General features: G+C 43.3%; 3 protein-coding genes across 4 annotated transcripts; 2 read left to right on the forward strand and 1 right to left on the reverse strand.

Annotated features, from left to right (window-relative positions):
* The first annotated feature begins 3,482 nt into the window (after positions 1 to 3,482).
* Positions 3,483 to 33,696, forward strand: SLC34A2 (solute carrier family 34 member 2). Of its 2 annotated transcripts, none has more exons than XM_079989710.1 (13): positions 3,483 to 3,651; positions 10,479 to 10,572; positions 10,699 to 10,833; positions 13,708 to 13,836; positions 15,469 to 15,612; positions 17,143 to 17,254; positions 20,077 to 20,272; positions 21,136 to 21,231; positions 22,496 to 22,616; positions 24,706 to 24,873; positions 26,206 to 26,322; positions 28,299 to 28,423; positions 29,791 to 33,696. In XM_079989710.1, exons 2-13 carry the CDS (start codon positions 10,482 to 10,484, stop codon positions 30,346 to 30,348), a joined length of 1,992 nt encoding a protein of 663 aa, XP_079845836.1. In that variant the 5' UTR covers positions 3,483 to 3,651; positions 10,479 to 10,481; the 3' UTR covers positions 30,349 to 33,696. The 2 variants fall into 2 exon arrangements, with proteins under 2 accessions (XP_079845836.1, XP_079845837.1); XM_079989711.1 differs by lacking the exon at positions 3,483 to 3,651 and adding an exon at positions 4,353 to 4,390.
* A 15,040-nt stretch (positions 33,697 to 48,736) lies between these two features.
* Positions 48,737 to 96,816, reverse strand: SEL1L3 (SEL1L family member 3). Its single transcript, XM_079990088.1, has 24 exons — positions 96,614 to 96,816; positions 94,170 to 94,737; positions 91,055 to 91,181; positions 87,038 to 87,159; positions 84,668 to 84,783; positions 83,400 to 83,455; positions 82,638 to 82,770; positions 80,347 to 80,470; positions 78,854 to 79,036; positions 77,544 to 77,755; positions 75,178 to 75,357; positions 72,278 to 72,397; positions 70,533 to 70,673; positions 68,987 to 69,049; positions 65,920 to 66,096; positions 65,218 to 65,345; positions 63,793 to 63,876; positions 59,995 to 60,085; positions 59,808 to 59,892; positions 58,727 to 58,836; positions 57,383 to 57,510; positions 54,716 to 54,818; positions 54,565 to 54,637; positions 48,737 to 49,711 (listed from the first exon to the last, which is right to left on the reverse strand). The coding sequence occupies exons 1-24, from the start codon at positions 96,686 to 96,688 to the stop codon at positions 49,545 to 49,547; spliced, it is 3,366 nt and encodes a 1,121-aa protein (XP_079846214.1). The 5' UTR covers positions 96,689 to 96,816; the 3' UTR covers positions 48,737 to 49,544.
* Positions 96,817 to 104,510: 7,694 nt separating this feature from the next.
* SMIM20 (small integral membrane protein 20) lies at positions 104,511 to 110,939 on the forward strand. The gene is made up of 3 exons (XM_079989885.1): positions 104,511 to 104,687; positions 109,323 to 109,379; positions 110,367 to 110,939. The coding sequence occupies exons 1-3, from the start codon at positions 104,579 to 104,581 to the stop codon at positions 110,402 to 110,404; spliced, it is 204 nt and encodes a 67-aa protein (XP_079846011.1). The 5' UTR covers positions 104,511 to 104,578; the 3' UTR covers positions 110,405 to 110,939.
* Positions 110,940 to 143,797: the final 32,858 nt, after the last annotated feature.

The following is a 143,797-nucleotide window of genomic DNA, read 5'->3' on the forward strand; positions in this document are numbered from 1 at the left end:
TGCTCAATATCCATCTGTATTACTTAACTTTTGCGCTGTAACATTGGGGAGGTCACCTCAACATTTAAAAACAAATCCCAAAGGCTTATTTTTCACAATTATGAGCCAGAGGGGTTTGCCCCTAAACTTCTCTGATCTTTTACGGATCTTTTACCTTGTTCCTCCTTTCTTCACATCTGACTAAAATTCTGGCATAAAATCAAGGTTGCCTTAGCAACAGATAGTGTCATCTCAACCTCCTAAACTCTAATGGGAAAGCGGATTGGTTTAGGTGGTGACCAAATATAGTAAATTCCAGAATTCCCATGCAGAAGGAGGAGTTTTAGCAAGTGTGGTTTTTTAAAAACCTCATATTGCTTTGATAAAAGGGCTGCACTTGCCAGAATTTCATTTTTTTCCTATGCAGGCATCTGGTTTTTCTCGAATATGAATCTAATTCTGTTTATTTCTATAATGTGTAAATTATCTTTCCATTCTTTCCAACACTCCAAAATCTGAATGAGGTATTTTGAATCACAAAAACATGTTTTGGCTGTCTAGAGAACAGGATCTGACCATTTTTCACTACATTGAACTTTCAAAATTCTGATGACTTCGGTATTTGGAGAACAATTTTGCATGACAATGGAACTATATCAATTTATTTACCCCTGAGCTTGGAAGTATTTTCTGGGGGGGGGGGGAAGAAATGGATATTTTGAATAATTATTTTATGTCATTAGATCTATTCTTTTTAGAACATTTATAAACTTTTTTCTAAAGTAGCAAATAAATTTAGAAGAAGGTGCAAAATAAAGCAAATAGAACCAGAAACCTGCCAAAAATAAATAATAACCAAGTTTACCACATTTAGAAGGGTTGTGAGAATAAATGAAGTTTAAGTAAAAAACAATAGTTGCATATAGTTTGTTCACTATCAACTCAGTTTAACCTTACAAGCTGTTTTCACACAGTGGCTAAAAGTATGATCCACAAACTAAGAAGTTTCAGGTTCAAATATTTTTTTCCACACTTTGGTAAGCTACTGTCTCTCAACCTTGACCTCCCTACATCAGCAAAATGATGATGTTATCATAATTTGCCTTTCAATATTGTAAAGGTAAAGGGACCCCTGACCATTAGATCCAGTCGCGGACGACTCTGGGGTTGCGGCGCTCATCTCGCTTTATTGGCCGAGGGAGCCGGCGTACAGCTTCCGGGTCATGTGGCCAGCATGACTAAGCCGCTTCTGGCGAACCAGAGCAGCGCACGGGAATGCTGTTTACCTTCCCGCCAGAGTGGTACCTATCTATCTCCTTGCACTTCGACGTGCTTTCGAACTGCTAGGTTGGCAGGATTTCAATATTGTAGCAGGTATTAATGGGCAATTGTGTCATAGGTAATTTTAGACTCTGGACTGAACTGTCTTGGGGGATCTATTGATGGCAATGTGTTTTTCTGTTGAAGATGTGGTACCCAGCCACGCAATGCACTAATCTCTCTGCATCTCTTGCTTGTTCTGCTGAGTGGGACGCTGGACTTCTGCCCCCAAGTTCCGCTTTGCTGTGATAGTGACTCTGGAATCTTTTGACACTTAAAAATGCTATTGCTGCATGCTACCTCAGTCTCCAGTCGGTGATACTGTACATGTAATGATGTGTGGGATTCAGCCAGATAAAGGCTGCAAAACAAGTCATAGGCCTTAATTATTTCTGCGACACCCATGGCTGCAGCATGATGAGGTCACCATTACATGTGAACCAGTCCTGGGTAAATTTTGCCAACTACAGTAGCATAACCAGTCCACATGCATGATATAAGGGGGAAAATAACTAAGGTGCTGTTCCACCCTTTATTTTCAAGACTGGGTATGGTGTGTTCCAACACACAGAAGGAAGATGGGTGTGCTTGCCAAAGGAAACTGCAGTAGATGTTGCTAAAATTTACAGGTGATTTGAAGTTTCCTTCGGTCTGTCAGTTTAAGCTCTTGAATGACTCCTATTTACAAATTATCTACTGGCAGTACGATCGCAACATGGCACATTTAGGAATGTGTACCGGTACTTACTTTGAGTAAAGGGGGGGGGGTAAAGGGGACACCTGACCATTAGGTCCAGTCGTGGCTGACTCTGGGGTTGCGGCGCTCATCTCGCTTTATTGGCTGAGGGAGCCGGCGTACAGCTTCCGGGTCATGTGGCCAGCATGACTAAGCCGCTTCTGGCGAACCAGAGCAGCGCATGGAAACCCTGTTTACCTTCCTGCTGGAGTGGTACCTATTGATCTACTTGCAGTGTGTGCTTCTGAACTCCTAGGTTGGCAGGAGCAGGACTGAGCAACGGGAGCTCACCCCGTCATGGGGATTCAAACTGCCAACTTTCTGATCGGCAAGCCCTAGGCTCTGTGGTTTAACCCACAGCGCCACCCATGTTCCCACTTACTTTGAGTAATAACATGCAAACACTGTTCTACTCGGACACTTACATCACCGGTAGTGCTTCCAGGTTGTGCTCCAAATCACAATAACCCAACTAGCTGCAGAATTACTTTGTCCTCATCACTTTGATATTTCATTGCCAGATATTGGGATTGGATTTGGAAGGTTTGGATATAAATGCTTGCTCAGCCCTGAAGTTCAACGGAACAACCATGTCACCACCTCTCAGACTACTTGAAGCCTTGTTGAGAACTGAGCATTATTTAGCTGTTAATCCACTGTTTCCCCTTCAAATTAATCCACACTTGCACAAATTTGCATTTGCATATGAGGAACAATTTAGGTCTTTCCCCTCATACCAATAGGCATTTCCTCATGTGCTTGTCTCTGCCTTCTAATTTGTTTATCCTGTCATGCTGCTTAAGGACCTTGTTTTTTTAAAAAAAACATTTCCCCACCTGGGAAGTGTTCAAATGCCTACAGTTAGGCAATTGTAAATTCTCAGCACACAGTTTTTAATGCGGTTTGCTTGCGCAGTTTTCTCAGTTTTGTGCAAGGCTGAGGGACCAAAACGCAAGGCTCTGCCGGAAATAATTACTAGCACAGCTGGAAAAGAAATGAAAACATGAGTAGTGGCCCTGGAAAGAGGAGTAGCAGGAAGTTACAGTTGATCCACTGCCAAAATAAATTGCCTGTAACCCTGAGTTGAGCAGTTCAGAGCCCAATTCTCCCCAATTTATCTGACTATCTATGTATTGGGTGTACCTAAATTTACAGGGAGAAGGCATCAATATTGGTGTTTGAGTGTAACATCATGTGGACCATGCAAATTAAGTGGGAACAAAAACAAAGTGGACAAGCTCTTATGTACTGTTGTGATGGCAAAATGAGGCGAAGGCATATTCTAGTTTGCCTGGAAGCCTTCAGCTAGGGTGGAGGAGAACGTTAATTATATTGTTGACCATGCAAATTGAACACCCTTAATCCAGAGATCCCCAGCACTCATTGGCTAGCTAAGGTGCAGCAGCAACAAAAAAAACTGTCTGTGATGCATGCAAAGGTAGACAGTTCTGTTTCCACCTACTCTAGGTGTGATCCACTCAGCAAGCTAATAGAGATAAAGGTGGGAGGTGCACTTGCTTATTTGGAGAGACATTGGGAGTTTTTGAAACACTGAAGATGGTTTTGGATGTAGGAATTTTACTGAGCAGAGATGTGTCTCAGCGGTGACTGACTAGGTACGTACACCAACTGAAATTCAGAACAATTAAAAGAGAGCAGTCCCAGTACTTTACAAGTGACTTGCTTGTGAAAGACTGGTTCTTTCCCCAATACGAATCAGCATTGTGAACTTTCTAATTTGCTTACTTACCTTGCGATTCTTTGATGTCATTTGATTTCTGGCTTTGCCGGGGTACGATTACCCGGAGCGCATATAAATTTTTAAAATCTTTTCTAAAGAAAGGCACTAGGACAGCAGTAGCGGCAGCTGAAACAAAAGCTGAAGTTTTTCTACCTCAGGAGAGCGAATTATGACATCATTTTGTTTGGAAAGGGGTTCTTAACGAGTTTGGAGAGAATTAGACTTGCTTTTTATCTGATCTTTAAAAAAAAAGAAGAAAAAAAAGATCTGCAGCAAGATAAAACTATACCACTAACAGTGCTCTACCAGTCAGGACATGTTTTTATCTTAAATGAAAAAGAATAACAAAGGATGCAGTGGCTGGCAATTTAGAAGAATGGATGTAATCACCTTTAAACTTTGAAGCAGGACTGTTAAAGTTCCTCTTTTATTGCTGATGGGGTATTTTCTGAACTAAAAAAAACTTCAGGTAGGCTTGGCAGTCCAGAGGGTGCAATTGGAATTTAACCTGGTGATGAAAGTAGTCTTTGCCCAATAGCTGCTCTCTCTATATATTGTAGCTCCCCACAGAGATACCTTTGTAAATCCTTCATTGTCTGTGAAGGAAGGAGCAGGTGAGTAAAAGGAAATCTGAGCTCAAACTTTCCATTGCCTTTATGCTTTCATTGATGTTTGCCTCCCAGGTGCTCCTCTTAACTACCTACCAGATATAGCAGCCTGTTGTTCCAGTGCAGGAAATCTGAAAATTATATGGAATTCTGTTTTGAAGTCTTTTTTTAATTGTACGTCAACTGAGATATTGTAACCCATAGTGGCAGCCCACATTTATTAACCATAAAATAGCTGTTGGGTTAAGAATGTTTGATTTCTAGAGATCAAACATGTTCAAAGTGCGGGAAGTTCATATTAATGAAGATAATCAAATGTTGGGATTATTTTTTATTGTTTGTACAGAAACCCCCCCCCCTCATTTATTTGAAACCATTTTAAAAATATATTTCAAAACTAAGTTTTACTCAGAGTAGATTCTCTAAAATGAATGAATATGTTATGGCCATTGTTTTGAATAGGTCTACCGTGAGCAAAACTTTGCTGAATGCCTACCACAATATACGTCTCATTGCATTTTCAGGGTATTTGCAAAAAGATGCGTTTTCTGTGACGAATTTGCTTTGATGCACTGAGATAAAGAGGTTACACTGCGCTAACACTGTCAGGCAGTGGCGTAGCGTGGGGGGTGCAGGGGGGGCCGGCCGCACCGGGCGCAACATCTGGGGGTTAGGGTTAGGGGGCGCAAATCCACGGGTTAGGGGGCGCAAAGCCACGGGTTAGGGGGCGCAAATTACTTGCCTTGCCCCGGGTGCTGACAACCTACGCTACGCCACTGCTGTCAGCTGAATATAACATTAGGCAGACATCCACTGAGATCAGGGTAATGGTTTTTCTATTAGATTTGGGTGCCTTCTGGAAGTGGTCATTACGTTTTCTTCCTTGGGATTCTTTACTTGGGTTTGAATGTACTGTATGTTTTATTCAGAGTGCTCTTATGGCCCCAAAGGATAAAAGAGGAAAGCAGCTAACATGATACTTTTAACCGGATCTTTATCTGCCGTGAGAGGAGGCAGGCTTTTGAACTTCACAGACATCTTCCTCAGTGATGCAATCAGAGACCTCAAGATCCGTATTTAAATTTTGGGCAGTGCACTTCCCCTTGCCTGCACCAAGAGGAACAAATTTAAATGCCAATCGGTCTCAGGGATGTCACGGGAGCGAGAAGAACTTGTCCCAGCCAATTTAAACTGGTGTGCACACATGCTTATTAAAATTATGACTTGTTGTATCATGTGCAGCGCTCTCTCTCTCTCCAGTGACATCACTAGGAGCGCTGAGCTGGGTAGGAAAAATAAGTCAACACCTTTTAAGTAATGAAGAAACAAAACACTTTTTAAAAAGCTGAATCTTTTAGTCTAATATTACAAAATTGAGACAGCTGAGCTAGATTCTCGTTTGGTATAAAGTTGCCTCATCCTGGAGCCATTTGTTGATATAGGCTGACTTGCATGAACTTTTTTTTTTTTTAATGCGAGTTTGGCAACACCGCATCATTTGAGCAGCATTTTTGTCTGCTGCGTCTTGGAAACATTAATGTGCTTATTGTTATTCTTATTGAATATTTTTTTATTGCTCTCTCTCTGTGTGTGTGTAGGTAGGTACACCAACGTTTTATTTTCCAAGCGATGCTATTTCTGTTTTAAGATCCTAGGGTACAGTGCATAGCAAGTTGTCTTTCGATGATGGAGACCCAAGCTAAAATCTCTGCCCAGCCGTGAAGTTCAGTGGAGGACCATGACACAGTCCTTATCTCTCAGTCTAACCTACTTTAGAAGGTTATTGTGAGGATTAAAGGGAAATGGAGACACACAGTATAAGCTATTTTAAGCCTCACGGAAGAAGGGCTGGGAGAATAACTTGTTAATCCTCCTCACAAAAACCTTGCGACTAAAGAGAGTAATTTGTCCAAGCCCACAAAATGAGCTTCTGGAAACTGTAGGACTTTAATATAGGTCTTTAAAGCCTGAGGAGGATGAGGTTCCAGCTGGATGTCAGTAGTTCTTATTAGCTGTTTTGTGTGGCAGGAGAATTCCTGTGTGACACGACAAAAAGCACAACCTCATAGACACAGATTCAAATAAGAGGCAGAATAGTGAAGGGAACAGAGTTTTGGGATCGGTTTCAGGAAAGCTATAATCAAATGCTTGCTCAGCCATTAAACTTGCTGAGTAACCTTGGGCAAGTCGCGGTCTTTCATCTTTATGTACCTCACTGGGTTAAATTGGGAGAACCCCATGTACGCCTCCCGGAACTGGTGGAGGAAACTTTCACGAGGATAATTGACCAAAGACAGGATAATTGGCATGAGTAATGAAAACTGCAGGTGCAAATAGATTTCTTCAGCCAAGTACGTTTTCACAAGCATCCATACCGTGCGAGCTTTTGCCATGGAATGTATTCCTGGCAAACATCGCTTTTGAAATGCAAAAAAACAATAACAAAGATTTAAATATTGCCTGTGTAGGTGTAGCAGCAGGTGTAGATGACTGGGAGTTCACTGGGGCAGGGACATATCTACATATCTATCTATATTTGCTTGAATCCATAAACAAATCCTAAGCAATGACAATGAATAAGGACCAAAGTGGCCAATTCCAGGTGAGAGTCCCGTAGGCATTTTGGAACAATTAGTTGTTTTTCAAGCGCAACTCAATTACATCAGTCCAGTCTGGCGGTTATGGAAACATTAATGTTGTTCATTAACTGGAAGGCCCCGTCTGCATAGACAGTTGGCTTGGAGGGAACACGCATTGAAAATGTTCAACGCTTCTGTTTCTTCAACCTTGAACGTGGAAAGTTAGCAAGTGTTAATATGTCTCTCCAAAGGATGCTTCAGGCCAAACATACAAGGTTTTGTTTTCCTCTACTTTCGTGTATCCTTCAATATCTGAAGAGAGTATTCACATATGAAACTCTAACTGCTTGCTGAGTTAATAAGTGGTTATGATTGATACTACTTTTCCACGGGAATCACCACTCCTGGTTTTGCTTCAGTTTCTCTTCGTCTGCTCCCCTGTAATTTTGAGTTTCCCAAATTGGGTTTCTTTACTGTATTCACTTGAAGTACAACTTGTCCTTTCATTGGGTTGTCATGGATGGCAAGCCCCAAACAATGCTTTGTAGTCACATACAAGTCACTGGTTTTATACCTCTTTGTGTTATACCCAGGGGAGTACAAACAACCTCTTCTATGGGAGGGAAAAAAACACCGTGAGGAATCTAGCCAAAGAACGCTGACAGTGATACTCCTTGAGAGCCTATAAGTCATATTAAGGCTATTAAAGCTTGGGTATGATCCTGTCAGGTAGTTGAGTTCAACAGGACAGAGTTTCACCCCATAGTTTATTCTCCCGCTAGAAGCAGAGGGATTTTAATATGCTTGACATTGTTCCGTAGGAAATATTCACTGTTATACATAAAACAGAGTGAACTTCCATGAAAAATGAGGAGCAAGGCGGCTGAACAAAGGTTTGCCAATGATATTGTTAGTGTTACAGACCCTCTAAGTGTCCCTATTTTCCAGGGACGTTCCTGATTTAGAAAAGACGTCCCTGTTTCTGATTTGATCCTGGAATGTCCCACTTTCCCTTAGGATGTCCCTATTTTCATTGGAGAAATGTTGGAGGGTATGGAGTTATCCGACCCCTGAACCGTCTGAAGGCAATCCTGTATAGGGAAGTGGTTTGGAGGTTTCATAAAAAAAAAATGTTTAATGTTTTATTATGTTTTTATGCATGTTGGAAGCTGCCCAGAGCGCAGGGGCAACGCAATAAGATGTGTGGGGTATAAATAGTAAAATTATCATTATGGAATGGGACGTCACTATTTCCACCGGAGAAATGTTGGAGGGCATGGTGTTATGCGGAGTAAGAATAATAGTTTTTAAGTGTAGACGGTTCAGAAGTGAGTCAAAGAGTTTGGGCTGCTTTGTGTGAGTTAGTTGGGGGGCTGTCAGCCACCACTATTTTTTTAATCTGAAACTTTCCGATTCTAAAAATAACCTATTGTTTTTTAAGTTGCATACACACCATACATTTAAAGCATACCCCTCTAAAAATGAAAAAAAATCCTGGGAACTGTAGTTTGTTATGGGTGCTGGGAATTGTAGCTCTGTGTGGATAAACTACAGGTCTCGGGATTTTTCTTTTTCTTTTGAGGGCTGTGTGCCTTAAATGTATGGTGTACTTTAAATGGCCTTCGAGCAGTCATGTAACAAATTAAAATTAAATATCACAAATTAAGAACCCTGGGTTTTGATAATTCTTTGAAAGTAATTTTTTGAAAGCACACTCTCTCGTCCATGGGTAGGCAAACTAATCGCCTTCTAAATCCGCCCCACGGATGGTCTGGGAATCAGCGTGTTTTTACATGAGTAGAAGGTGTGCTTTTATTTAAAATGCATCTCTGGGTAATTTGTGGGGCATAGGCATTCATTCATCCTCCCCCCCCCCAAAAAAAAAATCTAGTCCGGCCCCCCACAAGGTCTGAGGGACAGTCGACTGGCCCCCTCCTAAAAACGTTTGCTGACCCCTGCTCTAGTCGCAACCTGGCTCAGGGATGGATTGAGAAAGATTGGTGGAAAAGTTGTAGAGAAGGACTAGAATTCAAAATCTGCAACAAATCTGCCTGTGAAACTCTAGTCCCAGTTACATATTGTCCTCATTCGGACATAACACTAAACTACAGTTTAGAATTACACGAACAAGGTTGGGCAAACCTCAGGCTCATGTATCTGCCTTCTCTTCCCCCGACAAGGAAGAGACATGCTTTTCTGCACTGCATGGCTAGAGAAGAATCACTGTGCTAAAAGCAATGTTGGTAAGAAGGGCTGAGATCTCACTTTGGTACTTGTGAGCTAAGTCGAAAGCACAGTAGCTCAGTGGCATAGCGTGGGGGGTGCAGGGGGGGGCCGGCCGCACCGGGCGCAACATCTGGGGGGCGCTCGCCGCCTCCGGAGTCGCCGAAGAGCCTCGGGCGCAGGCTGTAGCAGAGCCCCATGGCAGCAGCCCAGGCAGCAGCAAGAAGAAGCTGGCAGCGGCGGCAGGTTAGGGGTTAGGGGCGCAAATTACTTGCCTTCCCCCGGGTTAGGGGGCGCAAATTACTTGCCTTGCCCCGGGTGCTGACAACCCACGCTACTCCGCTGCAGTAGCTTGTTAACTGGAAACCTTTAGAACAAATGTACACCTTTCATTCTATTATAACACATTTACTACCACGTTGACTGTGTTTTTTTCTGCTGGTTTGTGATCACTGTGGCCAGCAGCGTAGAAAGACGGGGGACATGAAGACCGTTTTTGGACAGGCCATGTACCAAAGAAGAGGTTTTGTACCCCTTCAAATTAATGCAACCTCAGGGTTACGACATAACAAGAAAAGAGATTGGGAGGGAGAAAGAAAAAACCAAACCCAGACACTAGTTCTTGATTAGAGGGTTCTTGTTACTGCCAAATGGAATTGAAAAATTTAAAGGAAAGGAGGAGTAAAAAAAAAAAAAAGGCTAATAACACTTTAATGTTCACAAGAATGAGCTAGTATCATTCCAGGAAGTCAATGGAATAATTAGGAACCAAGAAAGGGAGGAGGAATAAACCAGCCATTAGCACTGTCATTTTCTAAAAAAGATGAAATAAATGAATTAACACTGTGAGCATAATCCTGCACATATTTCCTCTGTTCAGTGCTGCCTTTGTTCAGTAAAGATGCACAGGAGTTCAGCCTAAAACTGTCCCCGTTTAGGTGACATTCAAAATGCTTAGAACTATGGTATTTTCCTCTTTAGAGTAGTAAGAGATGAAAGAGTCGAAAGTGAGAGACAATTGTTCATTCATGATTGCGTATTTGTTAGATCGATAAACGGGTAGCTGTTTGGGTTTGTTCAGATATTTATTTGTAATGTGGAATGTGAGCTACCTTAGTTAAAATAAAGGGGTTCGTTGTTGATGGCATGGCATTGTATAAATCCCTTGAGGAAATGGCCTTGGTTCATACAGGCTAGTATTCAGAGTTGATTCCCTCAGATTCATATAATTAACCCTTTTGCATGGAAATGCTTTGGCGCTGACCTTTAGTTGGTGGATCATCTCTTTGCAGGCAATGGCTCCAAGGCCTGAACTAGCAGGAACAGACGCAAGCAAAGCCCAAGAAAATCAAGTCATGTCTGACAGAGCGATGAACAATTCAAAAGGTACATAAATAGTTACAATTCCTATTCCTATATATCCTATATTAACATTCTGTTTAGAAGAATGTGAGTTTGTATACACAAGGATAGGTAGGAAACAGTTATTAACTTGCTTGCTGGCTCTCTCAGGTGAAGCGGTTCCTGTCGGAAATCAGCTGGAACTTTTGCCCGCTTACTCCACCATTGCCTTGGCAGCAGAACCAGCACCAGAATTTGACCCATGGAGTTTGCCAGAGCTCCAGAACACAGGAGTAAAGTGGTCAGGTAAGAACCTGTCATGGATATTTATACTTTCCCACCTTAATTTGTGCTTCCTGCATTGCAGGGGTTTGTTCTAGAATGGGGTGACCAACTCCCAAGAGACTGCGATCTACTCAAAGAGTTAAAGACTGGCAGTGATCTACCCCCTTTTTTGGAGTTCAGGTCAAAGTTTTTGAGCTTTTTTTAGGAAGAAAAGCCCTGTTTTCTGGGCTTCAGGGCAAAGATGTTGAGCCTTTTTGAGGGGAGACAAACTTGTTGAGCTTCTTTGGGGGGAGCCAGTGATCTGCCAGTGATCTACCCCAGATGTCCAGTGATCTACTGGTAGATCACAATCTACCTGTTGGACGTGCCTGGGATCCTCCAGGACCCTTCCAACGCTATGGTTTTCAAACGTTAGCTTTCTAGAAAAAGGGACAGCAAAGGCCAGGTGGAAGTTGTTTTAATCATTGGCTCTGAATCTTTGTGCCTTTATTTACCTATCAGTACATGGGTGGCATGTGGGTTAAACCACAGAGCCTATGACTTGCCGATTAGAAGGTTGGCGGTTCGAATCCCCATGACGGGGTGAGCTCCCGTTGCTTGGTCCTTGCTCCTGCCAACCTAGCAGTTTGAAAGCACGCAGTGCAAGTAGATAAATAGGTAGCGCTCGGGCGGGAAGGTAAATGGCGTTTCTGTGTGCTGCTCTGGTTTGCTTAGTCATGCTGGCCACATGACCCGGAAGCTGTACGCCGCCTCCCTTAGCCAATAAAGCGAGATGAGCGCTGCAACTCCAGAGTCAGCCATGACTGGACCTAATGGTCAGGGGTCCCTTTACCTTTACCTTTAACACCAAACTATCTGTATTCTCTGATTTGACATGCTTTGTTTTAAAGGTGGACAGCTGAGCAGGCAAAAGAGCAAATCAGTGCATCTGCTAATGAAAGGTCTCCCATTGAACATGTTGCGTTTCCCATGTTAGGGAAGCAGGAGAATTCTCTCAAGCTGCAACCTTCTTTTCCATTTAGGGTGTTCAAATGCCACTGGGTTCTGCAAGCAGGTTGTAAACAAAATTGGTATTGCTGTTGGCAAACAGATCACCTTGGGCTCTAAGCTGTGTCCATTTTTGATGGTGTCAATGCTGACCTTACTTCTCAACCATTAATTCCATATCTGTTGGTTCCTGCTGGTCTAGTAATCTCTCAAAGGTGGAAGGATGCATCTTGTTATTCTAGGGAAAGTCATGTTCATTGCTGTTTCCGAAAAGCTGGCACTGCCCTCCAACTTTTCTTCTGCTTGGGTGGTCATTTGTGATTTACATGACCAAACTATCTTATGGCTGACACATTCCCACTAAATATGTGTTTATTTGGCAACATTCATGATCATTTGATATGCTTGGTACAAATATGAACCTTGTCTTCCACTACGGAATATATTGTGCACCACCCATTCTTTTTAAAAGCTTTCTATGATTGCTATTTTATTATTTTGTAATTGTATTCTTCCTGCTATAGGGACACGGGTGGTGCTGTGGGTTAAACCACAGAGCCTAGGACCTGCCGATCAGAAGGCTGGCGGTTCGAATCCCTGAGACAGGGTGAGCTCCTGTTGCTCGGTCCCTGCTCCTGCCAACCTAGCAGTTCGAAAGCACGTCATGTGCAAGTAGATAAATAGGTACCGCTCCAGCGGGAAGGTAAAGGGGGTTTCCGTGCGCTGCTCTGGTTTGCCAGAAGCGGCTTAGTCATGCTGGCCACATGACCTGGAAGCTGTACGCCGGCTCCCTCTGCCAATTAAGCGGGATGAGCGCCGCAACCCCAGAGTCGGCCACGACTGGAACTAATGGTCAGGGGTCCCTTTACCTTTATTCTTCCTGCTGAACTCAGAGGCAAGACGTAATGCCTTGTTGTCCAAAGAGCTCAGAATGGCTTCCACGTGGATTACCAGGCACACTCCATTCAGGAATCTTAACAAGCTCAGAAATCCTTTGTTTTCACAGTGGCTCGTGCCTCCAAACCATTATTTGGCCCCAAAGTCTGTTTCATTTTCCGGATCCCTTTAGTCCTTTAGTGCAGTGTTTCCCAACCTTGTGCCTCCAGCTGTTTTTGGACTACACTTCCCATCATCCCTTGCCACTGGTCTTGCTAGTCAGGGATATGGGAGTTGTAGTTCAAAAACAGCTGGAGGCACAAGGTTGGGAAACACTGCTTTAGTGAGGTCAAAGGCGGTTCTCCACTTCCTGTGGTAGGAAGATCCCCATAGGAGCTGCTTATGCTTTGGTGACAAGTGAAAGTTTAGAGTTGTGGACTGGTTCTGTAGAACCCTCCTCTACCCATGGAAACACTTTACCTTCTGTATTTTCTGTAGAAACAAGATGGAGAAGCCAACCAGGCCATTCCAACAGGCAAAGACACCACCTATTAGGGACATACAGTGAATTATTTAAATACGTATCGACCTGTCCTGATGTGTACCACAACAGGCAAATTCAGCGCGATCTTCCAATGCTTAAAAGTGCATGGGAACTCTGTTGTAATAATCTTCTGCCCCCTTTTTGTTTAAAATTAATGATGCTATTTTCCTAATAATATTATGAAATTTCAGTAAAAACATAAATAAATAAAATTTATCATTCTCACATTTTGCTTTAAGTAGGGTGAGAAGGGGCAATTGATTTTGTTTTTTGTTTTTAAAAATCTTATTGCGTTTTTATAGCTTCATAAGAATCGTTTAGCTATAGTTAAATTTTAATAATGAGAACATTCCTTCTGGTTTATCATCCACCAAACTCACAGCATCAGCCTTGACTCCACAGACTTGCAGGAAACCGATTGACTGCTGAAAATCAAGTATTAGATTCTTTGCTGTTTTGTATATGCAAACTTGTTTTGTATTTTGCAGAGCTGGATGCGAAAGGCAAAATACTCCGTGTGACAAAAGGATTTGGAAAGTTTGTCCTCTTGCTTGTCCTGCTCTACTTTTTTGTCTGTGCCTTGGATGTGCTCAGCTCAGGCTTCCAGTTAGTAGGAGGTAGGAAAACACTTTCATCATGGTTACCTAAGTCTCTCTTTCTGTAAAAAGGATCTTGTTGAGTTAAGCCTCACCCCTCCAGAAGAGCCCACTTCAGACAGATGAACAGAAAAAGAAAGTGTTAGTAAATGAATGCTGACGCCCCTTTATTTGCAAAGGCACCTTTTGTTTTCAGCATTCCAAGGGGGTGTTGACATTGTTTTATTTTAGCTTCAGGTATTAGTCTCGGATGGTATAGATGGTGTCAGTCGTTGGGATGAATTACAAGTCAAGCTAGACTGTTCTATGGAACCTTAAACTTTTTACAACGGTATTATGTAGTGTGAGATTTTGTGGGTAAAAGAGGGGCTGGGGAAACCCAGCTAGATGGGTGGGGTATAATAATAATAATAATAATAATAATAATAATAATTATTATTACTACTACTACTACCACCACCACTTTACAGATTCATGACAAAGGCAGTGAACACACACACACACACACACACACACACAAAAACCTCTATGGTCCTATATAGTGATACCTTTCCCAAAATCCTGCAGCTGCTGTGAGAAAGGGGAAGAAGAATAATGTCTACTGTTCGTTGCTGTCAGTAGTATCTGGACTAGGGATCTCCCACACATCTGCTTGTCCCATGCCTAGAAAGTATGGCTCCAAGCAGTTTCCCCCTTGCCTCTCTCCTTTCTAAGGGAAAACTTGCTCTTTAGCAATAGATAGGAACAAACAGCAATCCGGGGGAAACCCAAATGGCTGTTTGCTTCGATTGAGCACCAAAGAGTGGTTTTAATTGGGGGGAAGGAATGGGACAAGAGGAAGTGTCGATATAAGTCCGAAGTCAGGAGTCCTCAAACTTGGCCCTCCAGATGTTTTTGGCCTACAACTCCCATGATCCCTAGCTAGCAGGACCAGTAGTCAGGGATGATGGGAATTGTAGTCTCAAAACATCTGGAGGGCCGAGGTTGGGGCGGTTTTGCCTTTGCATCAGAGCAAGCAGTTATTTACTCTTCCATACATGAATGGCAGCCAAAATAAATGGCAGGAGGCATAAGAGTTGGGTTCTCTGGGGGGTGGGGGTAATCTCTATTTAATGGCATAGGAAATACCTTTGGTGAGTCAATAATGACCCCTGCCACAACACACAGAGCTGCCCCCTGACTTCAACATCCTGCTCACACTAAAGCACGACAGAAAATTGGAAACTGGGTTTTCTACATATAGGTCTTCTTCTTTGGCGATCACTCGTAGCCAAGTAAGATTGTCTTCCATAAACACGGTTTTAACAGTGAGTCCGTAAGTGACTGTGGAGGCCAATTCTGGATCCATACGGCCTTCCACAGTGGGGACATAGGTTTCTGGGCGGGAATTGATCACGGTGGGGGTTTGCCAAGGGTGGTTTCCTCTTAGCACGTTTCTCCCTTTTGCCCTGAGTTTGAGCGTCTTCAAAGGCCATATCATCTTTGGTCAAGGCTGTTCCCCAACTGGAGCGACCGCAGGCCATTGTTTCCCAGTTGTCGGTGTTTATACTACATTTTTTTAGATGTTGGAACCATTTAGAAGTTGGAAACTGGGTTGTCTGCATATAGGTAGCAATTATGTTATTCAAAGACACAATCTATCTTTTTTTGTAGGCAAAGCAGCAGGGGACATCTTCAAAGAAGGCTCCGTGTTAGCAAATCCTCTTGCAGGCGTAGTGATTGGCCTTCTGGTGACAGTCATGGTGCAGAGCTCAAGCACGTCCTCATCCATCATCGTCAGCATGGTGTCCTCTTCAAGTAGGTTAATGGTACAAAGGATTGGTAGTTAATGGATGTTTTAGTTGAAATTCTTGCATTGCAGGGGGTCATCCCTTGGGGTCTCTTCCAACTCTACAATTCTATGATTATAACAGCCATACAAGAAATATGTAAAATAACTAAGCAAGTATTAGACATCACCCCAGAATTGGCCCTCCTAAACATCTTCCAAGACAACAATGTCCATTTACACCACAAAGAACTCATAACCCACCTACTCTCAGCAGCCAGAAACACCATAACCAGACACTGGAGAGACCTGTCAGGAGTAAGCATGGACCAATGGTACCAAATAGTATGGGAAACAGCCCAACTAGAAAAATTAACCAATAAACTGAAACTGACACAGGGACAAATAGAAGAAGATGCCTTCACCCCGGGATGGCTCCCCTTTATCACATACACAGCCCAACAAGACAATGACAAAAATCCACCAACAGCATACAAATCAGTATGGCTAACCTGATCCAAAACACCCACACACCTCACTCACACACAAAAACAAAGATCACCACAGCCAATCACAAACAAACAACCACACCCTAGGCCAACCCCAACCTCTCTCACCACCAAAGGAACACAAGTGAACAGCACAAGCAACGCTGACACCAAACCCTACATACATTAAGCATATTAGAAACATCACCACCCCACTCCACCCCCTCCCATCTTCCCCCCCTCCACCCCTTTTTTTCTCCCCCTAATGTCTCAACAAATGAAACAGATTTATAAAAATGTTACATGGAAAAAATACGAGAGACATTACACATACTTCGGTAAACCAAGAAAATCTTTAATAAAAAAAATAAAATAAAAAATTCTATGATTATAGATTTGTACAGGTCATCCTGAAAGTTGTGCACGCACAAATATAGAAAGCAAAGGGGTTATTGGAAAAACATTTTCATAAAAAACTACTATGGGAATATCATATTGAAAACAGGAACAGACAATGTGTTTGGTGTGCCTTTTCTGTTGTAAAGACAGGAGGAACTACACCTGATAGAACGCTGCCTTTCTGAGTAACTCTTTTAAGCTGTGTGAGACTTGGTCTGGATTTTGTAGCCCTGGGTAGGAAAGGACTCTTAGGAGCAATGTTGTGGGAAGAGCCAAGGTCGGTCTGTGGTTGCAGAGTATTTATTTCAGTCATTTGATCCAGGGGGAGGGGGGAAATGACAGGGGGAAAGGCAACCCTGCAAGTTTAAAATATAAGACGGAGTCTAAAATATAAGACGTAGAAAAATATTTTCCTGTTGGAAATTGGGTTGTAATGTTTTGGCAGATGACTTAGATCCGAACCCCACTGTGATCTCATTTAGCCATGTTCTAAACTCAACAGTTGGTGCTTTCTCCATATTCTGATTAGTGCAAAACAAGCTTTGTGATCCTCAAGTTAGTTACTTTTGTGTCTCAAGAACAAAGGAAGGTCCTAAGTTGGTTCAATGTACTGTAGATGCCAACACTGCCCATCCCTTCCATTTTTCATCTGTTGCTTCCAATATCTTGCAGTACTCAGTGTTCGGCACGCAATTCCGATCATGATGGGAGCCAATATTGGTACTTCCGTCACAAACACCGTTGTGGCGCTCATGCAAGCTGGAGACAGGAACCAGTTTAGAAGGTACCAGTGTTTTAAACTTAAGCTACAATCGATTATAGGAGCAGGTTGTGATATTTAACTGTAGAAATTCCCAAAATGTATGCAATGACATTTTTATTTATGCTGCATTACAGTATTGCATGATATTCTGTGAACCCCCCTGAGATCTTTTGATGAAGCATGGTATATAAATCTGATTAAACAGTTTCTTTTACTGGGCAGTTGAGAAAAACACTGATTGCTTCCTATATTATCTATAAAATTAAAATAGTAAACAAATAAATTAAAGTACGTCACTCTGTTTTCCGCCTTTCTCACCCTACCCTCAGTGGCTACATGCTTAAGACAACTCCTCTTAGAGAATACAAGAATACGTTATGCATCTGCAAAATGTGCAATCATTGGGCTAGATGAATATTGGTTGAAGCCTTGCAACAGTACTAATATGCAGGGGTGAAGTATCCCCCGAAATATGGGCCTTTATAGTCTGGGGGCCCTTGAGCACAGGATAGCAGCGAGTCCCTCAGCCATTCCATTTCTCCTCATACCATGTCCCCCTCCTTGACCCATTGAAACTAAAATGGTTGTTGCCCAGTAGGGCAGTTCTCTGTGGTCAAAGAAAAACACGAGCATTACTATTTCACTAGTTGCATTTTTTAAAAAAAATGTTAATAGTATAACATCCTACAATACTTACAAGCAACTAACATGACTAGTGAAAGCACCTTCTTGTATAGGGTGCATCTGAACTGAGCAGTAAAGGGACCCCTGACCATTAGGTCCTGTCGTGACTGACTATGGGGTTGCGGCACTCATCTTGCTTTATTGGCCAAGGTAGCCAGCGTACAGCTTCCGGGTCATGTGGCCAGCATGACTAAGCCGCTTCTGGTGAACCAGAGCAGCACATAGAAATGCCGTTTACCTTCCCGCTGGAGTGGTACCTATTTATCAACTTGCACTTTGATGTGCTTTCAAACTGCTAGGTTGGCAGGAGCAGGGACCGAGCAACAGGAGCTTACCCCATTGTGGGGATTCAAACTACCGACCTTCTGATTGGCAAGTCCTAGGCTCTGTGGTTTAACCCACAGCGCCACTGAGCGGTAGCACAGCTAATTGTGTGGGGGAAGAGTTTGTGGTCTTATTTAGATGAATGAACTTTGTGTTGTTCCTGTGTCCATATGACTGCCGCACCTTGTGTTGTGGAGCATGTGCTCTTTTCATTATCTGCACATCACTGTTGCTTGTTTGTGTATTGTGCCCTGGGATTGTGAGATTGACGTCACAAATAAATCTCCTTAAGCCAAATCATATCTACCCTACATTTGTACAGTAACCTTTTCATATAGTCCTTGTCATAAAACAGCGTTGTGAGATTGGTCGTTATTAATCTTTTATTACTGAATCCAAGAATTAATAATTTGCCTGATGATTGTATTATCAATTGGTGGTTGTTTTGGAGTGCTCAGAGTTTACCTGATGGGGTTTTATCTGATGCTGCACAGCTTCTTTAACTGACTTTGCGCATTGGTGCCATTTCCTGTTGAAGTTGTCTCGGGCTATCTGCACCACATGGCAAACATCATCGTGCTTTTCTCTCTGCATATTTGCAAACGAAGCAGATGTTTTGGGACAGGGCTGCCGACTCTGTAAGGACGAGATGCCTTTGGTCCCCACAAAATCCGATGGGAGGGAGGCTGGGCCCCCTCAGTGATGAGGGGGCAAAGAAGCCAAGCCAAGCACAGTATGGTTTCAGTGCCCAACCCCACCTGAGCGTGAGAGAGGAGCACCCGCTGGCCACCCCCAAAATGTGACATCACACACGCACCACATGCCAGGCACGTGATGTAACAAGCGTGCATTGTGCGGCAGGCTCCATCAATCTTGGGTGCAACTTGGCACCTCTGTTTTGAAAGCAGCATAGGTTTCCAGGGCTCTCTCCTCAGTTGTGAACCAGGACCAAGTAGCACCACTCCTGAGAAGCGAGTGCTGGCCACATGACCCGGAAGTTGTATGCCAGCTTCCTCAGCTAGTAAAGCGAGATGAGCGCCACAACCCCAGAGTCGGCCATGACTGGACCTAATGGTCAGGGGTCACTTTACCTTTGAGGGACATGGGCGGTGCTGTGGGTTAAAAACCACAGAGCCTAGGGCTTGCCGATCAGAAGGTCAGTGGTTCAAATCCCTGTGACGGATGAGTTCCCGTTGCTCGGTCCCAGCTCCTGTCAACCTAGCAGTTCAACAGCATGCAGTGCAAGTAGATAAATAGGTACCGCTCCAGTGGGAAGGTAAATGGTGTTTCCATGCACTGCTCTGGTTCACCAGAAGCGGCTTAGTCATGCTGGCCACATGACCCGGAAGTTGTACACCTGCTCCCTCGGCCAATAAAGCGAGATGAGCACTGCAACCCCAGAGTCGGCCACAACTGGACTTAATGGTCAGGGGTCCCTTTACCTTTACCTCCTCAGTTGTGAACCAGGACCAAGTAGCATCACTCCTGAGACTTCCTGCCATCTGTGGAAGCCAGGAATGCTCAGCAATAGGAAACTTGAGCAATGAGGTAGCAAATCTCTTGTTCTTAATCCAGACCCTCCAAGTGTCCCTATGTTCCGGGGACAGTCCTAGATTTACAGAAGTCTTCCTGGTTTCTGATTTGATCCCGTAATGCCCCACTTTTCCTTAGGACTTCCCTAGTTTCATCAGAGATGTGTTGCAGGGTATGTTAATCTACCGTGATAAAGAGTAGATTACTTGCTCTTTTCTCTGAAAAAGAATGTTAATTTACCTTTCTTTGGTGTCTTCCAGCATGTGGGTTTACCCTTTTGTTTTCCTTTGCCTTTTCTGCAGGGCCTTCGCCGGAGCAACAATCCACGATTTCTTCAACTGGCTGTCAGTGGCTGTCCTATTGCCTATTGAAGTGGCCACACACTATCTTTATCACCTCACCAATGTCATTATGAACTCATTTCAGCTTGAAAGTGGGGAAGATGCCCCTCAGCTGCTGAAAGTGATCACTGATCCACTTACAAAACTTATAATCCAGGTAGGCTCTTTCCTCGGTTAGTTAATATTTGCCGAAGCATCTTTAGGTACTCAGATATGACTTGTCCCTCCCTAATAGTATTGTCGTTCTTATGGAGAGAAGGCTCCTGAGCAGACGTTATTGTTATTCCCATGAGTTAGAATCTTGTTTTTGAAAAATATGCTTCTCAGAATGTGCACTTTGCCTTCATAGCTTGACTTCAAAGTATAAGAGGGAAAACAGGATCAGTAGCTGAGAACTGATTATAAACCCTCTCTCTCTTTCTCTCTCTCTCTCGTATTTTTTTCGTGTATAAGACACCCCCTATTTTTAGGGACTCCAATTTAAGAAAATAGGGACTCCAACTTAATAAAATAGGGTTGAGATTACCCCATGTATAAGACAACCCACAGTTTTACACATAATTCTAAAGAAAAAAACCCGAGTCTTATACACAGAAAAGTACAGTGTTTCAGTTTCCTGACATAATAAACATGAAAGCCTCACAACATTACAATAAAAATAGATTAGAATTGGTTGGAAGGAGTCGTGGAGGTGAGCTAAAGCAAGCTCTGTGAAACACAGAAAATTCAGTGCTTGAGCATGCCAAAGTAATGGATTAATATTTTCAGCAAAGGGAGTCTACCCCACCAGCCCTGGTCATAGGTTCCAATGTCGAACAGCTGTTAGGGAATTTCTTGCATGTAGTGCAGATAACCACTTGCCCCTGGCCAGGTTTTAAATGAGACCATTCCTATCTGCCTAGCTGGCCCTGGATAGTGTTATTTGGTTCTAGTAGAGTGTGACAAAGAGATGGAACTTAGGAGGAATGTATTATTAAATGATGAAATAAACCAAACCTTATTTTCCATTTGCTTTAACAGCTTGATAAATCGGTGATAAGTGCAATTGCTACAGGTGATGAGGAAGCAAAGAACAAAAGCCTAGTGCTAACTTGGTGCGAAACTAAGACCGAAGTGGTAAGTTTTATGTTCCTGTGTTCCATAATGTACATTAGATATTGTATCATCATTAAATAAGCAGTCCATCTGACTATGAACCTTCAGAAGGGGAGGCTTCATCCAGCCCTATATATATATATATATATATATATATATATGCTGAAATTGGGGATGCAGGTGGCGCTGTGGGTTAAAGCCTCAGCGCCTAGGGCTTGCCGATCGAAAGGTCGGCGGTTCGAATCCCTGCGGCGGGGTGCGCTCCCGCTGCTCGGTCCCAGCGCCTGCCAACCTAGCAGTTCGAAAGCACCTCCGGGTGCAAGTAGATAAATAGGGACCGCTTACCAGCGGGAAGGTAAACGGCGTTTCCGTGTGCGGCTCTGGCTCGCCAGAGCAGCGATGTCACGCTGGCCACGTGACCCGGAAGTGTCTCCGGACAGCGCTGGCCCCTGGCCTCTTAAGTGAGATGGGCGCACAACCCCAGAGTCTGTCAAGACTGGCCCGTACGGGCAGGGGTACCTTTACCTTTTATGCTGAAATTGGCTTTACAGTTCTTCTTTCGAAGATTATAAATATTGCGTTGGGGTATCATATCACTGCCTTACAGCTACTGAAATCTAGATCTTTGAAAAACAATTTTATTCTAATTTGATTAACACCAAACTTTTCATTAAATTTGATTATTATGAAACAATTTTAAAAATAAAAAATAGGGAAGGGAAGACCTCGCAGGGTAAGAGACGAGGATTAATAGCTAAGAGAGGGAGAGGAAGGAAGGAAGTAAAAGGAAGGAAGGAAGGAAGGAAGGAAGGAAGGAAGGAAGGAAGGAAGGAAGGAAGGGAGATTTAGCTTTGAGATTCATTGTTTGGACTGGACTTAGCAATTGTATAATGCTTTATAGTGTTCAAATACATTACTAACTTGGCAAGGTAGATTAATAATATTATTATTAGCCTCATTAATAGAATATTTTTCATTATGATGAGTGTGGGAGAGAGGCCAATAGAGGACTCATCCATTAGAGGTATCCTACTTTCACAACTGTAATGAGTTCTTTTGAGATGTGCAATAGATCATTACAAAAAAAAAAACCCCTGAGATCTTTCCCAGTCTGCATCTGTACTGGAATTGTTTTAAATACGTTATTATTAATAACAATTATTATTTCATCACATGTTTGGCAACAGTGGGCTCCTTTGCAGGGAAAGGGTGAGATTGTAAGTTTAATAAATAAATAAATGTGGAGCGTTTATTTCATTGGTCCGCTTTATTTGTTGATGTCTAGGATCCAATGAATGTTACTATCCCACCGTGGGAAAATTGCACCTCCCCAGACCTCTGTTGGAGAGATGGAAACTTGACCTGGACGATACGAAATATTTCCACCACAGAATATATTAAAAAATGTAAGTGAAGTACTGCTTTCTGTATCGAGTCCAGCACCCCATCTCTGCCCCTTGCATTGTAAAACCTCTTCGCAGAGACAGCACAATATAAAATATTATGGCAATGGCTCTCTTTCAATGGGTGTGATTCAAACGTTGCAGTGGTGCCATTCTGAGCAAAGGTATGCCTGTACAAAAATGAAGTGTTCAGTGTGAGAGAGAGTGCTGGGGGGGGGGGAGGCGATATACCGTATTTTTCGCTCTATAGGACGCACCACAGCGGGTGACGCTGTGGGTAAAAGCCTCAGCGCCTAGGACTTGCCGATCGAAAGGTCGGCGGTTCAAATCCCAGATGGGTGGGGTATAAATAAATTATTATTATTATTATTATTATTATTATTATTATTATTATTATTTACAAAGAATGTCAAGTACAGAATTCAAAAGTTAACAAAAATATTCACTTTAACATTTCAAAAGAAAACATTACTAAAGGACATCAGATATAAAACACACATTAGAAGCATAATGAGCAAGAGAATAAAGTATTATCTTTTCTAATATTAATATTTTATTGAAAGAATGTAAATTAAGAAATAAAGTGATATAGAGAAAAAAGGGGGAAGGTGAGGGGGAAGGATGTGTATAAGAATATATATATATATATATATATATATATATATATATATATACACACACACACAAAGAAATGCAATGTAATAAAGTATTACCTTAAGCATATATCATGGGTAGGCAAACTAAGGCCCGGGGGCTGGATCTGGCCCAATCCCCTTCTAAATCCGGCCCACAGATGGTCCGGGAATCAGCATGTTTTTACATGAGTAGAATGTGCCCTTATATTTAAAATGCATCTCTGGGTTATTTGTGGGGCCTGCCTGGTGTTTGTACATGAGTAGAATGTGTGCTTTTATTTAAAATGCATCTCTGGGATATTTGTGGGGCGTAGGAATTCGTTCATTTCCCCCAAAAAATATAGTCCCCCCCCCACAAGGTCTGAGGGACAGTGGACCGCCTCCTGCTGAAAAGGTTTGCTGACCCCTGGCATAGAACATATTGGCTGCTATTACTGCCAGTCTGCCTATGGCAGTTCAGTGTGGGCAGCGGCTGTGGAAGTTCAGACTTGATGACCTGGGTTTGCACTCAGAGACAGCCAAGACTAGTAGTTCTTCAATGCCAGGCATGTCCAATGCATCGATTGCAACTGATCAGTTGATCTTGGGATGAACGTTCATTGATCGTCTGCCTGCCCCCTCAGGGGAAGCAGCCAGTACCTGCCTGCCCACCCTGCACTCATCCCTGGGTAGTAGATCACTGCCAGTTTTTATATTAGATCGTAGATCACAGCTTACCTCAAGTTGGACATGCCTGTTCTATGCCATCGATGTTGTCAAAACCGCAAAAGTTCAAATGCAACGTAAAACATGCAGTGTATCTCATCTACGTACTTAATTCGTTCCGGAGGTCTGTACTTAACCTGAAACTGTTCTTAACCTGAAGAACCACTTTAGCTAATGGGGCCTCCTGCTGCTGCTGCTCCGCTGGAGCACGATTTGTGGTTTACTCCTGAAGCAAAGTTCTTAACCTGAGGTACTATTATTTCTGGGTTAGCGGAGTCTGTAACCTGAAGCGTATGTAACCTGAGGTACCACTGTACAGTCATACCTCAGGTTACAGCCGCTTCAGGTTGCATTTTTTTCGGGTTGCGGACCACTGAAACCTAGAAGTACTGGAACGGGTTACTTCCAGGTTTCGGTGGCCGCGCATGTGCAGAAGTGCTAAATCGCGCTTTGCAAATGTGCAGAAGTGCGGAATTGTAACCTTCGCGTGCGCAGATGTGGGTTACAAACATGCATCCCGCACGGATCACATTCGCAACCCGAGCGTCCACTGTATAGCATTGGTATATTTTGGATGGATAGATATAGGAAAAGGTTTTTTTTTGTTATCATTGTTTCCACGTGCAGCGTCACCATGGAGGTGAGGAGAGTTGCACTTGCATGGGGAATAACATGCAAACTTGACAGCTCCCAGAGCAGACTAATTGTGTGTGTGTGTAACTAAAAATTCTGTATCTCTCCTCCTCCTATAGGTAATCACATTTTTGTAGACTCAGGTCTCTCAGAAACTGCCGTCGGCCTCATCCTCCTTGCCTTCTCGCTGCTCTGTCTGTGTGTTTGCCTGATACTCATCGTTAAATTACTGAATTCCGTACTGCAAGGACAAGTAGCAAATATTATCAAGAAGACATTCAACACAGGTAACAATCTCTCTCTTTCTTTTTATTACAAGTAGAAATACGTTAAGCACAATGTATAATGGCTTTTCTTGTCCATAATGCAGTGGAATCAATAAAAGCTAGTGCAACATGCACCCAAGTGGGTCATATGTTTTTGTCTCTGGAGGGACAGAACAGTTTTTATCCAGCTCTCGTCCCTGGTCATAGAATCATAGAATCATAGAGTTGGAAGAGACCACTAGGGCCATCGAGTCCAACCCCCTGGTTATAAGTGGCCAGGCAAGCCCATTCTGTCAAATGTCATATTTGGACTTTTTAAGGCAAAATCCAAAAACAAAAAACAAAAAACCACACCTGCATAATTTAAAAATGTTTTTTAAACCTTTTTTTAAAGCGCTTCGAAAGCTGTCTGAGGCATCCATGTCTCTTTCTCTTTCTCTTTCCCTCTTAAAAATCATTTGCTGCCTCTTGCCATGCTTGTTTTGACCGATAAGTCCCTGGAAGCAACCGTATGCTATGAGGTTCCACTTTTCTGTTGGTAATTGTATGGAGAAAAAAACCCAGTTGCTTCTATGTACCTGTGGGGATGAGTTTACAGGGACACTGTATGGAAAAAAGAAAGAAAGATTGCTGCCTGATCCATTGGATACAGACCAGGAAGGTTCATTCCATATTGTGGAGCAAACTGAAATATTTCCCCATTCCTGCTTTTGCCTGTACTTATATATCACCAAATGAAAAAGACTGGGCTGCATAGAGGGGGGAATGTTAGAATTTTTTGTCACCCATCATACATTCATGAAGCTGCATGGAAGCTGCTTCCTGTGGTCCTTTTCCATTTGGATATGTGAGTTTTCCCAACCAGTTGGCAATTTTTATTCTGCTGAGTGGCTGATTGGGTGGAAGAGACCCATCTGTTTGGCCTTTACAGCATTTGTACACTTACTGAAGTAGCAGATCAGAAGTATAGGACAGGATGTTTGTGAAAGAGCAGTAAATTTATGAGGCAGGGGACATTTCAGCCTGACCCAGTAAAGTATCCCTCAACCTGATTCAAATAATATATAATGGTTGCACTCCAAGCTCTGTGATTCAGAAGGTAGGGTGCCAAGCAGGAAAAGGCAACAAATTTACTTTAAACTTTCCAAACACAGAAAGTGTACTATGAGGCAAACATACCTAGAGGACAAGTCACCACCTTTTAGCTTCTCATTTCAGGTAAAGATCAAATGACTTTCAAGTTGTCTGGCAAGTGGTTTAAGTAGGGCACCTTGGTGTTTAGCTAAACAGTTCCACACATAATTTTGAGCAGAATATTCTGACTCTGATGCTTCCTGTACTTTTGTTTTCCAGATTTTCCTTATCCATTTGCTTGGCTGACAGGATACATGGCCATGTTAGTTGGTGCTTTCATGACTTTTGTTGTTCAGAGCAGTTCCGTGTTCACATCTGCTATTACTCCACTTGTTGGTAAGTGTTGTGTGGAAGCATTTTAAGTAGCGGTTTTTGGGGTGGGGGTGTTGAATTAGCCTAACTTTCAGCTACTAAAGTTAGGAGCAAATGAGGTAATTCCAGGTTTTTATATAATACCATGTATATTTTTGTCAGATCTTTTAAATAAACAAAAACAAATCTACACGATAGACCTGCCTAGATCTCTAGTGGTAGACTATGGCATAGAAATTCCACCACCCCCCACTGCTCCCCATTTCTTTTGACTTGTGGCTTTAGACTGACAGCCCATTGCCATGCTTCCAAAATGGGGGCTTGAAAGAAACGGAGTTTTACTGTAGACACAATAATACAAATATTCTATTCTATGCATGGGACTGCCTTTAATGATGATTCAGAAAATTCGGCTGGTGCAGAATTCAGCGGCAAGATGTTTTCAGCATAGAACACCGATCCTGGCCCAACTGCACTGGCTGCAAATTAATTTTTGGGCCCAATTCAAAGGGCTGGTTTTGACCCATAAAGCATTAAATGGCTCAGAACCACAATGCCTCAAGGATCCCATATGAGCACCACATATGGGCACCCCAGTTCAAGAAGGACACTGACAAACTGGAACGTGTCCAGAGGAGGGCAACCAAAATGGTCAAAGGCCTGGAAACGATGCCTTATGAGGAACGGCTAAGGGAGCTGGGCATGTTTAGCCTGGAGAAGAGGAGGTTAAGGGGTGATATGATAGCCATGTTCAAATATATAAAAGGATGTCACATAGAGGAGGGAGAAAGGTTGTTTTCTGCTGCTCCAGAGAAGTGGACATGGAGCAATGGTTCCAAACTACAAGAAAAAAGATTCCACCTAAACATTAGGAAGAACTTCCTGACAGTAAGAGCTGTTCGACAGTGGAATTTGCTGCCAAGGAGTGTGGTGGAGTCTCTTTCTTTGGAGGTCTTTAAGCAGAGGCTTGACAACCATATGTCAGGAGTGCTCTGATGGTGTTTCCTGCTTGGCAGGGGGTTGGACTCGATGGCCCTTGTGGTCTCTTCCAACTCTATGATTCTATGATTCTATGAACCAATGCAGACCCTGCAATTGCAATCTGAGGTCTTTCTTTGTGTGTCTCCTCCACAAGAGGTCTGGAGGGCGATAACAGGAGAACGAGCTTTTCCTGCAATTGCTCCCTGCTTGTGGGATGCTCTCCCCAGAGAAGCTAGCTTGGTGCTTTTGTTAAATAGCTTTAGGTGTCAGGCGAAAATGTTCCTCTATAACCAGGCCTTGAGCTGATTAAACCACCCATGGCCTTTTAAATGTCTTTGTGGGAGAAGAGGTATTGGATATGTTTTTGTTTTTGTTTTTTTGCTTTGTGTTTCCATTCTGTCTTTTTATGTTGTAAAAAGTCTTCGGATGAAGGGTGGTACATAAATTTAAGAAATAAAAAAACTGTATATAAAAATGCAGCAATGTTTTGATATAGCTGTGACTTTAAGTGGTGGTAGGTAAATTACTATCTCTTAACCTTAGAGTTTTAAGGGACGCGGGTGGCGCTGTGGGTAAAACCTCAGCGCCTAGGACTTGCCGATCGCATGGTCGGCGGTTCAAATCCCCGCGGTGGGGTGCGCTCCCGTTACTTGGTCCCAGCGCCTGCCAACCTAGCAGTTCGAAAGCACCCCCGGGTGCAAGTAGATAAATAGGGACCGCTTACTAGCGGGAAGGTAAACGGCGTTTCCGTGTGCTGTGCTGGCTCGCCAGATGCAGCTTGTCACGCTGGCCACGTGACCCGGAAGTGTCTTCGGACAGCACTGGCCCCCGGCCTCGAGATGGGCGCGCGACCCCAGAATCGGACACGACTGGCCCGTACGGGCAGGGGTACCTTTACCTTTAACCTTAGAGTTTTAGGGCCGTCGTAATGGACGCCGTAAGCATGAAACACTTTAGAGTCTTCAAAGTGCCATATGAATAATGATAAAATTCACGTTGTTGTTTTGCCCCTCAACTAGGAATTGGTGTTATAAGCATCGACCGAGCTTATCCCCTAACTTTGGGGTCCAACATTGGTACAACTACAACAGCGATTCTTGCTGCTATGGCCAGTCCGGGGAACAAATTAAAGGCTTCCTTACAGGTTAGTTGTGATTTCTGTTTTATATTATTTCCAGAGAGTAAATGGGAGAATTTGAACATGACTTTTACTCTAGTCAGGACTGTTTTATCTCTTCTTTAAAGAACTGTGAGTGCAATTCTAGCACTTGGGGTTTTTTGATCCAGAGAAGTCCTTTGAGCATGAACTTAACAATAAGCTTGTAGTTGTTTTCCTGGGGCTCCAAGAGAGTCTTTAACATGCTACACTAAGGTGTAAGGGAGAAGGGACATGGTGAATGTGGCTGCGTGTATATTTTCTGCTACGTTTCATTTTAAAGTCTCCATGTCTGCAAGGGTCAGTAAGGAAATGCTAAAGGAGGTACTTGCTACTTTGTTGGTTTTGTGCAGGAAATTATTTTCTCCTGGAAACCATGTTACACAATAACATTTCCGAGTTGGATAAAAATAAATGTCTTATGCCATTTGAACACACTGCACTCATTGGAGGGCACAAAATAGGAACAGAAGATCGCCCATATTTACTTTTTGGATGAACCTGATGATATTCAGAATGACACCTCTTCGATTCTTGAACCTGTGATGGTTTGGCATTTATATAAGCCCTGGACTTGCTTGTTTCCTTCGTTTCCCTTTCCTTTTTTCCCCTTGCACACTCCGATTCACTTCCTGTCTCAAATGGCAAATTATGGTTTGTGCTTCCCCTCCAAACCAGAGTTGGAACTCATGGTTTGAATGTCGTTCCCAGTTTTGTTTCGGAGGACAGACATAAACCATGGTTTGCCATTTCAAATGTAATGTGTGCTACATGGGAAGTAAGTATGTAAGTGTGCAATAGGATGAAGGATGGGACGATGGGAACATGCACACCCAAGGCTCGTTCATGAAATGCCAAACCATGGTCGGATGTTGTGACTAACCTCATGTGTTGAATATTTCCTCCCATGGTTCTTTAACTCAGTCTATTTGACAGATGACCATGATTCATTTTATAAAATTATGAATGTAGGCTTTAATATGTTGGCTTGCTTTTCAAAACACACATACCTGGTATATCAGGTATAGCTGTATGTTTGCCATGGGACAGATAACAGTTTGGGGAGATCTCCAGTCAGGAAAATCAGTGCAGGGCACCAATCCAAATTGTCCTCCCCATGGCAAGAATTGTTTTATTTCCCCTTGAAACTCCAATGCCATGTCTAGTTTGGCCCTTACTTTGATTTTGTTTAAATAAATTATTTAATTAAAAAAAGCTTTGAAGGTCATAAAAGGTGGAATAGTAGGAGAGGATCCAATGAAGAGAGGAAAATAGTGCTTTCAAGGGTATTTGTACAAAAGTCACACTTGTTTTAACGTTCTTCTGACTTTTTGCTTCATTTTGTGTCTTTTCAGATTGCTCTCTGCCACTTCTTTTTCAATGTTTCTGGGATTCTCTTGTGGTACCCGATCCCTTATACACGCATCCCAATCCACCTGTCCAAGGTTTTGGGGAACATAACAGCCAAGTACAGGTGGTTTGCTATTTTTTACCTTTTCATCGCCTTCCTTGTGATCCCCGTTGGTGTCTTCGGTCTGTCGGTGGCCGGCTGGGAGTACCTCGTGGGTGTCGGTGTTCCTATCCTGGTTCTCTTTTTCGCTGTGATCATCATCAACTATCTTCAAAAGAAGCGGCCCGAGAAGCTGCCTGAGAAGCTGCGAAATTGGGACTACCTTCCCTTGTGGATGCGGTCCTTGGACCCGTGGGATGATGTTATGGTGTCTACAGGCGCCACCTGTGAAAAATACTGTTGCAAATGTTGCAAACGCCGGGGAGGCGAACAAATGGCAAGCGTGGCACCGGGGAAAGCGATGGAAGTTCACGAAAACCCAGTTTCGCTGGCCGATGAGAAAAACGCCTTTTCAAAGACACCGCAGGCGACTGAAATGAACTTGTCCACCACCCCCTTGTAGCAGAAGACAGGACTTCAAGAGCCGAGGACTCAGGGACAAATAAAGTGGGGGGCAAAATGTAAAGGGAGAGGAAAGAAGCAAAGGAGGGAAACATATGCCATCTTGCACCCGGCGAAAAGTGTGTATTGCTCTGGTGGTAGCTGACCATTTGGGCGAGCAGGCGAGAAGTCAAGTCCAAAATATCAGACACACACACTTAAGGACACATGCAGTCTTGTGCACGAACTTGCCTCTAGTCTGCTGAGCCAGGATACGGGCAGCAGTACAGTGCTGGAGTGAAGGTCTGACTCTGTGCCATAGCCAGGCCTTTGGGCCTTCCTGCTCCTGGCCAGTACTGCTACAGACCCAAACTGCGTCTGCCACCTGTGGTTGCTCAGCTTCTCATCAGTGGACCCAAAATCAGGTACACAGGGCTTGAGGCAACATTGGTACAGAAGGGATCTAGTAGTCTGTGATTAGTAGCGTTGCGTCAAGAACTTTGAGATAGTACCACTTCCCTTCTGGCAGTTTCAAAAGTTAAGGCACAGGGCATCGTAAGAAAATCTTAAAGGTACCAAACTTTTTTTTTTTTAAAAAAAGAAACATTACTGAAAGAAGCTGGGCGTGTAAGAATAGGAATTTATAATTTTTAGCTTGATGCTTCCAGTAGTTTGTGTCTTCTAGCTAGAAATCAGGATAACATTCCATACCCTCAGCATTTCTCCAATGAAAATAGGGACATCCTATTCTATAATAATAATAGTCATAATCATAATAATAATTTTATTATTTATACCCCATCCATTTGACTGAGTTGCCCCAGCCATTCTGGGCGGCTTCCAACATATATAAAACATAATAAAACATTTAAAAAACTTTCCTATTCAGGGCTGCCTTCAGATGTCTTCTAAAAGTTGTACAGTTGCTTATCTCCTTGGTTCAGGGATCACATAACTCCATACCCTCCAACATTTCTCTGATGAAAATAGGGACGTCCTGAGGAAAAGCGGGACATTCCAGGATCAAATCAGAAACTGGGACGGCTTCTGTAAATCCAGGACTGTCCCTGGAAAATAAGGACATTTGCACTGACTTTCTAGGCACTTGTCTTTCCTGTGCCTGAATTTTTTGAGGATCAAATTCAGAAAGAGAGAACAGTTGCCGGGTCTAACCGTGACAGACCTGGCTTCCTTCAGACAGAGCACTTTTTCAGATGAGAGGGCAAAGGGACTTTTATGGTGGAAAAATTTCCATTGAGGCCCACATGTCTGCTCTTGGCAAAATTAAATTCCATAAAAATGGAATATGATTTAAAACTATTTGCTATGATAACTTTTCTTTTATACCTCATCATAGCCAGGGACATAGGAGCTCCAGAGGAATAACCTCCTGTGACCCCAAACTTAGAGCATGGCAGAAACCGGCCTTTCTAAATAGCACCCCAATAACAGAGTGCACCTTGTCCTATGATCTCTGGCTGCAACAGCCAGCATTTAAGCAATACATTTTTGCAAGTACAGTCAAACCTTGGTTGTCGAATGTAATCCGTTCTGGAAAACTGTTCGACTTCCGAACTGTTCGATATCTGAGACGTTTTTAGGTCTGGTAATTTTGTAATGAATTCCAGGCCAAAGTGTTTGACAACCTGATGTTTTCCCAAGGGGATTTTGGAGGGGCTTATGAGAATCAAACCCTGGAAAATATTATGGGGCTGGGAATAACATGTCCTAACCATACTGCTGCGTGGATGGAAAACCAAACCATCAGTTGATTTATGTAACATATTTGCATCTGATGTGCATCATTTATTTATTTGATAAAAAATAATTTGATAAAAAATAATTGTTAGCTAAGACTGAGCAGGAAATTTTAACATATACGTCTGGCATTGTCTAAGCTTTGATCTCAGGGGATGCACAAGTATGAAGGGGACATTTATATCTGCAACATTAAGTAAAACTGAAGGATTCTTCTCCATTTGTTCTCATGGGAAATATTTTACCTTTTCCTGCTGAGATCATTAGGGACTTAGACCAGACCTTTAAAAAGGTTCAAAAGAAAATCACTCCCGCTTATTAACACATCAGAGATGAAAAAAATGATGTTGAAATATGCTAGCTAAAACTCTTAAGTTAGAACCAGCCAGATTTATACACCTTTAAACTCCATTGTTTCTGCCGGAACACCTCCCACTGAAATCAGTGCTATTTAAAAGTGCTTAAATTTGTCTACATATTTTTCTCCACTATAATTTACAATGAAAGTGAGAAATCAAACATGCAGCTCAGTTCTATTCACATTTACTTAGATAGTAACTCCTACCACGTTCAGGAAAGCTTAATCATAAGCAAATTTTTTCACTGAAGAACAGTATTACATTTTTTTTTTTTTTTTAAAAAGAGGGTATTGTCCTGTGCACAGACCCTCACTAGCATTTTTGCTTGCAGTTGTTCTTAAAGAAGTGGGTTTCTATCCTATAGTTCCACTGATATTTGAGGTTGTATATGGCTTTTATATAACTTAAAGCAGTCACCTGTTTTATATAAGAAAAATATTCAGATTTTATACAATGGATTGCACCTGGCACAAAGGACAGAGTCCATCCAACACGAAGCACTTTCAGTCTCATTGTAATTTTAGGCTGCTTTCATATTACCACTTACCTGGAAGTCAGCTTCACTGAGCTCAGCGGAGCTTACTTCTGAGTAGAAATATGCAGAATTGCACTGCTAAGCGTATGCCTTACCCTCCTACTGAATTTGATAGGGCATAATCCCATTGTACCTATATTCTTTTTATGTAATGTTGTTAATTGCTTGTTTTTTCATGGTAAATGTTGTCTTTATGCTTAATCATTACTGGTTTATTTAACGTATCTGTCAGAGAATGTTGACAAACTTATTTTTAAGTGAAACTGTGTTACTCTGCGATAACTCTGGGATAGAGGCAAGCAGCTTATCTGGTTTCTGGAGAACTCAGTCACAGACCATATTATTTGAACCTCATCTACCTCCTTCTCTCTAGCATCAGCTACCTTTAGAAGGGGTGTTCATAAAAGCTTATAAAAGACATGTTCTCTAGTCCAATATTGAGTTTTTAGGAGGGGAAATCTGATGCTCTGAGGCTAGGGTACACAGATTTGGATGAGGGTCTCAACTTAAAAACACTGAGAGGAGGCTGGGAGAGTTACACTTACGAAAAGGAGAAGAACATTACTAGTATTGCGTTTTTCTTTATGTTCCAACACAGAGCTCCTTTCTTTGAGAGTTAAATGGGAGTCCTGATCAGTCAATTTCATTCTGGGCAGTTTGTTGAACTTAAGGCCAGTTTGTACAACTGGCAGAATAAAGTGGTGAAGCTTTTCCTGAACTGTAACATTTCATTTTGGATGGATGGTACACATGGTTCATCGTGAAAGAAAACCTTCTTTGCACACTGAAAAACAGAATAAGGGAAAGAAAGGTACTGTAGAGACCAAGCTAGATGTGGCAGCAGAATGTCTCCTATCAAGATCTCTGTAGAAACCCAGTTATTTTGAAATGACATAGATAGAGCGGGGCGATATAGTGATAAATTGTCCAATATGGTGTTCAGATCACGATACTGGTTTCAGACAATTTGAGATCCATTCCAGAGCCAGACATCATGATATATCAGCATATTGCAGTATTTAGCTGTTGATATATCACAATGTTGAAAACCAGATATCGGCCAGCCCTCGACATAGACAGTGGTGTAGATGGGTCTAAGGCTAGGAGCAAAAAGAACATGCAGAGGTCAGATCCCTGGAAACCAGTTTTCTTCCCACTTGGTTCACTTCCAGTATTGGTGAGGGGAAGCCATGGAGGAAGGAGGGAGGCTGCCAGAAGCTAAAACTTTGGATGTACCATTTTCTCCTAAATCTACACGATTTCTACAGGTCCAGGTTTAAGCAAACAGATCTGCTACCGCTACAACTTTTTGGGTCCTAAACTGGTACTTTTGTCTATTGCAAACCTTCAACCCTCCACCCCAGTGGAATCTACACATGTATAAAAAAACGCTGTGAAAATATATTTTTTAAAAAAACCACAAACACGTTTTGACAAACACATTGAATTTTGCATACCTCACTTTCGCCATCTAGTGTCACATTTGAATATTGCACTTTACAACACATCTAAAATGTTTTAGTTGAAGCTGCATAGCTGAGTCCCTGCTCTCTGAAGTGATACAATTCTGGAAAGGCTTTTGCACTCGGTTCTACTGTTTTGCACATGAGCTGCATGCTTTGGGGGGGGGGAATTTCCTCTTCCCTAGACAGTAATAGGAAAGGCCTGTTGAGTGTTTTGCTGCTGATTCTTACCCCAACCCAGCAAAAGGTGTTCCATGTGGAAGTAGGTTGAAGTGTAGGTGGGTTCCCACGAGGCAAGACACAGTGATAACAGCAAGAACCTTTATTGAATTAACAGAACTGGACAGCAGGGGCAAAACCAACTGCTTATATACATTTCTGAAGGCCTGGGCCACTCCCACTCCCAATGTGATTGGCTGCCTAAACTTCCAAGCTGCAAATCACGACTCAAAGTCTGCCATTGGGCCAATGGAAGAGGCCCAAATCCTGAAATGTTCTTCGATTGGATATCATGTATCGAATCTGAACACAGGGGCTCAGAATCCTTAGTCCAGACTCAAGCTCAGGCAAACCCAGACCACTGAATACATAACATAGGTTTCCATATGTATCGTACGAGCTGGATTGGGACCTGTGTATGTTACAAATAGATGCAGCTTTTGAGTCCATTTGAAAGGTTACATTTCTGCGGAAAAGCTTCTCAGGAAAGGGAGAGTAAGGAGGTTGAAACCAGCTTTCCCCATTCCCCCATTCTGGCCAAACCAAAATATTTTAGCTCCATGGGTGCACAGTCTAGATCTTCTGATCTTGGTGCATTTTGAGCCACCCACCCCACATGAAATTAGAAACAGCAGCTGTATTTTATCCCCTCTGTGACATCTCATGAACCCCACACTGCCATCATCAACACATTGGAGGGGGACGTGTGAAGAGGGTTCCCTTTTTATCCAAGATTTAGAACACTGGCCATGCAAGAAATTTAATTATCTTGAGTGCTGTGTACATTAAGCTGCCCCTGTCTTGCAGTGTGAGTGAAGTAGCCTCTCCTTTGTGTGGAAATCTCAGAGTCCTCTTATGGAAACGTCGACTCCTGTCATACCTTTTAGCTTTTTAGACTCTTATTTATAATTGTTTTTAGTGTATAGTTGTTGTTTTTTTCATAAGTTGTGTAAGAAGCACCTCAACTTGAGATGTGATTTTTATATTGAACATTCCAATTTGGCGCACTGTGATAAGAAATGCCTTTAAAGAAGAGAAATGGCTTTCGAAATGGTATTTTTTTGTGTCTGCACATTTGGTTCACATGCACATGTCATGATAAGCCACGGTTTTCTTCCTGGTCTCTCCTGCTTTGCTCCTCTGCAGCCATAAGCGGGAGAAGCAAAGCAGAAAGATGTAATAAGGGATGGGGAGAAATTTGATCCAGTTTTTATAGGCAAACCATTCTCCGAAACAATACCTGGACTGAAACACAGCCAACCTTGCAATTCGCAATACAGTTCGACAGCATAAAAATGCATATACTAAGGTAAATTGTGTATTACCCTGGTATATATTTGTGGAAATAGCTTATAAAATGCATTATATTGGATAAAATTGCATACTAAGGTGCGTATATTAGAAATTTTCAGTAAAATGCAGAATGTTCACAAGGACTTGCTTTTTAAAAAGTCACCAACTGATAAGGAAATGTGGAGAGCTGAACTGAGGAGGAAAATTTAGAAACTGAGGGAAAAAGCAAAAATGACAGATTCACCCACCCCTGAACACAATTATGTTTGCTTTCCCGCTACATCTCAAACCAGGATTGTGATTTGTTGCTCTGTCACAAGTGAGAAGATCCATTAACCAAGAACAAACCAGAATTAAGGCTGGCTACTTATCCTGGCTTCTCGAGGAGAAACAAAACATGATTCTGGATTCTGTTGCAACAGAAAGCCAAGCTTAATTGCCACTTCCTGGTTTGTTTGCTGTGGCGCAATGGGTCCATGTGTCTGGCTGTTAATCACAAAGTTGGTGGTTCGAGACCACCCAGGGATGGCTGTGGGCAAGATTCCTGCACTGCGGGAGGTTGGACTAGATGACCCTCGGGGTCCCTTCCAACTCTTCAATTTTATGATTCAGTTATCCTCCTGCTTGCGCAAGGGGAGTAATGAAACATGCACTATAAACCACATTGTCATAAACTCTGGCTTGGCTTATGATGTGTCTGAATGTGGCCAAAAGTGTGGGTGGCAATGCTATTTTAAGTTGTAACGAGATTTGCTGATAAAGCAAAATTAAAACCCTTAAAAGATGAACCTATATCTGCAATGTATTAAAATATTTACCGGTAACTATTTTTATGGACTGTTCCCTTTTTTTTGCTGTGAATGAAACTTCTCTTTTTGTATTAAGATTTCTTCATAAATTAGGAGGATAGTATGTATGACCAGCAATGGGGAAAGATGTGATTTTGTAGTCTGATTTCTTTAAAGGAAGTACAGGCCATTCAATGAGAAATTAAAGATTTTTAAAACAGTTCCATAATCTACATTTTTATGCTGTCAACAAAAAGCTTTGGCTCATATTGTTTCTCTCTCTCTCTCTCTCTCTCTCTCTCTCTCTCTCTGTGTGTGTGTGTGTTTCCTGTTGGCTGTTAGTGCTGTTCCTGAATGGAGGAAGCAGGGAATACCTAATTTTTGTACAAACATGCAAACAGAGCATAGCGGAGTTAGCTAGGCTCTCACAGCACCACAAATTAGGGATGTGAGAATGTATCTATTTCCATTCTGACCTGTGTTTGTCACATACAGAGCTGTTTCCGTTCTACTGCAGTTCGGCTTCCAACAAAAACTACATTCTTTATCTCTCTGTCCTCAGAAAATTCTGTGGCAGAATTTTGCACGATTAATTATGTACTTGATTATATTATTACACACAATTCATTCCAATGCAAAGAAAACACAGTGCAAATGAATGGGGGCGGTCATCAGTTAAAATATAGTTTGCATATTTTGAGATTCTGACAAGGTCTAGAACTCCCAGACACCTTTTTATATGATTTGGCTTTCCTTTATGGCATATACAGTGGAACCATCATTTTCAAGACTTGCCAAATCTAGAACTATACTTGATAATCAAATAACGTTGATAATCTTTGCGTGGACAGGCGGAGTCCCCCAAACCCTGGGCGGCCCCCGTGTGGAATAACGACTCAAGACAATGTGCTATGGGATTAAAATTGGCCACAACTTTATTATGTTTCAGATGTGGGTAGACCTTGGCTCAGGCATTGGGCGTTTATCCCTCCCAGTCCCCCGCTGGGGATCTGGGGAACATCAGGGTTATCCAATGTGTGTGGGGATGGGCTGGCTCTGGAAAACATATGTTCAAGCAGAGAGAGCCCAACCCTGCTACGCCGCCGCCACAGGGGAGGGCAATGACGACCTCTAGGCATACGCCTCCCCTCAAACAACCCCTTTAATGGGGAACCCTGGTATCACTGCCATGAAGAGAAGGGGGGCGTGGGTCACCCCTGCACGCCCCCCCACCATTTAGGGAAGATAGACTAAAGGATTCCGCCCAAGGCCTGATACCGCCAAAGTTGTGATGTTTTGCTACGGAAAAGGCAAACCTGCCAATGCAGGAGAATTCCTTTCCGGCCCTTCAACAGCAACCTTGACATAGCAGCGCCCACGTACCTGCAGAGAAAAGGTTAACCTGCAAAAGTCGTCTTAACTGAGGGTGGGTAGGGTGGGAGAAGCTCTGGTGCCTACTGACGATTCCCAGGTAAGATCCCCTATTGTGTGGGCAGGTAGTCCCTCCCCCTACCTGGCCTGATCACCTTGGCAACGCCTCCCTAGGCAAGATTGGCTGAGTGACTGAGGTAGACGGAGACTCCAGGTATCTCACCTGGGGGGAGGTGAAGCCAAGCCTGTGCTAATGGTGCTGCATAGGGTCCAGGGAGCTGCGCGTGACCACGCAAAGGGCGCCCCCCATTTAATGTGGGGAGCAGTCATTACTTGGACTTTGTTATTTAAACTCATGTTGCAACAACGTATTCTGTGTGCCCATTTTAGAGTTTTGTTTTGCATCTTTTAATTTTCATCTGTTAGAATTGTTCTCTCTGTTTTATGTACATTATGAAATTAAATAATAATAATAATAGTAATAAACTTTACAAAAAAAATCAAAATAATGCAGCCAATCACCCATAAAACAACAACCATTGGCACTGACAGAATCATATGAAAACTAAAACCCCAAATGCAAGCAAAATGTATTCACCATCAGACTAAAGAGAAACTAAAATTAGAGAAATTAAAAGAATATTGAGATGTTTGCACAAATGTGACAGTTCGATGAAAAATTCTAAGCCAACAGCTGTCTCAACACAAGGGACTATGATTTCCTTTTAAATAAACTGACACATATATCAGGAAAGGAAAGTTGAAACTTCTTTGGCAGAGGCCATTCTTGCAATTAAACGGTTGTAAAACAACCTGAATTGCACGATAAATTATCTGGAACCTGAAGTGCACTATAAATTATCTTATTTGCCAACAGCAAGTAAACAAAAGAAGAAGTACTATGAATGCCACTGGGCACTTCACTTCTGAGAGTCGGGCTTCCCTCATTTCACGTCAAGAACAGGAAGAAACAGTTCCATCCTCACCGGATTAGCTTTGCTCCGGGGGAACAGGCAGGTAGCTCAAGCAGCAGAGAGGACAAGAGAGGCAAGCTCTGGTGTATATACTTAACATATTTTACATGGTAAAGGTAAAGGTAAAGGTAAAGGGACCCCTGACCATTAGGTCCAGTCGTGGCCGACTCTGGGGTTGTGGCGCTCATCTCGCTTTATTGGCCGAGGGAGCCGGCGTACAGCTTCCGGGTCACGTGGCCAGCATGACTAAGCCGCTTCTGGTGAACCAGAGCAATGCACAGAAACGCCGTTTACCTTCCCACCGGAGCGGTACCTATTTATCTACTTGCACTTTGAGGTGCTTTCGAACTGCTAGGTTGGCAGGAGCAGGGACCGAGCAACGGGAGCTCACCCCGTCGTGGGGATTCGAACCGCCGACCTTCTGATCGGCAAGTCCTAGGCTCTATGGTTTAACCCACAGCACCACCCGCATCCCATTTTACATTGTACCTTTAGCTTTAAAAGTATCCTGCGGGGGACCTTTATTTATTTAAGGAAAGATGGTATATAACACAAATGGATTAAATTCAGGTTACTTCAAAAATACAGTGCAATTTCACTTTATTTCGTCCACAGATGTTTTTGTGCGTTATAGGTTTGGTTGCTTTATACGGCATGCGCAGAAGCGCTGAATCGCAACCTGCGTGTGCGCAGACGCGCCACTGCGGGCTGTAAACGTGCATTCCGCATGGAACACACTTGCAACCTGAGCGTCCACTGTAGGCTGTTTCTTTCCAGCTCCTACTTCTCCTGGCTCAACCTCTGCCTCCCAGTAAAAGTTCGGTCTATTCCTCCTACAGGACACCACACTCTGTCCTTCACAATATGCTCAGAGTGGAAGTTGTTTTTCCAGAACCAACTCTTTTTCCTATTCACTCTTTATATCTCAACCTATCTCCTAACCTCTCTAACTGCATTTCCAACCTTCTTACTCCCTTAACTCCTAACCCCTTAACCACTTTAACTGTCTCTCCTCAAATCCTCTCCTTTTAAACTCTTCCTCCTGGAACCACGGCCAATCAGAGGCTGCCGTTCATTAACCATTTGCTGGCAGAAAAAAAAAGAAACAACCTGTCCAGCAAAACCATCCTTTTCGTCACAGGAGCAAGCCTGGGATGCATCCTGGACACTGGCAGGTCCTGGGCTGGCCAAGTGACAAGATTCACAGGCCTGGCCTCACTGATGTGGTCCAAAAGAAAGCAGAGCAGTACATTTGGCACCAAGAGATGCAGAAGGAGGTGAACAATGAGCTGTCTTAGGGAGTCTACTCCGCATTTGTGTAGGGTTCACTCCTTAGCCTTTTCTCCTCTGAAAGATGTCTAACAACAACAACAACAACAACAACAACAACAATTTATTTATACCCTGCCCATCTGGCTGGGTTTCCCCAGCCACTCTGGGCGGCTTCCAACAAAACACTAAAATACAATAACCTATTAAACATTAAAAGCTTCCCTAAACAGGGCTGCCTTCAAATGTCTTCTAAAAGTTTGGTAGTTATTTTTCTCTTTGACATTTGGTGGAAGGGCGTTCCGCAGCGTGGGTGCCACTACTGAGAAGGCCCTCTGCCTGGTTCCCTGTAACTTGGCTTCTCGCAGCGAGGGAACCGCCAGAAGGCCCTTGGCACTGGACCTCAGTGTCCAGGCAGAAGGATGGAGGTGGAGACGCTCCTTCAGGTATACTGGACCGAGGCCGTTTAGGGCTTTAAAGGTCAGCACCAACACTTTGAATTGTGCTCGGAAACGTACTGGGAGCCAGTGTAGGTCTCTCAAGACCGGTGTTATATGGTCCTGGCAGCCACTCTCAGTCACCAGTATAGCTGCCGCATTCTAGATTAGTTGCAGTTTCCGGGTCACCTTCAAAGGTAGCCCCACATAGAGTGCATTGCAGTAGTCCAAGCAAGAAATAACCAGAGCATGCATCACTCTGGCGAGACAGTCTGCGGGCAGGTAGGGTCTCATCCTGCGTACCAGATGGAGCTGATAAACAGCTGCCCTGGACACAGAGTTGACCTGTGCCTCCATGGACAGCTGTGAGTCCAGACAGACTCCCAGGCTGCGCACGTGGTCCTTCAGGGGCACAGTTACCCCATTCAGGACCAGGGAGTCCTCCACACCCGCCCGCCCCCTGTCCCCCCAAAACAGCACTTCTGTCTTGTCAGGATTCAACCTCAATCTGTTAGCCACCATCCATCCTCCAACCGCCTCCAGACACTCACACAGTGGGTACAGATTCTTACCCAGGGCTTACTCCCAAAGCCTTTCTTACAAATGAGAGGATGAGGTTTAGGGTCAGAGTTGTCCTTCTGCTAGATGGGCTACCTTCCCAGTTTGACAAGCTCCATCTGCCCCTCATTTCACTCTGTAGCATGTGCAGAAACCACCTTCTTGACCACTGGATTCACTATGGGTCTCATCCACTCAATCCACCAGAGCCTGTCTTCGCATGCAGGGAAAGCCCTTCACTCACTGAGGGTTTGAGACCCACCAGCTACCCTCACCTCCTGAGAAATCTCTATGTGGGACAAGAAGCTACAGTTAGAACTGGATATGGAACAACTGATTGGTTCAAAACTGGGAAAGGAGTACGACATGGCTGTATATTGTCTCCCTGCTTATTTAACTTATATGCAGAATTCATCATGCAAAAGGCTGGGCTGGATGAATCCGAAGCTGGAATTAAGATCGCCGGAAGAAATATCAACAACCTCAGATATGCAGATGACACAACCTTGATGGCGGAAAGTGAGGAGGAATTAAAGAATCTTTTAATGAGGGTGAAAGAGGAGAGCACACAATATGGTCTGAAGCTCAACATCAAAAAAACGAAGATCATGGCCACTGGGCCCATCACCTCCTGGCAAATAGAAGGGGAAGAATTGGAGGCAGTGAGAGATTTTACTTCCTTGGACTCCAGGATCACTGCAGATGGTGACAGAAGTCACGAAATTAAAAGACGCCTGCTCCTTGGGAGAAAGGCGATGGCAAACCTAGACAGCATATTAAAAAGCAGAGACATCACCTTGCCAACAAAGGTCCGTATAGTTAAAGCCATGGTTTTCCTAGTAGTGATGTATAGAAGTGAGAGCTGGACCATAAAGAAGGCTGATCGCCGAAGAATTGATGCTTTTGAATTATGGTGCTGGAGGAGACTCTTGAGAGTCCCATGGACTGCAAGAAGATCAAGCCTATCCATTCTTAAGGAAATTAGCCCTGAGTGCTCACTGGAAGGACAGATCCTGAAGCTGAGGCTCCAATACTTTGGCCACCTCATGAGAAGAGAAGACTCCCTGGAGAAGACCCTGATGTTGGGAAAGATGGAGGGCGCAAGGAGAAGGGGACGACAGAGGACGAGATGGTTGGACAGTGTTCTTGAAGCGACAAACATGAGTCTGACCAAGCTGCGGGAGGCAGTGCAAGTCAGGAGTGCCTGGCGTGCTCTGGTCCATGGGGTCACGAAGAGTCGGACACAACTAAACGACTAAACAACAACAAGCTACCCTCACCTGGTTTAGCCAGCCAATCGAAGCCGTTTTGACAGGGGTGTGGTGGCGGCTGCATGCTGACAGCTTCTTGGAGCCACAGGTGAGAGCCTAGTGCAGGGTAGGGACCAAAGATGGACAGGAGGACTATAACATGCCCCCCCACCAGAGGTACCACCCCTCCCCTAACACCCCATACACCCAAGCAGGAAAAACAATGTGACAGATCAAAGAAGGTATAAAAAGAAGCTGAAAACTGGCAGAGCATTCTACATGGTGTAGGCAAGGCAGAAGAGAATCTTCTGGAGCACTGGACTGCAATGTTCCAGGCATCACACTTTAGCCTGGGTATGTTTAGCATGCAGAAGACAGAGAAGACATGAATAAGGTTTCCAGATATGCAGAATTGTTCTCTCTTGCTTCAGAGGGCAGGACTGGAATCAGTGGGTGGACAGTGTGCTTTCCCAATAATAGCTTCAATGCTGGAAAGCAAATATTTCCTGGAAATAGAACTTTTTCTACATTTATAACACCCGAGAAGCATATTTACACATTTACTCAGACATTTGTTCCATTGTGTCAGTGATTGCAGTTAGGCAATTTTAGTTACCGTATTTTCCACTCTATAGGACACACCCGACCATAGGACGCACCTTGTTTTAGAGGGGGAGAAAAAGAAAAAAAGTCTCCCCCTCTCTGCTCGGCGCCCCTTCAGCGAAGCGAAAGGAGAAACAGAGCCCCTTCCATTTCTCCTCCCGCTTGGCTTAAGGAGCGCTGCGATCACTCCCTCTGCGCTTTGGAGGCTTTGTGTTGCAATCGCTGAAGCCAAGGAGCCTGCATTCGCTCCATAGGACGCACACACATTTCCCCTTAATTTTTGGAGGGGGAAAAGTGCATCCTATAGAGCAAAAAATACGGTAGGTTATTTAATGCTGTTGCTCCCCCTCTGCTTTTATGATGGTTAACTGCACTACTTCACTTACTTCCAAATGTGCTAAACCAGCCCTGGAGACCCTCCTTCTCATTCTGCTGAGTTTCTGCCCTCAAGCCCTGCCCTTAGTGGCACCAGTAAATTGCGTTCAACAGGATTCCCCTGCAGTCTCGCAGCGTGACCCACTGTATTCAGTGGGGATTGCTTTTTACGGACTGAAAGCACATGCACCCATTGAACTTCCCCTCACTGTGGGGATTATTCTTGAACTTCTGACTTGGACTTCAACACAGACCACTGTTTGCCCAACATCCTTGATGCTTCTAGCTTAGCAAATAGAGCTGGGAGCAATAGTGTTGCCAGAATACACACCCTGTCTTAATCTTCCTTCCCAGAATGTCTCAAGTGAACTGAAAACTAAGCTTTGGGTCGGATGATGTATTTTTACATAACTGGATGCTGTTGACTTTAGGAGAAGCAATTGAAGAATACTTAATCACTTTGATCGGTCTGCACTTTAAAATGACCTTACACAAAGTCAAATAGAACACGTAGGACACCAAGTGCTAATCTACTAGGATTTATGTTCACCACACTGCTACGAAGACCAGAAATTCGTTGGAAATGGGGTTCCCCTTTTAAAAAAATTATTACCCACAACGGGTCTGTAAAAGGAAGAACATCAATAAGATACTTGAGAAAATGAGATTGAGCCTAATCAACATGAAATCACCTCTAGATGGCTCGTCCTCAGCTTGAAATAGTACTGAATTCATGTAACAATGTGGGTAAGTCTTATTCCAGGTAATTCCTTTATTAGCAAGTTTTTCTTGAATTTACATTTTTGACACACCTTATTGGAAGCTTGAACCTTTTGACAGGAGATGGGCTGGGCAAGGCCACCCATGAGAACACGTGAGCATCAGGTGGCAGATCCAGCCTTCTCTGCATGTGACTGGGTTCAGAGAAGACAGTACTGGCAGCATACATGTGGATTAGGGGCAGGCAGAGGCTACAAACTCCCCTCCAGCCAAGACCAAGGCCTAACCTCACAAAGTTGTGATGATTGCTAAGAGGTAGGCAAAAACAAAATGGCGGGTGCCCATTTGAAGAAGAAGAGTTTGGATTTGATATCCCACTTTATCACTACCCGAAGGAGTCTCAAAGCGGCTAACGTTCTCCTTTCCCTTCCTCCCCCACAACAAACACTCTGTGAGGTGAGTGGGGCTGAGAGACTTCAGAGAAGTGTGACTGGCCTAAGGTCACCCAGCAGCTGCATGTGGAGGAGCAGGGAATCGAACCCAGTTCACCAGATTACGAGTCCACCGCTCTTAACCACTACACCACACTGGCAAAAAAATCCTGCCTTGCCTCAAATATGGCAGCCGATGTGATCCATAGCAAGGTTGTAGTATGAACCGCAGCAAAATTAAAGGGAGGGACAGTGGGGAATCTGGCGGGGAAAAGGGGCAGAGGAGGGACTGCCAAGCCAGGCTGCAATTTATCTCCCAAGGAGTGGGCCCAGGTGGCGCTGGTTGACCAATCAGGCCCACCTCCACCCACCCCCCGGGAAAGCCTGCCTGCTCAGGCCAATTGCTGGTAGGCAACCAAACCCCGGCACCCTCGCCGGATCACTGCAGGGCCCATGGCGCAGCCGCAACACTACCCATCAGATATGGTGATAATGTGGCTGACCATTTGTGTATTACAGTCATACCTAGGAAGTCGAATGGAATCCGTTCAAGAAGTTCATTCGACATCCAAAACGTTTGTAAACCAAATCATGGCTTCTGATTGGCTGCAGGAAGCTCCTGCAGCCAATCAGAAGCCGTGGAAGCCCTGTCGGATGTTCGGGTTCCAAAAGAACATTTGCAAACCGGAACAATCTCTTCCGGGTTTGCGGTGTTTGGGAGCCAAAACGTCCGAGTTCCAGGACATTCGACAACCAAGGTACGACTGTACTCAGTTTCTCATCAATGGACCCCAAACCGCAGGAGCTTAAGGTATCTACTCTATGATTAGTAGGGTTGTAAACAAGTATTTTGCAATATTACCACCTCTCTTCCAATGTCACTTTCAGTACGTATTTATAGCAATCTATATCTAATAATCAAGTACAATCCACAAAGCAGAACAAGCACGACCGCTGGCACCTCATGGGAGAAGAATCGTAGCTGTCCAGTCATAGGAGTCTGAATGTTGGAAAGCAAAGATTTCCTGGAAATGAGACATTTTCTGCATTTACAACACCTGGGAAATATGGCTGCGTACTGTGATCCTAAACACGTTTACTCAGACATTTGTTCCATTGTGTCAGTGGTGAAGTTAGGTCATTTTGGACTCTGTCCTTAATGCTCTTGCTTCTCTGAAGGATGTATCACTTCAAAATGTGGAAAGCGAGCCCTGATGTGCTAGGCGTCCCTCCTGCTCATTCTGCAGTTTCTGCCATAAACTCCAGCCGTCATTGGCACGACTGCATTGTGTTCAAGAGGAATTTCTCCTGTAAGTCTGCTTAAGGACTGCTCCTAAGTGTGACCTGCTGTATTCAGTGCCTCTTGCCATGTACCCATTGAACTCACGGTGGGGATTATTCTTGAATTTCTGGCTCAAATTTCAACACAGACCACTGTTTACCCGACAATCTTGGTGCTTCTAGCTTAGCAAACAGAGCTAGGGCAATATTGTGGCCAGAACATACAGCAATGTCATTTAATCTTCCTTCCCAGAAGGTCTCGTTGAACTGAAAACTAAGCTTGTTCTTTCACATAAAAGTGATTAAATTTCTCTTATCTTCCCCCCTCCCTCCACTTGAAGGTACATATTGATCCCTACCCTGACCCCAGCATAAATTTAAAGGAACATCCTGCTCATCTTGCTGTGACCAGGTACGTTGGCCATTATCTTCCCAAGCTCAGACGAAAACGCAAGACTGTGATAGTATTGCTAAATTAAGGCCTGTATGCAAAACGCCAATTAGATGTCAGTTTAATGACTCTGTAGAAAGGAAGCCCTCTTCTTCCTGCCCCTTATCAAATGCGGGATTCATTTCAAAAACACATTATGGCTGACTTAGAACTTAAATCTAGACCTTAATCTCTTCCGAAATTAGCATTTGGGGGTGGTCACATGTACGCTACTGAAATTGCATACCCAGAATTTTTTGAGCAGCTAACACAACTGCTTTGACAGAACAGATTAGGTATAACAAGGCAACCCTAATAAATAGTCTTTAAAGAAACATTTCCCTCTGGTTGGAAACAAATTATGCCAGCTCTGGGGAAGTGTACATTTCTGCTGGTTTTGAGGGCACACCAGTGATCTGGGAAGGCATTCAGGCATATGAACCCAAACTTTTCTGTGGTTGTCCCTGATACATCCCCAAACTAACCCCTTATTGGTCCCACAGTTATCAAGGGTGCAAAGATTTCTGAGGTGGTGGCAGAAAGGGTATACCTGACATCTTCAAGGTTGGAGATCTATTTCTCAGAGGAGGAGGTTCAATGTCTCCTATGGCCCCGGGGCACCTTCCAAGAAATATAAGAAGGTGGGAAACTGGTTTAAGTTCCCTTTCTTGAGTGAGCATAGAAAGGTGTTCTTGGGAAAGGTAGAGGTAGAGATCTCAAAAAAGACACTTCTCAACAACCTCTGTAGACTTCAATCCTTGGGATTCCTAGGTAAAGTTGGTCAGTTAGTATAAACTATATAAATATGTTGTTGTTGTTTAGTCATGTCCGACTCTTTGTGACCCCTTGGACACACATTTCCCCTTACTTTTTAGGAAGGAAAAAGTGAGTCTTATAGAGCAAAAAATACGGTACTTAATTTGTGCATTGCAGAACACCTTTTATTTACAGGGCACTTAAGTTAAAGGTTCGAAGTGTTTATCTTAATATCATCTTTTTTATTACTTTAGTCCAATCAATAAACTGTTGGCACGGCATTTTTCATCTCTAATATCTCCAATTTGATATCACCATTGTCGTCACGATGGCGTCAAAACATCTGCTAGCATTTATTATGGCAATTTCTACGACCAATCTTGTTTCCGTTTCACATGTCAGTTTGCCCTTAAAAGACTCAGCAGCCTCACACTTGCATTTTGTATATTTTCACTGGAAACAATATTTGATAATAATATGCAAGATGCCACGTGGGAGAATAACAGGCACAATAAAATGGAAGCTTAGTTGGCTGTTTTAATGGTCAGGCCCTGGAGGTTACCATGGTTCACTTGTGGTCATTATCAACTGTTTACTAGTTCATACGTTGCAGGCAAAGGCAACAAGGACAATAATAATAGAATTGCACCTTGCCGACAAAGGTCCGTATAGTCAGAGCTATGGTTTTCCCAGTAGTGATGTATGGAAGTGAGAGCTGGACCATAAAGAAGGCTGATCGCCGAAGAATTGATGCTTTTGAATTATGGTGCTGGAGGAGACTCTTGAGAGTCCCATGGACTGCAAGAAGATCAAGCCTATCCATTCTTGGGGAAATCAGCCCTGAGTGCTCACTGGAAGGACAGATTGTGAAGCTGAGGCTCCAATACTTTGGCCACCTCATGAGAAGAGAAGACTCCCTGGAAAAGACCCTGATGTTGGGAAAGATTGAGGACACAAGGAGAAGGGGATGACAGAGGACGAGATGGTTGGACAGGGTTCTCGAAGCTACCAGCATGAGTTTGACCAAACTGCGGGAGGCAGTGGAAGACAGGAGTGCCTGGTGTGCTCTGGTCCATGGGGTCACAAAGAGTCGGACACGACTAAACGACTAAACAACAACAAAGAACCCTGAGGAATCCAACATTCTGCAGTGCAGGAATATGAAGCCATCCCAAAGGGAGATTGAACCTGCAACCTTGACATTCACAGCACCATGCTCTAACCAACTGAGCTATCCAGATTCGTAAACCACTTCACAGCCAGAAGCCACTTAAGCTGTATACAGCAATATTGCGTATTAATGAAACTAATGTGTAGATTTAATTTGTGTGTTAGAAAAGTTTCAACGTGTTGCCCATAAATTATCTTCATAATTGTTAAAACAACTCTATATGGTACAGCAATATCAGAAGCAGCTTTTCTAAGCTCAGATACCTCTTCAGTGCTGAAATACCAGTGGCCTTGACATACAAACATACATACATACATACATACATACATACATACATGTGTGTGTGTGTGTGTGTGTGTGTGTGTACACACACACACACACACACACACACACACACACACACACAGTGGTACCTAGGGTTAAGTACTTAATTCATTCCAGAGGTCCGTTCTTAACCTGAAACTGTTCTTAACCTGAAGCACCACTTTAGCTAATGGGGCTTCCTGCTGCCGCTGCGCCGCCGAAGAACGATTTCTGTTCTCATCCTGAAGCAAAGTTCTTAACCCGAGGTAATATTTCTGGGTTAGTGGATTCTGTAACCTGAAGCGTATGTAACCTGAAGTGTATGTAACCTGAGGTACCACTGTATATATTTAAGGTGAACAGAATATTCCTATATACTGTCTTTGAAATGACATTTTGGAGCCTTAGCCTACCAAGGCAAAAATGATTTTGGAGCACACTACGACTGATTAAGACAAGTCCTTCTTCCCCAAACCAGGTCTATCAATTCTCCGAACTGAAAATAAAACCCTGATTAATTTTAAAGGAACAGAAAAATCCCTTTCCCAATAATACAATAGGACCGATTATGTTCTAGTTCACACTATTTCTGAATTTGAAAATAAATTACCTCAGGTTCTACAGGGCACTAGATCTGAAGGTCATTCCTCCTTGAATCAAACTGTCCCCTTCCTAACCAAATTTTGGGTGAAACCTTCAAGGCTGCTTCAAGCTCAAGCAAGGAAGTGCTACAACAACAGCATAGCCTACTCCCACGGTGAGAGCACCCGCCAAGTCACAAAAAGGGGGGGGGCATTTTCCAAATTGGCATAGAAAGGGGAGGTTTCTGTCTCCTGAAGACATCAGAATGTCTCTTCTTGAGAAAATGCATGCCTCAGCTGCTGGAGCGGGGATGCTGAGGATTCAAGACATGCTCCTCTGAATTATTTGACGCAGTAGGTTCTCTGTGCTCTGCTGGTCTTGTCTCACTAGTAATTTCCTCTGTGGAAGAGATTTCAGCTGGAGCCTCTTCAGGCAGTCGTGATATCCGGCGATGAACAACTGTTGGAACACACAATATAATACAGCAGATAAAAGTAGTGTTATAGATTACCACACCCACTATCACTCAGGTGATGCAACTATTGGGTTGCGGCGCTCATCTCAGGCTGAGGGAGCTGGCATTTGTCTACAGACAGCTTTCTGGGTTATGTGACCAGCAGGACGGAACCTCTTCTGGAGCAACGGGACACCGTGATGGAAACCAGAGCACACACAAACACCATTTACCTTCCCGCCACAACGGTACCTGTTTATCTACTTGCACTGGTGTGCTTTTGAAGTGCTAGGTTGGCAGGAGCTGGGACAGAGCAACAGGAGCTCACCCCGTTGCGGGGATTCGAACCACCAACCTTCTGATCGGCAAGCCCAAGGGGCTCGGTGGTTTTGATCACCTCTCCAGTAAGGAGTACTACCTACACAGCTCCAGATCCTGAAGACACGCTTTTATGAATATGGAACCTGATTCAGCAGGGAGATTCGCACACAGAACCCACATTCCATATGCAGATGTCTGGAAGAGCCCTAGCATAGCATCCTTTTCTTAAACAGTACCTTGCATAGCAGAACTGTCAAATGTACTTTGCCCTTTTTAACTTCTGGATTCCTATTCAAACATTTCATATGGTGACTCTTCTTTTGATTTAAATTTGATGGTCAATTCGGTTCCCCATATGATTTATCATTTGCTTAAAAGCACTTCTAAACCACTTAATCTTTCAAAAGTCTCTAAGCAGTGTTCAAAAATGTCTGTGTGGCATCATCATCATCATTTATTCAATTTCATACCCACCCTTCCCCAAAACATTCAAAGGCAGTTCACAGCCAGTGGAAATGACAATATTAATAGCAGTTCAAAACAAATACCAAATTCTCCAAATTCCCTTCCTTCACTAACATACTTTGTGTTATGTACTGAAGTTCTCACCCTGGGCCAGCAGGGGGATACTGTAGATAGTTATGCAAATAAGGGATCAAAAGTGACGTTCAGTGATTGGATAGTTTTAGAAAATTGTTACAGTTACGTTGTACTGGAGCTCTATATAAGCAGGCTGACTGAGCCCTTCAGTTCAGTTCTGTTCTGGCCTCTGAATAAACAAGAGCTGTTTGAAGAATCGCTGTGTCGTCTGATATGTTCACCCACAACTTAACACTTTGCCTCCTTTGCCCATTAAAGTAATGAAAGCTTATACGAATGGCAAAATCTAGCAAATGCTAAGCACAATCCACTGAAAGCTATGGAATGGGAGTTAAGTTGTTACTCCTGTTAAAATAAATGACTAAAGTGCACTTAACATGTAGGATTGTGGTTTAAGCAGTCTGCAAAAATGAGGTATACACTTTCATTGTATCCCAGATTTATTACTGTGGTCAAAACACCTATCGGAACATGGTTACATATTTCAGATCACTCACTTGCTGCCTAAACACTTTAACTCCAATCTTATTAATTCTTGCTTAGAGCTTTGCACACTCCCTTCTCACCTCTTTCGGGGACTGATGATTCTTCACCTCTTATTGCAAAATAATTTTCCTTTCTGGACTAATCTGGGATTTGCCATCCCCATCCCTATTGTAAAGGTAAAGGGACCCCTGACCGTTAGGTCCAGTCACGGACGACTCTGGGGTTGCGGTGCTCATCTTGCTTTACTGGCCGAGGGAGCCAGCGTACATCCCTATTAATAAAGGTAAAGGATCCTTGACCATTAGGTCCAGTCGTGACCAACTCTGGAGCAACGGGAGCTCACCCCGTCGTGGGGATTCGAACCGCCGACCTTCTGATCAGCAAGTCCTAGGCTCTGTGGTTTAACCCACAGCACCACCCGCATCCCGATACATTCCTATTATAGAAGTCATTAAACTCTGCACAGCAAGGTAAACGTTAAATTGCAGGTGAGGTTCCAATTTATGCTCTCTGCATGACATTTCAATACCATCCTTGAGTAAACCACATTGATCTGAATCGTAGATAACCTTAAGATTACACTATAAAATAATCAACTCAATCACAATTCCATCAGGTGAGAAACATGAATGTTGTAAAGAAAATTGTCTCTTCCTGCTATCTTGTCTTGTTAATATTCTACCAACAATCCTTTTAAAAAAAATCTAGACGAATGCTTTAGTTGAATACTGACTAGAAACAGGTTTAAACCAGCTTTATTTGGCTTTCTCATGCTCGGAGAGCAACTGAACCACAAGTAAAAAATAAAAAAATAATAAAGGTTAAATACCGGTTGCAAAAGGGACGTGGGTGGTGCTGTGGGTTAAACCACAGAGCCTAGGACTTGCCGATCAGAAGGTTGGCAGTTTGAATCCCCGTGATGGGGTGAGCTCCTGTTGCTTGGTCCCTGCTCCTCCCAACATAGCAGTTTGAAAGCACGTCAAGGTGCAAGTAGATAAATAGGTACCGCTCCTGCGGGAAGGTAAACGGCATTTCCGTGCGCTGCTCTGGTTCGCCAGAAGCAGCTTAGTCATGCTGGCCACATGACCCTCGGCCAATAAAGCCAGATGAGCACTGCAACCCCAGAGTCAGCCATGACTGGACCTAATGATCAGGGGTCCCTTTACTGGTTGCAAATAAGACAGCACAAAATCTTTACACCCACCCATACTGGCAACACCCGCCTCCCTTTCCAGGATTTGGGTGAGGGAACAGGAAGTGCTGTATAACGTAACTCCCCCCAAAAGCTAGCTGTGTCATGCTTGTATCAGTGAAAGCAGAAGAAATAATTGTCCTTCTCTCTCACCCCATTCCAATAGATGAAAGAGGGTTGATTTCTTTTATTCTTATAATAATTTTCTTTTATTCTTATATAAGAATAAGGATAAAAGAAAATTATTATAAATTAGTTTGGAGATGGTATTTAACGACAGTCAGATTAAATCAAATAAACAAGGAATATTCGGTGTGATGGTGGAGGGAATGCCAGGAAACCGGGAATTACGTTCACATGTGGTGGAAGTGTAAAGATGCACAATTTTTCCGGCAAAGGGTGTTTAAGGACATAACAGAAATCACTGGGTTAAAGCTGACCAAAAGTCCAGAGGTAGCATTATTATCAATTTACGATGGGGTGAAGGGTTCACAGACTATGAAGGACTTGCTCACAAATTTATTGACAGCTGCAAAAATTATGATAGCTAGGAAGTAGAAGGGGCAAGCAAAATACAAAATGGAAGAATGGTATAAAGAGGTGTGGGATATAGCTATTAAGGATAAATTAACATGTGCCTTTAAGGTAATTACGGGGAATATGCAGGAGAAATGATTTTGAGGAGATACGCAGGGCGTTTGTGGAATTTGTACTGTTAAAATGGAAAGGGGTCAAACCATCGCGAGAGGTGTTGACATTTTGGGAGATTGGATAGTTATAATGGAATGGTCTCATTGGTGGGGTGCACATTTTTATTCTTATTTATGTATGATTGTCAAAAGAAGAAGAAGAAGAAGAAGAAGAAGAAGAAGAAGAAGAAGAAGAAGAAGAAAGGAAACCAGAAAGTGGGTTGATTCCCTCACAATGCGGAAACGTAACAGAACTACCCACTCTCAAAGGCCGTTGCTCACTAATCAGCCATGTGGGCAAGTCTTTCAATCAGGAGACACTTTTAGGTCCATAACTCTTGCAGAGACACCACTGGGCAGTCTCTTTTGAAGGGAGAAGTGGTTCTGCACTTTTGAGGAGTAAGGTCAGTTCTTATTCTTACACAGTATATAATCATGGGAAACAAAATGAAACAACAAACCCGGTGCCTCAGCTTAGGAAACACAGATGTAGAACCTCAGCATTGCTCATATTCCTTTAATTACTCCACAAGAAGTTCCACAATTACTTGTCTGGAATTTATATTAGCAATATATTGAAAAAGGGAGGTCTCTAGTTACTGGAAGGGACACGGGTGGTGCTGTGGGTTAAATCACAGAGCCTAGGACTTACTTGCCAATCAGAAGGTCGTGGTTCGAATCACCACGACGGTGTGAACTCCCGTTGCTCGGTCCCTGCTCCTGCCAACCTAGCAGTTTGAAAGCACGTCAAAGTGCAAGGAGAAGGTAAACGGCGTTTCCATGTGCTGCTCTGGTTCGCCAGAAGCGGCTTAGTCCTGCTGGCCACATGACCCGGAAGCTGTACGCCGGCTCCCTTGGCCAGTAAAGCGAGATGAGCACTGCAACCCCAGAGTTGGCCACGACTGGACCTAGTGGTCAGGGGTCCCTTTACCTTTACCTAGTTACTGGCGGTATCGGGCTAGGCTATACAGTCATACCTTGGGTTGAAGTAGCTTCGGGATGAGTATTTTCGGGTTGCGTGCTGCAGCGACCCGGAAGTAATGAAGCGCGTTACTTCCGGGTTTCGCCGCTCATGCATGCACAGATGGTCAAAATGACGTCGCGTGCATGCGCGGAAGCGGCGAATCGTTACCTGTGCACGTGCAGACACGGGGTTGTGTTCACTTCTGGATGTGAACGGGGCTCCGGAATGGATTCCGTTCGTATCCAGAGGTACCACTGTACGTGGTCCCTTTTGAAAGAGTTGCTGGTTCACAAGGCGTGAACCAAATGAAATAAATAAATAAATCAAAACGTGGATCAAAATGAAATAAAAATAAAATATGAATAAAATCAGAACTGTGCAAGGCTACATTTTCATTCCATGTTTTTATTATTTATGCTGGCATCCGATCTCAATTCTTTCCCCTCTGTAGTGAAAAAGTAAACTAGGCTTTTCGACCTGTTTGCCTTCAGTAGTTTTAAAAATCTAGTTCGATTCCTTTTTCTATCGAGGAAAACAAATGGGACACCTGTGATTTTGTTATTATTTTTTTGTTCTTCAGCTCTATGGCTGCTGCTAGATACTTACCCAACAGAGCCCAGAAACACTTTATGACAAATACAGCCACAGCAGAGACAAACAAGGAACCCAGGAAGTAAATCTGCAAGGAATTCAGAAGCTTGTATTAGTTAGAGCACAAAATGCCAGGCATTTACTCATAGAACAGTGGAGTACGCACCAGACTAGAATGCAAAGTCGTCTTCCATAAAACACGCAGGTGGAAATAAAGCAAAGCTAAAGTGCATGGACTGATTGATTCTTGGTTGCTATAGCTCCAACACCTACGGACAACAATAAGAAAGACATCAATGTCAAATAAAAAATATACCTAGGACCCTCGTACCTACAGGACCGCCTCTCCTGGTATGTCCCACAGAGGAACTTACGGACTTCAAACAAAAACATCCTGAAGGTCCCAGGCCACAGAAAGGTTAGGCTGGCCTCAACTACAGCCTGGGCTTTTTCGTCTGTGGCTCCAGTCTGGTGGTACGCTCTGTCACAAGAGACTAGGGCCCTGCGGGACTTGACATCTTTCTGCAGGGCAGAGCTGTTCCACCAGGCCTTTGGCCAGGGCACAGCCTGACTCCCTCCTTTGGCAATCTTCACAGAACTCTAGCCCAATGGTTGCCATCAATTTGATTTGAATTAATTTTATAATGAAATGATTTTAGAATGTTGTATTATTTTATTGTTGTTAGCCGCCTTGATCCTGGCTTCGGCTGGGGAGGGCGGGATATAAATAAAATTTATTATTATTATTATTATTATTATTATTATTATTATTATTATTATGGCTCTCAGCAGCCTGTCGCAAGAGCAGACAAGGACTATGCAGATGAAGGAGTAAAGCCAGGCAGATAGAAGGCTTGAGTCTTAACTGGGGCCATCAGTGATAGGGCACAGACTTTCCTTCCACATCAAAGAGCCCATCATATGGTCTTCCACCACCACCTTATGACATGTTCTCATTTATTAGTTGAGTTACTGTGATTAAAATTACGACCAGTTGTTCAGGTAGCTTGAGGAAATGGCTGCAGCTCTGATGAGAGTTGAGGAACAGTCAAAAGGCAGCTGGTTTCTCAGCAGAGCTGAGAGTTCTCAACCATCTAGAACTTAAAGATTGCAATCCTAAAGCTACTTCCGTTGATGTCAAATTCAGCTTCTTGGCACGAAATTTTGAGCAAGAATGCTTCCTAGGCTTGTGGGGAAGTTTTGGATCTTGTGTTGTTTTGGAGAGAGGTCTTCTCAGTCAGTGGTGGCTTCAAAGCCTCCTTCAGGCATTCTCACCTGGGTAATTACAGTCATGAGGTGGAAGAGAGTGGGACCGTGCCCACAGGCCCCAGACTTGTCATCCATATGTTAGAAGGGAAACTCTGAAGAGCGAAGGCTTTTTCTGTGCATGTAGGTTCTCCTCGTGATTTAGAACATGGCGAAATCCATACTCTGAGTCAAAGACCAGCAGGAGGAAGGAGATATGCACAGAGAAGGTTGTTCCTCTTCAGGCCTTCTCAATGTGGAGGACTCCCTGGTCCTGAATGGGGTAACTGTGCCCCTGAAGGATCAGGAGCGCAGCCTGGGAGGCATTTTGGACTCACAGCTGTCCATGGAGGCGTAGGTCAATTCTGTGTCCAGGGCAGCTGCCTACCAGCTCCATCTGGTATGAAGGCTGAGACCGCACCTGCCCGCAGACTGTCTTGCCAGAGAGGTGCGTGCTCTGGTTACCTCCTGCTTGGTCTACTGCAATGCACTCTACGTGACCCAGAAACTACAACTAATCCAGAATGCGGCAGCTAGACTGGTGACTGGGAGTGGCCGCCGAGACCATATAACAACGGTCCTGAAAGGCTTACATTGACTTCCAGTACATTTCCGAGCACAATTCAAAGTGTTGGTGCTGACCTTTAAAGCCCTAAACGGCCTTGGCCCAGTATACCTGAAGGAGCGTCTCTACCCTCATTGTTGTGCCCAGACACTGAGGTCCAGCTCTGAGGGCCTTCTGGCAGTTCCCTCACTGCGAGAAGTGAGGTTACAGGGAACCAAGCAGAGGACCTTCTCGGTAGTGGCACCCGCCCTGTGGAATGCCCTCTCAGCAGATGTCTAAGAAATAAACAACTATCTGACTTTTAGAAGACATCTGAAGGCAACCCTGTTTAGGGAAGTTTTTAATATATGAAGTTTTGTCGTGTTTTTAATATTCTGTTGGAAGCCCCTCAGATTGGCGGAGTTTAAATAATAATAATATGTTGTTGTTGTTGTTGTTATGTGTAGATGTCAAGGAGGAAGGGCCAGCAGACACAGAACACTTGAAGAGGCCTAGCATTCTTTTGGAAGAGTACTGCGGCCGGCCCAACAAAACATCCTGTTTTGCTGTTCTTGGTGGCTTGTGATAACTTTTCCATTCCCCAAGACCAGGGATTCTCAACCTTTCTACCTTCAGGAAAATATTTTCCCCAGGATTTGCTTGCCAGAGGAACTTCATGTGTTGCAAAGGAGTCCAGGGAACACAATCAGTTCACAATGAGCGCGGGCCCATTCTGAGGGTGCTCAAAGCTTCTCCTGCAACTTGCACGCTGCATGGAGAAAATAGTGGCAGACAGAGAGTTGTCTTTCAGGAAAGGATTTGCCGTTACCATTCTTCTCTTTGAGGAACTCTTGGTATGCTTCTGACAGACCCCAGGGTCCCCTAGAATACATTTCGAAGACCACCATCTTAGGCATTTTAACGTTGTTGCCGATTTTATGGCACCTTGCTATTATTTCTGTTGCTTCACATTTTACACTGTGCTAAATAAGAACCTGCTCTTAACGTTTTAAGGACGGCAATGATGGACAAGAACAGTCTCACCTTTCGTAAAGCTCCTGGAGCACGTTTGAATTACTGGAGTTGACGGTCCTGTCAATTCCTAAATGATCTAAAATGTGATGAGGGATGGAATAACCTTCTTCCAGGAGAACAGCCAAATTAAAGAACCCCTGCAAGGTGCAAAACGAAGGCATTTCCAGTCAAACAAATAGCACTTCACGGCTCTGTGGCGAAAGGTGTTGGGCGTTTTTTGCTTTTCAAGGGGACAAGGAGCCAGAGAAACTGGTGAAGAATTCACCAAGACAGATAATGCAGCCCTGGAGCAAGAAGCCCCCTTGTCAATTCATAAATTACAACCTGCAAGAAAACTCAACAGCTTTAGCCTCCCCCACCCCCCGAATTGGGGGCACTGATTGTTTTTTTGCACCCTGGCGCTGCATAGTGTGTTCTCCCTCATGGAGAGCACAGGTTGCGGGCGGGGCTGACGAGACACCTCACTGTTGCTAGGCAAATGGTTTGGCCATCCTTCAAGCAGGGACGGGCTGTTACTGGGGAAATCTAGATGTTGCCATTTGTTGATTGACAGCCCTATTTGTTAAATACAATGAACGCAGTGACGAACTTCCTCTTTTCGCTGCGTGCTTCGGATCACCCGCCCTCCCTTCCCTAATTTTAGGCTGTTTGCTTGACCTTGCTATGCCTGTCATGGGGTCGTCTGCTTTGGGGCAGGGGCCCGGTAGGAATTTTGTCCATTTGGCTGATTAGTGTGTGCCACTTGGTTTTTGCCTACTGCGTAGCAAATCGTCACAACTTGTAAGGTTTGCGGTTAGGCATTGGTCTTGGAATTAGTTGGTAGAGGGGTATGGATTTGGCTGTGCCTGCCCCTCCACAATGCTGCTGCTGCTGCTGCTTCAAGGGTTTTCTGTTAAAGGAACCCAGGGGCTCCCCATGCTTTTGTCCGAAACCCCCTGGCAAGGGGCTAGGGCCACGCAAGCCCCTGGGAGCATGCTGGGGAGAGGTGAGGCATGGTTCCCAGTCCCATCTCTCTCCACAGGTGACTTACACTTGCTGACTTCGCAGGGGTGCGAATGTCAGAGCTGTCCCCGTGCGGGGTCAATTAGTGCTACCAATGCCTAAGCAACCACTCACATTGCTGTAATTTGAATAAAGTTGTGGCCAAAATTATGCCAAAAACCTTAAACAAAAATTAAGTGTCAATTGTGTTTTTCTTTGGGGAGTGTCTTGGGGACCTCGACGCACAAATGCTAAAGACGGCCCTGAATGTGACAGGGGTTTGTGGGACACTGCAAATCTCAAGAGTCTTCAGAAAAGGCCTCAGGTTTTCTGATGATCAGCCCTTTCATTCCCCAACCAGCAAGAACCTACCTGTGCGTCTCCATACAAGGCAGCTTGTGCATACATCTGTACTGAGATATCCAAGTTTCTGGACTGATTCCGATATCCATAGTAGTAGAAATCTCCCACCTTCAGATAAGCTGTGGAAAGAAGCAGCTGCATTAAAGACTGCGCAAGTGATTCCCTCCTTCACAGCTCAGGCTATGACAAATTCCAGTGGTCCTGATCAATGATCTTTGATTGATTGCAAACAAGCCAGAAGGTGGTCATTTTGCGCCCAGAGATGGAAAGAAGATAAAGTCCCTACCAGAACAGAATGGCAAATTAAGTTGGTGGATTATGCCAAATTGGCAAAAATGACCGAAGGAATCAAAAATCAGGAAGGCCAGGATTTTAATAAGGAATGGAGAAAATTTGCAATTTATCTTAAAAACCCATTGCAAACGGTTAAAATCATTAGTAGGATGGGAATAACACAGCTTAATTGTGAACTTTGGACACAACGGAGATGTAAAATATCTGGATTATCATAAAAGATGCAGGAGGAAATGATTAACAATACAACCCACAAAGGGGATGAGAGAAGTCCAGGAATATTGTTTTTATGTTGCATATTGGGTAAAAGGTAAAGGGACCCCTGACCATTAGGTCCAGTTGTGGCCGACTCTGGGGTTGCGGTGCTCATCTCACTTTATTGGCCTAGGGAGCCGGCGTACAGCTTCCGGGTCATGTGGCCAGCATGACTAAGCCGCTTCTGGCGAACCAGAGCAGCGCACAAAAACACCGTTTACCTTCCCGCCAGAGTGGTACCTATTTATCTACTTGCACTTTGATGTGCTTTTGAACTGCTAGGTTGGCAGGAGCAGGGGCTGAGCAACGGGAGCTCACCCCATCGCGGGGATTCGAACCACCAACCTTCTGATTGGCAAGTCCTAGGCTCTGTGGTTTAACCCACAGCGCCACCCACGTCCCTTGTATATTGGATATATGATTGTAAAACTTTGATCTGAAAACCAAATAAACCAATTATTTAAAAAAAGAAAAAGGAGGTCATTTTGCAACACTCAAAAGCACACGAACGACTTTATCTGTAACAGGTTGTTATACGTACCAAATGAGGGAGCATTTTTCTGAGAAACTGAGAAATTATAATATCTCCAAATGCAGTCAACATTCATGTATCTTTCTGTCATATTCTAGAACACAGGATGTGGGAGAGAAAGAATGACTCAGTATGCTTCCAGGAAAATATTTAAGGATTTAAAACAACAAGAGGGTGTGGAATCACATATACTTACTGGCCTCTCTTCGCAGAGATGTGCCAGGTTTGTCTGTGACACCTCGATTCCAGTCTCTGCAGACAGAAGGTAATAAAGCAGGGCTTCATGCCTAAAACCAAGGGGTGTGAGAAAAAGAAATGCAAGGTGAATACAAGGAAACTTCAGAAATAGTTTGGCACAGTGGTTTTCAAACAGAAGCAGAACACCGATAACTGGGAAACACTGGTCTGCGAGTGCTCCCATTGGAGAACAGCCTTTGCCTGTTCAGACCTTTAAACATCTGCCTTAAATAAATTCAGACGAGACTCAAATTTTTGGTTTGGTTTTTGGCAGAATTTAGGCCACAATTGATTACAGCAAGTGACTGGTTGCATAGGCTCTGGTTCGACTAGCTCCCTGCACCGTTGCAGGTAGCACTGACCCAGGGCACCAGCAGACTAGGGTGAACACCCGGATAAGCAGAAAGCCGGGAACAGGCTATGTCCACCACCCAGATGTCCCCCTGGACTCAGACACGGGCACAACCCCCTCACAGGGTTGACCAAACCATTGAGTCCCTGGATTCCTTTAACGGAATACCCTTCACATAGGGATGGCAAGAGCCTTCTCCCATCCCTATCACCTGAACCAGAGCCTATCCGCAACCTTACAAGTTGTGACGATTTGCTACGCGGCAGGCGAAACCCAAATGGCACCAGCCAATCAGCCAAGTGGGGAAATTCCTGCCGTGCCCCTGTCCCAATGACAGACGACACACGATGGCATAGCAAAGTGAAGCGCACAGCCCCAAATATAGGGAGAGGTGGGCGGGTGTTCCCATGCACGCACCGAAAGAGGAAGCTCTGAGTCACGTGCATAGGTATATATAAGTCCCTTGATCCATTTAGCTTGGCCTGATTGAACCCAGCATCAAGGGACCTACCAATTGGGTTTTGTGGATATTCAATCAAACCCACCCACAACACAGGGTTTGGTTGCCAGATCTCACTGCAATACGTGCCCTCTTTAAGGGAGGACCCGATTTACCAAAGGTGCTATGGGCTTTGAAGATGCTCGAACTCAGGACAAAATGGTGGAACGTGCTAAGAGGAAGGCACCCTTGGCAAACCCTCACCATGATCAACTCCCGCCTGGAAACCTATGTCCCCATTGTGGAAGGATGTGTGTATCCAGAATTGGCCTCCACAGTCACTTACAGACTCACTGTTAAGACCATGTTTATGTATGACAGTCTTACTTGGCTATCAGTGATCGCAGAAGAAGAAGAAGAAGAAGAAGAAGAAGAAGAAGAAGAAGAAGAAGAAGAAGAAGAATAGAGACAGATTGTTCAGCAGTACTGATATTCCTCCTGGAATGTGCCACAGCAAGAGTCTTAAGTATGTTTTAGAGCACATTCTTAATTTACACAGGGTAACAATAAGGCCCGAGAAGCTCAAGGCAGCCACATTTGCTCTTCATTTCCACATCACAACATCCCTGTGAGGTAGGTTAGGCAGAGAGACAGTGACGTGACAGGTTAGAGTACACACCCTAAAACATTCCACAGAATCATCTGCGGAACAAAGGCCTTGCTTGGAAGAGAAGGAAGGGTTCAGAGAAGACAACAGGTTTAAATTAAAGACACAATTAGAGATGACATCGACATAGTTCAATTGAGCTCATGCAGAAGTAATACAAGGTGGGGAGCTTTTGAAGTGCAACAGTGTTGTGCAGGTGGCAGCAGTTGAACATCTGACCTACCCATGCAAAAAAAAAAACAAAACAAAAAACCTTCTAAGAAAATCTCTTCTCCCCTCTGAGTGGTGCAGCAGTAAAATGGATAGCAAATTTGCAAAGCTATGCAGGGTCCAGTATGGTTTCAAACTGGATGGGGAACGCATATTGAGATTCCTGGATTGCTGCTAGATGATACTTAGGGTCTCCTCCAGTTCTCCAGTTCTCTGATTCTATCCTGATATTTCTTTCCATTGAGAAAGAAAAGACTGGCTGAAAAAGCTGAAAGCAGGGAAGAGTTCTACCTTAGTCCGCTTCATGTAAATTTGAGGATTATCCAATTCAGATACGTGAGTCCACTCCTATTATGTCTAGTTAGGCCCTAAGAGTTTCGGGACAATGACACATGATGCGAAATGCATCACTTGTAGCTGAATTAATCTTAAGAAAACAAACTGTAAATAGCTGCTTGTGCTCCCACCCTGACCCCAGCCCATGGTCATGGTTAGGACTATGTCATGAAAACTCTTCCTGCCTGCAGAGATGCTATTAGATCTTGAAAAGAAGATTCCATCGGTGCTTCCCTCCAATCTGAAATAGGTTGTGGCTTTTACACAGAGCTGGGGAAGAAAGGTTGGCACTCCGAATCAACAGCTACATCTACTGGTCAAAACTTAAAAGTGAAGGATAAGGATTAGCAGCTGGTTTAAACTTTGGCAATCTGCCTCCTAGCTTTCACATGGATCCTTTGCATGTAGGTTTTCACCAAACTGTACCCAGAAAATGCTCTGGGAGTTCTGCATGTGGATTGAGATACACTAAATTCAGACTATCATTAAAGGACAGAAAGTCGTCTGTGATGGTGTTTATTATTATTATATTTGTGATGTAAGGGTGGTGCTGTGGTCTAAACCACTGGGCCTCTTGGGCTTGCTGATCAGTAGGTTGGCAGTTTGAATCCCCACAATGGGGTGAGCTCCCATTGCTCTGTCCCAGCTCCTGCCAACCTAGCAGTTTGAAAGCACGCCAGTGCAAGTAGATAAATAGGTATCGCTGGGGTGGGAAGGTAAACAGAGTTTCCATGCACTCTGGTTTCCATCATGGTGTTCTGTTGCACCAGAAATGGTTTAGTCATGACCCAGAAAGCTGTCTAGGGACAAACCCTGGCCTGAAAGCAAGATAAGTGCCGCAACCCCATAATCGCCTTTAACTGAACTTAACCTTCTAGGGGTCCTTTACCTTTATTTGTGCTATAATGGAGAGTTCATTAGGTTTTTCTGCTTTGAGCACCGAATTGTTTTAGGTCATGCTGAGGGCAAAACTAGAGGGAATGGTGGAGGTCTGATTTCTTTAAATTTTAGCAAATAGCACTGCCCCCCCCAAAGGGTAGTTGCTCCTGGATTCTAATCGGGGCTGCAGTACAGCCCACCACCACCACCAAACACTGTTTTCCAAATAAAGGTCACTCATGCAGAGTGGCTATTTGCCACATTACAAGAAACTTACATATGTCCTCCCCCCTCCATGGCTGCTATTTGCCAAAACTTAAGAGACTGGAGATCTAATAATAGGTTACGAATGTCTCATCTAGTTTGTCCCTGAGTTTTTCATATCCAGCTAATGATTTGGCCTTTGCACTGAAACATCTGTTGGGAGCACAGTGTTAGGAAACGGATAAATCAGTCAATTTTTCTAATTTAGTTACTATTAGGTGGCCATTTCACAGCACAGAAGTATAGAATTCCCATTCTGAATTGCATTTATCTTTTGTAGTCATTGTGTTATTTCACTTTCTCAGTTCTCTTGCATATAATAATAATAATAATAATAATAATAATAATAATAATAATAAATGTTACAGATAGGTAGCCATGTTGGTCTGCCATAGTCAAAACAAAAAATTCCTTCCAGTAGCACCTTAAAGACCAACTAAGTTAGTTCTAGGTATGAGCTTTCGTGTGCATGCACACAGAAGTGTGCATGCACACAAAAGCTCATACCTAGAACTAACTTAGTTGGTCTTTAAGGTGCTACTGGAAGGAATTTTTTGTTTTAATAATAAATGTATTATTTATACATACAGAAAAGGAGCACCAGACCTACCAAGACAATTCCAGATAAGCGTTGAGAGCTTTTTGAATGACGTGGCCTAAATAGCCATTCTTTTCTGCCACATATTTTGCCCAGCTGAAAATAAGAACAGAAACATTAGCATTCGAAGTCTGCAGGCAACTTTGTGGCAGGCAAATGCCTGCACACACCTCAACCCAAATCAGTGAACTCTAGGAGAATCTCCTGCTTCCCAACATGCTGTTTCTCCCGTTGTTCAAGCCCCTTGCTTTCTTGCCCGTCTCTGCAATGGCGGACACCTGGCAGCAGCCCTCACATTGTGAAGAAGTATGAGACTGGCCCTCAACTCCATTATGTACCTCCAGGTTAGGATGAGATGGGGACCTTCTTCTTGGGGGAGAAGAGAAAGGAAGGAGGGCGTTTGCTTCACTGCCAATGTAAGACTCAGGGCTCTCTCCCACCACGAAATGTGCAATTTAAGCTTCAGAAATGCAAATCCCCTCAGCCCAAAAAGTGACACAATGAACAGGGTATGAAAAAGAAAGAAGAAAACAAGTATAGGTTTGGAAGGTCAAGGTCACTGAAAATCGGGTTCTCCTCCCAGTGACCGACTCTGGAGTTGTGGCGCTCATCTCGCTTTATTGGCCGAGGGAGCCAGCATACAGCTTCCGGGTCATGTGGCCAGCATGACTAAGCCGCTTCTGGTGAACCAGAGCAGCACACGGAAACGCCGTTTACCGTCCTGCCAGAGCGGTACCTATTTATCTACTTGCACTTTGACATGCTTTCAAACTGCTAGGTTGGCAGGAGCAGGGACCGAGCAACGGGAGCTCACCCCGTCGCGGGGATTCGAACAGCCGACCTTCTAATTGGCAAGTCGTAGGCTCTGTGATTTAACCCACAGCGCCACACGCGTCCCAAGGTTTGTGGTTAGGCATTGGTTAATGTGTGTGGAGGGGACGAGGTGTGGCTGTGACTTGTCCCTCCGATGGTTGCTGCGTAGGTATTCCGTTAAAGGAATCCAGGGGTTCGCCATGCATTTGTCTGACCCCTGAAAGGGGGATAGGACCACGCAAGAGCCCCTGGGAGCTCGCTGGGTGTGATCTAAGGGATCTGCACCCATCCCAATCGATCTCCCAGGGTGCTTACCTCGACTGACCTCTGCAACTGGCAGTTGTCAGTTCTGCTCCTGTCCTGGATAGTCTGAGACAGGATCAGATAGTCTGAACCAATGCCTAAGCAAACCAATCACAGCCTGTAATCAATAAAGTTATGGTCCAAATTATGCCAAACCTCAAACTGAAATTTGAGTCATGTGTGAATTTATTTCTAGGCAGTTTTGGTGATCTTAGCACACAACCATGTTTTTTTTTTGCAGTCACAATGATTCCTGGTTTAAGAAATTTGATTTTTTTTGTTGTTGTTATTGTTGTCAATGCATTTCTTAGCACTACTTACATTACTGCCTTTTCAGGATCCCTGGGGAAGTTTGCTAAGTTTCCTGTAATATAATATTGTGAACACCGTAATGTGCCTTCCATGTGACCACTTTCTGCCGCTTTAAAGAAATAGTCAGCAGCAACAGTCTGTAAAGTGGGGGGAAAGCAGTAAAAAAATAAAACTTTTGCTTGTTTCCTCTTTCTATAATGTCAATAATGTGTGCATAAGGAAAAATGCAAGTTTTTTAAAAATTGAAACAGAAGTTATTAGTTACCATTTGTGTACTGATCGCCATTTGAAATGGCCACCTCTCTATTAAAATGTTGAGAATCCAAAGAGAAAAATGTTTAATTAATTAATAATAATAATAATAATAATAATAATAATAATAATAATTTATACCCCACCCGTCTGGCTGGGCTTCTCCAGCCACTCTGGGCGGCTTCCAACAAAATATTAAAATACAGTAATCCATCAAACATTAAAAGCTTCCCTAAACAGGGCTGCCTTCAGATGTCTTCTAAAAATCTGGTAGTTGTTTTTCTCTTTGACATCTGGTGGGAGGGCGTTCCACAGGGTGGGTGCCACCACCGAGAAGGCCCTCTGCCCGGTTCCCTGTAACTTGGCTTCTCGCAGTGAGGAAACTGCCAGAAGGTCCTCAACTCTGGACCTCAATGTTTAATACTTATCCGTGCTGGTAAATAAACAATTTACACTCACTTTATTTCTCCCAGTTATTCCTGGATATGCTCCATCCAAATATAAGACGCCAAGGTTGAAGGATGCATCAGGATTGCCCATAGCTTCAGCTTTTAACCAGTATTGGGCTGCTTTCACGTAGTCTCTTTTGAAGTTATGATAATACCAACCCAGGCCATTCAGTGCTTGAGGCAGTCCCTGCAGGCAGAAAGGGAGCAAAAGGGGAAATCTTAAGAACTTTCAGGCTGAAAGTGTTTCAGTCCCTGATTTCTTTTGTTCGAGAACCCAACACCTTATGCAAAGACATGGTAAGTCCAGGCTGCTCTCAGATAAAACCCCTGGGGACATCTCCCACATTTTGTTGGAAGATGCCCAGAATGGCAGGGGAAACCCTGCCAGAGGGGCGGGGTATAAATAATAAATTATTATTATTATTCCCAGCCAATTGTCAAGCAGTCAAATCAAACCTGCAGAATGAGGACATGACACAATCAGAGTGTATCGTTTTAAGGGGTGAAATGTAATTTTTGCAAATTTATTCAGCGATGGGCCTTTAAAAAATATGTTTTTGGGGTGTGAGGAATTCGAATCTGCTATCATTTTTGTGACTGGGCAACATTTAGCTTGCCAAGTCTGTTTGATGAAAAAGTGCATCAACTGCTTTTAGAAAAACCAAAAAATTTAATTTTTTTTCCTTCTGAAAATGTCAGGTAATGCATCGCCACCATTGTCAATATTAATACGTAACGTAACCGCAAGAACTTAGCAATCACTGTTAATGATTTGTATGCCATTCTGCGCACATATTACTTAATAAGGAAAACTAAATTAACCAAAATATCTTTGGAATTCCCAAGTCATATTGTAACTTTTTAGCACCCCTCACACCCTGTTTCTGTTACAGGTGAGTCACATGAATACTCCCTCATATCAAAACTTCCCCTTCCCCCACAAAAAAATTCTAGCTTTCTGTATGTAGAGATATCTGACACAGGGCAGCAGGGCATGGCAAATGTTATGTACTGAGTTGAATAGGATCCAAAATGCAGCAGTCTGATTGGTCCTAGAACAATAGGATCCAAAATGCAGCAGTCTGATTGGTCCTAGAACAACAGGATTCAGAATGCAGCAGTCTCATTGGTTCTAGAACAATGGGATTCAGAATGCAGCAGTCTGATTGGTCTGCAGGAGCCACCCAATCCAGCTCCAGATGGAAGTGAATCCACAACCTGATTGGCCTACAGGAGAATTCTGGAATTAGCCAATCATGTGCAGCCCACTGTATAAATAATGTATATAAAGCAGATACTTTGGGGGAACCTCCATTCCTCCTCACCACTATGAGCTGAATAAAGAACATGAAATCCACTCTCGACTCCAAGTGTATTTCAGCAAACAAGGATGCAAGAGTAACTTTTTGTCTCATGTGGCTGTTTCTAGCATGGAGGGAGATGCCTGATAAAATATTTTAGGAATCAGGATGATAATAAAGATATGCTTATGGTCAGTCTTGTCTATCTATAAAAGCAGGAAGTTAAACAGTTTTACAAAACAAACAAACAAATAAACATAATATAGACATGGAAGCATGGGAACGATTGTGGAATATGGATGTATAATTTACAACATGCTGTAAGAGTGAATTATATGAAAATGATATATCAATGGTATCCAACACCGAGTAAATTGGCAAAAAATTATAAATCTAAATCAAATAACTGTTGGAAATATAAAGAGAAAGAAGGTTATTTTTATCATATGTGGTGGTCTTGTAGTAAGGTTAAAGCTTACTGGGAAATGATATATAATGAAATGAAGAGAATGTTTAAAATAACGTTTGTAAAAAACCCAGAAGCTTTTCTTTTGGGAATTATAGGGATAGAACTACCTAAACTGTATACAAACTTATTTATGTATGCTACTACAGCAGCAAGAATGTTACTTGCCCCCAAATGGAAAGAAGCAGAAGTCCCAGCAAAGGAAGAACGGATGCAAAAACTTGTGGAGTACACAGAAATGGCAAAACTTATTGGCAGAATAAGAAATCAAGATAACAAACTTTTTATAAAAGAATGCAAATGGTCTATTGAATATTTACAGATAAATTGTAAACAGATAATAACATTGGCAGGATCATTGTAATAACCTGCAGTTTCATAAGAGCATATATTTAAAGTAGACAAATAAATGAGCAAATTGAGTTAATTTGGATATGCAGAAGATATTGAAAATAAATTTAAGGAGCCGCAGAAAGAGGAGGAAGGAGGTCAAGTTTTGAAATGTCAAAATGATTGTAAAATCAGTGAAATGTATAAACCTGAAAAATATAAATTACAAAATAAACAAATAACAAACAAATAAACAAACAAAATAAAAAACAAACAAACCAGAGGATTTGAGGGGACCTAAATGAAACTTAAGGTACATTAGACTTTCAAGGATTGCATCTGTACCTGACAATTTCTGGAGGAGTCTCTGCCTTAAGCTGTGTACACACTTAAGCACATTCAAAACATATTCAAAGGACATTATTTCTCTCAAAGAAGTCTAGGCACTGTAGTTTGTGTTAAGTTGTGGGTGAACATATCAGACGACACAGCGATTCTTCAAACAGCTCTTGTTTATTCACAGGCCAGAACAGAACTGAACTGAAGGGTTCAGCCAGCCTGCTTATATAGAGCTCCAGTACAACACAACTGTAACAACTTTCTGTAACTATCCAGTCACTGAACATCACTTTTGATCCCTTATTTGCATACGTGGACCTGAGTAAAAACTATCTACAGACCCAGGGTGAGAAGTTCAGTACATAACAGTTTGCCCCTCACAGGGTTACTATTTTCAGCAGCGCTCAACAAGATACAGTACCCAGAATTCTCTGAGAGGAAAAAATGTGCTTTGGATGTGCTTTAACGGTATACAAAGCCTTAGACTGCTGCAGCAAAAACAACAATCTCGTGGGACCTTAAAAATTAGCAGATATATTGTGGCATGTCGCTGTGTTGCAGCAAGGGAACGCTCCATCAGGCAAGAGACAGTGCTGGACAGCGCAAATTCCCCTACAGAAGCTGTTTTTTGTAGAAGTTACCTTGGATGCAGCTTTCTTCATCAGATGTAAAGCAAGTGTTCTGTTCTTTTTCACACCTTGGCCCTAAAGCAATGACAAAAATCAGGATTATACAAAGCCTTTCCTATTCCTGCTCACTGAAAAGTCACATTAGCTTACAGGGACAAAAATGCACGTGTAACTTTCAAATGTGCAGGATTCTCCCATGATTAATTAGTATCGTAGCAAAAAAAAAACAAAAAGGACTCTCTTCCTCCTCAAAGCACCCATATATCTTTTATGCTCGTGAAACGTCAAAAACCTCAAATCCAATTGACAAATTCAACCTCCTCATCCCACATTGATATTAATGTGTAAAAGGTAAAGGTTAAAGGTAAAAGACCCTGGATATTAATGTGTTGTTGTTGTTGTTTGATTGTTTAGTCATGTCCGACTCTTCATGACCCCATGGACCAGAGCATGCCAGGCACTCCTGTCTTCCACTGCCTCCCGCAGTTTGGTCAGACTCATGCTGGTAGCTTCGAGAACACTGTCCAACCATCTCGTCCTCTGTCGTCCCCCTCTCCTTGTGCCCTCCATCTTTCCCAACATCAGGGTCTTTTCCAGGGAGTCTTCTCTTCTCATGAGGTGGCCAAAGTATTGGAGCCTCAGCTTCAGGATCTGTCCTTCCAGTGAGCACTTAGGGCTGATTTCCTTCAGAATGGAAAGGTTTGATCTTCTTGCAGTCCATGGGACTCTCAAGAGTCTACTCCAGCACCATAATTCAAAAGCATCAATTCTTCGGTGATCAGCCTTCCTTATGGTCCAGCTCTCACTTGAATACATCACTACTGGGAAAAGCATGGCTTTAACTATACGGACCTTTGTTGGCAAGGTGATGTCTCTGCTTTTTAAGATGCTGTCTAGGTTTGTCATTGCTTTTCTCTCAAGAAGCAGGTGTCTTTTAATTTCATGACTGCTGTCACCACCTGCAGTGATCATGGAGCCCAAGAAAGTAAAACCTCTCATTGCCTCCATTTCTTCTCCTTCTATTTGCCAGGAGTTGATGGGACCAGTGGCCATGATCTTCGTACCAATGGGTAATTCCACACAGAGGCATGTTCTGTTAAATGGAAGTCTTGCCCAAAAAGGGAAAGGAAAAATGCACACAATACAAGATGCAAAAAAAAGAAAAAAAGAGAAAAAAGGGGGGGGGTTAAAGCCAGTAATAAAAGGATTTTATTTTTAAATAAAAGGATTTTATGTTTAAATAAATCAGGAAACTGGCTAAGGAAGAAGTCAGGACATTTGATGGCAAAGCAGTGACAGGCTTGCTAGCCAATCACGTGGGGCCCATTGTGTAAATAATGTATATAAAGCAGACATTCTGGGGGAACTTCCATTCCTCCTCACCGTTATGAGCTGAATAAAGAAGATGAAATCCACTCTCAACTCTGAGTATATTTCAGTGGTGGAAATCACTCATTTTACACTGGAATGTTTATTTTGATTATGTAAGGTTTGCAAAGAATGCTTCTCTGAAATGCTGTCACGTTCTGTAACAAAAGCAGCAGTTTCTCTATTTTACCTTGAATAACACGATGGAATAATCATAGAGAGATACAAGGTCTCCTGTCTCCAAGGCACCCTTTGCATACCACTCGACAGCTGCTTTGGTGTTTTTCCCCACTCCTTGCTGGCCCCAAAAAAGCATCTGTCCTAAACGTTGCTGAAACAAATGGAAAGATGTTCGTAAATCTCAGGTATGTACTGTCAAGATCCATTTCAGACTTTCCGAGTTTTTGTAAGTCCAAGGGAGGTGCTTAAAGTAATCTAAAAATTCCCTAGCAGAGAAGAGTGGCAGATCAAGTTGATGGACTATGCTGAAATGGCAAAAATGACTGGGAAAATCAGAAATCAGGAAGATCAAATCTTTAATAAGGAATGGGGGAAATTTATAACTTATCTTGGAGACCATTGTATACAGTTAAAATCGTTAGTGGGGTTGCAATAACACTCGTGATGTAACAAGAACTATAGCTGTAATGGAAACATCATAATTTGGACTACTATAAAAGATGCAGCAGAAAACATTTTAAAACAGGACCCACGGAGGGGAGGAGGGAAGTCCAGGGATTCGTAAGAATCTTGTATTTATGGAAGGTGTTGTGGTATGGGTGTAAATTTTAATATGTAAAACCAAATAAACAGATACATAAAATACCGTATTTTTGCTCCATAAGACGCACTTTTTTCCTCCTAAAAGGTAAGGGGAAATGTCTGTGCGTCTTATGGAGCGAATGCCTATGGATGGCAGGGGGATCCTGCTGCAGTCACGAGCAGAGGATCCATGGTTCCCCTTCCTTCCCTCCTCCGTGGCTCACTTTGAAGCAGCAAAGTGGGAGAGGAGCTGTTTACATGACTGTAAGCAGCTCCTGTCCGGTTGGCTCCGTTAAAGCACATGGATCCTCAGGATTTTTGCATTGGGTCACCCCAAGTTCAACATCAGATCACATAGCATGTTCATGGCTACAGCCTGCACCCAAAAATCACGCACCCATTGTTGCCTGGGGCCGCAATGGCGCAAAAACGTGGTTACAAAGGACGGATCCACATGGATTCTCAGGATTTTTGGATTGGGCTACCCCAAACTCACCATCAAATCACATGTCTGTGGCCACAGCATGAGTCACAAAAATCATACATCCACTGTTTTGTTCAGAATATTTTTTTTCCTGTTTTCATCCTCTAAAAAATAGGTGCGTCTTATGGTCAGGTGTGTCTTATGGAGCGAAAAATACAGTAATCTAAAAAATACAGCTAAGCAGTCAAATGAGGAGAGGAGGAGGAGGAGTTTGGATTTGATATCCCGCTTTATCACTACCCGAAGGAGTCTCAAAGCGGCTAACAATCTCCTTTCCCTTCCTCCCCCACAACAAACACTCTGTGAGGTGAGTAGGGCTGAGAGACTTCAAAGAAGTGTGACTAGCCCAAGGTCACCCAGCAGCTGCATGTGGAGGAGCGGGGAAGCGAACCCGGTTCACCAGATTACGAGTCTACCGCTCTTAACCACTACACCACACTGGCTCTGTGGTGGGCTGTTTCGACAGGCTAATCACATTATCTTGCGGTGGTGGGAACTGTGTATATCTGAATCCCCTTCAGTGTGGTTTGGAATACAACGTGGGACCATGCATCCCTGCCAGCTGTTGTGGGTTGAGCACCCGGCTTTGCATGCCACAACCTTGATTTTAACCAAGTGAGAAGAAGTTTCCCTTCAGTTCAGTTTCTAGAGAAAGGACGATTGTTCAGGTCTACTAGCAAACACTCCACCTGCGCAGCTGCGTTTCCTCTTGTCGCTTCGTGCTTCAACCACATGAAGATGTCGCCATTTTCTTTCGTTTGAGCTTTCAACAACTCTTCGTCCCGGAGCCTGATGGTTTCTACAAAGGCCTAGGAAAGAAAGAAAACATTAAACAGACAAATGGCGAGAGGGGAAGAGGAGTTCTCATTCATAACACTGAAAATGTTAGGTGCTGTCTAAGTGCTCTGCTCCATTCTTGCACTCGGACCTCTTGACAGTTTGCCTTTGAGTCAGTCATTGCTAAGGAAGGCCAAAGAAAATGGACTACGATTGGCTTTGCCATCTTGATTCAAAATGTTCCCCAACACCCATGTATCCATGTAGACCGCCCTCATCCCCACTAAGGATTCCTCTTGTCAAGTAGGGCAATGATATATTGAGAGGTGGCCAAAGCTATGTCAAAAAAGCAGTGTCATGTCAAAGTGACATTTTGTTTTTTTTAATAAATTTTTATTGGAAATTTTATTTACAACATAACACAACCTCCACCCCCCAACGCAGAAATCCACCCCCATCATACACAAACATAACAAACAACAAGCATAATATACAACAATACAAACAACCAAATAAAAGAGTTCCTTTATCCTGTTTTTGGCATCCTTATTTACTTCTTATAAGCTGTTTCCTTTATGAATAATTATTAAGATTTTTCTAATTATAACTTAAATATCCACAAAGTCTCCTGCAGACATTAATCAAAACAAGTCCAGGTATGAATTTTAGGGCACTGTTTTGTGAAGTATTCTTTGCATTTCCCCCATGCTTTTTGAAATTCTTGTCTAGTATGATCTCTAATTGCCTCTGTTAATCTAGCCAGTTCAATATACTCTAACAGTTTGTCTTGCCATTCCATTTTTGTTGGCACAATTTCTTTTTTCCAGCAAGGATCCTAATTGCTAAAAACTGGAAAAAAGAAATTGTGCCAACAAAAATGGAATGGCAAGACAAACAAACTGTCAAAGTGACATTTTGGTCTGCCATCTTGATTCAAAATGGCACCCAGTGTCCGAATGGCTACAAAATATCCCACTTCACCTCAGGAACCCTCATGCTAAGTGTGGTGACAAAATATTGAGAGGCAGCTGTACCTATGCAAAAAATTTTTTGGGAAAGTCGCACCAAAGTCACTTTTTGAACTGCCATATTGAATCAAAATGGCATCCACCAAAGAACAATGTGTTACATGCAGAAAGCACCAAAGTTATTCCCTGACGTCTCCCACCAGAGTGGGGTTTGGAGCTAGTAAGATGGCTGCCCCTCACAAGAGGGTTTTTTTGTCTGCCTCTCCACAAGACTGATTAAAAGATCACAGGCAACAAAGATGAGCACAACTTTTCCGTGAAACTGATTGCAACCAGAGTTAATAAAGCGTGTTCTCCCTAACAGAGAGCACGTGTTGCGGTTGGGGAGCAGGCCACCCTGGCATGATTAGGCAAATTTGGTATAACCCAGCCTTTAAATGGTTAAATGGGTTGCTGGGGATTTTTTGATGTTGCCAATTTGGAGGAGGGGTCAGAGGCCTTAAATATAGGGGCCAGTCGAGAGGACGTCCTCTTGGCCGTTTTGGATCGGATCACCCACCCTCCCTCCCTTTAATTAGGGTGGTCTTGCTTAATTGACCTTGCTATGCCTATCATGGGGTCGTTCGCCTTGGTGCGGGGGCCTGGTAGGAATTTTGCCATTTGGCTGATTGGCTTGTGCCATTTGGTTTTTGCCTACTGCGTAGCAAATCGTCACAACTTGTAAGGTTGGCGGTTAGGCATTGGTTAAATGGTGCTTGGAGGGGTAAGTGCCTACCCCTCCAAATGATGCGAAGGGAATTCCGTTAAAGGAATTCAGGGGCTTGCCATTCTTTTCGTCCTTGTTCATGGCGTTGGACCTGGGCCGTGCAAGCCCCGCAGGAACATGAGGGTGAGAAGTGCGGGACTGATGCCCAGCTTCACTTTCTCACCCAATACTTGTTTCCCACACTGGATTCCGTTGGTGTACGGATTGCCAGCTCTGTCCCTGAGGGCATGGACAGATAGTCATAACCAATGCCTAAGCAACCACTCACATTTTTTGTATTTGAATAAAGTTGTGGCCAAAATTATGCCAAAAACCTTAAACAAAAATTGAAGTGTGAAGTGTGAATTATTTGGTGGGTGGCACTGTGGAACTCAACACGCAACAGTACTGGGCTCAGTGGGGAGATGTTTTGAATGAGCTCAGGCAGCCCTGTATGTTCAAGTTGAACTTAGTATCAACATCGTCACTTTCTTTTGAGAATTATAGGGACAGAACTAGCTAAACTGTATAGAAAATTATTTATGTATGCTACTACAGCAGCAAGAATACTACTCGCCCCCAAATGGAAAGAAGCAGAAGTCCCAGCAAAGGAAGAACGGGTGCAAAAACTTATGGAATATGCAGAAATGGCGAAACTTACCGGAAGAAAAAGAAATCAAGATAACAAACTTTTTATAAAAGAATGGAAATCACTTATTGAATATTTATAGATAAATTGCAAACAGATAAAAACATTGGCAGGATTATTGTAATAACCTGCAGTTTCATAAGAGTTTATATTTAAAATAGATGAATTTGGATATGCAGAAAATATTAAGAAATAAATTTAAGGAACCACAGAAAGAGGGGGAAGGAAGTCAAACTTTGAAATGTTAAAATGATTGTAAAATTAATGAAATGTATAAATTTGAAAAGTATAAATAAAAACTTTTTTTTTAAAAGGCATTGTCACTTCAGATTTCGGTCAGGAGAGTCATTCACTACAGTGATTTGTCAGAAAAATTCCCAGTAATGTACTTGGAAACATTCCATTTTCAGAAAGACGGGGGTCAAATCTCAACTGCACGTTTCTTTTTACCTGGTCTCCTTCGGAAGCATGTTGATCACGTGGCGTCTTTAGGGCGACATCACTATAATAAGCATATGACAATTCCAGATCTCGTGGGTAACCATTAATGGCTTGGTAATGCTTATATCCAAGGCTCATCAAGGCCAGCCTATCACCGCCCTGAGCTGCAACCAAACTGTACAGTAGCCCCTGGAAAAAATTAAAAGATAGGAGCGTAAATTTAATCGTGGCCAATAGAAAAACCCCAGAGAAAGGAGAATATCTACATTGCGAACCATAGATTAAGTTCAGTACAGTGGTACCTCTGGTTGCGAACGGAATCCGTTCCGGAGGCCCATTCGCAACATGAAAAGAACACAACCCGCAGCGGCGCATCTGCGCACGTGCGGGTTGCGATTCACCGCTTTTGCGCATGATGTCATTTTGCGCTTCTGCGCATGTGCAAGCAGTGAAACCCAGAAGTAACCCTTTCCAGTACTTCCGGGTCCCCACGGGACGTAACCTGAAAGAACGTAACATGAAGCGGATGTAACATGAGGTATGACTATAAATAATAGCAAGGGTAGAACGACAACTGTAAGCTCTGAGGGGTTTTTGCAATCCTGGCCATATCTGTCAACTTTCAGATTTGAAAATAAGGGATCAGCAGCCTCGAAAATAAGGGATCAGCAGCCTAGTCTATGGGATATCTAACAATCCAGGATAGCAGCGGGAAACGGCGCTGGAATAAGGGAATTTCACGCAAAAAAAGGGAAGGTTGACAGCTATGATCCTGGCCCTGTCATGACTTTGTGCCTCAGATGAAGATGAGGAAGAATAGGTGGGTTGTGAACACCCCCTTCCATTATCAGTATTTTTCAAAACGTTGGACTACAACTCCCATCATCCCTGACCACTGGTCCTACTAGCTAGGGATAAGGGGAGTTGTAGTCCAACAACAGCTGGGGGACCCAGGTTTGAGAAACACTGCATTAGCGAGAGGGCCGGCTGCCACCCTTGTGGCTGATGACTGCCACGACTGCCACTGTGCCTCCCTCCTTGCCACCCATCCGCTGCCCAACAACGAAGTAGCAGTGACGCAGGCACACCATGCCTTATCCCGAGGAAGGGGTCCTTCTGGGCAAGATCACCCTGCCTTCCTGTGCTGCGAGAGCAGCACATTCTCATTTGAAGTTAGCGTAAAACTTTCCAGCTGACTTCAAAAAGCAACACGCTGCCGTTTGCGCAGGCGGCAGTGGCACAGGCCCTCTCTGGATGATCTCACCTGCGATGCTTTGTTCTGAGGAAGGCTAGGTGTCTCCTCAGAATGAGGCACTGAGTGGCCATGTTGTCACATGGGTGACACTGTGGTCTAAACCACTGAGCCTCTTGGGCTTGCCGATCAGAAGGTCAGCGGTTCAAATCCATGCGACTGGGTAAGCTCTGTCCCAGCTCCTGCCAACTTAGCAGTTTGAAAGCACACCAGTGCAAGTAGATAAATAGGTACCACTGTGGTGGGAAGGTAAACAGCGATTCCATGTGCTCTGGTTTCTATCACAGTGTTCTGTTGTACCAGAAGCGGTTTAGTCATGCTGGCCACATGATCCAGAAAGCTGTCTGTGGACAAACGCCGGCTCCCTCAGTCTGACAGTGAGAAGAGCGCTGCAACCCCATAGTCGCCTTTGACTGGACTCAACTGTCCAGGGGTCCTTTACCTTTTACCTTACCATGCTGTTGAAGCAGGAAAGGAGGAGGAAGTGAGGTGGCAGTGGCAGCAGGGAGCAAGCGGAGATGTGGTCTCAGGTGGCACATTGTCTTGTGCCAGCTCTGCTTACAGTTATGTAAAGTAATAAGGCCAGTAAGGGGCAAATGAAGCAATGGTTTTTCAAGAGAGCTGAAAGGCATATAGCAGAACCTTTGCTTCCCAATGTATAAATAAGCGTTCCTTTGTCTCTCTGTCTTCTTTTGACACACACATACACACACACACACACACAGAGAGAGAGAGAGAGAGAGAGAGAGAGGAGTATCAGAACAAGATTGTGAGAACAGTCACTGTGTTTGTAAGAGGGAGCTGAGAGGGATAGGCTGTCCTCAGTCCTGCCCTATGCTGATTTTGAGTCAAAGAACAGAGACCAAAGTGACTCTTAGTCCTACTCTCTGGAGGAAAAGGGGACCCAGAACACACTGAGGGGTTGTGGTGTTGCAGAGAACATCACAAATAGAAAAAGATGCCAAGTGTTTCAATCAGAGGTGAAAGGTGGAAGTGTGGAAACACCACCTTTGACTCTGAAAAAACCGTCTCCAACCTAAAAGTGGGATTTGGGAGACGGGATAGCAACTATTGCTAATTCTCAAACTGTTCTTAGGCAAAAGTGAGCCATCCAAATTCTTACCTGAGCTGGGTCTGCAGGCCTGCCCAGTCCTATTTCAAAGATAACGCCAAGAGCATAGGACGCTCTGTGATCGCCACAGCAGCTGGAATCCATCAGAGACAAGACAGAAGAGTTTATATAACGTAGGCCATCAGCTCGGGAAAGATTTTGAGCCGCCGTCTCAAATAAGCTGCGTCCAATTTCTAAAATGGCGTCCTTTTGGCCTTCAGGTGCTACAATCATAAGATATAAATGTTCAATTAAACTACTGGCTGTGAAAACAAGCAGGTTCCAATTAGGTAGCTTTAATTTCCCCACACACTTGCTATTAAGTAGATTCAGTGCCTAATCCAAAGTTACAATAAGGACGTGAGGGGGTTGCAAGACACACCAATAGCATAACATGTACCTGGATATTGTGCAATCGCTTTCACAAATTAACAGAGGTTACACATATAGCATCCCAGTCGTGTGGAAGTTATCCTTCACTTTCCAGTGTAGTTTCTTAGTGCAAAAGGACGGCCATTTTTTCAGGGGAAGGGGAGTGAATTTGTTGTCCAAAACAAATTTAGTCCTTGCTATTTATTGCAGGGCATTCACTTTCTTCGTGGTGACGGAAACGAAACTGCACTCTCATTCCACAAAGGGCACATACTGTTGTTGTTTAGTCGTTTAGTCGTGAGTGACTCTTCGTGACCCCGTGGACCAGAGCACGCCAGGCACTTCTGTCTTCCACTGCCTCCCGCAGTTTGGTCAGACTCATGTTTGTAGCTTCGAGAACACTGTCCAACCATCTTGTCCTCTGTCGTCCCCTTCTCCTTGTGCCTTCTATCTTTCCCAACATCAGGGTCTTTTCCAGGGAGTCTTCTCTTCTCATGAGGTGGCCAAAGTATTGGAGTCTCAGCTTCAGGATCTGTCCTTCCAGTGAGCACTCAGGGCTGATTTCCTTCAGAATGGATACATTGGATCTTCTTGCAGTCCATGGGACTCTCAAGAGTCTCCTCCAGCACCATAATTCAAAAGGCACATGCTAGTATCTGCCTTAATGTATCAGAAATCCCCACAAAGTGTGGAAGGAGCCAAATCACATCTGATGTGATTTTCTCCCTGTGCCACTAATATACAACCCTGGGGGCTGGATGCCACAATGGAGAGCGTAAGACCAGAACCTTATTCCTCACACAATTGTTTGTTAAAATGTGGTCCAGGGAGAACCAGCAGTCTCTAAGATCACGGCGAAAACGAAAGAGGAAAAAGCTGAAAAGCCGCTTGTTTCTTGCAAAAGTTAAGTGCTAGTTAAAGGAAAGGAAAGAAGTAAAATCTCCAATTACCTCCTGATAACTGTAGACTTGTCTCTTGCAACCGTTTAAACATGCTGTAGTATTTGTCCAATAGTTCTTGTCTCCAGCTGAAGGCTGTATCCTTGGGGTGTCGTCCATATTTATTGATCATTTCCAGATAGTAGTTTTCATAAAGGCCTGGAGAAAATGAAAGCGAGTCATATGAAGGCAGCCCTGTTTAGGGAAGCTTTTAATGTTTGATGTATTACAGTATTTTAATATGTTTTTGGAAGCCGCCCAGAGTAGCTGGGGAAGCCCAGCCAGATGGACGGGGTATAAATAAATTATTATTATTATTATTATTATTATTATTATTATTATTATTATTATTATCCTAGCTGTATCTGTGAAACTTCTCACATACAGGTGTCCACCTTCCCACTTCAGAATTACCTAATGGCGTCACAAAATCACTTGATTTTGGTTTTAGATTGTGTCCCCCTGGGTCGATTTTAAAGTGCCTGAACCTAAGACTGCTGATACAACTACACCAAAGACATGCAGCATGAACCTAAACTGTCAGTTTGCATTTCTTAGTGCAGAAAGGATTAATCTGATGTGTAGAGATCTTTTCTATTCTAATTAGTTAAACAGGGTTCTGGAAGTTTTTCTGTGTGAAAGAAACAAGCAAAAGGTTCATTGTGTTTGGGTTATACCTTCAGAGAAGCTGAGTACAGCTGGGTTAAACTAACTTATCTCTTTCTGTCAAGGGCATGCTGACTATAATAAGAGGCCAGAAGGAGCCTGGGTTTCACTTTTCTCTTTCTATCTCTTTTCCTTCTGGTGTGGTGTTGTGTACATACTATACTTAGTGTTAAGGTTTAGACTTATTATGAGTTATTGTAAGTTTAAGTCAAGTCTGCTGCAACTGGATTTCTTATGGACAGTGCCAATCCTGAATGTACTGGATTTGTGACCATGATGCTCATTTGCCTTAAGTAGCAGTAAAGCTCTGCTGGATGAAATACAATTGCCTCTGGTCTATTTTGGGGGGATCCTGTAACGTTTAAGTTTTTACTCTACTAACTATACATTGGAATCTGCTCTGGATCAATATTGAGTAGAATTCCATGACATAAACATCTCCCATTGTTAAGCCCTACTGAATTAAATAGAATTTACTACCTACTCAGTGTATTTAGGATTGCAGCCCTAAACTGGTTTACAGATTATTCCTTCTTTTCGTGAGGTAATCCAAAGACCTCTAACAGTGAGCTCTCAGTACCATTAGCAAAATAGGATTCTCGAGATTCAGAAACAATGACAGCAAAAGTTGCACAGAACAGATATAGATTTGAGGCATAAAGATGCTTAATGAGTAAACAAATATCTATTTCAATCAACATGGAGCAAAGAAGGAATACCTTTAGTTCCACATATTCAGCCTCAATTGTCTTATCCTCACAGCTTCTTTTAAATTAAACAAACAAACAAATGATAGGAGATCCTGTAACCCTACATGATATTCTGTTCTCTCTACTTGCATTTTTGCTCTTCGTGTTTCAGCACAAATCCATGCCTGGGCGATGAGCTCTGGACAGCGAAACATTTTTGATAGTAAAGGTCAATTCTTTCCAAAATGTCTTCTTTGTAGAAAGGGTTAGAAATCTGTGGGTGAGGGGAAGAGCAGTAATCGTATGCGTTTCCTATAAGACCGTTGCATATATTTCAAGAAACTGCTAAAATGCAGGAACACCATTTTTCATTCCTACTGCAGAACACAGGCAAGTGACCACGGATGTTTGCAGATCGGCGTAATACAGACAAACTGCCTATTTTGAACACTTTATTATAGATCACGAGATTCTCCTTATCCACCTGAAAGGGGTATAAAGTATGCTTGATAGACATTTTTAATATAAATGCTAATGGGATGTTATTGACACATATTCATGCAAGCTTCGATAAAAATTTCCTGATAAAGTTCTCACATAATAATAATAATAATAATAATAATAATAATTTTTATTTATACCCTGCCCTCCCCAGCCAAGGCCGGGCTCATAGAGGAATAAACTATTCCATCAAAGTGGCTAAACTGGTCATCAGACTGTCTGTGTGGATTCTGTCATTTAGTTATATATTTTTCTTATTTTAATAAATTATTAGTATACTTAAGAATAATATAAAGTTCATCAACTTTTTTATTTAAAAAAAGCTTACATGGTTTCATCGTAACAGTATCATAACTTTGATATCATTCATATATATATGTGTGTGTGTGTGTGTGTGTGTGTGTGTGTGTATATATATATATATATATATATATATAAAAACTAGTTTATTTAAATAAAACATGTGGTGGGGGGGATGAGTGTTCAGACCCCTGGGCTCTCACCTGTGGGGTACCTCAGGGTTCTGTCCTCTCCCCCATGCTTTTCAACATCTACATGCAGCCGCTGGGAGAGATCATCAGGGGGTTTGGGCTGGGTTTCCATCAATATGCGGATGATACCCAGCTCTACCTCTCTTTCAAATCAGAACCAGTGAAGGCAGTGAAGGTCCTGTGTGAGTGTCTGGAGGCGGTTGGAGGATGGATGGCAGCTAACAGATTGAGGCTGAATCCTGACAGGACAAAAGTACTGTTTTTGGAGGACAGGAGGTGGGCAGGTGTGGAGGACTCTCTGGTCCTGAATGGAGTAATTGTGCCCCTGAAGGACCAGGTGTGCAGCCTGGGAGTCATTTTGGACTTGCAGCTGTCCATGGAGGCGCAGGTCAATTGTGTGTCCAGGGCAGCTGTTTACCAGCTTCATCTGGTACGTAGGCTGAGACCCTATCTGACTGCAGACTGTCTCGCCAGAGTGGTGCATGCTCTAGTTATCTTTTGCTTAGACTACTACAATACGCTCTATGTGGGGCTACCTTTGAAGGTGACCCGGAAACTACAACTAATCCAGAATGCGGCAGCTAGACTGGTGACTGGGGGCGGCCGCCGAGACCACATAACACCGGTCTTGAAAGATCTACATTGGCTCCCAGTACATTTCTGGGCACAGTTCAAAGTGTTGGTGCTGACCTTTAAAGCCCTAAACGGCCTCGGTCCAGTATACCTGAAGGAGCGTCTCCACCCCCCATTGTTTCACCTGGACACTGAGGTCCAGCTCTGAGGGCCTTCTGGCGGTTCCCTCACTATGAGAAGCCAAGTTACAGGGAACCAGGCAGAGGGCCTTCTCGGTAGTGGCACCTGCCCTGTGGAACGCCCTCCCACCAGATGTCAAAGAGAAAAACAACTACCAGACTTTTAGAAGACATCTGAAGGCAGCCCTGTGTAGGGAAACTTTTAATGGCTGACGGACTATTTTATTTTAATATTTTGTTAGAAGCTGCCCAGAGTGGCTGGGGAAAACCCAGCCAATGGGCAGGGTATAAATAATAAATTGTTGTTGTTGTACTTTTGGTTGCCATATGGTTTAGGCACTAGGTGGCATTGGATTTAATTGGATTTAGATAAGTCAGGTTTTTCCTGTTCTGTGCTTGTTGGAGGGGCGAAGCTTTAGCAAAATTCCCTTCCATTGCTAGGTGTCAAGTCAAGTTTTAAACCTACAGATTTCTAACAGGACAAGGAAAAGGGCACAGTCCTTTGCAGCAGTGGCCTTTGCCTTTAACAGTCCTGCATCGTGGCCACAAAACAACTCTAGGAGGAAGAAACAGCGAATATGAGTTCATAACCGATAGCCCACCCAAGTTACAGTACTGCATTGGAAATGAATGTCAATGGCAGGCACAGGTAACTCTAGATCCATATTGACATATTTGTTACCTTCTGTTCACTCACCTTTCTGGTCTCTAGGCCATTAAGACGATAGTATTTCACTGGACCAAAGTATCCTTCAATACTTGATGAATAGCCGCTGCCTCCAATAGCCAAGTAACCGGAAGTGTCATCAAAATAGAAATCCTCCCTAAAACTAGAAAAGTCAATGTTTTGAAACATTCTGAAGCAAATAAAACGTCTGATTTCCTGGGCAGGCAGAGGACTCTGTCGTGGAATAGTCTGGAATATATTTTAAACAAGATGGTTTGGAGGCTTACAGTGACACAAGCAGAGTGTTCTCTCTAAAGACCCCTGCATTGTGATGAGAAATCCAGTTTGACATCATTCAACAGAAGCTTTTTTAAAAAAGAAATCTGGAAAGGTGCCCTAATAATAATAATAATAATAATAATAATAATAATAATAATAATAATTTATTTATACCCCACCCACCTGGCTGGGTTTCCCCAGCCACTCTGGGCAGCTTTCAACAGAGCATTAAAAACAGAATAAAACTTCAAACATTAAAAAGTTCCCTAAACAGGGCTGCCTTCAGATGTCTTCTAAAAGTCAGATAGTTGTTCATTTCCTTGACATCTGATGGGAGGGCGTTCCACAGGGCGGGAAGAAATGATTAACAATAGGACTCACAAAGGAGAGGATGAGATTTTGTCTTTATGTTGTATGTTTGATATGTGATTGTAAAATTTTAATCTTTTTTTAAAAAGAAAGAAAGAAAAGAATACACACTACTTGTTAGAATGGAGGGCAAGTTAGTCTTACATAAAAGTTTGATGCTGATGAATTTTCAGATTCTTTCCAACACTGGTAATTTCTATCTAAAACAAAAATAAATTAAATTTTAGTTTTGGAAACATACATGTGAACCAATGGAAAATAGGTTTATTTCATCACAGCTTGCAAAATGCAACGAAGTCTTGCCAGGATAGTCAGCTGAACCACAAGAGTTCACTATCTTTATATATGGATGAGGGGCACGGGTGGCGCTGTGGGTTATACCACAGAGCCTAGGACTTGCCGATCAGAAGGTCAGCGATTCGAATCCCCGCGACAGGGTGAGGTCCCGTTGCTTGGTCCCAGCTCCTGCCAACCTAGCAGTTCGAAAGCACATCAAAGTGCAAGTAGATAAATAGGTACTGCTCTGGTGGGAAGGTAAATGGAGTTTCCATGCGCTGCTCTGGTTCGCCAGAAGCGGCTTAGTCATGCTGGCCACATGACCCGGAAGCTGTATGCCGGCTCCCTTGGCCAATAAAGCAAGATGAGCACAACAGCTCGAGAGTCGGCCATGACTGGACCTAATGGTCAGGGGTCCCTTTACCTTTTATATATGGATGAACCCACATCTTAACAAACCTAAGGGCTGAAAACATCAGCATAAAGCTGAAGGCAGACCTAATATAAGATCGGGGTAAGAGCCAAGTCAGCCTTCAGTCACCAAACCAGCCCAGCACAGCAGGAATTTTCCCCACTTGGCTGATTGGCTGGTGCCATTTGGATTTTGCCTGCCGCGTAGCAAATCGTCACAACTTGTAAGGTTGTGGATAGGCTCTGGTTCAGGTGATAGGGATGGGAGAGCAGTCTCGCCATCCCTATGTGAAGGGTATTCCATTAAAGGAATCCAGGGACTTGATGGTTTGGTCAAGCCATGAGAGAGGGTTGTGCCTGTGCCTGAGTCCAGGAGGGCATCTGGGTGGTGAACATAGTCTGTTCCCAGCTTTCCACCTATCCAGGTGTTCACACTGGCTGACCTATGCTGGTGCCCTGGGTCAGCGCTGCCTGCAAGGGTGCAGGGAGCTAATCTGTAATCCATAAAGTTGTGGCCTAATTCTGCCAAAAACCAAAACTAAAATTTGAGTCATGTGTGAATTTATTTAGGGATGAGGTCTCTGGGTCTGAAGACGCAAATATGTTGATTGTCCTTACAATTCTGACAAGGCTATTTGAGCATTTCCATTCACAGCCGCTTGCAACCCCTAAACACATTCTCCTCACGCTCAGCTACGCGAGGGCAGCCGAGGCGACATAGATACCTGCCCGCCGCTAATGGAGAGATCAAGTCGAAGCCACTGTTTCAGAGGAAGGCTGAAGGTCGTCTTCACCGCCACATCTCCCCCTTTGAGAAGATGCATCTGGATATGAACGTCACCTGAAAAACAAATCCCAGGGCAAGAACCTTGTCAGTTATGCGAAGGCCACAAATATATTGACTTGATCGATCACGTTTACACCTGCTTTGCTTCCACAATGTCAAAGTCACCGAGTGTTTCCAGAATATTCATTGGGTCTAAAACTGCCTAGGGCCATTTCACACAAGGTGGTCCCTACATAACTGCCTCAGGAAAGAACGGGGGTTCATACAAAAGATAATTTCAGTGACATGGTACTTTTGCATCGGTTGTACACACGCAACGGGCTGCCATTTTTGAGCAGCTACAGTTGTGTGCTTTGGGGTGGCCGCGCAGAGGCCGCTTACAAGAGTGAGCTTCTTCTTTCTATAGCTTTTATTAATTTTTTTCTAATTTACATTTCAAGATATTCATTTAGACAACCTTACATCAATGACTTCCGTTCTTCCCTTTCCATGGTTCATTTTGCAAACCATACATCCCTGCGTATTTTACATGAACTAAACCATTCGGTGATCCATTATTACACCATCAAATCTTATTTATGTTGTTAAAGTTATCTTAATGCTACCAGCATTTTTAAATGTACACAGTTTCCACCCAACTAATCAGTAAACATTTTTCAGTCTTGTGTGCTTTGGGGTGCCCGCACAAAGGCTACCAACAAGAGTGAGTTTCTTCACGCAAAGGATGCCATGGCATGAGCTCAGTGGCAACAACACACACTTCTGTGAAGACTGCATGGAGAGCACCTCACAGGCAAAAGACACTGATTAAGCACCTGATAAAAGTTGCCTGGCTGAGTGTTTCTGCATATCTAGATTGCAGTCCTGTATCAGTTTTATACCTCTTTAATGTCATGATTACCCACCCAGCAAATAATTTTAGCTTGGTAAAAATTCTATTAAAGATCTGTTGCCATCCTTCACAAAATTAGGCTTCCCAGAGAATAGGATCCTAGCTTAAGTCTAGAGCAGTGGTTCCCAACATATATTTTTTTTGCCATGCTCCACCTAAGCAATCCTGGTGCATGCTCCCCCCCCCCCCCGGTGACATATAATTTCTATTATTCAAAAAGTAAACTCCAATTCATGTGGAGGAAACCTAGGTAAAGGTAAATGGACCCCTGACTATTAGGTCCATTCACACACGACTCTGGGGTTGTGGCACTCATCTCGCTTTATTGGTCGAGGGAGCCAGCGTACAGCTTCCGGGTCATGTGGCCAGCATGACTGAGCCGCTTCTGGCGAACCAGAGCAGTGCACAGAAACACTGTTTACCTTCCCGCCAGAGCGGTACCTATTTATCTACTTGCACTTTGATGTGCTTTCGAACTGCTAGGGGGGCAGGAGCAGGGACCGAGCAGCGGGAGCTCACCCCGTTGCTGGGATTCAAACCGCCAACCTTCTGATCGGCAAGTCCTAGGTTTAATCCACAGTGCCACCCACATGCCTGGAGGAAGCCTAAAAGGCCATTAACTGTTAATAACTCATTCTCAAATTGCCCCCCTTAAAAGTCAAACAGCCCCCCCTGTGGGGCGTGTGCCCTACGTTGGGAACCATGGGTCTAGAGGCTAGTTGTAGCAAAAGTAGGACACGGGCTCTCCTTTGACAGTGCAGGCTTCCTCCTTTATGTCTTTTGACTAAAGCAGTACAGTGGTACCTCAGGTAAAGTACTTAATTCGTTCGTTAACCTGAAACTGTTCTTAACATGAAGCACCACTTTAGCTAATGTGGCCTCCCGCTGCCGCCACGCAGCCGGAGCACGATTTCTGTTCTCATCCTGAAGCAAAGTTCTTAACCCGAGGTACTATTTCTGGGTTAGTGGAGTTTGTAACCTGAAGCGTATGTAACCCAGGCTACCATTGGACTTGAATATTCACCCAGCCATTGCCAGTTCAATCTCCCTAGTCTGTATAATGCAAGAGCAATGTGTTTTCCACTCTCTACATTAGTGTGAGCGCTCGGAGGGGCAGGGGGACCATAGAATCAAATGCCTCTTTTGCACATACTTTTCCCCTGTCCCCATACAATCCTATGGCCCTATTTGCTCCCTTTTCCATCCATTTGACCACCCTTCTTTGAAGGCTAGGGAGGATTTTGAATAATAATGTGAATTAAATTTACTTGAGGGAAGGCATTACAAATTAAACTTGGTTGTTGCTTTGGGTTGCCTTGAACAAGAGAAGGTGACATATTATTATTATTATTATTATTATTATTATTATTATTATTATTATTATTATTTCTGTCTGGAGGCCCCCCTCCAACTTACCTTCATTCGTTAGAAACACAGCAGGAGTACTGTACATTTCCTCAGAATCAATGAAATACAGTATTCCACACAGTGGTTTTTTGCAGTAACGGAGTAAATAAAGCCACACCGAAAAAGTAAAGCTGTACAAACAAAAAAGTCTGATGAGAAACAGAATATTGGCAACAAAGACAACTTTAACATTATTCAGTTCATTGGTCTTCGGTGTGGAAATAGCATGATTTTATGCTGGCAAGTAAGGGGGGTGGAAGATGAGCCAATTTAGACAATCCCTACTAAAGTAGTATATGTTGCTGTTTAGTCGTTTAGTCGTGTCCGACTCTTTGTGACCCCATGGACCAGAGCACGCCAGGCACTCCTGTCTTCCACTGCCTCCCGCAGTTTGGTAAAACTCATGCTGATAGCTTCGAGAACACTGTCCAACCATCTCATCCTCTGTTGTCCCCTTCTCCTTGTGCCCTCCATCTTTCCCAACGTCAGGGTCTTTTCCAGGGAGTCTTCTCTTCTCATGATGTGGCCAAAGTATTGGAGCCCCAGCTTCATGTTCTGTCCTTCCAGTGAGCACTCAGGGCTGATTTCCTTAAGAATGGAGAGGTTTGATCTTCTTGCAGTCCATGGGACTCTCAAGAGTTTCCTCCAGCACCATAATTCAAAAGCATCAATTCTTTGGCAATCAGCCTTCTTTATGGTCCAGCTCTCACTTCCATACATCACTACTGAGAAAACCATAGCTCTGACTATACGGACCTTTGTTGGCAAGGTGATGTCTCTGCTTTTTAAGATGCTGTCTAGGTTTATCATTGCTTTTCTCCCAAGAAGCAGACGTCTTTTAAAAGTAGTATATACACATACATATATATATTCAGGCAATCCCATGATTGGGTAAGAGAGGCAGGGAAGTTCTTTGCGCCTATCATTTTAGCAGAGAAGGGTTCAGTTGAGGGAGCCAGGTCTGTACACAAGGGGAAACAGCAACTTGACTGGAGAAGCAGAGCTCAGAGAAGCTGTACATTTCCCAGAGAAGGCTCTCAGTACAAATATAAGGCAGGGAGCAGGAGTTTGTGTGCACTAAATGTTATGTACCGAAGTTCTCACCCTGGGCCAGCAGGGGGATACTGTAGATAGTTATGCAAATGAAGGATCGAAAGTGACGTTCAGTGATTGGATAGTTTTAGAAAGTTGTTACAGTAACGTGGTACTGGAGCTCTATATAAGCAGGCTGGCTGAACCCTTCAGTTCAGTTCTGTCCTGGCCTCTGAATAAACAAGAGCTGTTTGAAGAATCGCTGTGTCATCTGATATGGTCACCCACAACTTAACACTAAATCTGTACACTTAGCAGGAAAGCCACAGAAATGATGGCAACCAAAGACAGGTTCAGAGTTTCTGCCCACCGCTCAATACCTGCCATCTTCATAAAGCGTAGAAGTATATAACTGAGAACAGACAAACTTCAGACTAATACCGTATTAGCCCGAATATAAGCCGCACCCACAAATAAGCCGCACCTTTAAAATTCAAGGGGGGGGGGGAGAGAAAAAAAGACAATACCCGAATATAAGCCGTTCCCTTAAAAAATCCGCAGGCACTAACACCCGTTCCGTTTTACCGTATGTCTGTTTCAGCAGCGATACCGTCAAAGTCAATTTTTGTAAGGTCGCGAATTGAAGCCGCGCTTTAACATTTCACGGTCGGAATTTGGAAAAAAAGAGTGTGGCTTATATCCGGGCCAATATGGCATTTTAAAGCAGATTTCAACTCCAACTATTTCCTACTTATTCATGTATGCATATATACATAGACACACTTTGGTTTTGTTTATTTTCAATAACAGCATTAAAGTAAAAACAAAAACAGATTAACAAGCAGGCTATGGTTTATGCCAAAACACAAAATCTTGACTCATGAAGATTAGAACACTCTTATGGAGCATTTGCTCAATTATGTCTGGGTGGGTCAAAATTTTCCCAGTGAATTTTTAAGGACTTAAAAAAAATTATTATTCCTGCCCCTTAATACCGAACGCCAAACTGACTGTTTCTCTCTCCTTTTGTCAGGAGGTGATTGGGGATGGAGGAAATCTCAAACTGGGCAGATTTATCACTGTGGTCCAATGAGGAAGAAGTGTGTTTCAACATCCTTTGCCGTTTAGCGTTGCTGTCCTGAGAGGCAATTCCTTTTCAGAATCCGGCATCGTCATCGGTCCATGAGACTGAGCAAGTTCTGCAAATGTGTCGCAGGGCAAATAAAGGTGCAGCTTGTAGAGATTGCAGGAAGGAAAGAATGTACACAAAAAGCTACAGGGCACAGTAGTGTAAATATCCGGTACCTTTCAGAATACAGAATTTGATAGCTATGGTAGTTGGTTGTGTTTTTTTAAGCGTTTTCTTACTATGTTGGACTACCCTCAAAATTCCATACCTGCCTCAATAGCAACTCCCAGGGGTGCATTTAACACTGACGATTGGCTCTGCAATACACTGGCTATCTTTGCATCCTGTTTGTGAGCTTGCCAGAGGCTGACCTCTCTTGGAAGCAAAATGCTGGGCTGGATGAATCTTTGGTCTGGTCGTCCAGCAAGGCCATTTATTCTTATGAATTACACTTTCGGGCCAATATTTAGCCGCACACTAAAACTTTCACATGCGGGCGAAAGGTTTTGGGTACAATATACAGCTTTCATCATGGGAGAAGTTATGGAAAGAGGATTTGAAATGTACAGCATGTTGCACATTGAAAGAAGATTATATGAAAATGATGTACCGTTGGTACTTAACTCCCAGTAAGTTAGCAAAAATGGATAAGGCAGGTACAAATATCTGTTGGAAATGTAAGGAAAAAGGAGGCGCCTTTTATCATAGGTGGTGGACATGTAAGAGAACAAAAACATTCTGGGAAACGATATATAATCAATTGAAAAAAAATGTTTAAAATAACCTTTACAAAAAAGCCAGAAGCTTTTCTTTTAGGAATTTTAAGTGCTGAAATCTGAAGGGAACAGAAAAGATTGTTTATATATGTGACCACGGCTGTGCAGATGTTATTAGCCCAGAGATGGAAAGAAGACAAAGTCCCAACGAGAGAAGAATGGCAAATCAAGTTTATGGGCTATGCCGAAATGGCAAAAATGACCGGAAGAATCAGAAATCAGGAAGACAAGAACTTTAATAAGGAATGGGGGAAATTCATAACTTATCTTAAAAACCATTGCAAACAGTTAAATTCGTTAGTGGGATTGGAATAACCCTTGTAGTGCAATGAGAACTATGGACGTCATGGAGATATAAAATTTTGGATTATTACAAAAGATGCAGTAGGAAAGGTTTAACACAGGCTTCCTCAACTTCGGCCCTCCAGATGTTTTGAGACTACAATTCCCATCATCCCTGACCACTGGTCCTGCTACCTAGGGATCATGGGAGTTGTAGGCCAAAAACATCTGGAGGGTCGAGGCTGAGGAAGCCTGGTTTAACACTAAGGGGAGAAGTCCAGGGGTTTTTGTGGGATTTGTGTTTTTATATAATATGTTGTGGTATGAGTGTAATTTTTTATATGGAAAATCAAATAAATAAATTTGAAAAGAAGAAGAAACTTTCACATGCTACACAATCAAGTACAGTATTAAGATAGTACTACTGTTGATATGTTTGGCAGTCTGGGGTCCTTTGGAGGAAGATCTGAGGTAAAAATCTAATAAATGATTAAAAGAATTTAAAAGCTTTCTATAAGTTGAATATCTATAACTACACGCCCATATGTCTCACAAGCTCCACCAGGAGGTAGCATCAGGAACGTGACGTACAAAACCTGGAGGGAACCGACTGAAGTTTCCTCAGGGGAGGGGAACTGCATAAAGAAACCCACAACACCCATATAATTTATGACATTTTCCGCAACAAAATAGGATTCCGACAAACAGAAAGGCAGCCAGAAGAGGGAGACAGCTGGAAGGAAAAGAATGCATGCTTTAAAAGAGCAAAGGCAGTTATTTTTTTAAGGGCATTTTTGATTTTCTTACTTTGGGTAACCGTTCTGGCGCTTTCTGATTATTTCAAGTTCTCTGTTCTGAAACTTCTGAAACTTCTTCACAATTCCCGTCATCTCTCCACCGGAGGCGTACGGAAAGCTGAGGATCTCAACGACATCTGCAAAATGCAATCATTCTTAATGTGCTGGGAACTGCAAATAGCTGGGAGTTGTAGTCCAAAAGATTGGGAGGGCACCAGGTTGGGGAAGCCTATATGCCCTATTGTTATAAAGGTAAAGGGACCCCTGACAATTAGGTCCAGTTGTGACCAACTCTGGGATTGCGGTGCTCATCTTGCTTTATTGGCCTAGGGAGCCGGCGTACAGCTTCCGGGTCATGTGGCCAGCATGACTAAGCCACTTCTGGCGAACCAGAGCAGTGCACAGAAACACCATTTACCTTCCCGCCAAAGCAGTACCTATTTATCTACTTGCACTTTGACGTGCTTTCGAACTGCTAGGTTGGCAGGAGCAGGGACCAACTCCTATTTCTATGCCAGTGCATAGCTGAACACTTAACTTTGCAACACGGGACAGAGGTTATAATTGAACTGCTGTGTAAATAACGGAGGTTAGGGTGAGACTATCTTAACATCTCCCTAGTTTATAATAAGTTACAATATTGGAAAAGATTATTTGGCAGGTAGTGCGTGAGATTTCTGGCTGCTATTTAAGACTGTGGCAATTGTGTGTGCTGCGTACTTTGAGATAACAAACTGGGACAAAAATGAACAGCAGCTTGCCTTCATCCTATGCATGTTTGCTCAGAATTAAGTCCCACCGAGTTCAGTGTCTCGGATGATTTCCCAAATAATACACCAGTAAAAAAGGTAAAGGACCCCTGACAGTTAAGTCCAGTCATGAACGACTCTGGGGTTGCGGTGCTCATCTCGCTTTACAGGCCAAGCGAGCCGATGTTTGTCCGCAGACAGTTTATCCGGGTCACGTGGCCAGCATGACTAAGCTGCTTCTGGTGAAACAAGAGCAGCGCACGGAAACACCGTTTACCTTCCTGCCAGAGTGGTACCTACTTATCTACTTCCACTTTGATGTGTTTTCAAACTGCTAGGTTGGCAGGAGCTGGGACCAAACAATGGGAGCTCACCCCGTCGCAGGGATTCGAACTGCCGACCTTCCGACTGGCAATCCCAAGGCTCAGTGATTTACACCACAGTGCCACCCGCATCCCAATACACCAGTAAGGTAAAAGGTAAAGGGACCCCTGACCATTAGGTCCAGTTGTGGCCGACTCTGGGGTTGCGGCGCTCATCTCACTTTATTGGCCAAGGGAGCCGGCGTACAGCTTCCGGGTCATGTGGCCAGCAGGACTAAGCCGCTTCTGGTGAACCAGAGCAGCGCACCTACCTATTTATCTACTTGCATTGGCATGCTTTCAAACTGCTAGATTGGCAGGAGCAGGGACTGAGCAACGGGAGCTTACCCCGTCGTGTGGATTCGAACCGCCGACCTTCTGATCGGCAAGTCCTAGGCTCTGTGGTTTAGACCACAGTGCCACCCGCGCCGCAGTATCTGGACCTTATTAAAATAACTGTTCTGGCAATGAAGTACCGGTACTGAGGGTGAGGGCAACAATGGCTGGACCATCGCAAAGCAGCAATGCCAACTGATTCAGAACATTGCACTGGTGGAATGATGTGGATGGGCCTTTGTAAGCCTTCTTTGCTACCTACAAAACAGTATAATTGCACTAAATTGTTGCATGGCACAGCGCTGGGCAGGGGAGAGCCACATCAGATAATCCCACATTGCATTACAATTATATAATTCTACATTGTTCATAAATCTTTGCTAATGAGATCACACAAGGCAGGCAGTTTAATAGGTTTGGCACCATGAGTTCAGCTTGGAACTTCACTGCAGGTGAGTTTTATGCACCATTCCAGTGACTTTATCTACAGGATCTAGGTTCCAACGTGAACTTTTGTTCTTGGTAGTGTTTACAAGTAGAGATGCACGAGATATCGTTCTGCTGTTTGCACACCAGGGTTTGTTCATGGTTCTTCTTGTCCTGCCACTTTCTCCCAGGAAAGCCCCCCTGTTTACGGCTGAATCAGAACAAACGTCAATTGGTTTTCCCCAACATTTGTTCCGATCCAGCGGGAAACAGTGGGTTTTCCTGGGGAAAGTGGCGAGACAAGCAAAAAACCTCTTGGAAGCAGAAAAACTCTTGAACCTGTACTTTCTAGTGTGGAGAAATGACACAGCAGCTTTCATATCCCTCTTACAGAGCCAGGATGAAGTTCCTTTTAATTCTGGATGCAGTTTCAAAACAAGTCAAGATCTGAAACCAAGGTCTGATCCTAGCTTGTTCAAACATACAATCATCTAAATAACCCACAGTTTCTTGAGTCCGGATGTTAACAGAGAACAGTGGTTTGTTTAAAAATGGAAATGAATGGCCCGTTGACTAATATACAATTTCTATGATATTGCAAGTGGGAGTTTAGTCACGTACATGCCCTCGGCTTTAACCATTTCATGTGGGCAGGAGCGATGCCTTCAGAAAACTGAGAAGGAGAAAGATCAGATACAGACATACCTTGGGAGTCAAACAGAATCAATTCAGGAAGTCTGTTCGGCTTCCAAAATGTTCAACTTCCAAGGCGCAGCTTCTGATTGGCTGAAGGAAGCTCCTGCAGCCAATCAGAAGCCACAGAAGCCCGACCGGATGTTCGGCTTCCAAAAGAACGTTTGAAAACCGGAACAATCACTTTGGTTTTCAATCATTCGAAAGCCAAAATGCTTGGCAACTAAGCCGTTCAAAAATGAAGTTACGACTGTACTCAGTTAGGGCAATCTGTCATCTTTCAACTCAGAGGCTTTCAAATGTCCCATCCCTCTAAGAAAAGAAGTAATGAAAAGGCTCTTTAAATGCTCAGTTAAGGACTTTTGCAACACCATCAGCCAGTAGACAATTCTACTCCCTAAGCTCTCTCCTCGTACGCTTGAAAAATCCAAACGCAAAATGTCAATTGAGTCCAGGCTGCAGATTTCAAAGATGCGCCACCAGGTGAGCTGAGCACCTTGCTAGTTGCAAATTCATTCACACAATGTGCTGTTCCGCTGCACATAAGAAAAATACTTACCATTCTCATGGGGACACCAACGCATTATGTTTGCCTGCAGCCTCCAGGTATATTCCAAGCTCCATTTCATACACACTTGGTGTTCTTTGTAGGGACGTTCGAAAGGCGGAACAGATTCCAGCAAAGTGTAGTCCTTTGCAATTGCCTGCAAGTAGCCTTCCTTTCGTTTACCATGGGGGATCCCTTTTTGTTTGTGAATAATCCATGCGTATAGTATCACTGTGTGTACGATGACGGAGCGTCTGATGAAATAGTCATCTCTGAAAACCATGCTGTTAGGAAATTTCAAGTTCACGGTTCTGTTTCTAGTGGTGTGGAGATGATGGTCGTTCTCCCACCTCTCCTTATAGACGGACACACCAGTTCTGAATTCCAGTGACGCTATGGCTTCTATAGTAACAGTGCAAGGTTCGGAGCATAAATAGTCAACGGAGATTTCAGTATCGTTGAGAACTCTTTTGTTCAAAACATTCAGATGAATGAAATCTTCATAAAATACATCAGGTTTGGGCTGCGGAGTGACAGGTGTTGTCAGCAATGTGTCCTTTCCAAAAGATGGCACACTTTTCTAAGGGGGGGGGGAGATTCCATATGTTAACTTATTTAATATTTAAGGACAACTGATGCAAAAGTGAGCTCTAATTATCTTCATTAAGATGTTCCTCACTTAGAATTTTTGCGGAGTTGTAAACCAAATGGTTACAATGGTACCTCTGGTTACGAACAGGATCCGTTCCGGAGCCCCATTCGCACCATGAGCAGAATGCACCCTGCATCTGCGTGTCTGCGCGGGTTGTGATTTGCCGCTTCTGAGCATGCGCGTGACGTCATTTTGAGAGTAACCCTTTCCGGTACTTCCGGTTCGCCGCGGGACGCAACCTGAAAAGATTTATCCTGAAGCAAACGTAACAAGAGGCATGATTGTATTTGATGTTGGGAAAGACTGAGGGCACAAGGAGAAGGGGACGACAGAGGACAAGATGGTTGGACAGTGTTCTCAAAGCTACCAACATGAGTTTGAACAAACTGCGGGAGACAGTGGAAGACAGGAGTGCCTGGTGTGCTCTGGTCCATGGGGGCACGAAGAGTCGGACACGACTAAACAACAACAACAACTATATTGCTGTCCTATGGCTTTTGGGAGGAAATGTACAACAAAATGTTGGTTTCAAAAAGGAGGAGGAGGAGAGGAGGAGGAAGAAGAAGAAGAAGAAGAAGAAGAAGAAGAAGAAATATGCACAACTTGCAGACTTAACATATAGAATAAGAGAACAAGAAGAACATACGTTCAGAGAAGATTGAAAAACGTTTATTGAATATATAGGAAATAATTGTGTGCAGCTGAAACCGCTGGCAGCATTAAGATAAATTCAACAGTGTAAGTAAGTTTTGATGGGTGCAATAATGGAATATTGAATGGTATAGTTTTTGTAAAACATGTAGGGATTTATGATATGCAGTGCATTTTTTCCTTTAAAAATGTTTAGGGGTACTCTCATTTTCCCACTCATATTGAAATCCAGTGGTACCTTGGGTTAAGTACTTAATTCATTCCAGAGGTCTGTACTTAACCTTAAACTGTTCTTAACCTGAAGCACCACTTTAGCTTATGGGGCCTCCCGCTGCCGCCGCATCGCTGGAGCATGATTTCTGTTCTCATCCTGAAGCAAAGTTCTTAACCCGAGGTACTATTTCTGGGTTAGCGGAGTCTGTAACCTGAAGCGTATGTAACCTGAGGTACCACTGTACTGCCCCTCAATGAGGCCAAACTTAGATTCACAAAATGTTTAGGGGTATGCGTCCCCCCCCCAAAAAAAAGGCACTGATATGTAAAATGAAGGGACGCAGGTGGCGCTGTGGGTTAAAGCCTCAGCGCCTAGGACTTGCCGATCGAAAGGTCGGCGGTTCGAATCCCTGCGGCGGGGTGCGCTCCCGCTGCTCGGTCCCAGCGCCTGCCAACCTAGCAGTTCGAAAGCACCTCCGGGTGCAAGTAGATAAATAGGGACCGCTTACCAGCGGGAAGGTAAACGGCGTTTCCGTGTGCGGCTCTGGCTCTGGCCAGAGCAGCGATGTCACGCTGGCCACGTGACCCGGAAGTGTCTCCGGACAGCGCTGGCCCCTGGCCTCTTGAGTGAGATGGGCGCACAACCCCAGAGTCTGTCAAGACTGGCCCGTACGGGCAGGGGTACCTTTACCTTTACCTTTATGTAAAATGAACCATGGAAAGAGAAGAAAGGAAGTCACTGATATTTTAAGGATGTAAAATGAGTATTTTAGATTGTAAAACAGAAAATGTAATAAAAATTATATAGAAGGAGAAGGAGAAGAAGTGAAGTGGGCGCCAGGCACCCAAACCGAAGGCACAACAACTTTGCCCCCCTCTCCCCCAGGCGAGCCCCCACCTGCCCACCCCACGTGGCAGGAGACCCGAGGAACCAACTCACCAGGAGCAGCCAGAGGAGACAGAGGCAGCCCTCAGCTGCCCGGAGGCGCACGGTGCGCCCCACGGCGCTCTCCATGGCTGCGCCCGCTTCTCCTCCGTCTCTTCCTCGGGGGTGACTTGGCCGAGCCGGGAAACCCTGTCCCGGAGCGCGATGGGTGTGTGGCAGTGTTTGCGACACGGATCCGGCTTCCTGGAGGACAATGCCTCCGGCTTGGAGGAGGAAGCAGGAGGAGCCAGCCGGCCGGGCGCGGCAGGTGCGCCTTGGGCTCGGCGCGCCACGGTGGCGAAAGGAAAACCCTGATCGTGCGTCTGAGCGCGTGCAGAGGATTTTTTTTCCCCGGCGGCTGCAACCAGCTGTCAAGGGGCGACCGAGAATCGTTGCTAACTGGGCAGGGGACCCGAGGGTCATCTAGTAACCTGATGCATCTGTAACCTGAATCTAGTCCAACCCCGCGCAACACAGGACTCTCAACCAGATCGGACATGGCAGGTGGCTTGGAGCAAACTCTTTCTGGTTGAGGTCCCTTCGGGCGCCCCCCATAAAATATTCCAGGGGGCTGCCCCCCCCCCAGTGCCATTCAAATAGTGTGTCTTGTGATCGATTATGGGGGGCGGGACTTACCTGCCCCCCATAAAAAAGGTAAAGGTACCCCTGCCCATAGGGGCCAGTCTTGACAGACTCTGGGGTTGTGCGCCCATCTCACTCAAGAGGCCAGGGGCCAGCGCTGTCCGGAGACACTTCCGGGTCACGTGGCCAGCGTGACATCGCTGCTCTGGCGAGCCAGAGCCGCACACGGAAACGCCGTTTACCTTCCCGCTGGTAAGCGGTCCCTATTTATCTACTTGCACCCGGAGGTGCTTTCGAACTGCTAGGTTGGCAGGCGCTGGGACCGAGCAGCGGGAGCGCACCCCGCCGCAGGGATTCGAACCGCAGACCTTTCGATCGGCAAGTCCTAGGCGCTGAGGCTTTAACCCACAGCGCCACCTGCGTCCCCACCTGCCCCCCATATTTTAATTCAAATTGGCACCCCTGGTAGGTGGCCACCACCTCTCCTTCCATTGTACTAATGGGTTGGGTCCCTCCTCCCAAACAAAGAACTCCCTGAGACATTAAAGCACCCCTGTGACAAATCGATAAAGGTTTTTTTGTGCCTCCTGTATTACTGTCGCGAATTAAAGTCTGTCCAGTCCTGGAATTGCAGAGGGTTGGACTAGATGACCCCTGAAGGCCCTTCTAAAGCAAAGGGTGTTGGGTACGCCGATGGCAGCCCTTTTCTTTATTCATCTAAGCAAAGACACGCACGGAGACATTCAATAGAAAGCTGAGCATCCGTAAGACTCACTGGGCTGCCTCTTCCCCGGTGAGTGTGCAAAGGATGGTGTGCGGAAGGTTAAAGATGCCTCTGCCAGCCATTCGGAGATTTTAAGTTTTTGAGAGGTCCAGATGAAGATGCTGAACCCCGAAGAGCTACAAAGGAGGGTTGTGGCTTTTCAGTGCTAAAACACCATGCTTTGGGGTGTAGAAAAGTCCCAGATCTGGTGCCTTCACCGGCAAGAATGTTAAAGGTAAAGATAAAGGGACCATTAGGTCCAGTCGTGACTGGGGTTGCGGCGCTCATCTCGCTTTATTGGCCAAGGGAACCGGCACACAACTTCCGGGTCATGTGGCCAGCATGACTAAGCATGGTTCTGGCGAACCAGAGCAGCGCACGGAAATGGCATTTACCTTCCCGCCGGAGCGGTACCTATTTATCTATTTGCACTTTGACGTGCTTTCGAACTGCTAGGTTGGCAGGAGCAGGGATTTGAACCGCCCACCTTCAGATCGGCAAGTCCTTGGCTCTGTGGTTTAACCCACAGTGCCACACGCATCCCTAACAAGAATGTTATTCATCCCAAAATAGAGACCAGCAGAAGTCCCAGCGAAGAATGGACACAAAAATGTATGGAATATGAAGAAATGGTGAAACTGACCGGAAGAATAAGAAAGCAAGATAACAAACTTTTTATAAAAGAATGGAAATGGTTTATTGAATATTTACAGATAAATTGTAAACAGATAAAAACATTGGCAGGGTTATTGTAATAACCTGCAGCTTCATAAGATGAAAGAAGATGAGTAAATGAGCAAATTAAGTTAATTTGGATATGCAGAAGGTATTAAAAATAAATTTAAGGAACCTCAGAAAGAGGGGGAAGGAAGTCAAATTTGAAATGTAAAAATGATTGGAAAATCAGTGAAATGTATAAACCTGAAAAGTATAAATAAATATTTAAATAATAAAAAATGAGATCTGGCACCTTCACTTGAGGGGTCTCATGTAGCGGGGCTGGGAAAGGCAGAATAGACAGTGCTGGTGTAGATGGAGTAACAGGGTGACTCAGTGATGGCCAAACCAGAGAGGTGCCTGAAAATAGTAAAGGTAAAGGGACCCCTGCCCATTAGGTCCAGTCATGACCGACTCTGGGGTTGCGGCGCTCATCTCGCTTTATTGGCTGAGGGAGCCGGCGTACAGCTTCCGGGTCATGTGGCCAGCATGACTAAGCCGCTTCTGGTGAACCAGAGCAGCACACGGAAACGCTGTTTACCTTCCCGCCAGAGTGGTACCTATTTATCTACTTGCACTTTGACGTGCTTTCGAACTGCTAGGTTGGCAGGAGCAGGGACCGAGCAACGGCAGCTCACCCCGTCACAGGGATTCGAATTGCCGACCTTCTGATCGGCAAGTCCTGGGCTCTGTGGTTTAACCCACAGCACCACCCGCGTCCGTGCTTGAAAATAAGGCACCTTATAAAGAGAGAGTTGCAGCAGGAACCCAGCCAGAGCATCTTAAGGATGTTGTATAAGAGCCCTTAGGCTTCACAATCCATTTGTTTCCAGGGTTAACCTGCATGGATATGTTTCCTAGCCGAAGGAGAGGTTTTGTTTGCTAAGGACCTCGAATCACAGCCTGCAACTCTTTATTGAGGTGCAAACTTGTGTTTAAGAAAATCCGGAATGGGAACACAACTTAAAACAGGGAGACAGTTATGCAGTGTGGTGTGAACTATTTCCTTGTGTGATACTCTTCTTTTCCCCCCAGGTGCAAACCACATTTTAAACATCACTCACATCTACAGATGTCTTCAAGATCCAGATCAAAGCCCCTCCCAACTCTTCAATTCTGTGATTCTATGACTATTGTTCCATAAGAAAACAACAGAATGTCAGTCCTTCTATTAAGGGCCAGGTTAGACACAATGGGATGCGGGTCGCGCTGTGGGTTAAACCATAGAGCCTAGGACTTGCCGATCAGAAGGTCGGTGGTTCGAATCCCCACGACGGGGTGAGCTTCCGTTGCTCGGTCCCTGCTCCTGCCAACCTAGCAGCTCGAAAGCACGTCAAAGTGCAAGTAGATAAATAGGTACCGCTCCAGCGGGAAGGTAAACGGCATTTCCATGCGCTGCTCTGGTTCGCCAGAAGCGGCTTAGTCATGCTGGCCACATGACCCGGAAGCTGTATGCCGGCTCCCTTGGCCAATAAAGCGAGATGAGCGGCGCAACCCCAGAGTTGGTCATGATTGGACCTAATGGTCCCTTTACCTTTACCTAGACACAATGCAAGAGATTTGTAAAGAGGAGGAAAGAAAATTTGCAGCAGAACTACAGGGAGGTGTTTGTAACCTTTCCCTGCAATGTTTTTCCTGTTTAAATCATCACACAGAGATAGAAACCATATGAGCAACTACTGTATATGTTTTCCCCTGCAAGGCAATTAGCATCTAATTAAGGGAAACACTGCAGAGGGGTTAAAGCCCCCCATGGGCTCCTTACTGAACCCTCTGTTGTGGTTTTTTCTTTTTAATTAAAAGCAGGAGATCTTGCTCACATCAAGCACTACAACAAGTCTGATTTAGCTGCAAGTGTGTAAAGAATAGTGCCATATTTGGTAGTATGTTCTGGATTTTCCTGTTTAGATTTGTCATCAAAATGAAGACGAGAGTCAAGCTAAAGTAGAAAATGCTTTTTAAAAAAAAAGAATCGCTTCCTTTCATGTGATGGGAAGTAGTAAAAGAGAAAAGATTTCCCCCTTGAAAAGATTTTATCCAGCCTCAGCTGACTTTATGAAAGGCTTGAACCGGTTGAGCAGGAAACGAAACCATATTCCACCGCAGGAGCGATCTTCTCATATTCTTGGCCCCATGCCCTTCAAGCAGCCCCCCCCCCATGCTGGAAAAACAACCAATGTTGCAATTGTACACCCTAAAATGTGCACTGCCATTATCCCCGCCCCCCATTTAATATAGTAAAATTGAAAATGGGGGAGATAGCATAGAACAGTGACTTGTCAAAGTGTGTTCTGACATATGCTGGGGTTCTGAAATATACTCGGAGTCAGTGGATTTCATGCTCTTTATTCAGCTCATAGTGTTGAGGAGGAATGGAAGTTCCCCCAGAATGTCTGCTTTATATACATTATTTACACAATGGGCTCCACGTGATTGGCTAATTCCGGGATTCTCCTGTAGGCCAATCAGGTTGCGGATTCACTTCCACCTGGAGCTGGATTGGGTGGCTCCTGTGGACCAATCAGACTGCTGCATTCTGGATCCCATTGTTCTAGGACCAATCAGGCTGCTGCATTATGAATCCTATTGTTCTAGGACCAATCAGACTGCTGCATTTTGGATCTTATTCAACTCAGTAAATAACACCTTCCTCAGAAGCTTATAGGTTGTGATGATTCCCCAATGAAGAATACAAATAATGGCAGGCAGCGTTCACTGTAAGACAGATTGCCTATCCATTTTCTCCTGCCATATGTGTGCTGGTGGCTGTGTTCAGTAATGAGGGAAGGCAGAAGGCAGATCAGGAAAACCTCAGATGCCCAAACTGTTTAGCAATAGCAAGTCCTAGTGTTGTGCGTCTTTCTGCCTCGGCACTCTCCTTCACCTGTAAAATATTGCCGATATAATGTTGTTATCCAAATTTATGGTGCAGCCACATTGGGAACTGTGTACATTTTTGCGTCATCTCACCTCAAAAAGCATAACGCAGAGTGGAAAAAGGTTCAGAAAAGGGCAACCCAAATAAATGATCAAGGAGGTGGAGAGGCTCTCCTGTGGGGAAAATTTGCAGCGTTTGGGACTTCTTAGTTAAAAGGCGAGCAAGAGGTGTCATGATAGTTTATGAAATTATGCATAGCATGGAGAAAGTGGATGGAGGAGCCTTTTTCTTAGGGCACTTGCAATTACCGATTTTGTGGTTTTATATCTTGATTTTGTTCTGTGAATCACCTTGAGACCCTCGGGTATAGGGCGATACAGTGGTACCTCGGGTTACATATGCTTCAGGTTACAAACTTGGCTAACCCAGAAATATTACCTCAGGTTAAGAACTTTGCTGCAGGATGAGAACAGAAATCATGCTCCAGCGGTACGGCGGCAGCAGGAGGCCCCATTAGCTAAAGTGGTGCTTCAGGTTAAGAACAGTTTCAGGTTAAGTATGGACGTCCGGAACGAATTAAGTACTTAACCCGAGGTACCACTGTATATAAATTCAATAAATAATAACAATAACACCACATCTGTTCCCCTCACCCCCTGCCCTCCAGCAGGGCAAGATCTGCTCTGAAAATGAATCCCCGCCAACCGCAGTGTTATGTACTGAGTTGAACAGGATCCAAAATGCAGCAGTCTGATTGGTCCTAGAACAATGGGATCCAGAATGCAGCAGTCTGATTGGTCCACAGGAGCCACCCAATCCAGCTCCAGGTGGAAGTGAATCCGCAACCTGATTGGCCTACAGGAGAATCCCGGAATTAGCCAATCACGTGGAGCCCATTGTGTAAATAATGTATATAAAGCAGACATTCTGGGGGAACTTCCATTCCTCCTCAACACTATGAGTTGAATAAAGGTAAAGGTAAGGGACCCCTGACCATTAGGTCCAGTCCTGACTGACTCTGGGGTTGCGGTGCTCATCTCACTTTATTGGCCGAGGGAGCTGGCGTACAGCTTCCGGGTCATGTGGCCAGCATGACTAAGCCACTTCTGCCGAATCAGAGCAGCACACAGAAATGCCATTTACCCTCCCGCCGGAGCGGTACCTATTTATCTACTTGCACTTTGATGTGCTTTCAAACTGCTAGGTTCGCAGGAATAGGGACCAAGCAACGGGAGCTCACCCCATCGCAGGGATTCGAACCACCATCCTTCTGATCGGCAAGTCCTAGGCTCTATGGTTTAACCCACAGCGCCACCCACGTCCCATGAGCTGAATAAGGAGCATGAAATCCACTCTCGACTGAGTATATTTCACGCAGAAACAAAACCTGGGGAACAACAGTCTGCAATCTACTGGTCCTTCCTTTCCCCATTTTCTTGGCTCAGGGAGTGCTCCCCCCCCAAAAAAGCAAACAAACATGTGCTTGCTGTTTCAGAAATGGTTTTCAGTTGAAGACAGTGCCATTAGTTTTAGCAAGTTAGTGAAGGGCTTCTCCTGCATGGATTTATTTATCAAGGTGCTGGGAAAACTGAGTGAACATTCTGATTTGTTTGGACAGAGGAGGCTGCAGGATCAGGCCAGGACCATTCAATGCAGGACAGCAGCTTCCCCTCCCAGGGGAGCAGCAAGCATTTTATTTGCTCAGGGCAGAGAACTGCTCCAACCTGTTGCCGTCGCTTTCTACAAAAGGCTGAAAGAGCGAGGAGAGTCTGCACAAGGGACACTTATGCACCGATTGTGGGGAGCCTGGCTGGGTGCGCCCTTCAGAAATGTGTGCCCAGGGCAAATTTTGTTGTCGTTTAGTCATTTAGTTGTCTCCGACTCTTCATGACCCCCTGGACCAGAGCACGCCAGGCACTCCTGTCTTCCACTGCCTCCCGTAGTTTGGTCAAACTCATGTTGGTAGCTTCGAGAACACTGTCCAACCATCTCATCCTCTGTCATCCCCTTCTCTTTGTGCCCTCCATCTTTCCCAACATCAGGGTCTTTTCTAGGGAGTCTTCTCTTCTCATGAGGTGGCCAAAGTATTGGAGTCTCAGCTTCAGGATCTGTCCTTCCAGTGAGCACTCAGGGCTGATTTCCTTAAAAATGGATAGGTTTGATCTTCTTGCAGTCCATGGGACTCTCAAGAGTCTCCTCCAGCACCATAATTCAAAAGTATCAATTCTTTGGCGATCAGCCTTCTTTATGATCCAACTCTCACTTCCATACATCACTACCGGGAAAACCATAGCTTTAACTATACGGACCTTTGTTGGCAAGGTGATGTCTCGGCTTTTTAAGATGCTGTCTAGGTTTGTCATTGCTTTTCTCCCAAAAAGCAGGTGTCTTTTAATTTCATGACTGTTGTCACCATCTGCAGTGATCATGGAGCCCAAGAAAGTAAAATCTCTCACTGCCTCCATTTCTTCCCCTTCTATTTGCCAGGAGGTGATGGGACCAGTGGCCATGATCTTCGTTTTTTTGATGTTGAGCTTCAGACCATATTTTGCGCTCTCCTCTTTCACCCTCATTAAAAGGTTCTTTAATTCCTCCTCACTTTCTGCCATCAAGGTTGTGTCATCTGCATATCTGAGGTTGTTGATATTTCTTCCGGCAATCTTAATTCCGGTTTGGAATTCATCCAGGGCAAATTTACTAATATGCATTTGGGAAGATGCCAGGATTTTTTTTATTTCCTCCTCTGGAAATCTCCAATAGTCGTATCCCCAAAAAAGAAGAGAATTTCCAAGGTCCCCTGTGATCAGTACCGTTGCACGAGAGACCTGCAAGCTAAGGCAACTTTAGGCGGCAAGTCTGCACGTCGTTTTGCGGACTTGGGTTGTTTCCGTCCTCCGCCGCCAGGGGGCAGTCAAGGGAACTCGTTCCTCCTCTGTTCCGAGTGAGTCCGCTCTTCGCTCTTCCTCGCCCGGAAGCGGAAGGAGTTTTCTCCGAGGGCGGGTGGGGAGAGAGGTCGTGCTGGGCTCCGCGGCGTCTCCGCATGGCTCGCGTGCCGCGCACGCTGCTGATTTTCGGCGGCTTCGTGGCCGTCCTGGGGGCGGCCTTCTACCCCATCTACTTTCGGCCCCTGATGCACCTCGAGGAGTACAGTAAGTCGAGCGGGGAGCGCGTTCTGCGCACGCGCGGCCTTCTGCCGCTTGACTGCAGCCCCGCCCCTGTTCGAATCCCGAAGGAAGGAAGGAATGGCAAGCGGCCGTTGGCTGCGCGCGCAGCTTTTCCTCAGCGCGGCCTTTTTCTGCGTACCCCTCCCGCTCTCCGCTTTACCTGACGCGGGAGCGGAGCTGCACGTGTGAACCCGACATCGCGGGTCTTGTCACGGACCCGGGTGCAAGGGAGAGTTAGATGACGAGCCGCTTTGGGCGATATGAAGGGAACTTCGGAACGCCTTGCCTCTTGAGAAATCACGCTGTTTTTTTGTTTTTTTTTAAAGGCGCCTGCTGACAAGAATTCTTATTATTAGAAAAGCCTATCCAGGTGCTCAGAAAGCTGAGGGGATGTTTGATCCTTAAAAAAACAAAAAACGTATTTCTCCCTTGTAGGTTTTTTAATTAGGGTTGTATATTCCCCCCCAGTAAATATCACAACAACAACAATAATAAAGTAGGGTTGTAGATTTCCCCCTCATAATAATAATAATAATAATAATAATAATAATAATAATAATAATAAAGTAGGGTTGTAGATTTCCCCCTCAAAATAATAATAATAATAATAATAATAATAATAATAAAGTAGGGTTGTAGATTTCCCCCTCAAAATAATAATAATAATAATAATAATAATAATAATAATAATAATAATAATAAAGTAGGGTTGTAGATTTCACCCATCAATATATAATAATAATAAAGTATGGTTGCAAGAACAACAACAACAACAATTGCTATTATTATTATTTCAGTGAATCTACAGCACCTACAATTTAGTCAAACACAGCTCTCTGACATTGTTACCTTTTTGTTTCAATCAATGGAAAACATCATTATTTCTATTATTTCAGTGGAAACACACCCACACCCTGGGTGTTGTAGAGGATAGAACATTCCACACATGGATTTGTGATTATTTTGGGGTGGGGTATTTGGCTGCCCTGAGTTACAGTGTAAATTGGCTTCTTTGGGGGAGGCAAGTGAGATGGTCCCCAAAACAGCCTATAAGGCTTTTTCTGCCTTAAAAAAAAAAAGCCTTATGCTTCTGAACACAGTGAATGGGCGTTTCTAGTTTGTACTATAATTGCTTGATTGTAAAAAACAAAAGCCCCAAACAAACAAAAAACCAGTATCCTAGATGAATTATGTCATAAATCTACTTCTGAGTAAATTGTATAATGAAAAGAGCATCTCCCTGTATAGGACGTTGATGGTTCAAGTGTCATGTTCGCCATCACCTATGATTCAAATTCAAATTTATTTCAAATTCAAATTTATTTACGGCTATTAGCCCATAAAATATGTACAAGCATAAAAGCACAGAAGCATAAAAAACCAATACATCTAACATCAGAAGGGGAACACCACGATGCAAGGGTGGGTCATTGAGCAGTGACACATAACAGCTTGGGGCCCGGAAAGATCCAAGGGACGGTTCACAGAAAAAGGAGAACTGGAGACGAGATCCATCATGCACCCTCATCATAACTGTCCGATTAGTTTTTGTTGTTGTTGTTGTTGTTTTTTGGTGGTTTTTGTGTGTGAGATAACCGCATCACCTATGATACAACTTCAAATCTCAATTTAGTGGACTGAAGAAGCTTTGCCTTTGAGGAAAAAGGAAAGCACTCTCCAGGGTGCTAATACCCTAAGGTTCATTTACATATAAAACTTGTCACTTTAACTGTGCAGTCGTTAAAAAATGAATGTGCATGCATCTCTAATAAAAATAGTAATAATAAATTTTTATTTATAACCCACCCTCCCCAGCCAAGACCGGGCTCAGGGCGGCTAAAAACCAATAATAAAAACAAGTTGATTAAAATACAATTTAAAAGATTAAGATACAATATTAAAATAATTAGGGAGCAATCTCATCATAGGAGGAGAAAGGAAAAAGAAAAAGGGGGAGGGAATCAAACTGACTCCGAGCCAAAGGCCAGGTGGAACAACTCTGTCTTACAGGCCCTGCGGAAAGAGATCAGATCCTGCAGGGCCCTGGTCTCATGAGGCAGAGTGTTCCACCGGGCCGGAGCCAGTGTTGAGAAGGCCCTGGCTCTGGTTGAGGCTAATCTAACTTCCTTAGGAAAGAGAATCTCTAGGGAGAATCGTGCTCACCCCCTTTCCAACACGTGCAAATGCAGTGCAATGCATGCACATTCCTTGTGCATGAAAGTGGGCGTGTTCCTCCCAGTAATTGATGGGGATGTGGGAGCAATCCAAATTAATGTTCAAACAATTTTTTTAAAAAAAATTCCTTCCAGTAGCGCCTTAGAGACCAACTGAGTTTGTTATTGGTATGAGCTTTTGTGTGCATGCACACTTTTTCAGATACCTTCTTCAATTCTTTTAAAATGTTTTTTTGACTACGGCAGACCAATACGGCTACTTACCTGTAACTCAAATTAATGTTGTTATTCGTTTTGAAGGAGGGGGACACTCGTCTCCCTGGCTGGCATGCAGGCACGTTGCACACAGTACAGTGGTACCTCGGGTTATATATGCTTCAGGTTACAGATGTTTCAGGATACAGACTCCGCTAACCAAGAAATAGTAGCTCAGGTTAAGAACTTTGCTGCAGGATGAGAACAGAAATCGTGCTCTGGCAGCGGGAGGCCCCATTAGCTAAAGTGGTGCTTCAGGTTAAGAACAGTTTCAGGTTAAGAACGGACCTCCGGAACAAATTAAGTACTTAACCCGAGGTACCACTGTATTTCCTTGGGGTGATGTTCTACTAGGACCATTTTGGTTTGTGCAGCTGGGACTGTTGTGTTCAGGACCTGATTCTCATATATGAAATACACAAACAGGAGCAGAAGCATTTATGACTGGTACCCATACTCGTCATACCATGCTCTCTATATATGAGTGGGGAGAAGGTACAGTGGTACCTCGGGTTAAGTACTTAATTTGTTCTGGATGTCTGTTCTTAAGCTGAAGCACAACTTTAGCTAATGGGGACTCCTGCTGCGGCCGCGCCGCCGGAGCACAATTTCTGTTCTCATCCTGAAGCACTATTTCTGGGTTAGCGGAGTCTGTAACCTGAAGCATATGTAACCTGAAGCATATGTAACCCGAGGTACCACTGTATTTCAATCCTTCGACATCACAAACCAAATCATAGCTGTCAACTCTTCCCTTTTCTTGTGAGGAATCCTATTCGGAATAAGGGAATTTCCCTTTAAAAAAAGGGAAACATTGACAGCTATGAACCAAATATGCTTTGTGAGTTTCTGTTCTCTAATTCTAATCCATGATGATTAAAATGTGAAGTTCAGCTCTGGAAGTAATTTTATTAAAAATAAAATGGGCAAATTGCACAGGCAGTGCTTTCTATTATAAAACCAGCAGAGGGAGCATTGACTAATGCAGTCTGATTCCAGAGCCTCAGTATACTTATACAGTAGAAATGAATGGTACATATAATACCGTCCTGACTCTCTCTTCCTTGCTCTCTAAAGAAAGAAGGCATACATTGGAAAGATGGTGAGAAGGAATAATAAGTACAGTAATACGAGGTTGTATTTCCGACAGTGGTTCAGAACCTTTAGCATTGTATCGGACACAAGAATGTTACACTTCCTACTGTGAATATTCCTGAGTCAGATGATTAATTGTTGAAGATAAGCAAAGCAGTAATAGTACACAGTTCAGGCTCTTTGGCCCATTTTTTCCTTTTACTTTGTTATCTGATTTTAAAATATTTTCCCAGCATTTTCATTTACTATGGTGCTAATGTTTCCTGCCCACAAATCCAGTATTTGTTGGTGCTTAAACCAGTAATTCTCAAGCTGTGTGCTGCAATAAATACCTCAAGTCAGGGGTCAGCAACCTTTTTCAGCCGCCGTGGGCTGGTCCACCGTCCCTCAGACCATGTGGTGGGCCAGACTATATTTTGAAAAAAAATATGAACAAATTCCTATGCCCCACAGATAACCCAGAGATGCATTTTACATAAAAGCACACATTCTACTCATGTAAAAACACCAGGCAGGCCCTACAAATAACCCAGAGATGCATTTTAAATAAAAGGACACATTCTACTCAGGTAAAAAAAGCTAATTCCCGGACCATCCACGGGGTAGATTGAGAAGGCGATTGGGCCACATCCGGCCCTCGGGCCTTAGGTTGCCAACCCCTGCCTTAAGTAATGAAAGATACCTGTGGGACCAAAATACCTACTTATAAAGGAGGCTGCATCCTTGAACAACTTACTGCTCTGCCCGTATCTCTTTCTCACCAGCTTCATTGGTTTAAAGTTATTCTACTGTGTCTGCCTGTGCGATAGGATCATTCCGTTACCATGAACATAGAGCAGAATTACACGCCTTCAGAGGAGGCACATCTAAAACTTGTGGGGAGTCTAGACAATAGACCAGGCTCCCCGCCGTAGATAGTTGCCCTTCATCTTGTGCAGGATGAGGAGGAAGGGGATGGAAGAGCCGGGTGAGGGTTATTTTAGAGATCGCGATTAGGGTAGATGGGTGTTTTGAGCAGGCTGGTGTCCATCATTTTCTTCCCACACTAAGGGATAAATGTACTATCTTACCTACTGTAATATTTTGTGTTTACCAGAAAAGGAGCAAGCAATAAATCGAGCTGGTGTTATACAAGAAGATGTTCAGCCTACAGGTATAGCTCTAAATGCTTAGTTGAGCTGTGTTTATGTAAATTATGTATATCTTAATACTGTATTCCAATTCCAAAGAAGTTGACATGCAAAGGAGCTAATTGAGAAATTCATCCAAATGACCTTTAGTACGCTTCTAAAACGATTACTTAGACAAGTACAAGGTGAGCCTGTTTCATACAAAAAAAGATGCAACTGGATATGAATGCTTCAGTACAAAGTATGAATGCTGTGATTCAAATAAAAGGGCATCTGTATGTGTTTTTCACTCTGTTCCACCTTTCAGCTACAAGCAGAGGTTATTGTACAAAGATTGGACCATAGCTTTTAAGTATTTTGGTGAGAAGCAGAGTTATCGATATACCCTTCATACAAGGTCCAGAACATTGTATTCTGTACTAATATAGTCATATGCCTGTGCAAGAAACTCTGTAAGAAATTACTTTTGATCTCAGAAGAACTGTTGAAAATACTGTTCTATCTTTCTTTCATATAATTCTGGTAATAGTCACTTTATCTATTTGAATGAGTAATATTCCAACTGGTGTTCTCAATTGCAACAACTCAGTCAAAAATATCCCTTTCTCGAGCAAGATGATCAAAATGTTCAGATTATTCAGAGGAGGCAAATTATTGTGACTCATTTCAGTCTGCATTCATGCCTGGTTTTGGCACAGAAAAAGTTTTGTTTGCCCTGATGGAGGACTTGCATTAGGAGAGACATGGGGTGTGTAACCCTGTTGATTCTCCTTGAGCTCTCAGTGACTTAATAACATCTGTATGCTGTTCTATGCATGTGGGGCCAAGAAGATCACATTCCATATTTCAGAATCTCTTCAGACGTGGTCCTTGTCCAGTTGTTCAAAATATGTAATGTACTCACATGTATAACTTCATTCAGAGAAGCTAGGTTGTAGAGAATACATACATTTATTGACATTACAACAGCCTTCTAAAATGCTTTTTTATCTCTCCTGTTTTATCCAAAGGATTAAAAGTATGGTCTGATCCATTTGGAAGAAAGTAAGGACTTCTTTGGGTAGGATCTCACCAATGAATGTATTTTCCCTTATTCCATCAGTGATGCTTCTGGTTCTTTGAGTCAACCAAGATCATGCAGAAAAAGAACTCCACACGTGGAATTGTTTTATAATATCACTTTAAATAAAGAGCAGTAGCAGCTGTTGGCTCTCAAGAGATAAAGCCCACTTTTCCCCCAGTGATGTAGTAGGAAACACTGCACTGAATGTTTTCTATTAAGCAAATGGAATTACTGCCTTTTTCTTCATTGGAGGAATGAAGGAGAATTGCTTTGGTGAATGTACTGTAGACATTACCAGAGTAGATTATGGAACTAATGAGGTGTGAGAGAGTTTTAAATTATGTACATTGATTGTAACATTTGGATTGAACTAAACTGTAGTACTGTAGTTCAGTTTTCATGGATTTTGTTGTTGTTAAGAGAAAAACTCAATTTCAGATAACTTATTAATGTGTAATCTCGCTGTTGAAAAGTAAAGATTTGGATTCATTGATTCTGTATATAAATCTCTTGAATGACTTTACATAGCTTTTTGTCTTTTCCTGGAACTTCTATAAGTAGTTCTTTTCATAGAAAACCTGGCAATGCTTTAATTTTTTCTACTAACCTGGTTTCAGTTTGAAACTGCGGGAATGGCCAACTACTGTCTTCTCAAAGGTCACTCTAGTGTCCAGACAGTGGTCCATATGTCATAAATATATGTACTGCACAAGCTGACATCCAAATGGGTCAGTTGGCACCTTGTAATAATATGGCCTTGTCCCTATAAACTGACAAATGAGTAACCAGTTACATACAAAATTCAAATGAGATGCAGTATTGTTGGCAACTGAGTCTAGAGAGAATGGAGTGCCCCTCCAACAGTGAAGTCAAACTGCTCTGTTAGCAGCACTGAAGTGACCTCCCTGGGTCGCAAGCCTGAGTAGTGTGCATGGAGGTCCTGGGTGGCCTGGACAACAAGACGTCCCTCTCAGCCTCACTGGTGTGGTCCAAAGGAAAGCAGAGCAATACACTTGGCACAGTTTGGCTGCAGGAGTTGCCAGAAGGAGGCTTACAAGGTGCCATACAACCATCTTGGAGACTCCACTCTGGATTTGTATAGGGTTTACTCCTGAAGCTTCTCTTGAAGATATCCCACAAGCAGCAAATGTTTAAGATCAGAATTTTCCTTCTCCTAGATGAGCGACTTTCCCGGTTTGACAAGCTCCACCTGCCCCTTACTTCCCTCTGCAGCACGTGCAGAAACCACCTTCTTGACCATTGGACCCACTATTGCTCTTGTCCGCTCAATCTGCCGGAGCCTGTCTTCGCATGCAGGGGGAGTCCCTAGCACACTGAGGGTGCCACCCTCTCCTGGTTTAGCCAGCCAGTCAAAGCTATTTCCAAGGGTGTGGCCGCTGTCTCATGCTAACAGCGTCTAGGAGCCACAGGTTGAGAGTCAAGTTCAGGATGGGGACCAAAAGTGGACAAACTACCCTGGAAGGAGCATGACACCCAGAGGTACTACACCCCCCCTACACCCTGGTGCAGTATTAAAAGTGTGAGAGCTATATTTGTTATTGCTTGACAACATTTCCCAAACCTTTACTAAATATTTAGTTGGGCTATTATGGACAAATTGCTTTGGAGGCTAGGTACATTTTACTAGTAGACCATTCCTAGATGATAATAAGAGGCTGCCTTATACAGTCTTTTCTCCCCTACCTAGGGATGCTGGCAATTGAACCTTGGACCTGTGCCTGTGTTCTAGGAATTCTGAGGTCTAAATATAGAATAAATGTTGATAATTGCACAAGCTAAACACACATACAGTGGTACCTCGCAAGACGAACGCCTCGTAAGACGAAAAACTCGCAAAAGTTTTTCGTTTTTTGAGTTGCTTCGCAAGACGGATTTCCCTATGGGCTTGCTTCGCAAGACGAAAACGTCTTGCAAGTTTGTTTCCTTTGTCTTGCGAGTTTGTTTCCTTTTTCTTAAAACCATGCATTCACTTTGAGGAGCAACTCATAACACGCGGTGTGGTAGCCTTTTTTGAGGTTTTTGAAGACTTTGGTGATTTTTGAAGCTTTTCCAAAGTCCATGCTTCGCAAGACGAAAAAACTTAATTTCGTCTTGCGAGGCACCACTGTACATAAGTATATAAACCACATGTCTAAAATAGTACAGGAGAGCAATCCAAAAGCCATCTTTGCTCTCCTAAAAACTTTCAATATTTCCTCTGCCTCCTTAATCTCCCTTACCTGAGAACAGGTAGGCAGATAGCAGTCAGGAACTTCCTGAAGGGATTCCTCTCCTAAATCTATGAACCTCCATTGTCATTGTTTGCCCAGATGCTCTGCATTGAGGGATGTCTGACAGGCATCCTGATTGTCTTATCAAACGTTAATATTCTGTGTAAACTGTTTGGAACTATGTAAAACTTGCTAAATCCTCAGGAGTATCACACCTCAGCCTGCCTGAGCCACAGCAACCCCACCTTACATGTGGTGTAATTTCTGACTGTTGAGGGGATGTTCTTCACGCCAGATTGTAAACCCTTAAAAGAGATGTTTCTTCTTGGTTCTGGATCTCTCTTGCCTCCTTGATAGGAGTGGAGGGAACTCTGTTGCAACACAAAAATAAAGATCTGCCTTGCTTTCACTGCATCCTGCCTCCATCCATTCATGGGCTTAGGGGACTCAGTCCCTTGGGGAGCTGGGCAGCAAAAGCCAAGCACTCCTCTTTTTTCTATATTACAGTGGTGCCTGTAAGATGAAAAGAATCCGTTCCGCGAGTCTCTTCGTCGTGCGGTTTTTTCGTCTTGCGAAGCAAGCCCATTAGCGGATTAGCGCTATTAGTGGCTTAGGGGCTTAGCGGATCAGCTGATAAGTGGCTTAGCGGCTTAGCAGAACAGCTGTTAAGCGGCTTAGCGGATCAGCTGTTAAGCGGCTTAGCGGATCAGCTGTTAAGCGGTTTAGCGGATCAGCTGATAAGCGGCTTAGCGGATCAGCTGATAAGCGGCTTAGTGGATCAGCTGATAAGCGGCTTAGCGGATCAGCTGATAAGCGGCTTAGTGGATCAGCTGATAAGCGGCTTAGCGGCTTAGAAAAAGGGGAGAAGGAAAAAAAACCCGCAGGAACTCGCAAGACATTTTCGTTTTGCGAAGCAAGCCCATAGGAAATTCGTTTTGCGAAGCACCTCCAAAACGCAAAACCCTTTCGTCTAGTGGGTTTTCCTTCTTGCGAGGCATTCGTCTTGCGGGGCACCACTGTACATGGAAAGCAGATGCTTTGTTACTGACCTAGGACACCTCCAGATTCCTGCCATTAAGGATGTAAATCCTTCCAAGTAAAATTAAAATCCAGTAATAAAAACACATAGGCAGTACTGGAACATAACTTGTCTGAACACGCCAGATGGAACAGCTCCTAGGGTCATCTTTCTCGCTTTCAAATGTACATTGTCCAGTTAACTGTCTTTTAACCATTGTGCTGCTGGGAAAGACTTCTTTCCATTTATACGTCTGTGCTTATGGATGTGAAGCTTTCTGCAGCTGATTACCAGTGCCTGTCAATGACTTTGATACGGAATCTCTAGAAAACAGCCACAGATAAAGTATGTACGTTGCCCCCTAGTACCAACTCTTCATAAAGGTTTTATGAAAAAGCAAGTAATACTTGGAATGAAAGTGAAAGCAAATGTCATTCTAAATACATTTGTCACCCCCTTTGATCCTAACAGAAGAAAATTCAGAGGTGTCAGACGCAAAAGCTGCTGGAAAAGGTTCTTTTGTTCATAATGCTTCTAACTGGTGTTATAGATATTTGAAGGCGTATTTGGCCCTGTAGCAGGAACCCCCCCCCCCATCATTCAGTTTGTACAAACTTCACACACACACATACGTTACGCTTCTGTTATAAATTCATAGAAAATCAACCATGCATCGGATTTGCACTGTTCTACTTTTATTTTACTCCATGAAGGAAGGACTACAAAATGGAGAAGGTTTGATGCAGGGCACCATAATCCCTTCACCATCCCAGCACATCCACAGGAGCCCTGCCCAGTTGCTATGCCAACCCTGATGGTCCTAGACAGAAGACAATCAAGATCACAAAGAACTTGCATATGGGAATGGATTCAGCATGGACTGGAACAAAGGACAATGATCAGATCTTCCCTCAGGGGGCAGGAAACTGTGACTACCTTTTGTCTTCAGAAAATGACTCATGGGGAGGAGGAGAAGGGAACCAGCCAGGTGACAGGACACTCAGGTTACCACCACAACTCCTCCCTCAGCCCCTCCTTTCTGTAATGTATGCATGATGTTTCTGGGGGTGGGCTTGACCTAGAGGATGGGAATTTCAAAAGTTTTTATAAGGTCTTGCACACCATTTTTCTGTGTCTTTCCTCTCACCTGCAAGTGAGGGGAGCACCCTGTTGCAACAGTCAATAAAGGCCAAGCCTACAGGCTGCTGATTTGCTCCAATTTACTCTGGTTGGTGTCTTTACTTTTTGTCCAAGGGAGCCCTCGGATTTTTCCGGTAACAGCCCATTCTCAGCGTGTTCATTATTCAACTGCAGCAACAACAACAGGTTTTTGTTATGCGAGTGAGTCATCCACAGAAGAGTGCTTCTATGCTATGCAGCAAGGATGCAGTGATGTGCTTTTGTAACCTTCCACAAGTAAATTTCCAGAAAAAGACATTTCTTTAGCCATGAGCACAAAACTTTGCATAAGAATACATGTAACAACTGCTGGTGTTCAGGCTCTGAGTCTGATACACAGCAGTGCATCAGAGGGGTAAGATAAGCATGTTTGGCCCAAGATGTGTTCAGGTTAACAGGCTGAAAGCTGAAAATATATCACTTGCTTAGCTTGTATTTGTTTTTGTCCCAGAACCACTTGTGGGAGCTTTCTTGCATTGTGCTTTAGCAATGATTAACTGCCATTTTCCCCAGAACTGTGTACAGTCAGTCTGACATCAATTATACGGCTTCATCGGCAAACGTAAACCAAAAGCAGCTGTATTTGGCCTCTGCTGTGCTATAGCTGAGTTCAATAACATGTTTTGCTAAAGCAAGGTCACACTTTATTTGAGAAATTGGTGTTTCTAAGCTTTTTAGGAACTGCGGACTTCGGTGCCGTTGATGCAATGGGTTGAGCTAGCAGGAAGAAATGGAGCTGTATCATCAAATCAAATCTTTATGGTTGAAGTCAATGATCAGCATTAAAGAAGCATGATAAGAGGCACATAAAACACATCCAAGTGTGAAGAACAATAAAAAAGGATGAAGTAAAGAAGTAGCATAGAGTTAAATAAATAGGGCATCAACATTTTAAAAGATCTAATCATTTTAAAAGATCTAATCATGCAGAAGGTCTGAGGTCAGTTCCTGGAGAATTTGGCTTGGTGTAGCACAGAAATTATGGGACGCGGGTGGCGCTGTGGGTTAAACCACAGAACCTAGGACTTGCCGATCAGAAGGTCGGTGGTTCAAATCCCCGTGACAGGGTGAACTCCTGTTTCTTGCTCCCTGCTCCTGCCAACCTAGCAGTTCAAAAAAACGTCAAAGTGCAAGTAGATAAATAGCTGAAATTGCAGAGTTATGAGAAGCTTAAAGATAAGGTGCGAGACTGGCTTCATTATTTTCAAATAAGGGAGGCTTACAATTTGGATAAAAATATTGGCTTCCAGGTGGAAAAATCAAAATTAGAAACAGAACTGTTAGAACCCAATGCTAAGATACTATCAAGAATGTATAACTTGCTGTTGAAATGGAATACTGAGGATGAAACGGTAAAATCTGCTATGATAAAATGGGCACAAGATATTGGACATAACATTATGTTTGCTGACTGGGAGCAGTTGTGGACCACAGGTATGAAATTTACGGCATGTAATGCCCTAAGAGAGAATATTATGAAAATGATGTACAGGTGGTACATGACCCCAGTCAAGCTTGCAAAAATCTATCATTTGCCCAACAATAAATGCTGGAAATGTAAAGAAACTGAAGGTACATTCTTTCATCTTTGGTGGATGTGCCCAAGGATTAAGGCCTTCTGTGAGATGATCTATAATGAAATGAAAAAGGTATTAAGAAACCAGAGGCCTTTCTCCTGGGCATGGTCAGCCAATTGGTGCTAAAGAAGGATAGAACTTTCTTTATGTACGCTACAGCAGCAGCAAGAATACTCATCGCAAAGCATTGGAAGACACAAGACCTACCCACCATGGAAGAATGGCAGATGCAAGTAATGGACTATATGGAAATGGCGGAAATGACTGGCAGAATCCGAGACCAGGGAGAAGAGTTGGTGGAAGAAGATTGGAAGAAATTTAAAATCTATCTACAGAAACACTGTAAAATTTTTGAATGTTGATGACATTGAAATGAAATGAAGGGGTTCTAGTAATAAGGTAAAATAAGAATATGCAAGAATGGATTGGTATTAGATGAAAATTGGAAATTATAATATGCGAGGAAAAATAATTAATGATAAACAAATAAGATATGAATTTGCTGAACCAATTTCTAAATGGAATACAAAAAAGGGAGGTGTGAGGAAGTCAGGAAAATAAGTTAATGAATGGTGAGAAATTAAAAAGAGGGATTTTTATTTTTTACTTTTTTGTTTTCTTTATATGTTAAATGTTTGTATTTTTGTATTTTTGTATTTTTCTTGTGTCTTTTTATCTATTGTTTTACAATTTTTCTTCTTGTTAAAAACTTGATAAAATATCATAAATAAATAAATAAATAGGTACCGCTCCGGCGGGAAGGTAAACTTTCCGTGCGCTGCTCTGGTTCTCCAGAAGCGGCTTAGTCATGCTGGCCACATGACCCGGAAGCTGTACGCCGGCTCCCTCGTCTAATAAAGCAAGATGAGCGCCGCAACCCCAGAGTCGGTCACGACTGGACCTAATGATCAGGGGTCCCTTTACCTTAGCACACTGCGAGTGATAGATGCATCTTGTTTGGAAAGGAGTAGAAGGCCATAGAATGCTGCTGATCATCCTGGCAGATTTAATAAGAGCTGCTTGATAAAGATTTCAGGCAAATCTTGATATAAAGAGCAGTGCTGGAGGATATGGGTCACTGAACTCTCCAGAATTGCAGGGGCACCTGTGTTCACAATAGGGCTTTTAAAAACTTATCTTCCCTCTGGAATAGGACAGAAGTTGTACCATGACGGTCATTGGTAGAAGATCTGAGCTCCAAATTCAGACCAAGCTGTCTTGGTCTGCCAAACCTTCCTTTGCCTTGCCACAGCTGTATAGAGTTCAAAATACCTTGGCTTGGTTGTGGGTGAGAGTAGTCTGTGATACGGTATAGCCAAATGGTTCTTCGTGTATTCAAGATTGAATTCAAATATCGCCTGACAAACTGAATTTGAGCCCAAGAGCTACTCACCACATTACATCAAAGATTTCCCCTACAGCCAATCACAAATTTTCTAACACACCTTTGCACGCCAAAAGCGTGCAGCAAACATGCCCCAAGACACTGCCCACATTTGTGTTCTATGAGCATTTTCAGAAAGCTGGATACCTGTCCAATATTGTGAAAAGTCAATATTTCTGGCCATCTGAAATGGAAATGTAGGACTCTATTTTTGCTGTAAAGTTGCCCAAAGATAATTTGAATTAAAAAGTTCTTATTGAATGTTGTTATTTCTTTGTCCACTAGATAGAGCCCTCAAACCCCTTCTCATTATTTAGGACTCGAGCAGAGTGAGTTTCTTAGAGTTTCTATGTACAAATCTGTGGATTTGGGGCAGCCAAATGACAAACTGCAAGGACAGCTGATGGGGCTGCTCTGAAGAGCTTGACAAGGAATGAAGAAGGTATGTGTAGAGAGATACCCAAAGTACAAACATTTCACAAAAGTAAGAGTAGCACCCATGCGTTCCTACGAAGCTTCCAACTGAATGCATTCAGGCACAATCCTTCAGTACAAAAACCACAGATTAAGATCGGGGGGTGGGGTGGGGATGATTACATCATAACTGCATAATAAAACCTTTGTCAAATACCTCTCTTGTAATGTGGCATCGTGAATAACTAACTGAGAAGCTAGTCAAGACACTTTAAAAGATGAATGTACTTTTGAGTTTCCTAGAATCGATGATCAAATTTCCCCTGATGATTATCAAATGACAAATACAGTGGTGCCCCGCAAGACGAATGCCTCGCAAGACGAAAAACTCGCTAGACGAAAGAGTTTTCCGTTTTTTGAGGTGCTTCGCAAGACAAATTTCCCTACGGGCTTGCTTCGCAAGACGAAACGTCTTGCGAGTTCTTGCGAGTTTGTTTCCTTTTTCTTAAAGCCGCTAAGCCGCTAAGCCATTAATAGCCTCTAAGCCGTTAATAGCTGCTAATAGCCGTGCTTCGCAAGACGAAAAAACCGCAAGACGAAGAGACTCGCGGAACGGATTAATTTCGTCTTGCGAGGCACCACTGTATCGCATGTTAATTTCTACAGTTATTGTGTGCAAGATGTAGGTTTGCTGTAAAATGTCTGCCAACGGCATAGCTGTCAACCTTCCCATTTTTTGCGGGAAATTCCCTTATTCCAGCGCCGTTTCCCGCTGCTTTCTGCTGCTATCCTGGATTGCTAGATATCCCATAAGCTGTCCCCGGGACAGGTGAGGCTGCTGATCCCTTATTTTCGAGGCTGCCCAGGACAAGTGGGGCTGCTGATCCTTTATTTTCAAATCTGAAAGTTGACAGCTATGGCCAACGGATCAGCTATAGTGACTTAGGTAAAGGTAAAGGGACCCCTGACCATTAGGTCCAGTTATGCCCGATTCTGGGGTTGCAGCGCTCATCTTGCTTTATTGGATGAGGGAGCCGGCGTACAGCTTCCGGGTCATGTGGCCAGCATGACTAAGCCGCTTCTGTCGAACCAGAGCAGCGCACAGAAACAGTTTACCTTCCCGCCAGAGCGGTACCTATTTATCTACTTGCACTTTGACGTTTTTTTGAACTGCTAGGTTGGCAGAAGCAGGGACCAAGAAACAGGAGCTCACCCCGTTGCGGGGATTCGAACCGCCGACCTTCTGATCGGCAAGTCCTAGGCTCTGTGGTTTAACCCACAGCACCACCTGCGTCCCTTATAGTGACTTAGAGCATTTGCTAGTACTGATGCTACTAGGTAACAGCCCAAACTTAAAACATGCTAGCTTGGAATCAAGTGATCTGAAATTCAGCATAAGTGCATCATTCCCTCCTTCAAGACGTGTCTGGGTTTCCCCCTTCTGTCTAGCAGAACTAAAACTCTCTGCCCACTTGCAAATGCATAGGTGTGCGCTTTTAACTTCCTGCCTACATTTTCTCCCCACCCACTGCAAACAACAAATGCAATTCTAGGAGGACAATTGGTTTCACACTGTTCACCGCACCACTGCCTTGTGTGTCACTATTCAGCCTGGCCACGCAAACAAGTCGCTGCCCTTTATCTTCCCAGACTCTCTCAAAATGATACTACTATGTTGTGTCTGTGTGGGAAACAATTGCACAAAGAAGATGTGTCCTTGCGTATGAGTTGACATGTGTAATAAAATGAGTCAGATTTTTATTTTTTTGAGGCCAATGGCCATTGCAACAGAAATCACAAAATGCAAACACGGTAATTTAAGACAGAGTAAGTTAAAAACCTATCAATTTTCCAAACTGTAAATTATCAGAATTCAAAGTTCTCTAAATTATTTAGATTAAAACAATTCCCCTGGTTATTGACATTGTTTTTGATTTTTAAAAATCAACTTTCCTGTTGCTAAAGCATAGAAAGCTATCCTGTAGGTAACAAACTTGTCTTCATCAAACCGCAACTGTCTAATTTTGAAATCGTCTGACCTAGAAAATTCTGAAATGAACAGAGGAAGTTGTCCCTATGTGAACTATGGAAAGGGCAACGTAGAATATGGTGTGTTGCAGGACCCCCCCCCCCAAAATCATTCAGTTTGTACAAACTCCACACGCGACATATGCGATGCTTCTGTTATAAATTAATAGAAAATCACCCGTACATCGGATCTGTACAGAACTGGGATAGAGCCATACCTTTCAAATCATCGGTGATGGATATGCACTCAAAGGGAGCACAAGACCATAAGGCAAGTTGGCAGGGCAACCAAAAAGATCGCTGGTTGGGGAAGCACCAGAAGAGTGGACAGTCTTAGGTGACTCACCATCTTTTCTCCTCACTGGTCTATCCAACCCACACTTCCCTCTGTCATTACTGAAATAGGTGTGCTTTGCATTTTTCTTCCCTCTTGATGACTTCACTGCCCAGGCACATATTTGTAATGCCATGGGTTGATCAGGTGCAATCAAAGAGTCAAAATAGAGCGGACCAGACAAATGCATAATCCCTTTTTTTCTCTCCTTTTTATATTAATTCCATGCTTTTTTCCCCTGTGGATAATTTTGTGTTTTGGAGTAGGGGTGGGGGGGATTCACTAAAATATCTTTTAACAAATACAGTGGTACCTCGGGTTAAGTACTTAATTCGTTCCGGAGGTCTGTTCTTAACCTGAAACTGCTCTTAACCTGAAGCACCACTTTAGCTAATGGGGCCTCCTGCTGCCGCTGCGCTGCCGGAGCACGATTTCTGTTCTCATCCTGAAGCAAAGTTCTTAACCCGAGGTACTATTTCTGGGTTAGCGGAGTCTGTAACCTGAAGCGTATGTAACCTGAAGCATTTGTAACCCAAGGTACCACTGTACAGCAGATAAAAACATATAAAAACAGTTGCCTCTTACTACAAAGTGAAGAGATAGGGATTGAAATGGGCTTATTGGTGAAATGCCCCCAAACCTAGGTGCTAAAGCAGGCATCCCCAACCTGCGGCCCTCCAGATGTTTTGGCCTACAACTCCCATGATCTCTAGCTAACAGGACCAGTGGTCAGGGATGATGGGAATTGTAGTCCAAAACATCTGAAGGGCCGAAGGTTGGGGATGCCTGTTATGTACTGAAGTTCTCACCCTGGGCCAGCAGGAGGATACTGTAGATAGTTCAGGTCCACATATGCAAATAAGGGATCGAAAGTGACGTTCAGTGATTGGATAGTTACAGAAAGTTGTTACAGTTACGTTGTACTGGAGCTCTATATAAGCAGGCTGGCTGAACCCTTCAGTTCAGTTCTGGCCTGTGAATAAACAAGAGCTGTTTGAAGAATCGCTGTGTCGTCTGATATGTTCACCCACAACTTAACACTGCCTGTGCTAAAGCATCTAAAAAAAACAGTAAAGTGCTAAGGCAGTAAAATGTTAAACTAATAAAAATGCTAAAATGGCTGAGTGCAGATTGCAACCCAGTACAGACTTGTGGGCATACGATGATAGCGCAAAGTGTAGCAGCAGCTTATGACAATAAACGCAAGAACCTTTCTGCCACTTCTTCTCCTTTCTCACACAGAAAGCAAAAACCGCACCCAGCCAAAAAAACCAAAAGCAAAAAAACCAAACATAAAAGTTTCCCGTTCTTGTTTTCAAATCACACAGGGTGCTGCCTTAAGGCTGCCCTTGCTAGAATTCCTCGCCAAGGCCTCTAAATAATTTCCTAGCCCCACAAGTTAGAAAGCTAAGGCAGGTGAGTTTGTATAATACGTTCTTCTTGTTGTTTAGTCATTTAGTCATGTCCGACTCTTCGTGACCCCGTGGACCAGAGCACGCCAGGCACTCCTGTCTTCCACTGCCTCCCGCAGTTTGGTCAAACTCATATTAGTCGCTTCAAAACACTGTCCAACCGTCTCATCCTCTGTCGTCCCCTTCTCCTTGTGCCCTCCATCTTTCCCAACATCAGGGTCTTTTCCAGGGAGTCTTCTCTTCTCATGAGGTGGCCAAAGTACTGGAGCCTCAGCTTCATAATCTGTCCTTCCAGTGAGCACTCAGGGCTGATTTCCTTCAGAATGGAGAGGTTTGATCTTCTTGCAGTCCATGGGACTCTCAAGAGTCTCCTCCAGCACCATAATTCAAAAGCATCGATTCTTTGGTGATCAGCTTTCTTTATAGTCCAGCTCTCACTTCCATACATCACTACTGGGAAAACCATAGCTTTTACTATACAGACCTTTGTCGGCAAGGTGATGTCTCTGCTTTTTAAGATGCTGTCTAGGTTTGTCATTGCTTTTCTCCCAAGAAGCAGGCGTCTTTTGATTTCATGACTGCTGTCACCATCTGCAGTGATCATGGAGCCCAAGAAAGTAAAATCTCTCACAGCCTCCATTTCTTCCCCTTCTATTTGCCAGGAGGTGATGGTATAATACACAGAAGTGCATACATGGGGTGGTAGTAGGAGTTCACTTAACATGTGAGCATGTTTTCTGTTTTCAAAAATTCAGATTGGTGTGGAATTGGTACAGATTGGATTTATGAAAGACCAAATGTGAAAGTGATATGGTCTGCTCTCTATCCTTCCTATAAATCAAGAATAAGATTATTCCTTATACATGGCAATGACTGTGAGAGATGGCTGGGATCGTTGGCAATTAGGTTCCAGGTTGGTTTTTTTTCCTTTTTAATCATAATACCACTAAACTAACAAAAAGAGAGCAGCGGCCAAACTGGAGTGCTGGATCTGTTTCCGCGTGCAATCAGGAATGTCTTTTCCAAGCCAATTTATTTTTCTAAGCAACTTCTCTCCATTGTTGTAAAACTGCACAGGAATTTGAAAAACCCTTCATTGCACAATCATGAAAAATTGCTGCCTTTAATCATTCTACTATATTTAAGTTCTTTTACAAAAAGGTTTCTTTTTGTAAAATGCAGCCATGTTTCTTTTCCTAACCTATTCTGCCACAAATGTAGGGCACTTTCTTTATGTCTTGGGTAGACTCTAGTCTGTGTCTACTGTAGTAAGATTGCTTCTTACTTACAGAGTATACACATGGGCAATAGATCTAGCTAACATGAGTTTTCCTTAGCCCCTCTAAAATCAAAGGAGCATATTAGTCATCACTAACTGAAATTCCTAGGGCTTTCTGTTCGACGTAAGTTGCAATACTATACATGCTTATTTTGGGGTTGTTGTTGTGGAGGGCTGATTTCTTCTCCTGTGATAAAATGCCTTCTGTTTTGACCGCCAAACCTTTCAGGGGAGCATTTGCAACCGTTTGGCACCATTTTTGAGTGAATTGGAGAACGTCAGATTTTTGCGGAAACTGTGACCCCGGGGCTTAGGGATTTTTTTCAAAAAAATCTTTTTCTGCCGGTTAAGTTGTTGAGGGCTGATTTCTTGTCCTGTGATAAAAAGCCTTCTGTTTCGACAGCCAAACCTTTCAGGGGAGCATTTGCAACCGTTTGGGACTATATTTGACTGAATTCCCGAAAGTCAGATTTTTGCTGAAATTGTGACCCCGGGGCTTAGGGATTTTTTCAAAAAAATCTTTATCCGCCGGTTAAGTTTTTCAGGGCTGATTTATTGTTCTGTGATAAAAAGCTTTCTTTTTCGACTGCCAAAACAAAAAAGCCAGATTTTTGCTGAAATTGTGACCCCGGGGCTTAGGGATTTTTTCCAAAAAATCTTTTTCCGCCGGTTAAGTTGTTGAGGGCTGATTTCTTGTCCTGTGATAAAAAGCTTTCTGTTTCGACTGCCAAACCTTTCAGGGGAGCATTAGCAAGCGTTTGGCACCATTTTTGAGTGAATTGGCAAAAGTCAGATTTTTGCTGAAATTGTGACCCAGGGGCTTAGGGATTTTTCAAAAAAATCTTTTTCTGCCGGTTAAATTGTTGAGTGCTGATTTCTTGTCCTGTGATAAAAAGCCTTCTGTTTCGACTGCCAAACCTTTCAGGGGAGCATTTGCAACCGTTCGGCACGATATTTGAATGAATTCCTGAAAGTCAGATTTTTGCTGAAATTGTGACCCTGGGGCTTAGGGATTTTTTCAAAAAAATCTTTTTCCACCGGTTAAGTTGTTGAGGGCTGATTTCTTGTCCTGTGATAAAAAGCTTTCTGTTTCGACTGCCAAACCTTTCAGGGGAGCATTTGCAAGCGTTTGGCACCATTTTTGAGTGAATTGGCAAAAGTCAGATTTTTTCTGAAATTGTGACCCCGGGGCTTAGGGATTTTTTCAAAAAAATCTTTTTCTGCCGGTTAAGTTGTTGAGGGCTGATTTCTTGTCCTGTGATAAAAAGCCTTCTGTTTCGACTGCCAAACCTTTCAGGGGAGCATTTGCAACCGTTCGACACCATATTGGACTGAATACCCGAAAGTCAGATTTTTTCTGAAATTGTGACCCCGGGGCTTAGGGATTTTTTCAAAAAAATCTTTTTCCGCCGGTTAAGTTTTTCAGGGCTGATTTTTTCTCCAGTGATAATTAGGGTTCTGTTTCGGCTGCCAAAACTTTCAGGGGAGCATTAGCAAGCGTTTGGCACCATTTTTGAGTGAATTGGCAAAAGTCAGATTTTTGCTGAAATTGTGACCCCGGGGCTTAGGGATTTTTCAAAAATATCTTTTTCCGCCGGGTAAATTGTTGAAGGCTGATTTCTTGTCCTGTGATAAAAAGCCTTCTGTTTCGACTGCCAAAATTTTCAGGGGAGCATCTGCAAGCGTTTGGCACTATTTTTGAATGAATTGGCAAAAGTCAGATTTTTGCTGAAATTGTGACCCCGGGGCTTAGGGATTTTTTCAAAAAAATCTTTATCCGCCGGTTAAGTTTTTCAGGGCTGATTTATTGTTCTGTGATAAAAAGCTTTCTTTTTCGACTGCCAAAACAAAAAAGCCAGATTTTTGCTGAAATTGTGACCCCGGGGCTTAGGGATTTTTTCAAAAAAATCTTTTTCCACCGGTTAAGTTGTTGAGGGCTGATTTCTTGTCCTGTGATAAAAAGCCTTCTGTTTCGACTGCCAAACCTTTCAGGGGAGCATTTGCAACGTTCGGCACGATATTTGAATGAATTCCCGAAAGTCAGATTTTTGCTGAAATTGTGACCCCGGGGCTTAGGGATTTTTTCAAAAAAATCTTTTTCCGCCGGTTAAGTTTTTCAGGGCTGATTTTTTCTCCAGTGATAATTAGGGTTCTGTTTCGGCTGCCAAAACTTTCAGGGGAGCATTAGCAAGCGTTTGGCACCATTTTTGAGTGAATTGGCAAAAGTCAGATTTTTGCTGAAATTGTGACCCCGGGGCTTAGGGATTTTTTCAAAAAAATCTTTTTCCGCCGGTTAAGTTGTTGAGGGCTGATTTCTTGTCCTGTGATAAAAAGCTTTCTGTTTCGACTGCCAAACCTTTAAGGGGAGCATTAGCAAGCGTTTGGCACCATTTTTGAGTGAATTGGCAAAAGTCAGATTTTTGCTGAAATTATGACCCAGGGGCTTAGGGATTTTTCAAAAAAATCTTTTTCTGCCGGATAAATTGTTGAGTGCTGATTTCTTGTCCTGTGATAAAAAGCCTTCTGTTTCGACTGCCAAACCTTTCAGGGGAGCATTTGCAACCGTTCGGCACGATATTTGAATGAATTCCCGAAAGTCAGATTTTTGCTGAAATTGTGACCCAGGGGCTTAGGGATTTTTTCAAAAAAATCTTTTTCCACCGGTTAAGTTGTTGAGGGCTGATTTCTTGTCCTGTGATAAAAAGCTTTCTGTTTCGACTGCCAAACCTTTCAGGGGATCATTTGCAAGCGTTTGGCACCATTTTTGAGTGAATTGGCAAAAGTCAGATTTTTTCTGAAATTGTGACCCAGGGGCTTAGGGATTTTTTCAAAAAAATCTTTTTCTGCCGGTTAAGTTGTTGAGGGCTGATTTCTTGTCCTGTGATAAAAAGCCTTCTGTTTCGACTGCCAAACCTTTCAGGGGAGCATTTGCAACCGTTCGACACCATATTGGACTGAATACCCGAAAGTCAGATTTTTTCTGAAATTGTGACCCCGGGGCTTAGGGATTTTTCAAAAAAATCTTTTTCCGCCGGTTAAATTGTTGAGGGCTGATTTCTTGTCCTGTAATCAAAAGCCTTCTGATTCGACCTCCAAACCTTTCAGGGGAGCATCTGCAAGCGTTTGGCACTATTTTTGAATGAATTGGCAAAAGTCAGATTTTTGCTGAAATTGTGACCAGGGGGTTAGGGATTTTTTCAAAAAAATCTTTATCCGCCGGTTAAGTTTTTCAGGGCTGATTTATTGTTCTGTGATAAAAAGCTTTCTTTTTCGACTGCCAAAACAAAAAAGCCAGATTTTTGCTGAAATTGTGACCCCGGGGCTTAGGGATTTTTTCAAAAAAATCTTTTTCCACCGGTTAAGTTGTTGAGGGCTGATTTCTTGTCCTGTGATAAAAAGCCTTCTGTTTCGACTGCCAAACCTTTCAGGGGAGCATTTGCAACGTTCGGCACGATATTTGAATGAATTCCCGAAAGTCAGATTTTTGCTGAAATTGTGACCCCGGGGCTTAGGGATTTTTTCAAAAAAATCTTTTTCCGCCGGTTAAGTTTTTCAGGGCTGACTTTTTCTCCAGTGATAATTAGGGTTCTGTTTCGGCTGCCAAAACTTTCAGGGGAGCATTAGCAAGCGTTTGGCACCATTTTTGAGTGAATTGGCAAAAGTCAGATTTTTGCTGAAATTGTGACCCCGGGGCTTAGGGATTTTTTCAAAAAAATCTTTATCCGCCGGTTAAGTTTTTCAGTGCTGATTTATTGTTCTGTGATAAAAAGCTTTCTTTTTCGACTGCCAAAACAAAAAAGCCAGATTTTTGCTGAAATTGTGACCAGGGGGTTAGGGATTTTTTCAAAAAAATATTTTTCCGCCGGTTAAGTTGTTGAGGGCTGATTTCTTGTCCTGTGATAAAAAGCCTTCTGTTTCGACTGCCAAACCTTTCAGGGGAGCATTTGCAACCGTTCGGCACGATATTTGAATGAATTCCCGAAAGTCAGATTTTTGCTGAAATTGTGACCCTGGGGCTTAGGGATTTTTTCAAAAAAATCTTTTTCCACCGGTTAAGTTGTTGAGGGCTGATTTCTTGTCCTGTGATAAAAAGCTTTCTGTTTCGACTGCCAAACCTTTCAGGGGAGCATTTGCAACCGTTCGACACCATATTGGACTGAATTCCCGAAAGTCAGATTTTTGCTGAAATTGTGACCCCGGGGCTTAGGGATTTTTTCAAAAAAATCTTTTTCCGCCGGTTAAGTTTTTCAGTGCTGATTTATTGTTCTGTGATAAAAAGCTTTCTTTTTCGACTGCCAAAACAAAAAAGCCAGATTTTTGCTGAAATTGTGACCCCGGGGCTTAGGGATTTTTTCAAAAAAATCTTTTTCCGCCGGTTAAGTTGTTGAGGGCTGATTTCTTGTCCTGTGATAAAAAGCTTTCTGTTTCGACTGCCAAACCTTTCAGGGGAGCATTAGCAAGCGTTTGGCACCATTTTTGAGTGAATCGGCAAAGTCAGATTTTTTCTGAAATTGTGACCCCGGGGCTTAGGGATTTTTTCAAAAAAATCTTTTTCTGCCGGTTAAGTTGTTGAGGGCTGATTTCTTGTCCTGTGATAAAAAGCCTTCTGTTTCGACTGCCAAACCTTTCAGGGGAGCATTTGCAACCGTTCGACACCATATTGGACTGAATTCCCGAAAGTCAGATTTTTTCTGAAATTGTGACCCCGGGGCTTAGGGATTTTTCAAAAAAATCTTTTTCCGCCGGTTAAATTGTTGAGGGCTGATTTCTTGACTGTAATCAAAAGCCTTCTGTTTCGACTGCCAAACCTTTCAGGGGAGCATTTGCAACGTTCGGCACGATATTTGAATGAATTCCCGAAAGTCAGATTTTTGCTGAAATTGTGACCCCGGGGCTTAGGGATTTTTTCAAAAAAATCTTTTTCCGCCGGTTAAGTTTTTCAGGGCTGATTTTTTCTCCAGTGATAATTAGGGTTCTGTTTCGGCTGCCAAAACTTTCAGGGGAGCATTAGCAAGCGTTTGGCACCATTTTTGAGTGAATTGGCAAAAGTCAGATTTTTGCTGAAATTGTGACCCCGGGGCTTAGGGATTTTTTCAAAAAAATCTTTTTCCGCCGGTTAAGTTGTTGAGGGCTGATTTCTTGTCCTGTGATAAAAAGCTTTCTGTTTCGACTGCCAAACCTTTCAGGGGAGCATTAGCAAGCGTTTGGCACCATTTTTGAGTGAATTGGCAAAAGTCAGATTTTTGCTGAAATTATGACCCAGGGGCTTAGGGATTTTTCAAAAAAATCTTTTTCTGCCAGATAAATGTTGAGTGCTGATTTCTTGTCCTGTGATAAAAAGCCTTCTGTTTCGACTGCCAAACCTTTCAGGGGAGCATTTGCAACCGTTCGGCACGATATTTGAATGAATTCCCGAAAGTCAGATTTTTGCTGAAATTGTGACCCCGGGGCTTAGGGATTTTTTCAAAAAAATCTTTTTCCGCCGGTTAAGTTTTTCAGGGCTGATTTTTTCTCCAGTGATAACTAGGGTTCTGTTTCGGCTGCCAAAACTTTCAGGGGAGCATTAGCAAGCGTTTGGCACCATTTTTGAGTGAATTGGCAAAAGTCAGATTTTTGCTGAAATTGTGACCCCGGGATTAGGGATTTTTTCAAAAAAATCTTTTTCCGCCGGTTAAGTTGTTGAGGGCTGATTTCTTGTCCTGTGATAAAAAGCTTTCTGTTTCGACTGCCAAACCTTTCAGGGGAGCATTAGCAAGCGTTTGGCACCATTTTTGAGTGAATTGGCAAAAGTCAGATTTTTGCTGAAATTATGACCCAGGGGCTTAGGGATTTTTCAAAAAAATCTTTTTCTGCCGGATAAATTGTTGAGTGCTGATTTCTTGTCCTGTGATAAAAAGCCTTCTGTTTCGACTGCCAAACCTTTCAGGGGAGCATTTGCAACCGTTCGGCACGATATTTGAATGAATTCCCGAAAGTCAGATTTTTGCTGAAATTGTGACCCTGGGGCTTAGGGATTTTTTCAAAAAAATCTTTTTCCACCGGTTAAGTTGTTGAGGGCTGATTTCTTGTCCTGTGATAAAAAGCTTTCTGTTTCGACTGCCAAACCTTTCAGGGGAGCATTTGCAAGCGTTTGGCACTATTTTTGAATGAATTGGCAAAAGTCAGATTTTTGCTGAAATTGTGACCCCGGGGCTTAGGGATTTTTTCAAAAAAATCTTTTTCCGCCGGTTAAGTTGTTGAGGGCTGATTTCTTGTCCTGTGATAAAAAGCCTTCTGTTTCGACTGCCAAACCTTTCAGGGGAGCATTTGCAACGTTTGGCACGATATTTGAATGAATTCCCGAAAGTCAGATTTTTGCTGAAATTGTGACCCCGGGGCTTAGGGATTTTTTCAAAAAAATCTTTTTCCGCCGGTTAAGTTTTTCAGGGCTGATTTTTTCTCCAGTGATAATTAGGGTTCTGTTTCGGCTGCCAAAACTTTCAGGGGAGCATTAGCAAGCGTTTGGCACCATTTTTGAGTGAATTGGCAAAAGTCAGATTTTTGCTGAAATTGTGACCCCGGGGCTTAGGGATTTTTTCAAAAAAATCTTTTTCCGCCGGTTAAGTTGTTGAGGGCTGATTTCTTGTCCTGTGATAAAAAGCTTTCTGTTTCGACTGCCAAACCTTTCAGGGGAGCATTAGCAAGCGTTTGGCACCATTTTTGAGTGAATTGGCAAAAGTCAGATTTTTGCTGAAATTATGACCCAGGGGCTTAGGGATTTTTCAAAAAAATCTTTTTCTGCCGGATAAATTGTTGAGTGCTGATTTCTTGTCCTGTGATAAAAAGCCTTCTGTTTCGACTGCCAAACCTTTCAGGGGAGCATTTGCAACCGTTCGGCACGATATTTGAATGAATTCCCGAAAGTCAGATTTTTGCTGAAATTGTGACCCTGGGGCTTAGGGATTTTTTCAAAAAAATCTTTTTCCACCGGTTAAGTTGTTGAGGGCTGATTTCTTGTCCTGTGATAAAAAGCCTTCTGTTTCGACTGCCAAACCTTTCAGGGTAGCATGTGCAACCGTTCGACACCATATTGGACTGAATACCCGAAAGTCAGATTTTTTCTGAAATTGTGACCCCGGGGCTTAGGGATTTTTCAAAAAAATCTTTTTCCGCCGGTTAAATTGTTGAGGGCTGATTTCTTGTCCTGTAATCAAAAGCCTTCTGATTCGACCTCCAGACCTTTCAGGGGAGCATCTGCAAGCGTTTGGCACTATTTTTGAATGAATTGGCAAAAGTCAGATTTTTGCTGAAATTGTGACCCCGGGGCTTAGGGATTTTTTCAAAAAAATCTTTTTCCGCTAGTTAAGTTGTTGAGGACTGATTTCTTGTCCTGTGATAAAAAGCCTTCTGTTTCGACTGCCAAACCTTTCAGGGGAGCATTTGCAACGTTCGGCACGAAATTGGACTGAATTCCCGAAAGTCAGATTTTTGCTGAAATTGTGACCATGGGGCTTAGGGATTTTTTCAAAAAAATCTTTTTCCGCCGGTTAAGTTTTTCAGGGCTGATTTTTTCTCCAGTGATAATTAGGGTTCTGTTTCGGCTGCCAAAACTTTCAGGGGAGCATTAGCAAGCGTTTGGCACCATTTTTGAGTGAATTGGCAAAAGTCAGATTTTTGTTGAAATTGTGACCCCGGGGCTTAGGGATTTTTCAAAAAAATCTTTTTCCGCCGGGTAAATTGTTGAAGGCTGATTTCTTGTCCTGTGATAAAAAGCCTTCTGTTTCGACTGCCAAAATTTTCAGGGGAGCATCTGCAAGCGTTTGGCACTATTTTTGAATGAATTGGCAAAAGTCAGATTTTTGCTGAAATTGTGACCCCGGGGCTTAGGGATTTTTTCAAAAAAATCTTTATCCGCCGGTTAAGTTTTTCAGGGCTGATTTATTGTTCTGTGATAAAAAGCTTTCTTTTTCGACTGCCAAAACAAAAAAGCCAGATTTTTGCTGAAATTGTGACCCCGGGGCTTAGGGATTTTTTCAAAAAAATCTTTTTCCGCCGGTTAAGTTGTTGAGGGCTGATTTCTTGTCCTGTGATAAAAAGCTTTCTGTTTCGACTGCCAAACCTTTCAGGGGAGCATTAGCAAGCGTTTGGCACCATTTTTGAGTGAATTGGCAAAAGTCAGATTTTTGCTGAAATTGTGACCCAGGGGCTTAGGGATTTTTCAACAAAATCTTTTTCTGCCGGTTAAATTGTTGAGTGCTGATTTCTTGTCCTGTGATAAAAAGCCTTCTGTTTCGACTGCCAAACCTTTCAGGGGAGCATTTGCAACCGTTCGGCACGATATTTGAATGAATTCCCGAAAGTCAGATTTTTGCTGAAATTGTGACCCTGGGGCTTAGGGATTTTTTCAAAAAAATCTTTTTCCACCGGTTAAGTTGTTGAGGGCTGATTTCTTGTCCTGTGATAAAAAGCTTTCTGTTTCGACTGCCAAACCTTTCAGGGGAGCATTTGCAAGCGTTTGGCACCATTTTTGAGTGAATTGGCAAAAGTCAGATTTTTGCTGAAATTATGACCCAGGGGCTTAGGGATTTTTCAAAAAAATCTTTTTCTGCCGGATAAATTGTTGAGTTCTGATTTCTTGTCCTGTGATAAAAAGCCTTCTGTTTCGACTGCCAAACCTTTCAGGGGAGCATTTGCAACCGTTCGGCACGATATTTGAATGAATTCCCGAAAGTCAGATTTTTGCTGAAATTGTGATCCCGGGGCTTAGGGATTTTTTCAAAAAAATCTTTTTAAACCAGTTAAGTTGTTGAGGGCTGATTTCTTGTTCTTTGATAAAAAGCTTTCTGTTTCGACTGCCAAACCTTTCAGGGGAGCATTTGCAAGCGTTTGGCACCATTTTTGAGTGAATTGGCAAAAGTCAGATTTTTGCTGAAATTGTGACCCCGGGGCTTAGGGATTTTTTCAAAAAAATCTTTTTCTGCAGGTTAAGTTGTTGAGGGCTGATTTCTTGTCCTGTGATAAAAAGCCTTCTGTTTCGACTGCCAAACCTTTCAGGGTAGCATTTGCAACCGTTCGACACCATATTGGACTGAATACCCGAAAGTCAGATTTTTTCTGAAATTGTGACCCCGGGGCTTAGGGATTTTTCAAAAAAATATTTTTCCGCCGGTTAAATTGTTGAGGGCTGATTTCTTGTCCTGTAATCAAAAGCCTTCTGATTCGACCTCCAGACCTTTCAGGGGAGCATCTGCAAGCGTTTGGCACTATTTTTGAATGAATTGGCAAAAGTCAGATTTTTGCTGAAATTGTGACCCCGGGGCTTAGGGATTTTTTCAAAAAAATCTTTTTCCGCCGGTTAAGTTGTTGAGGGCTGATTTCTTGTCCTGTGATAAAAAGCCTTCTGTTTCGACTGCCAAACCTTTCAGGGGAGCATTTGCAACGTTCGGCACCATTTTTGAGTGAATTGGCAAAAGTCAGATTTTTGCTGAAACTGTGACCCCGGGGCTTAGGGATTTTTTCAAAAAAATCTTTTTCCGCTGGTTAAGTTTTTCAGGGCTGATTTTTTCTCCAGTGATAATTAGGGTTCTGTTTCGGCTGCCAAAACTTTCAGGGGAGCATTAGCAAGCGTTTGGCACCATTTTTGAGTGAATTGGCAAAAGTCAGATTTTTGCTGAAATTGTGACCCCGGGGCTTAGGGGTTTTTTCCAAAAAATCTTTTTCCACCGGTTAAGTTGTTGAGGGCTGATTTCTTGTCCTGTGATAAAAAGCTTTCTGTTTCGACTGCCAAACCTTTCAGGGGAGCATTTGCAAGCGTTTGGAACCATTTTTGAGTGAATTGGCAAAAGTCAGATTTTTGCTGAAATTGTGACCCCGGGGCTTAGGGATTTTTTCCAAAAAATCTTTTTCTGCCGGTTAAGTTGTTGAGGGCTGATTTCTTGTCCTGTGATAAAAAGCTTTCTGTTTCAACTGCCAAACCTTTCAGGGGAGCATCTGCAAGCGTTCGACACCATATTGGACTGAATTCCCAAAAGTCAGATTTTTTCTGAAATTGTGACCCCGGCGCTTAGGGATTTTTTCAAAAAAATCTTTTTCCGCCGGTTAAGTTTTTCAGGGTTGATTTCTTGTTCTGTGATAAAAAGCTTTCTTTTTCGACTGCCAAAACAAAAAAGCCAGATTTTTGCTGAAATTGTGACCCCGGGGCTTAGGGATTTTTTCAAAAAAATCTTTTTAAACCAGTTAAGTTGTTGAGGGCTGATTTCTTGTCCTTTGATAAAAAGCCTTCTGTTTCGGGCTGATTTCTTGTCCTGTGATAAAAAGATTTCTGTTTCGACTGCCAAACCTTTCAGGAGAGCATCTGCAAGCGTTTGGCACTATTTTTGAATGAATTGGCAAAAGTCAGATTTTTGCTGAAATTGTGACCCCGGGGCTTAGGGATTTTTTCCAAAAAATCTTTTTCCTCCGGTTAAGTTGTTGAGGGCTGATTTCTTGTCCTGTGATAAAAAGCTTTCTGTTTCGACTACCAAACCTTTCAGGGGAGCATTTGCAAGCGTTTGGCACCATTTTTGAGTGAATTGGCAAAAGTCAGATTTTTGCTGAAACTGTGACCCCGGGGCTTAGGGATTTTTTCAAAAAAATCTTTTTCTGCCGGTTAAGTTTTTCAGGGCTGATTTTTCTCCAGTCATAATTAGGGTTCTGTTTCGGCTGCCAAACCTTTCAGGGGAGCATTTGCAACCGTTCGGCACGATATTTGAAAGAATTCCCGAAAGTCAGATTTTTGCTGAAATTGTGACCCCGGGGCTTAGGGATTATTTCCAAAAAATCTTTTTCCGCCGGTTAAGTTGTTGAGGGCTGATTTCTTGTCCTGTGATAAAAAGCTTTCTGTTTCAACTGCCAAACCTTTCAGGGGAGCATTTGCAACCGTTCGGAACGATATTTGAAAGAATTCCCGAAAGTCAGATTTTTGCTGAAATTGTGACCCCGGGGCTTAGGGATTTTTTCAAAAAAATCTTTTTCCGCCGGTTAAGTTGTTGAGGGCTGATTTCTTGTCCTGTGATAAAAAGCCTTCTGTTTCGACTGCCAAAACTTTCAGGGGAGCATTTACAAGCGTTTGGCACCATTTTTGAGTGAATTGGCAAAAGTCAGATTTTTGCTGAAATTGTGACCCCGGGGCTTAGGGATTTTTTCAAAAAAATCTTTTTCCGCCGGTTAAGTTGTTGAGGGCTGATTTCTTGTCCTGTGATAAAAAGCCTTCTGTTTCAACTGCCAAACCTTTCAGGGGAGCATTTGCAACGTTCGGCACGATATTTGAATGAATTCCCAGAAGTCAGATTTTTGCTGAAATTGTGACCCCGGGGCTTAGGGATTTTTTCAAAAAAATCTTTTTCCGCCGGTTAAGTTTTTCAGGGCTGATTTTTTCTCCAGTGATAATTAGGGTTCTGTTTCGGCTGCCAAAACTTTCAGGGGAGCATTAACAAGCGTTTGGCACCATTTTTGAGTGAATTGGCAAAAGTCAGATTTTTGCTGAAATTGTGACCCCGGGGCTTAGGTATTTTTCAAAAAAATCTTTTTCCGCCGGTTAATTTGTTGAGGGCTGATTTCTTGTCCTGTGATAAAAAGCCTTCTGTTTCGACTGCCAAAACTTTCAGGGGAGCATCTGCAAGCGTTTGGCGCTATTTTTGAATGAATTGGCAAAAGTCAGATTTTTGCTGAAATTGTGACCCCGGGGCTTAGGGATTTTTTCAAAAAAATCTTTTTCTGCCGGTTAAGTTTTTCAGGGCTGATTTTTCTCCAGTCATAATTAGGGTTCTGTTTCGGCTGCCAAACCTTTCAGGGGAGCATTTGCAACCGTTCGGCACGATATTTGAAAGAATTCCCGAAAGTCAGATTTTTGCTGAAATTGTGACCCCGGGGCTTAGGGATTATTTCCAAAAAATCTTTTTGCGCCGGTTAAGTTGTTGAGGGCTGATTTCTTGTCCTGTGATAAAAAGCTTTCTGTTTCAACTGCCAAACCTTTCAGGGGAGCATTTGCAACCGTTCGGCACGATATTTGAAAGAATTCCCGAAAGTCAGATTTTTGCTGAAATTGTGACCCCGGGGCTTAGGGATTTTTTCAAAAAAATCTTTTTCCGCCGGTTAAGTTGTTGAGGGCTGATTTCTTGTCCTGTGATAAAAAGCCTTCTGTTTCGACTGCCAAACCTTTCAGGGGAGCATTTTCAAGCGTTTGGCACCATTTTCGAGTGAATTGGCAAAAGTCAGATTTTTTCTGAAATTGTGACCCCGGGGCTTAGGGATTTTTTCAAAAAAATCTTTTTCTGCCGGTTAAGTTGTTGAGGGCTGATTTCTTGTCCTGTGATAAAAAGCCTTCTGATTCGACCTCCAAACCTTTCAGGGGAGCATCTGCAAGCGTTTGGCACTATTTTTGAATGAATTGGCAAAAGTCAGATTTTTGCTGAAATTGTGACCCCGGGGCTTAGGGATTTTTTCAAAAAAATCTTTTTCCGCCGGTTAAGTTGTTGAGGGCTGATTTATTGTCCTGTGATAAAAAGGCTTCTGTTTCGACTGCCAAAATTTTCAGGGGAGCATCTGTAAGCGTTTGGCACTATTTTTGAATGAATTGGCATAAGTCAGATTTTTGCTGAAATTGTGACCCCGGGGCTTAGGGATTTTTCAAAAAAATCTTTTTCTGCTGGTTAAGTTGTTGAGGGCTGATTTCTTGTCCTGTGATAAAAAGCTTTCTGTTTCGACTGCCAAACCTTTCAGGGGAGCATCTGCAAGCGTTCGACACCATATTGGACTGAATTCCCAAAAGTCAGATTTTTTCTGAAATTGTGACCCCTGCGCTTAGGGATTTTTTCAAAAAAATCTTTTTCCGCCGGTTAAGTTTTTCAGGGTTGATTTCTTGTTCTGTGATAAAAAGCTTTCTTTTTCGACTGCCAAAACAAAAAAGCCAGATTTTTGCTGAAATTGTGACCCCGGGGCTTAGGGATTTTTTCAAAAAAATCTTTTTAAACCAGTTAAGTTGTTGAGGGCTGATTTCTTGTCCTTTGATAAAAAGCCTTCTGTTTCGGGCTGATTTCTTGTCCTGTGATAAAAAGATTTCTGTTTCGACTGCCAAACCTTTCAGGAGAGCATCTGCAAGCGTTTGGCACTATTTTTGAATGAATTGGCAAAAGTCAGATTTTTGCTGAAATTGTGACCCCGGGGGCTTAGGGATTTTTTCCAAAAAATCTTTTTCCACCGGTTAAGTTGTTGAGGGCTGATTTCTTGTCCTGTGATAAAAAGCTTTCTGTTTTGACTACCAAACCTTTCAGGGGAGCATTTGCAAGCGTTTGGCACCATTTTTGAGTGAATTGGCAAAAGTCAGATTTTTGCTGAAATTGTGACCCCGGGGCTTAGGGATTTTTTCAAAAAAATCTTTTTCCGCCGGTTAAGTTGTTGAGGGCTGATTTCTTGTCCTGTGATAAAAAGCCTTCTGTTTCAACTGCCAAACCTTTCAGGGGAGCATTTGCAACGTTCGGCACGATATTTGAATGAATTCCCAGAAGTCAGATTTTTGCTGAAATTGTGACCCCGGGGCTTAGGGATTTTTTCAAAAAAATCTTTTTCCGCCGGTTAAGTTTTTCAGGGCTGATTTTTTCTCCAGTGATAATTAGGGTTCTGTTTCGGCTGCCAAAACTTTCAGGGGAGCATTAACAAGCGTTTGGCACCATTTTTGAGTGAATTGGCAAAAGTCAGATTTTTGCTGAAATTGTGACCCCGGGGCTTAGGTATTTTTCAAAAAAATCTTTTTCCGCCGGTTAATTTGTTGAGGGCTGATTTCTTGTCCTGTGATAAAAAGCCTTCTGTTTCGACTGCCAAAACTTTCAGGCGAGAATTAGCAAGCGTTTGGCACCATTTTTGAGTGAATTGGCAAAAGTCAGATTTTTGCTGAAATTGTGACCCCGGGGCTTAGGGATTTTTTCAAAAAAATCTTTTTCCGCCGGTTAAGTTGTTGAGGGCTGATTTCTTGTCCTGTGATAAAAAGCCTTCTGTTTCGACTGCCAAACCTTTCAGGGGAGCATTTGCAACCGTTCGACACCATATTGGACTGAATACCCGAAAGTCAGATTTTTTCTGAAATTGTGACCCCGGGGCTTAGGGATTTTTCAAAAAAATATTTTTCCGCCGGTTAAATTGTTGAGGGCTGATTTCTTGTCCTGTAATCAAAAGCCTTCTGATTCGACCTCCAGACCTTTCAGGGGAGCATCTGCAAGCGTTTGGCACTATTTTTGAATGAATTGGCAAAAGTCAGATTTTTGCTGAAATTGTGACCCCGGGGCTTAGGGATTTTTTCAAAAAAATCTTTTTCCGCCGGTTAAGTTGTTGAGGGCTGATTTCTTGTCCTGTGATAAAAAGCCTTCTGTTTCGACTGCCAAACCTTTCAGGGGAGCATTTGCAACGTTCGGCACCATTTTTGAGTGAATTGGCAAAAGTCAGATTTTTGCTGAAACTGTGACCCCGGGGCTTAGGGATTTTTTCAAAAAAATCTTTTTCCGCTGGTTAAGTTTTTCAGGGCTGATTTTTTCTCCAGTGATAATTAGGGTTCTGTTTCGGCTGCCAAAACTTTCAGGGGAGCATTAGCAAGCGTTTGGCACCATTTTTGAGTGAATTGGCAAAAGTCAGATTTTTGCTGAAATTGTGACCCCGGGGCTTAGGGGTTTTTTCCAAAAAATCTTTTTCCACCGGTTAAGTTGTTGAGGGCTGATTTCTTGTCCTGTGATAAAAAGCTTTCTGTTTCGACTGCCAAACCTTTCAGGGGAGCATTTGCAAGCGTTTGGCACCATTTTTGAGTGAATTGGCAAAAGTCAGATTTTTGCTGAAATTGTGACCCCGGGGCTTAGGGATTTTTTCAAAAAAATCTTTTTCTGCAGGTTAAGTTGTTGAGGGCTGATTTCTTGTCCTGTGATAAAAAGCCTTCTGTTTCGACTGCCAAACCTTTCAGGGTAGCATTTGCAACCGTTCGACACCATATTGGACTGAATACCCGAAAGTCAGATTTTTTCTGAAATTGTGACCCCGGGGCTTAGGGATTTTTCAAAAAAATATTTTTCCGCCGGTTAAATTGTTGAGGGCTGATTTCTTGTCCTGTAATCAAAAGCCTTCTGATTCGACCTCCAGACCTTTCAGGGGAGCATCTGCAAGCGTTTGGCACTATTTTTGAATGAATTGGCAAAAGTCAGATTTTTGCTGAAATTGTGACCCCGGGGCTTAGGGATTTTTTCAAAAAAATCTTTTTCCGCCGGTTAAGTTGTTGAGGGCTGATTTCTTGTCCTGTGATAAAAAGCCTTCTGTTTCGACTGCCAAACCTTTCAGGGGAGCATTTGCAACGTTCGGCACCATTTTTGAGTGAATTGGCAAAAGTCAGATTTTTGCTGAAACTGTGACCCCGGGGCTTAGGGATTTTTTCAAAAAAATCTTTTTCCGCTGGTTAAGTTTTTCAGGGCTGATTTTTTCTCCAGTGATAATTAGGGTTCTGTTTCGGCTGCCAAAACTTTCAGGGGAGCATTAGCAAGCGTTTGGCACCATTTTTGAGTGAATTGGCAAAAGTCAGATTTTTGCTGAAATTGTGACCCCGGGGCTTAGGGGTTTTTTCCAAAAAATCTTTTTCCACCGGTTAAGTTGTTGAGGGCTGATTTCTTGTCCTGTGATAAAAAGCTTTCTGTTTCGACTGCCAAACCTTTCAGGGGAGCATTTGCAAGCGTTTGGAACCATTTTTGAGTGAATTGGCAAAAGTCAGATTTTTGCTGAAATTGTGACCCCGGGGCTTAGGGATTTTTTCCAAAAAATCTTTTTCTGCCGGTTAAGTTGTTGAGGGCTGATTTCTTGTCCTGTGATAAAAAGCTTTCTGTTTCAACTGCCAAACCTTTCAGGGGAGCATCTGCAAGCGTTCGACACCATATTGGACTGAATTCCCAAAAGTCAGATTTTTTCTGAAATTGTGACCCCGGCGCTTAGGGATTTTTTCAAAAAAATCTTTTTCCGCCGGTTAAGTTTTTCAGGGTTGATTTCTTGTTCTGTGATAAAAAGCTTTCTTTTTCGACTGCCAAAACAAAAAAGCCAGATTTTTGCTGAAATTGTGACCCCGGGGCTTAGGGATTTTTTCAAAAAAATCTTTTTAAACCAGTTAAGTTGTTGAGGGCTGATTTCTTGTCCTTTGATAAAAAGCCTTCTGTTTCGGGCTGATTTCTTGTCCTGTGATAAAAAGATTTCTGTTTCGACTGCCAAACCTTTCAGGAGAGCATCTGCAAGCGTTTGGCACTATTTTTGAATGAATTGGCAAAAGTCAGATTTTTGCTGAAATTGTGACCCCGGGGCTTAGGGATTTTTTCCAAAAAATCTTTTTCCTCCGGTTAAGTTGTTGAGGGCTGATTTCTTGTCCTGTGATAAAAAGCTTTCTGTTTCGACTACCAAACCTTTCAGGGGAGCATTTGCAAGCGTTTGGCACCATTTTTGAGTGAATTGGCAAAAGTCAGATTTTTGCTGAAACTGTGACCCCGGGGCTTAGGGATTTTTTCAAAAAAATCTTTTTCTGCCGGTTAAGTTTTTCAGGGCTGATTTTTCTCCAGTCATAATTAGGGTTCTGTTTCGGCTGCCAAACCTTTCAGGGGAGCATTTGCAACCGTTCGGCACGATATTTGAAAGAATTCCCGAAAGTCAGATTTTTGCTGAAATTGTGACCCCGGGGCTTAGGGATTATTTCCAAAAAATCTTTTTCCGCCGGTTAAGTTGTTGAGGGCTGATTTCTTGTCCTGTGATAAAAAGCTTTCTGTTTCAACTGCCAAACCTTTCAGGGGAGCATTTGCAACCGTTCGGAACGATATTTGAAAGAATTCCCGAAAGTCAGATTTTTGCTGAAATTGTGACCCCGGGGCTTAGGGATTTTTTCAAAAAAATCTTTTTCCGCCGGTTAAGTTGTTGAGGGCTGATTTCTTGTCCTGTGATAAAAAGCCTTCTGTTTCGACTGCCAAAACTTTCAGGGGAGCATTTACAAGCGTTTGGCACCATTTTTGAGTGAATTGGCAAAAGTCAGATTTTTGCTGAAATTGTGACCCCGGGGCTTAGGGATTTTTTCAAAAAAATCTTTTTCCGCCGGTTAAGTTGTTGAGGGCTGATTTCTTGTCCTGTGATAAAAAGCCTTCTGTTTCAACTGCCAAACCTTTCAGGGGAGCATTTGCAACGTTCGGCACGATATTTGAATGAATTCCCAGAAGTCAGATTTTTGCTGAAATTGTGACCCCGGGGCTTAGGGATTTTTTCAAAAAAATCTTTTTCCGCCGGTTAAGTTTTTCAGGGCTGATTTTTTCTCCAGTGATAATTAGGGTTCTGTTTCGGCTGCCAAAACTTTCAGGGGAGCATTAACAAGCGTTTGGCACCATTTTTGAGTGAATTGGCAAAAGTCAGATTTTTGCTGAAATTGTGACCCCGGGGCTTAGGTATTTTTCAAAAAAATCTTTTTCCGCCGGTTAATTTGTTGAGGGCTGATTTCTTGTCCTGTGATAAAAAGCCTTCTGTTTCGACTGCCAAAACTTTCAGGGGAGCATCTGCAAGCGTTTGGCGCTATTTTTGAATGAATTGGCAAAAGTCAGATTTTTGCTGAAATTGTGACCCCGGGGCTTAGGGATTTTTTCAAAAAAATCTTTTTCTGCCGGTTAAGTTTTTCAGGGCTGATTTTTCTCCAGTCATAATTAGGGTTCTGTTTCGGCTGCCAAACCTTTCAGGGGAGCATTTGCAACCGTTCGGCACGATATTTGAAAGAATTCCCGAAAGTCAGATTTTTGCTGAAATTGTGACCCCGGGGCTTAGGGATTATTTCCAAAAAATCTTTTTGCGCCGGTTAAGTTGTTGAGGGCTGATTTCTTGTCCTGTGATAAAAAGCTTTCTGTTTCAACTGCCAAACCTTTCAGGGGAGCATTTGCAACCGTTCGGCACGATATTTGAAAGAATTCCCGAAAGTCAGATTTTTGCTGAAATTGTGACCCCGGGGCTTAGGGATTTTTTCAAAAAAATCTTTTTCCGCCGGTTAAGTTGTTGAGGGCTGATTTCTTGTCCTGTGATAAAAAGCCTTCTGTTTCGACTGCCAAACCTTTCAGGGGAGCATTTTCAAGCGTTTGGCACCATTTTCGAGTGAATTGGCAAAAGTCAGATTTTTTCTGAAATTGTGACCCCGGGGCTTAGGGATTTTTTCAAAAAAATCTTTTTCTGCCGGTTAAGTTGTTGAGGGCTGATTTCTTGTCCTGTGATAAAAAGCCTTCTGATTCGACCTCCAAACCTTTCAGGGGAGCATCTGCAAGCGTTTGGCACTATTTTTGAATGAATTGGCAAAAGTCAGATTTTTGCTGAAATTGTGACCCCGGGGCTTAGGGATTTTTTCAAAAAAATCTTTTTCCGCCGGTTAAGTTGTTGAGGGCTGATTTCTTGTCCTGTGATAAAAAGGCTTCTGTTTCGACTGCCAAAATTTTCAGGGGAGCATCTGTAAGCGTTTGGCACTATTTTTGAATGAATTGGCATAAGTCAGATTTTTGCTGAAATTGTGACCCCGGGGCTTAGGGATTTTTCAAAAAAATCTTTTTCTGCTGGTTAAGTTGTTGAGGGCTGATTTCTTGTCCTGTGATAAAAAGCTTTCTGTTTCGACTGCCAAACCTTTCAGGGGAGCATCTGCAAGCGTTCGACACCATATTGGACTGAATTCCCAAAAGTCAGATTTTTTCTGAAATTGTGACCCCTGCGCTTAGGGATTTTTTCAAAAAAATCTTTTTCCGCCGGTTAAGTTTTTCAGGGTTGATTTCTTGTTCTGTGATAAAAAGCTTTCTTTTTCGACTGCCAAAACAAAAAAGCCAGATTTTTGCTGAAATTGTGACCCCGGGGCTTAGGGATTTTTTCAAAAAAATCTTTTTAAACCAGTTAAGTTGTTGAGGGCTGATTTCTTGTCCTTTGATAAAAAGCCTTCTGTTTCGGGCTGATTTCTTGTCCTGTGATAAAAAGATTTCTGTTTCGACTGCCAAACCTTTCAGTAGAGCATCTGCAAGCGTTTGGCACTATTTTTGAATGAATTGGCAAAAGTCAGATTTTTGCTGAAATTGTGACCCCGGGGCTTAGGGATTTTTTCCAAAAAATCTTTTTCCACCGGTTAAGTTGTTGAGGGCTGATTTCTTGTCCTGTGATAAAAAGCTTTCTGTTTCGACTACCAAACCTTTCAGGGGAGCATTTGCAAGCGTTTGGCACCATTTTTGAGTGAATTGGCAAAAGTCAGATTTTTGCTGAAATTGTGACCCCGGGGCTTAGGGATTTTTTCAAAAAAATCTTTTTCCGCCGGTTAAGTTGTTGAGGGCTGATTTCTTGTCCTGTGATAAAAAGCCTTCTGTTTCAACTGCCAAACCTTTCAGGGGAGCATTTGCAACGTTCGGCACGATATTTGAATGAATTCCCAGAAGTCAGATTTTTGCTGAAATTGTGACCCCGGGGCTTAGGGATTTTTTCAAAAAAATCTTTTTCCGCCGGTTAAGTTTTTCAGGGCTGATTTTTTCTCCAGTGATAATTAGGGTTCTGTTTCGGCTGCCAAAACTTTCAGGGGAGCATTAACAAGCGTTTGGCACCATTTTTGAGTGAATTGGCAAAAGTCAGATTTTTGCTGAAATTGTGACCCCGGGGCTTAGGTATTTTTCAAAAAAATCTTTTTCCGCCGGTTAATTTGTTGAGGGCTGATTTCTTGTCCTGTGATAAAAAGCCTTCTGTTTCGACTGCCAAAACTTTCAGGCGAGAATTAGCAAGCGTTTGGCACCATTTTTGAGTGAATTGGCAAAAGTCAGATTTTTGCTGAAATTGTGACCCCGGGGCTTAGGGATTTTTTCAAAAAATCTTTTTCCGCCGGTTAAGTTTTTCAGGGCTGATTTCTTCTCGAGTGATAATAAGGCTTCTGTTTCGACTGCCAAAACTTTCAGGCGAGAATTAGCAAGCGTTTGGCACCATTTTTGAGTGAATTGGCAAAAGTCAGATTTTTGCTGAAATTGTGACCCCGGGGCTTAGGGATTTTTTCAAAAAATCTTTTTCCGCCGGTTAAGTTTTTCAGGGCTGATTTCTTCTCAAGTGATAATAAGGCTTCTGTTTCGACTGCCAAAACTTTCAGGCGAGTATTAGCAAGCGTTTGGCACCATTTATGAGTGAATTGGCAAAAGTCAGATTTTTGCTGAAATTGTGACCCCGGGGCTTAGGGATTTTTTCAAAAAATCTTTTTCCGCCGGTTAAGTTTTTCAGGGCTGATTTCTTCTCGAGAGATAATAAGGCTTCTGTTTCGACTGCCAAAACTTTCAGGGGAGCATTTCCAAGCGTTTGGCACTATTTATGAGTGAATTGGCAAAAGTCAGATTTTTGCTGAAATTGTGACCCCGGGGCTTAGGGATTTTTTCAAAAAATCTTTTTCCGCCGGTTAAGTTTTTCAGGGCTGATTTCTTCTCGAGTGATAATAAGGCTTCTGTTTCGACTGCCAAAACTTTCAGGCGAGAATTAGC

The sequence above is a fragment of the Podarcis cretensis genome, assembly GCF_951804945.1.
Source record: "Podarcis cretensis genome assembly, chromosome: 9".
In the NCBI taxonomy this organism is placed as follows: Eukaryota; Metazoa; Chordata; class Lepidosauria; order Squamata; family Lacertidae; genus Podarcis; species Podarcis cretensis.

Excerpts from the sequence above, each read along its gene's own strand:
- SLC34A2 (XM_079989710.1), top strand. The coding sequence starts at position 10,482 with ATGGCTCCAAGGCCTGAACTAGCAGGAACAGACGCAAGCAAAGCCCAA. Across the intron at positions 21,232-22,495 it reads GCGAAACTAAGACCGAAGTG|GATCCAATGAATGTTACTAT; the intron begins GTAAGTTTTATG and ends GTTGATGTCTAG. Across the intron at positions 22,617-24,705 it reads CACAGAATATATTAAAAAAT|GTAATCACATTTTTGTAGAC; the intron begins GTAAGTGAAGTA and ends CTCCTCCTATAG.
- SEL1L3 (XM_079990088.1), bottom strand. The coding sequence starts at position 96,688 with ATGGAGAGCGCCGTGGGGCGCACCGTGCGCCTCCGGGCAGCTGAGGGC. Across the intron at positions 58,837-59,807 it reads GAAAAATGCTCCCTCATTTG|CTTATCTGAAGGTGGGAGAT; the intron begins GTACGTATAACA and ends TTCTTTCCACAG. Across the intron at positions 54,638-54,715 it reads CGACTTTGCATTCTAGTCTG|ATTTACTTCCTGGGTTCCTT; the intron begins GTGCGTACTCCA and ends AATTCCTTGCAG.
- SMIM20 (XM_079989885.1), top strand. The coding sequence starts at position 104,579 with ATGGCTCGCGTGCCGCGCACGCTGCTGATTTTCGGCGGCTTCGTGGCC. Across the intron at positions 104,688-109,322 it reads GATGCACCTCGAGGAGTACA|AAAAGGAGCAAGCAATAAAT; the intron begins GTAAGTCGAGCG and ends TGTGTTTACCAG. Across the intron at positions 109,380-110,366 it reads AGAAGATGTTCAGCCTACAG|GATTAAAAGTATGGTCTGAT; the intron begins GTATAGCTCTAA and ends TTTTATCCAAAG.